We start from the raw sequence: 144179 nt of genomic DNA, 5'->3' as shown, positions 1-144179 counted from the left end.
TAAAACCATATGATCAGTTGCCATATGCAGCCCAGAAGTACATAAGAAAGAAATACACACATAGTTACTTGTAACTGCAAATGGTAGTCTGAACTGCTAAATAAATTTGTATGAGATTTTAAAGCGAATTTAATCCGCATTATTAAATCTGTGTTACTTATCAATAACACAAGAAAAATGATACACACTAATACTGAAGTTCATATGCTATGTTGCATATCCATGTGGCTGGCAGAACATCTTTTGGGTCTGCCTGTCAGTGGAGAATACCACTTATGCTGTTACTGAATGGATTTAGATTTTAAGTTTTAGGTTTTATTGTTACATGTACTCAAGTGCAGAAATTCAGTGAGAAGTGTGTAATGTCACCACACATGGTGCCATCTTAGGTACCAAGGTACATAGGTACAAAAAAGCTTAGGTACACAAAAAGCTTAGCTTAAGTACTCAGAGAAACGAGAGTTAACAAGTTAAGCATTACTTCATAGAATAGTAGAAAAATAAAGAAATAGGAAATAATTTACACGGAGATCTTTTGGAGTTTAAACTGGGAAAATAAGAGAATAAGTTAAACGTTCAACAGTCTTTGATGAGTCCTCCGTTTATCTTGCTCTGCTGTCTGTTCTCAACACCACCGCTGCAGGTACCATCGCTGCTCCTGAAACTGCCATCTCTCCGATTTTCCCCAGTTCCTTGGGAACATGCTTGGGCAGGATCCACTCGCACGCTGAGCCCAGACACCACCATCAGCTGCTGAGAGACCAGCCGATATACCGCCAAGACTTAAGGCTGAGAGCCACTGAGAGACCAGGCCTGGGACCTGCCATGAGTGCCGGGACACCAGGCCGGGATCCGCCACAAGGTGCTGAGAGGCCAGGCTGAAACCCTCCGAGAGAACAAAGGGGGAGAAAAGACAAAAGAGGGGAAGGAAACAGAAGGATCAGTGGAGCTCGTTTGGAACAATCTACTCCAAGTAATAATGTTAATGTTAAATAGTAGCAATGTCAATGACAAGTTCATCTGTTGCTCAAATTTTAGAGGTACCTCACCTTTCCAGAATAACATAAGGTAAACTGGACCGGAAATGATTTTCCATTCATGAGTTGCAATATATTGTAAGCAATAAACTGATCAGAGTCTTCATGAATAAATTGAAACAAACAGCATCTCGATTTAGCCCTTCAGAACAGACAAACCTATTATTTTTAACCAACCCATGCTTGCAAAATTCAGAAAATAGTCTCCAGCATTAGATGTGATTCTACAATCGGATAGCACTTACTAAACACATTTGCCAAGAATTGTGACAAAACAAATTTGAAATTATCCACCAGGCTTTCAGTGTGCTTGCTAGAAGCTATAATAATTAATACATAGGACCTGGTCCTCTGCAGACAAAAATAATTTAAGCAGGCAATGTGCATTTTCAAATCAACAAAAGCATGAACAATGCTGTGTACTGGTACATTTGCATGCCATGTTTGAACCAGAGTCAAAAGCTTTTCAAATTTAAACAGAAGTTTGGTGTAACTGTTCCCTAATACATTTTCCATGGCAACACCTCAATCAATCAGGTCGATTTTATGACTGAAGAGCTTAAGGGCTGAAGAGGTCACAGCAGTGTGACAGTGAGAAAGGGATCCACTGAGTTCATGTATGAGGGAGGCAGAGAACTTCAAAGTGGGCATCCTTTGAAGAGACTTCACAGTGGTATAAACTTGGTTAGAGACAAAAAAAGTTGCAGATGCTGGAATCCAAGGTAGACAAACAGGAGGCTGGAAGAACACAGCAAGCCAGGCAGCATCTGGAGGAAAGGAGATGTCAACATTTTGGGTATTAACCTTCTTCAGGACTCAGTCTTTCGGGACTTTAACATGATGCTCAAACTCTTTACCACCAAGCTACTACAAATCGGAAGTGCCAGATGCAACACACAATGCTCATGACAGGATTAATACACACAGGAACTTTAGGATATTTTGTAATGTTGCTGATGGCGTTAAAACACGGAATCTAAGAAAATGATGAAATATTGTTGATGGCAATTAAACTCAAATAATCAGAGGGAATCCTGCAATGTTACTGATTAAAACATTAGAAAGGGACAAAAGACAATGCTTAGTGTTTGAGATGACACAGGGACACAGCCACCAGAGGGAGCCCCACAATGTTACTTAATAAAAATCCAAAGAACTATGGATGCTGTAAATCAGGAACAAAAACAGAAGTTGCTGGAAAAGCTCAGCAGGCCTGGCAGCATCTGTGAAGAAAAAGATTAGAGTTAACATTTCGGGTCCAGTTCTGAGGAAGGGTCACCAGACCCGAAACGTTAACTCTGATCTTTTTCTTCACAGGTGCCGCTAGGCCTGCTGAGCTTTTCCAGCAACTTCTGTTTTTGCTCCACAATGTTACTTCTTGTACTAATGCACGATACAGGCAGAATTTGAGAATGTAGCAATGGCACCAACATAGTGCCCAGAATTAATCTAAACTGTTACTGACGGCACTAACAAGAACCAGAGACAATCAGAATCTGAAGTTCTGCGGATGGTACGAATACAGAATTGGAAAAGAATTCAAAGCATTAGTAATGGCAATAAAAGATGGGAACAAAAGTGAAATTGCAACTGATGACACTAATGTATGTTAACCAGAAGATATTAAAAGTGCCACCGAAAGGCACTAATTGCAATCTGAAATTCTAACAATAGTTACCTCAAAGATTCTGAAATATTATGGATTGCAAGAACACGCAATTGTCAAAAAGGAATATGCAATGCATGTCACAAATCACATTTAACTATAGGGATCAGAGCATGTTCTCCAATGTAACTGGAACAGTTATACAGTCATCAGGACATGTGGGAATCCACAACATTAGTCTTGATCTTTGTGGATCCAGAGTAAATCTAAAATTTTATTGACAGCAATAGCATACACTAACCAGAGAACATCCAGCAATTTTCCCGATAGCAATCAAATTTGAGGGATCTGAGATACTGTGATGTTACTGGGAGAGCCATCGCAAAGTAACAAGAGATCCTGTTAAATACGAGTACTGGTCTGAGCACACAGCCACCAGAGGGAGCCTGCAATGTTGCTGATAGAACAAACAGGCAGAGAATATTACTGCTGGCACACACAAACTTGGTAGAGAGCATACCTTGCCACGTTACTGATAACACTCAGACACAGAGACCAGAAAGTAGATCCACATTACTGAAATTATACTGATGGCACTAATGTATCCAGGGGGACCTTAACGTGTTGCTAAATAGAATTAAGTAGAATATACAGCACAGAAACAGGCCATTTGACCCAACTAGCCCATGCTAGTATTGTGCTCCACTCAAGCATTTTTCATCCTTCCTCATCTAACTCTATAAGCATAGCTCTCACTTCTGTCGTCCCCATATGCTTAGTTAGCCTCCCCTTAAATGTATCAATGCTTCTCACCCAATCTATTCCCTGTAGTTATATTCACCACCATTTCCTAGTGACAATCTTATGTTGATGACCTCTATCTTGCTCTTCACCACAAACAAAACCTTTCACAACTTTTAAACCCTTAGCTTTGCCTTTTTAAGAGGAAAAAAGCTCACCTTGCTCATCCTTTAGAAATATGTATGACCTCCTATCTCTCGCATCATTCTCATAAATATTTTTGCATTTTTCAGTGCCTGTTTCCTGACTATAATATAGTAATCAGAACTGTACACAGTATGCCCAGGCTGATTTATTGAGGTTTCAATGCAAGTTTAGCATAACTTTGCTACCTTTCAGTTCTATTCCTCTAGAAATAAATCCCACTGCAGGACTTCCCAAACTGTGAGATCACAACTCCCGTGAGACCATGAGATGAGATTTACAGTCCTGAGCTCAGAGTCTGCCATGGAGCTGAGAATGAATGCCAACAGCTACAGGAATCCTTTAAATTCTTGTTCTTTTTTCAATAGTAGGTGTGCCTTAATGTAAATAAAAATGAAAATAAGTGTCTGTGAAAAGATTAGAGCTTTTTTTAAAAGAAATTGCAGTTGAAAAAATTCCCATCAGGTTAAAGGCTATCCCCTGACAACCCCATTCAACACGTTTCACATCCCCACTCTTGGGTCATATGAATTCATAGAATCCTTACAGTGTGGAAACAGGCCCTTTGGCCCAACAATTCCACACCAACCCTCAGAGCATCCCACCCAGACCCATTCCCAAAACCCACCTGATCTACACATCCCTGGACACAATGGGTAATTTAGCAAGGCCAATCCACCTAGCCTGCACATCTTTGGACTGTGGGAGAAAACCAGAGCACCCAGATGAAACCCACGTAGACGTGGGGAGAATATGCAAACTCCACACAGGAGGGATGGAATTGAACCCAGGCCCCTGACGCTGTGAGGCAGCAGTGCTAACTACTGAGCCACCATGGTGCCCAAATTCTGGAGCATGAAAATGAGGTCACCTGAGGGATATTGTTGGGAAACTGTGTCCTCATGAATAATTTGCCTCTTATTTAATTGTTCTTTTAACTTGTATTACCATATTTAGTGATTTGTGTATTTGTAATCCCAGGACAATATGCTCATCAAAGATATTTAGCTTATTTCCTGAACAATATGCGACTTTTTTTCATCAAGATCATCATGTGATTTGAAATTCATTTGTTCATTCTTCAATTTTAATAGTATCTTCCTGTAATTTGTTATAATCCACCGCAGTTTTGTTTATTTCCCTCCAAACCTTGGTGTTATGATCCCACTGAACAAGACAAATCCCAGATGAAATCTTGCTTGATAGATCATGGGCACAACCTCATTCCTTTTTGGATAAGTCCAGGTTGTGCCAAGGTTTTGGACAGTTTCTCACCACCAGGCTGAGCAAGTTCTATCTGTGGCTTACCAAACCTGCCTTATTAATGACCAATCGCACCACAGTGGCATTTGTCATATCCTATTTCCAAACCATCTTACTGTTCCCAAAAAAACCGGCCAATAAGTGAATATCCATTGAATGGCTGCCATCCCTTTTATCTGCGCCATCTTTGGAAATCTGTTGTGCATCCAATCAAGCACCAGAGGTGCCCTGTAGAGTTCCTGACAATTTCCTGAGACATGGCAGGCAGTGGGAAATTGGTGCTCTGCTTTGCAGGTCCCAGAGCTCCCATTAGATGGCACGCTGCCAGTGCAGGACTTCCTCATTCTCCAAAACCAGTAGTGGAGTCCATTACAGTAGACCATGCCAGTCTGGTCAGAGGTTGCCATGCAGGTTAAAACCGTCTCCGCCACTTTGGAGGAATGGCCAGCATTGTAGGAAGAAGGTCAATGTCCATCTCCATACCACCAATAGAAATGCCACTATCTTCTCACTTTCACTCTATCAATGCTACAGGACTCATATCTATGCTACAGTTCATGCTGTACTATTCTCAATTAATGCCTGTACTATCTTTCCTACTCACTGGCAGCCTCACATCACTAACTCTGCATGCTCTCTGTGCCCCCTGCTCTCTGCTAAGGAAACCCCTCCTCTTGTTGCAACAGTAGTCATTGTGCCATCCACTTTCATTACCTGAACACTTGCCTCTGTCTCATTCCATGAGGAAAACTGCCCGCAATAGATCAGAAACACTCAACACATGTGATGCACTGCCCTCCATTTGGCTCTTTACCCCTTCTGAGCAGAGGGTCCAGACTCTGACTGCCTGAGAGGATGTTATTTCCCTTGACTTCGTGAAGCTTGGCCAAAGGCTATCCCCTTGGCTTGTCTAAGGACTGTTGATTACTATGATATGCTTCCTAGCTTTGAGTCTATGCTAAACAACAAGTCAGGACAGCAGTAATATGAGCCTGGTATCTCTGGCAGACGGATTTTTTCACAAAAAGACAAGGCAATGCAAGGTAGGGATGCTGTGAGCATTCTGGGAGGCTCACATTAAGGGAGCGTTATGAAAGCAAGTGAAGAGCTTGGAGATGCAGCCTGGTCCAGTCCATGAGCTGGGTATGTGTTCCTGAGCACTCAGTCTCCTTGCTGCAGCATTACAATGAGGGTTACCAGGGCAGCCCAAGGCGCAGAAGCATTCCATTAAGGTATCAGAGATTTGCCACGAGGGTTCTTAGAAGCTGGCTGATATCACCTGCCAATGTCCATAGACATGGGGCAGGGGGTGGCAGTGGGGGGCATGCAGTCAGAGCCCTCAGAGCATGCATGTCATAAAACCATAAGCTATAAGAGCAGAATTAGGCCATTCAGCCCATCAGGTTTGCTCCACCATTTGACCATGGCTGATATATCTTGCAACTCCATTCTCCTTCCTTCTCTCCATAACCTTTATGATCCTCATACTAATCAAGAACCTATCTATCTCTGTCTTAAATACACTTAATGACTTCGCCTCCACAGCCCTCTGCAACAATGAGTTCCACAAATTAACCAACCTGTGGTTGAAGAAATTCTTCCTCATCTCAGTTCTAAAGGGCTGCTCCTTCATTCTGAGACTATTTCCCCTGGGTCCTAGTCTCTCCTACTAACAGAAGCATCTTCTCCATGTCCACTCTATCCCGTCCTCTCAGGATTCCAGTTCCCTGAGATGTTGGTGCCGAGTATTCAGCATGGAGGTTGTTTGGAGCAAAGCAGTGAGCTGAAACTGCTGGGTGATTACTTTGCCTTTATTGTTGAGTTTTCCTGATGTCAAGCTTGTTTAGCAAATTTGATAAGAATGGAGGATGAATATTAATGAGGAAAGATGGGTTCTTAAAGAGGCACTTAACAAAGAAGAATCACTGTCAATTGATAATGCACAACTGCCTCATCAGAATCTCATCTCACTGCTTGTGAAAAGCATAAAAGAAGGCACACAGTTGTCACTGAATTTGCAACTTTGCCTAACGTAGGCAACATCACTCAGATCCCTTCAAGATTCTTTTTTTTTTCTGAAGAAGGGTCTAGGCCCGAAACGTCAGCCTTCCTGCTCCTCTGATGCTGCTTGGCCTGCTGTGTTCATCCAGCTCTACACCTCGTTTTCTAAGATTCCACCCATATTTTGTTAAATTGTGTATGATGGCCTTTCACTGAAACATAAACTGGAAGACTAGTGCTCCCAGCACTGTTTCTTAAACTTTCTACAGTTTATCATTCAGAATCTTTATTCTCTATCCCTACTCTCTGCTATCTGCCTTGGAGCCAGGTAGCTATTTCCTGACTCTATACACCTTGATTTCATACTTTATTGTTTGTGATATCTTAAATGAAGGCTTATTGGAAACAGATAAATTATATCTACTGCAGAACCCTTGTCAACTTTGGGAACTCTTCAAAGAATTCAACAAAGATTGGTCAAGGTAAATTTTCCTTTATGAAACCCATACTGAATATTTATAGAGTTACAGAGTCATACAGGATGGTAACAGACCCTTCAATCCAACCAGTCCATGTCGAACATAATTCCAAACTAAACTAGTCTCACCTGCATTTGGTCCAGATCCCTAAAAACATTTCTTATTCACGTACTTATCCAAATGTCTTTTAAATGTAGTAACTGTACCTGCATCCATCACTTCCTCTGGTAGTTCACTCCACACATGAACCACTCTCTGTGTAAAAATGTTGCCCTTCATGTCCTCTTTAAATCTTCCTCCTCTCACCTTGAAAAAAGTCCCCTAGTCTTGAAATCCCCAACCCTAGGTGAAAAAAACATCTGCCGTTCACCTTATTTATACCTTCATTATTTTATAAACCTTTATATCATCACCCCTCAACCTCTCATGCTCCAGTGTAAAAGTCCCAGCCTATCCAGCCTCTCCTTGTAACTCAAAAAATTTATTCCAACAACATCCTAGAAAATCTTTTCTGAAACCTCGCTAGCTTAATAATGTCCTTCCTATTATCCAGAACTGGACACAGAATTCCAGAAGAGGCTTCACCAATGTCTTTTACACCCTCAACATGACATCCCCCAACCCCTATAATCAAATGTTTGAGCATAGATTATTATGTTTTTGACTTCCACTATTTTATTGTTTGTGATATCTTAAATGAAGGCTTATTGGAAACAGATAAATTATATCTACTGCAGAACCCTTGTCAACTTTGGGAACTCTTCAAAGAATTCAACAAAGATTGGTCAAGGTAAATTTTCCTTTATGAAGCCCATACTGAATATTTATAGAGTTACAGAGTCATACAGGATGACTATTTTATTCTACAGCTAGTTAACTAAACCTAAGTGTAGCTATAATGTTAGCTCTCAGTCCTATTTGCCAGCATTAGGTCCATATTCCTCCAAAACTTTCCTATTCATATACCCATCCAGATCCCTCCACCACCTCCTCTGGCAGCTCATTCCATACACACACCACCCTCTGCATGAAAAGTTGCCCTTTAGGGCCCTTTTAAATCTTTCCTCTCTGATCGTAAACCTATCCTGTCTACTTTTGGACTTTCCCACCCCAGGGAAAAGACCTTGTCTGTTTACCCTATCCATATACCTCATGATTTTTGAGAAGGTCACCCCTCAGCCTGCGACACTCCAGGGAAAATAGCCCTAGCCTATTCAGCCTCTCCCTGTAGCTCAAACCCTCCAACCTCAGCAGCATCCTTGTAAATCTTTTCTGAACCCTTTCAAGTTTCACAACATCCTTCCTATAGGAGGGGAGTCAGAATTGCGTGCAATATTCCAAAAGTGGCCTGACCAATGTCCTATACAGCCGCAACATGACCTCCTAACTCCTATAGTTAATATACTGAATATTAAAGGCAAGCATACCAAACACCTTCTTCACTATCCTACCTACCCGCACTCCACTTTCAAGGAACTATGAACCTGCACTCCAAGGTTTCCAAGATTTATTTACCATGTATGAAAGTGCCTCTGCTCACTTCATAAATTCTTTTAAAACACATTGATGCAATCCACACAGATGAAGATTTTCTACACTTGAGTCGCTTTAGTTTATTGAAGATTTTTCTTTTTTTAATTTCAAATATGAATACTTAATTTCTAATACCATTTTCTGGTGTTATTTGCACCAGATCTGTCTCCCTGGTTAAAACTGAAGCAAGGGAATGATTTCGTATGTTCACCATATTATTATTATTGCTTATGAGTTTATCACCTTGACCGTATTCGATCTTAACTTTTCATTGAATTTATGTGTTTACACTATATCATTATACATACCTTGATAATTTAACTTGCTAGTCCCCCTTTGCCTTCCCAACAACTTTTTTGACTTTTTTCCTACTCCATAGTCATCTATGGTCATCTTCTCCCCTGCATTGCATGCACAATGGCATTCACGCAAAGGGACCAGAGGGAAATTAGTAATGCTACCAGTCACACTAAAAAAGAGAAAGAACTTAACTACAATCTGTTTTCCTCCCACAACTTGAATGTCTCTCTCCACAACTATGCTGATTGGCCCTGCAGATTTTGAAATAACACCTAATTGTCCATTTGTAGAAATAGAATCATATAAACGTATTAATCGATTAAAACTTGATTATATACTTTAGATCTTTATTGTAACGTAGCCCGTAACCCTGATGTAAGCAACACATCACCGAATGGACCTCATGAAATTTTCTTGCATTCTAATAAAATCTGCTCTTCGGTGAAGTTTTTTGTCTGCTACTCAGTAATTATTAATTTGCTTCATTTTTTTACTCATCCCAATTAAAACATAGAATTTCCTAGCTCTTAGTTTAAACTAACACCATGATTCAGAGAAAGAAAGCAAATCTCACTCACTAATTACTCTCCTGTTTTCCTGTGACTTCATACTTAAATTTTTTCACCCTGTACTTTTGAAGCTTTGGTTTAGAAACAGTCTGTCTGCTCTCAAGAAGCTCAGAATGGGCCTTGAGCTCCGGATTTTGTTAAACCACTTTGCTGCTGTCAATTCTTTCATACCTCCATCCATTCCTGTTGTTATTTCCAGTTAATAATGTTACTGATGACACTAATGCACACAAACAGAAGGATTATGCAATGTAAGTGATGGCAGCAACACATTGGAATCCTGTGACGTGCCTCAAGCACTGCTGTTTGGGAGAAATTTTCTCTTTGAAAGGGAATATGATAAGCACCTGAAAGTGAAAAATAAACTGCTGGGCCAAAGGAAGAGAGCCAAGGACTGAAACCAGCCATGCTGATCTTACAGTGAACCAGCATGGACACAGTAGGCTTCTGTTTTGTGACAAATCCATCAAGGTATGCCAACAACCAGCCTGAAATGCTACTCCTTTAAAAATAGAGTGAAAACTGGAAGTTAGAGTGAAGATTTAAGTAAGATTGGGAGCTGAGGGTCAGAGAATTAGAGAAGTTAGGAAAATGACATCATCATCTCTGTATGTAAGTAGCTAGATGTCCATCTCTGTTTCATATACTTAGCAGTTAGTGCCAAACTTAAGTAAGGATTTACTATTAATGAAAATTAATGTAAGTCAAAAGAAAATGAGCTCATTGAATAAATTTCTAACTGAATTTAAAGATTCTAAGAACTGATTCACAGTAACTAATTCCTAATCACCTCAACACTAAGCCCTCCCCACTGCAGATGGCCTAAAGGCCCTCCGCTTCTTCCCGTCCTGCAGGCCCAACCAGTCCCCCTCCACTGACAACCTTATCCGCTTAGCTGAACTTGTCCTCACCCTTAACAACTTCTCCTTCAATTCCTCCCACTTCCTACAGACAAAGGGAGTGGCCATGGGTACCCGCATGGGCCCAAGCTATGCCTGCCTCTTTGTAGGTTACGTGGAATAATCCCTCTTCCGTAGCTACACTGAACCTAAACCCCACCTCTTCCTCCGTTACATCGATGACTGTATCAGCACCACCTGGTGCTCCCACAAGGAGCTCAAACAGTTCATCCACTTCACCAACACCTTCCAACCCAACCTTAAGTTCACCTGGACCATTTCCGATACCTCTGTCTCCTTCCTGGACCTCTCTATTTCCATCGCTGGCAACCACCTGGAAACCGATATCCATTTCAAGCCTACCGACTCCTACAGCTTCCTAGACTACACCTCCTCTCACCCACCTTCCTGCAAAAAGGCCATCCCCTATTCCCAATTCCTTCGCCTCCGCCGCATCTGCTCCCGAGATGAGACATTCCACTCCCAGACATCCCAGATGTCCTCGTTTTTCAAGGACCGCAACTTCCCCTCCATAATGGTCGAAAACGCCCTCAACCGTGTCTCTCGCATTTCCCGCAACTCATCCCTCACACCCCCTCCCCGCAGTAACAACCAAAACAGAATCCCCCTCATCCTCACGTACCACCCCACCAACCTCCGGATCCAACGCATCATCCTCCGACACTTCCGTCATCTGCAATCCGACCCCACCACCAAAGACATTTTTCCCTCCCCACCCTTATCTGCTTTCTGGAGGGACCACTCTTTCCTTGACTCCCTTGTCCGCTCCACACTCCCCTCCAGTCCCACCACACCTGCACTTTTCCCTGCAACCGCAGGAAGTGTTACACTGTCCCTACACCTCCTCCCTCACCCCCATCCCAGGCCCAAAGAAGACCTTCCACATCAAACCGATGTTCACCTGCACATCTGCTAATGTGGTATACTGTATCCGCTGTTCCCATTGTGGCCTTCTCTACACTGGGGAAACCAAGCGGAGGCTTGGGGACCGCTTTGCGGAACACCTACGCTCGGTTTGCAACAAACAACTGCACCTCCCAGTCGTGAACCATTTCAACTGCCCCTCCCACTCCTTGGACGACATGTCCATCCTGGGCCTCCTCCAGTGCCACAACGATGCCACCCGAAGGTTGCAGGAACAGCACCTCATATTTCACTTGGGAACCCTGCAGCCCAATGGTATCAATGTGGACTTCACAAGCTTCAAAATCTCCCCTCCACCGACCACATCCCAAAACCAGCCCAGCTCGACTCTGCCTCTCTAACCTGTCCGTCCTTCCTCCCACTTATCCACTCCTCCCACTTCAAGCCCCACCACCATCTCCTACCTACTAGCCTCATCCCACCTCCTTGACCTGTCAGTCCTCCCTGGACCGACCTATCCCCTCCCTAACTCCCCACCCACACTCACCTTTGCTGGCTCCAACCCCGCCTCCTTGACCTGCCTGCCTCCTCTCCACCTATCTTCTCTTTTATCCATCTTCTATCCGCCTCCCCCTTTCTCCCTATTTATTTCAGAATCCCCTTCCCCTCCCCCATTTCTGAAGAAGGGTCGAGACCCGAAACGTCAGCCTTCCTGCTCCTCTGATGCTGCTTGGCCTGCTGTGTTCATCCAGCTGTAAACTTTGTTATCTCATCACTAAGCCATCTCTGCAGGACTTTCTCAGGGTGGTGTCTATAAAACCATAAGAAATAGGAACAGGAGTAGGCTATTTGGTCCCACAAGCCTGCTCCGCTATTCTAAAGGATCATGGCTCATTCACCATGCCTCATGTCAATTTTCTTGCCCTTTCCCCATAACTCTTGAATCCCCTACTAACCAAAAATCTATCTATTTCAGCTTTAAATATACACAATGACTCTGCCCCCACAAGTCTCTGTAGCAAGGACTTACAAAGGCTCACAACCCTCAGAGAGAAGAAATTCCTCCTCACATCAATGTTAAAGGGGAAGGTGATGGCTCATTGGTATTATCACTGGATTATTAATCCAGAAACCCTGATAATGTTCTGGGTTTGGGTTCAAATTATGCCATGGTAGGTGGTGGAATTTGAATTCAATAAATGTCTGGAATTAGGAGTCTAATGACAACCACAAAAACATTGTTGATTGTAGGGGAAAACCCAGCTGGTTCACTCATATCCTTACGGGAAGGAATATGTCAGCCCACATGCGAGTCCAGACTGACAGCAATGTGGTTGACACTTAACTGCCTTCTGCACAATTAGGAATAGATGATAAAATGCTGGCTTGGCAAGCAATGCCTGCATGTCATAAATGTATTTTAAAAAGTTGTGCCCCTTTTATCCTCTCACATGACATGAAGCATCCTCTCAGCATTTACCCTGCCAAGCCCCTTAAGAATCCTATATGTTTCAATGAGATGACATCTCGTTCTTCTAAATTCCAGTGAGTAGACTCCCACCTCATTTAACCTTTGCTCATAAGACAATCCCTCCATACCAGGGATCATCCTAGTGAACTTTTTGTGAACTGCCTCCAAAGAAAATCCTTTCTAAAATAAGGGGACCAAACCGGCTGACAGTACACCTTGTACATGTGCAGTAAGACTTCTCTCCTCTTTTGCTCCAACCCCTTGAAATAATTGCCAACACTCCTTTAGCTGCTGCACCTGTGTGCTAGCTTCCAGTGTTGCATTTACAAATATATGGCATTTGTCAATTTTTTGTCCACTTACCTAAGCTACCAATATCTCTTTGTGAACTGATTGCATCCCCTCTGCAACTTGTCTTTCCACCTACTTTTATTTCGCTTGCAAATTTGGCTACTGTACACTTACTTCCTTTCAGTAATATATATTGTAAACAGTTGCTGTCCTAGCACTGATCCCTGTGGAACCCCAGTGGTCACAGGTTGCCAACTAATAACTCACTGTTTCCTACCCATTAGCCAATTCTCTATTCACGCCAATATACTACCTCCAACACTGTGGGGTCTTATGTCATGACTTAACCTTTTGTGAGGTACCTTGTTGAATACCTTCTCGAAGTCCAAATAAAACACATCTACTGATTTCCTCTATCCACTGTGGTTGAGACTTCCTCAAAAAACTACAATAAATTAGTCAGACATGATTTCCTTTTCATGAAGACATGTTGACCCTGCTTGATTAGATTATGATTTTCCAAATGTGCTGTTATTTCTTCCTTGTTAACTGATTCCAAAATTTTTACAACAATAGACATTAGGCCAATTGGCCTTTAGTTACCCACTTTTTGCCTCCCTCCCTTTTTGAATAGGGTGTTACATCAGCAAATTTCCAAATTCTCTAGTACCTTTCCAGAATCAAGCTAATTTTTGGAAAATTGCAACCAATGCATCCATTATCTCTGCCACTGCTTCTTTTCAGATCCTTGGGAGCAAGCCATCGGGGCACGGATCTGATCTGCCTTTGGGCCCATTAGTTTGTCGAACACTACTTTTCTATTGATGGTGATGATGTTTAATTCCTCACCTGTACTCCTTAATTTTAATGGGATGTTTGAACTATTTTCCACCATAAAATATCTGTTTAATTCCAGTGCCATTTCCTTGTTCCCCATAACTATCTCCCCAGATTCATTTTCTAAGGGGCCTCTGTTCACTTTGACTTCTGTCTTCCTTTTTATATATTTCAAGAAGCTCTTATTGTTAGATTTTTATTTTCCTCACTAGTTTGCCATTGTAGTTTATTTTTTCTCACTTTATTATCAGTTTAGTCCTCCTTCGCTGGATTCAGAATTTATCCTAGTTTTCAAGACTTTCACTAACATGTGTCATTACTGTTTCCTAGGCACAACCACCTTCAGCTCCTTCATTAATGGCCTTCCCTTCATTATCAGAACAGAAGTGGGAATGTTCAACAATTGTACAATGTTCAGCATAATGTATAACTCCCCACATATTAATGTAGACCGGAACAACACACTTCGGCTGATAAACGGCAAATGCTATTTGGACCACACAAGGGCCAAGCAATGATTATCTCCAACAAGAGGCAAATCAGAGCAAGACTTTCAAGCTTAATAATAAGGTCTTAGGGAGCATTGCTGAACAAAAAACCTTGGAGTACAGGTTCATAGTTCTTTGAAGTGGAGATGAAGGCAGATACGATCGTGAAGAAGGCATTTGGTATGCTTTTCTTTATTGGTCAATGCATTGAGCATAAGAGTTGGGAGATCATGTTGCAGCTGCACAGGACATTGGTTAGTGCACTTTTGGAATATTGTGTGCAGTTCTGGTCTCCCTCCCATAGAATCGATGTTGTGAAACTTGAAACTGTTCAGAAAAGATACACAAGGAAGTTGCCAGGGTTGGAGGGTTTGAGCTATAGGGAGAGATTGAATAGGCTGGGGTTATTTTCACTGGAGCATCGGAGGGGAGAGGTGACCTTATAGAGATTTATAAAATCACGAGGGGCATGGATAGGGTAAGTAGGCAAAGTCTTTTCCCTGGGTTGGGGGAGTCCAAAGCTAGGGCAAAAGTTTAAGGTGAGTGGGGAAAGATATAAAAGGGACCTAAGGGGCAACTTGTTCATGCAGAGGGTGGTACATGTATGGAATGAGCTGTCAGAGGAAGTGGTGAAGGCTGGTAAAATTACAACAATTAAAATGCTTCTGGATGGCTATATGAATAGGAAGGGTTTAGAGGGATAAAGGCCAAATGCTGGCAAATGGGACTAGATCAGTTTAGGAGATCTGGTCAGCATGGATGAGTTGGACAGAAGGGTCTGTTTCTGACTCTAAGAGAATTTAACCGTTGCACTTTGATGTTCAATGGCATCAACGTCACTGGACTCCCCATTATCAACAATTTGCGACTTACCATAGACCAGAAACTGGAACCAGCCATATAAATACTGAGGCTACAGAAGAAGATCATAGGCTAGGAATCCTACAGCAATCAAATCACTTCCTGTGTCCCCATATTCTGTCTACAACTAAGACTCAAGTAAGGAATACACTCCACTTGCCTGGATGAGCACATTTCCAATAACACTCAAGAAGCCTTGCAACATCCAGAGCAACGCAGTCCATTTGATTGGCATCCCATCCATCACCTTCAACATTCACTCCTGTCAATGCATGGGAATGCCACTGCCTCCATGTTAGCCTCCAAGTACACACTGTCCTGACGTGGAAGCATATTCCATTCCTTTGTTGTCATTGAGTCAAAATCCATGAGCTCCCTTCCAATTAACCCCACACACTAAAGGCTGTAATGACCCAAGTAAACAGCTCACCACCACATTCTCCAGGGCGATTAGAGATGGCTGATACATACAAACTGAGCCCAAACCAATAAGCAAATAAAAATAATTACTGTTCATTTAAATGCAAGCTAAATCCATTTGCTTAATGAATCTAGATTTCAAGTGATTAATAGTTAAAGAAAAACACCATAGCTAAAGAAAAAGTTTATTAATTAAAATGGACACAGCAATGCTAGAGGCATGCCAAAACTGTAGTCTGTTGGAGTTTACAGACAATGCGACAATCTTAGATTGTTATGTTTACAAGAACTGTCTCCATTTCGAGAAGCAATAAGTGTCCTTTCACCTCCACCATTCTCGCCATCCAAGGTCCCAAATTATTCTTCCTTAGAGAAACAGTGGTTTACTTTTAGCTCTTTCAATTTAGTGTACCAGTGCTCATTGTTCACAATGTGGTCTCCCCTATATTGGGAGGCCAAATGACCACTTTGCAGAACACATCTATTTAATTTGCAAGTTTGACAATAAACGTATCATTTTAATTTTCCTTTCAAGGCAAGCCCACGAATGCTGTATTTTAAACACTAAACTTGCAATGGCCGGGAGTCGAACCTGGGTCAACTGCTTGGAAGGCAGCTTTGCTCATGACAATATCACCATCGTGGGGAAGGCAATGGCCTAGTGGTATTATTACTGGACTGTTAATCCAGAGACCAAGATAATGTTTTAGCTTTGAATCCTACCACAGAAATTGGTGGAATTTGAATTCAATTTTTAAAAAATCTGGTATCAAGAATCTAGTGATAACCACGAATCCATTGCCGATTATCAGAAAAGCCCACCTGGTTCATTAATGTCCTTTTAGGGAAGGAAACTGCCATTCTTCCCTGGTCTGGTCTAAATGTGACTCCAGACCCATAGTAATGTGGTTGGGTCTCAACTGCCTTCTGGGCAATTAGGGAAGGGCAATAAATGCTGCCTAAAAGTGATGTCCTCATCCTGTGAATGAATAAAGGGGAAAAAAAAATTCCACCTTCCTCCCAGGCTGACCTTAATGCCCATGGCCTACTACAGTGTTCCAAGGAAGTTGAATGCAAGTTTGAGGAACAATACATTTTCTTGGAATTGAAGGTATTGCCAGGGGACTGGAGTACTGCACTCTTATTCATTAAAAGGTATAAAAATAAGTCTGGCACCGACATGCAGTCAGTTAAAACTTGTGGACGCCTTTAGAAATAATAATTGAGCATAAGATTAATCATCACCAGGGCTAATGTGGGCTAATTACGGAGATTCAGCATGGTTTCATAAAGGACAAATTATAGTTCACTGACTTGCTTAGTATTTTGATGAGGTAACAGAGAGGGTTGATGAGAGTAACGCTGTTGATGTGGATTTCGATAGAATCCCTACAGTGCAGAAAGAGGCCATTTGGCCCATCAAATCTGCACCAACCCTTCAAGGAGCATCCCACCCAGCCCCAACTCCCCCCACAATATCCCCATAACCCCACAATAACAATGGTTAATCACCTAATCTGAACATCCCTGAACTCTACGGGCAATTTAGCATGACCAATCCAACTCATGTGCATATCTTTGGACTGTGGAGGAAACCCACTCAGATACAGGGAGAAGGTGCAAAAACCCCACACACCCAGTCACCCAAGGGTGGAATTAAACCCAGGTCCCTAGCGCTGTGAGGCAACAGTACTAACCACTGAGCCACACTGATGTCCAACAACTGAAGGAATTGCACAGCAGACTTGTGAGCCAATTTAGAGCTTACAGATTGAGAGAGAGACAGGCATACTAAATTTGTTGAGTGATAGTAAACAATGAATGGTGGTTAATTATTGATTTTTTTTGGACTGCAGGAAGATTCATAATGGAGTTCGCCAGAGACCTGTATTACGACCCTTGTTAATAATAGGAAAGGTTTATGGGGCCAAGTGCAGGGAAAAGGGCTTAGCGTGGATGGACATTTTGGTCGGCATGGGCCAAAGGGCCTGTCTCTGTGCTGTAGGACTCTGTGATTCTAATTATTAATAATGAAATGAAAGAACCAGTTCAAGAGGTCTGAACTGGAGAACGAAAAATCTAATAAAAAATGATGAAGAGGTCATGAAGGGATTGAAAAATCCAGGTGACAATTTTAATGCTGAGGCGTTCCAGAGAGGAAGCAAATGTAGGTCAGGGAGCACAGGTGAAAGGGGGCTTGGCACTGGTTAGGAAATTACCAGTAAGTTTCAGGATGAACCCAAGTTAATGAGGGACATTTGAGTCTAGAAGGAACCCAAACATTGATGATGGTTTCAGCAGCAGTTGAGCAATGGCAGGAGTAGAGACAGGTCATTTTACCAAGGTGGAAGTAGACTGACTTGGTCATAGGGTGACTATAAAACTGGGCTCAAAAGGATGCCAAATGGTTTGTTTGGCCTCAGATAATGGTCAGTGTATCTGACATGTCTCTTGTGGCAATAGCCGTGTAAGTGGAATAAGGAAACATACAAATACCAATGTTTTCAGACTTCTGCTTACCTGGAAGCTACCACTCAATTTCACATGGTTCAGGGAATTCATGACCTGAAGTCTTAGTTTCTGACCATCTGAAGCACAATGTGTTAACTGTCCCAGTGCCATCACCATAAGCAGGCCCAAGGTACAGCTAATAATTCAAAGGGACCAACCAGAAGTACCCCAGCAAGTTTGGGGTAGGAGTGAGCAAAAAAGAAACTCAGTCACTTGTGGTCACAGGGCACCCAATCAGGGACAATCACCCCACACTGAGTCTGAGGGGAGTATACTAGGTTTTAATAGGCAGACTGTCCAGTTAGCAAAGTGACCCTTACCACTGCTGTAATGACAGCTTCAATGATAAGAAGCTCTTAAATGGCTGTGACTGGCCTCAATGAAATTGAACCATGTTAGCATCTTCCTCACCATTGATAAAGCCCTGGATATGATGGGGCTCTTGTGGCAGAGTGGTAGCTTCCTTACCTCTAGACCAAAAGTCCCAAGTTCTAGTCCCACCTGCTCCAGAGATGCACAGTAACATTTCTGAAAATATCTACAGGTAAAACAGATTCCTATCATCCCACCAATTTTACCACGGCCCACTTACTTGGGGGAGGGGAAATTCAAGCCAACATTAGCAATAACAGGAACACACTGAAATAAAATAGATCATATTGTTTCACTGAAGGCACGACTTCACAGCATAACGGTATATCTGCATTGTTAATGCTAACACTACTGTACAGGAACCAAAGGGAAGTTGGCTTGTTACTGATTGCACTATCATACAGCCACTAGAGGGAGCCTGGCAATGATAATTATAATAATAACATTGGAATAGATAAACATGAAGATCTATTGATGACACTAACACCCAGTGACTGGATCTATTTTCAAGTCATTCATGTGATGTGAGCGCTGCTGACAAAGCTAGCAGCATTGTTTATCCCGAAATGCCCCTGGGAGCCAAATTGTGAAGTGCTGCAGTCTGTGGGGGATGTAGATGTAGGGAGTCCCAGGATTTAGATCTTGTAGCAATGAAAGGATGGCAGCATCTTTTCAATTTAGAATGTGTGTAACATGAAGGGAAAATCACAGGTGGTGCTGTTTCCAAATGCTTCTTGCCTTCATGTTTTCAGGTGGTAGATTCAGGTTTTTGAAATATGCAACTGAGGAAACCTTAGTGAGTTACTTCAGTGAATCTTGTAGAAAGTGCACATTGCTTTCAGTGTGGAGTACAAAAAGATTTAAGGAGGTGGATTAGGGGACAATTAGTTGCTTTGTCTTAGGTGCTGCTGACTTTCTCCGATTGCAGCTGTCCTCAGGTAGGCAAGTGGCATCATTTCCATTACAGCCCTGTCTTATGTCTTTAGGGTGATGGACAAGTTTCGAGGAATCAGACAATGTTACTCACTGCAAAATACTTAACCTCTGTACATGCATGTAGCAATAAAACGCATGTGGCTGATCCAGTTAGGTTTCTGATCAACAGTTATCTGCAGGCAGGCTATTGCTTGTGAGGGATTCAACAATGCTTGTACCCTTGAATGTCAAGAAAATGGCCAGATTGTAACTTGATGGAAATGGTTGCTGCCTGACACTTCTATGAAGCAAACACTACTTGGTCCTGAACCACTGAAGTCTGAATATTGTCCAGGTCTTGTGGCAAGTGAGCACAAACTGCTCCATCATTTCACAAGTCATGAATGGAGATGAACACTGCAATCAGTGAACATTCTCACTTCTGATCTTATGATGAAGGTAGGGTCTCTGATGAAGCAGTTGAAAATTGTTGGGCATTGGGAAATTCATGCAGTGGTACCCTCGGACTAAGATGAATGTCCTTCAACAACCGCAACCATTTTCTTTTGTGCTAGGTATTACCCCAGTCATTTGTATCCAATTCTACTTTGCAGTAATTTTGCTTGATCTCCCTAATGCCAAACTCTGCAAAATGCTGTGTTGCTTTAAAAGCAGTCACTATCACCTCCCATCTGGAATTCGGCTCTGTTACCCATGTTTGAATTAAGATTGTAACAAGAACAAAAACAAAGTTGCTGGAAAAGCTCAGCAGGTCTGGCAGCATCTGTGAAGGAGAAAACAGAGTTAACGTTTCGGGTCCGGTGGTTTCGGGTCAGTTCTGAGGAAGGGTCACCGGACCCGAAACGGTAACTCTGTTTTCTCCTCCACAGATGCTGCCAGACCTGCTGAGCTTTTCCAGCAACTTTGTTTTTGTTCTTGATTTACAGCATCCGCAGTTCTTTTGGTTTTTATTTAAGATTGTAACAAGTTCTGGCAATGCCAGAATGGAGCGCTGATGAATAGGTGCCACTTAATATCCATTTCAATGATATCTAGCATTAATTGCTAATGCTCAAAAGTAGTAAATGGCTGTATTGAATATATTCTGCTTTTTGTGATTTGAACACAAATAGGTAGTTTTCCACTTTCTCTGCTGGACGCCAGTTGTTGTTGCTATACTGGAACAGCTTGGTTAAAACATGGCAAGTTAGGGAGTTTAAGTTTTTAGCCCTGCAGCTGGGATATTTCCAGAATGATCAGAAAGAATGTAAATTTTTAAGAATATCACTAACATCCAGGGACCAGAGGTAATCTAAAATATTTAAACAAAAGCAGGGTTGTTTAATGATGTTTAAATAATGTTCAGTATCATTCAAGACCCCAAGGATATTTAATCTGCCTATCCCTATGTACGGCAAGGCCAGAATAACCTGTCTATTATTGCAGTTTAAACATTACAGAAACTCTCTGATCACTGCTTGTTAGTTCAATTTTGGACTTATGGATCAAATGGCCTTCTTCTGTACCACATCAGTACTCTGAAAAGTAGCAAATAATATTCAAACCGTACAAATGCCAGGGTATCACCATCTCGACCAGAAAAGAATCTATTCACCATGTTGTGACATTCAATAACACTGCTATCCCTCAATGTCCCACTATCGATATTTTGGGTGTAACCATTAACTCGCCACATAAATACTGTGACTAAAAGAGCAGGTCAGTGATGAGTAAACCACCTCCTGATTGCCCACCATCCAAAAAGCATATGTCAGAACTCTCCACTTGCCTGGATGAGGACATCTCCAGCAACAATAATAAATCTCAACACCACCAAAGACACAGCAGCCCACTTGTCTGACACTCCATCCACCACCTTCAGCACTCATTCCCTCCACCACTAACATATAATGGCAGCAGAGTATACCATCAACAAGATGTACTGTAGAAACTTACCAAGAGTCCTTCAACAATGCCCTCGAAACCTAACACCTCTACCACATGAAATGCATGGGAACACCACCATCTGTGAATTCCCCTCCATTCTGACTTGGTAAATATATTGACATTCCTTCACTTTCCCTGGGTGGAAATCCCTTTTTACAGCACTAAACCGTAGGAACTTCAGTGATCAAGAAGGCAGCTCACCAATACTTTCTTGGGTCTAATACAGATTGGCAACAAAAATTTGCCTAGCTGACAATGCTGAAACCCCATGAAGGGCAGTAATGAACAGGGACAAGAGTTACTCAGCAATGTTTAGATGTGCACTAACAGGCAGAGATCAGAGGGTCTCTGTAATGTTTAAACTGCAATAATGGACATGGATCAACAGGAGTCTACAACATTTCAACAGCTAGTAACAGATAGGAGTCAGTAAAATCTGTAATATGAATGTACAAATATGCATGCAAACATACAAATTAGGAGCAGGAATAGGCCACTCTGCCCATTGAGACTGCTGCTCTGAAGGTTGATCTAATTAACTCAAATTCCAGGTGAATATTCATGCCTTTGCTTATCAAGGATTTACCTCTGCCTTAAAAATATTCAAAAACTCTGCTTCCACTGCCCTCTCAGTCCAAAGACTGATGACCCCACTGTCAGAAAAGATTTCTCCTCGCCTCTGTTTTAAGTGGTGGACCCCTTATTTTTAAGCAGTGACACCTAATTCTAGCCCTCATTAGCAGAAACTTCCTTTCCACATCCACCCTGTCAAGATCTTACTTGTTTCAATCACTTCACGATTCACTCTTCTAACTCCCAATGGACACAAGCATAACCATCCAACCTTTCATCAGTGATAATACCCACATTCCTGGTATTAGTCCGGTAACCTATCTGTGAACTGCTTCCAACAAAGTTACATTCTTCCTTAAATAAGGTGACCTTATTTTACACAGTACTCAAGGTTTGGTCTCACCGGTGCCCCATATAATTGAAGTAAAATCTCCCTACTTTTGTATTCAATTCCACTCACAATAAACAATAATCAATTGCAAATAGAAATGAGTAAATACTACCTCATGGCCAATTTAGAAATAAGGCTGAAAGATGACATTGATTAGGATGTGAATTCTGAGGAGTGTTGGATATTTAGGAATGACAGGAAAATAGCAAAAGATGAAGGGGTGGCTCTGTTAGTTTATGATGCATTTGCACAATAAAGGAGGATGACCTAAATCCAGAAAATCAAGAAATGGAAACAGTTTGGGTTGAAATAAGAAATGATAAAGGCAAGAAATCACTTACGAGAGTGATATACAGGCACCCTAACAGTAACCACATAGAGTCAAAGAGTCATAAAGCTGTACAGTACAGAAACAGACTCTTCTGTCCAACTCATCCAGGCCAACCAGATATCCTAAATTAATCTAGTCCCTTTTGCCGTCATTTGGCCCATATCCCCCTAAAATCTTCCTATTCAATTACCCATCCAGATGCCTTTTAAATGTTGTAGGTGTACCAACCTCCAACACTTTCTCTGGAAGCTTATTCCATACATGCACCAACCGCTGCATGAAAATGTTGCCTTTCGGTGCCTTTTAAATCTTTTCCCCTCACCTCAAACTTGCCCCCTAGTTTTGGACTCCCCAACCCTGGGGAAAAGTTCTTGGCTATTCACCCTATCCATGCCCCTCATGATTTCATTAATTTCTATAAGGTCATTCCTCAGCCTCCAATGCTCCAGGGAATATAGCTCCAGCCTATACAGCCTCTCCCAATAACTCAAACCCTCCATCCCTGGAAACATTCTAGTAAATCTTTTCTGAGCCCTTTAAAGTTTCACAATATCCTTCCTACAGCAGGGAGATCAGAATTGTGTGCAGTATTCGAAACGTGGCCTAACCAATGTCCTGTACAGCTGTTACATGACCTCACAACTCATATATTCTATACACTGACCAATAAAGCAAGCATACCAAACACCTGCTTTATTATCTTATCTACCTATGACTCCACTTTCAAGGAGCTATGAACTTGCACTCCAAGGTCTCTTTGTTCAGCAACACTCCCCAGGACCTTACCATTAAGTGTATAAGTCCTGCCCTGATTTGCCTTTCCAAAATGCAGCACCTCACACTTATTTAAATTAAACTCCATCTGCCAATCCCCGGCCCAACTGATCAAGGTCCTGTTGCAATCTGAGGTAATCTTTTTCGCTGTCCACTATCCCACCAATTTTGGTGACATTGGCAAACTTACTAACTATACCTCCTATGTTCATATCCAAATCATTTATATAAATAACAAAAAGCCGTGGACCCAGCATCAATCCTTGGAGTACACTGCTGGTCACAGGCCTCCAGTGTGAAAGGCAGCCCTCCACCACCACCCTCTGTCATCTATATTGTAAAGGAATTAAAATGAGAGCTTTTCAGAAATAAAATCATGCATGATTTTAATCTCCATACTGATTGGAGAAGTCAGCTGGGCAAACAAAGCATAGATGAGGAATGCATAGAATGTTTTTGGGACAGTTTCTCATAACATGGTCTGGAGCCAACTGGTCAGTAGGCTTACTAGATCTGATATTCAGCAGGTAGACAGAATTAATTAATGATCTCATAATAAAGGCATACCCTAAAAGCAGCAGCCATAGTATGATGGAATTTTACATTCAGTTTGAGGGAGTGAGGAGTGGGACTTTACACAAAAACCAAGAAATCATTAACGTATGAAAATAAAGCCTGCTGAAATGAATTGGTAAATTTGTTTAAAGAATAATAAAACAAAAATGCAGCGGCAGACATTTAATGGGATATTTTGCAATACGTAGAATAGAGATATTTAAAACATAACTTAAGGGATGGAGTCAGTATCAGTGTTCCCTCTAATCTGTGTGACTGTGCATTCATGTACATGGAGGTTCCAGGTATACCAATTGACAGACTGAAGTATTGCCGTGCCTGGGCCTTGGAATCCACACAGTGGAAAAAAATATTACAGGGTACATAGTCTACTATCTGTAAATAACTAGAAATGTTTAAGATAGTGTCAAACTAAAAGAAAAAAACATATTTGTGCGAAGACAGGTAGCAGGGCAGAAGATTGGACAAAGAATGAACAAAAAAAAAGAGAAAAATAAAGTACAAGGGAAAACTAGCCAGAAATATAAAATGTTAATTCTTTCTATGAACACTAATAGAACTGGCAAAAGAGTTAGAGATAGTAAGAACTGTAGATGCTGGAGTCAGAGATAACAGTGTGGGCCTGGAGGAACACAGCAGGCCAGGCAGCATCAGAGGTACAGGAAAGTTGACGTTTCTGGTCAGAACCCTTCTTCAGAAATGAAGACCCTTCTGAACTTCTGACGAAGGGTCCTGATGCAAAACGTCAACTTTCCTGCTCCCCTGATGCTGCCTGGCCTGCTGTGTTCCTCCAGCTTCACACTGTGTTGGCAAAAGAGTTAGCTAAGTGAGCAGTGGTCCTACAGAAATTAAGACTCAAAACTTAATGATGGAAAATAAGGAAATGACAGATGAATTGAACAGGTATTTTACATCAATCTTCTCTACAGAGGTTACAAGAAAGACCTCAAAGGCAGTAATAAATCAGAAAATGGAAGGAAGGAAGATCAGGAAAATCACAGTTACTTAAACTGAAGAACTTCAGCTCTGAAGAAGAGTCATTGGACTCAAAACATTAACTCTGGTTATCTCTCCACAGGTGCTGCCAGGCCTGCTGAATTTCTCCAGCACTTTCTGTTTTTGTTGTAGTAGGCAAGTACGTTGTGAAGAGAATGTACCAAACTCCAATAATATAGAGGTAGATAAAGTGAGTGGGCAAAGATGTGGCAAATAGAGTATAATGTGGGAAAATGTAAAATTGTCCTTTTTGGCAGGAAGATTAAACTTGAATCATGTTCTCTCAAAGGGAGAGATTGCTGAGCACTGATATGCATAAGGATCTGGTGTCTTCTTGAATGAATCACAGAACATTAGTATCCTGCTCCAGTATGTAATTAGGAAAGCAGAATGTTATATAATTGACCATATGAGTTAGGAGACATATGTAATTAAGCACCTTGGACCTGCTCCACCAATTAATAAGATCATGGCTAATCCGACTGCAAACAGATGCATATTCCCACCAACAAGCAAAGGATGTACAGATCAGAAAGACTTAGAGGCATAGGGGTTACATTGCAGGTTACATTATTTGAGGATACAGAGTCCATTCAATAGTCTGATAATGGCCAGAAAGAAGCTGATTCTAAATCTGCTTGTGTGTGTGTTCAGGCTTCTGTATCCTTTGCCTGACAGAAGAGGTTGTAGGAGGTCATTACCAGGGCGTGATGGGTCTTTGATGATGTTGGCCACCTTTCTGCGGCAGCGAGCTGTGTAAATAAAGTCCAGGGATGGAAGGTTGGCTTCCATGATGGTCTGGGCTGTGCACACCACCTTCTGTAGTTTCGAATGTACCTGGGCAGAAAAGTTGCCATACCAGGCTGTTATGCACCCAGATGCTAATAGCACAAACTGGTACCATATGAAATATGAAATGTTATTCGTGGGACTAAATCATGTTGCTATTTCTTACGGTCTTACAAGAAAATACCATGATGGGTTAGGTTATATAGACAGTTTTTCCAACATGGTGAAATTCCAACTTTGCCTTATGGTCTAGAATGGAAAAGAAGCGCTTGTAATTTCCTCCTGATCATGGTCTGTCCCCATTCCCCAACCCTTTTTCCTTCACATGACAAGGAAATTTGCAACTTAAACCATGACAGAACTGCCCTAACACTGCATGGCATTGCCCCCTACCCCTTCCCCCCCCACCCCCCCCTCCCCCCCCCTCCAATGAATGAGTAGTTTGTGGATAAAAACAGATCTTACTGTAACATTCTCAGGAGCTTTGCAACTTGGCGACCACTTAACAAAATAAAAAGAACCTTTTAAGGTGGAAAGTTGGCTGCAGGGAGGGGACACGCTGGGTGAGAACAAATGGAGCGATTCATTGCAGCAGAAACTATTTATCAGGGAGCGTGAGGTCATTGATGGGTTCCTACTCACTGCACTCATTTCTGTTAATGATCTTTTTTGGAAGTTCTTTCAGTTGCAACCACTAGACATACACTAGCTGGGTGAAGAAATAATGTTCCAATTAACCAGAAGGTCCTTTCAGTTTCTACCAAGTATTAAGTTCTACTACAAGCGCACGCAAACACACACACACACACACTCACTCACTCATGGAGAAGAAACATAGTAATTGAGACATAGCAACAGAACATAGGCTTCTGGAAATAGTACTGACGAGATTAAAGCATCACTTTAAGGGACTTAACACTTGTGGCAATCTACTTCAAGGCAAAATTCTGTAAATCACTGCTGGTGTTTAACATGATTTACAGTTCTGACCAAGGGCTATAACTTGTATCTTAAAAAATGCTTCTGGGATGAGACAGCATTGTTAAAGTGCTATCTTTTGTCATTTTATAATTGTTTAATGTGGTATTTGGGTCATCTGTAGGCCAGATCAAATAGATGCCTCCATCCTTCCTGAATATCATTAATAACTGAGTTGGATTTTTCAACAATTTGGAATCTTTTGCAGTCAGTGCTAATCTACAAATTATCAGGTGTATTGAATGCACTTTTTTATTGTTTGTGTTGCTAAGCTAGGACCATAACCTCTAGTGTACCCTACCTTTCCAGCTGCAGACTGATCTTTAGCAGGTTCTGTTTTTGTTTTACATTGTGCTGGTGTACACATCTGCTGCCACTTTCACTCTCAAACACAAAAAGGATCAAACTTTTATTTGGCCCCTTTCCTTCATCAAACACTTTCTTCCAGGTGGTGACCCTTTCGGAGAATAACTTTTAATGGCCTCTTTATTACACAATCGAATAATCAGAGATTCACTCAGTAGGAAAACAGTGATTTTAACTGGTCTACAAAATCCAGTTGGATACAATTAGTTAAAAACCCTTCAGTAAACTCCACTGTACTAACAGCAAAAAGTTCTAGGATTTATTCATAGCTCCACTGGAATAAAAAATATCACCATGATATACCACCCTAAGGTTAATCTGAAGTCGTTTCACAAAATATCAGAATTATTTATAATTTTGGAATCAAGTCTTGATGTGGTTTTAGAATTAAACAATGGCAAATTATGTAAGAACTCTTCAGGAGCAGTCTTACACCACTCTAAAGTAGCTGCATATGGTTTATGATTTAAATCATGAATGAAATGGGGTTTTAAACTGTTCTGAGAGCTCCTGCGGAATCTTTTTGACACTATGACAAAATGCATATTCCTGGCTGTCCTTCCTTTAAGAAAACAACGGCTGATAGAAAGTATATTACATCCACACATCAGCCTCTCCTCACAGACAAAGTGTAATTTACATTCAACCACATAACAGCTTTTTCAGCAACAACTGAAGATGGGTAGTGCAGTATAATTGCAATCTGGATGTCCTGGGGGAGTGGTGAGAGAGGATTAAGAGTACAGTTTGAAATGCCTAGTACAAGTTTAATATTATAGAAGAAATCAACATTAGGATTATTCTTCTGATTGGTTAATGTGATGTTGAGACAGAGTATCTGGGAAGCAAAGTTAGATAAAGTACCTCAGGAAAAATGTACAATTATGGAGTCTTTCTCTGTGCTTTTTCTCTACCTGTCTTTGTATTTTATTCCCTCTGTTATTCTTTTAACATTATTTCTTCTATTTTGATCTCAACATATTTCTGTTCTCTAGTTCTTTGATTCCCATTCTCTTAGGGTATCTCAGTCTCTATTTTTGTTTTTCTCCAATTTCAAATTTCTCTTCCTGCCTATTTCTCTCTTTCTCTCTGGTTTATGACTCTTTGGCTTTCTGTTTGATGCCCAGTGTCCTTTTCTTATTTTCTCTCTACTTTGCCTTCAATTCATCCTGCCCTCTCTCTTTCTCCATTTATCCTTCTTTTTCAGTTCAATCACTTTAACATTTACGAAGTGGGTGAAAGGTTGTCCACTGGATCACAACGGACAAAGAGGGATTGATTCCTAGACTGATACTTCTGCTGGAATTGGCTTCAGGTCAGAAGTGAAAGTGATGTGTGCTCTCGCCCGGGAACCCTCTGTACGTATCCGGCTTTATTTCCTGTGTGTTGGCTAGTGGCTAAGGCTAAAGGCAAAAAAAAATGTCACGGATGGTCAACTTGATACGCTCAAGTTACATGGGCTAGTGTCTTGCAGCTGGAAATAGAAACAGGAAATAAGGCACCAGGAGCTGGCTAGAGGCTTCAGAAGCTGCAAGCTGATACCCTTAGACACGCGGATTGTAGGAAAGCAACATACCAGAGCAGGTAAACACAGAGACACTTCGAATTCAGACGGAAACTCAGTGTAACTCCCAACGTAATTAACTGGTGCTACTCCATCAAAAACATCACTCAGCACAATTCAATCCAAGTAAAAGGCATGTCATAATTTATCTCAATCTGTGTATAAGCCATAAGTAATCTGAATTAAAAACAGCCCCAATTTATAGACGAGGTCAATTAAAATATATCTTAAATTCAAGGACAATCTAAATCAAAATATATTCCAAATCCATGAACAATCTTGATCCAAATGATAACCCAACCCTCCAAACTTCCAAAAAAGTAAAATTTCAATGCAAATATACCTCAGACCTGATCAATATTCACATATCATTGATGCAGTTTTGTTCTTTTTGGCCTGAAACAATAAACCAGAGAACAGCAATCTTTTGGCAGAGAAAGTATAGGTTGCAGTTTGTAAATGTATCTTTGGATAGAATTTGAGAATTGCACGAGACTTTGCCAAACTATACCTTTGCTAAGAGATAGTGGGAACTGCCGATGCTGGACAATCAGAGATAACAAGGTGTAGAGATGATGAACACAGCAGGCCAAGCAGCATCAGAGGAGCAGGAAAGCTGATGTTTCAGGTTTGGACCCTTCTTCAGAAAAAATACCTTTGCTAATCCATCTTTTTCCAGATGCTGCTGGCTGGTTGTATTATTTCCACACCTTCCATGTGAAGTTCAGATTTACAGTTTTATTTTGACTTCTGCTTTTGGAAATCTTCAAAACATCTGTTGTAAAACATTCACCAATAAATCTGAACATTATGGTTAACCAATGGCCTGGGAAAGAAAATGAATTGAATATCCCAGGATTTCAGTAGTTTTTTTTGCGCTAAAGCATTAAAAACAGAAACAGATTTTGTTTGTAGTATTTTTAAAAGATAAAAGATTTAATAATTTTCAGTTTTGGATTACTTTGTGCTGACAGAAACTCCTGGATTATCTATTGCCTTGAACTCATCGCCTGGAAGGTGGCAGAGACACAAACCCACATGATTTTTAATAAGTATTTAGAGATTCCAAGGCTTAGAAAGATATGGACCAAGTGCCAGAAATGGGATTCGAGGAGTTGGGTGTTTATTTGCAACTGGCAGATTCAACAGGCCAAATGGCCTTTTTCTGTGCTGTAGTCCTCCATGACTCTATAACACATGCCACCTGAATCTTGCATATTTTGCAGCCTTGTCTGTCATTTTAGGGTTAGATTTAAAAGGGAACAACTCATAAGGAAGTAAAACAAAGAACTGCAAATGCCGGAGATCCGAAACAAAACCAGGATGTGCTGTAGAAACTCAACAGCAGGTCTGGCAGCCTTTGTGCAGAGAGAAATAAAAACTCATAAGAAAGGACTAGATAACACAGTAAGTGAGCTGGAGGAACACAGCAGGCCAGGCAGCATCAGAGGATCAGGAAGGTTGATGTTTCGGTTCAGAACCGTTGTTCCTCCAGCTCCACAATGTGTTCTCTGACTCCAGCATCTGCAGTTCTTGCTATCTCCTCATAAGGAATGACTGCTGCTCTCTGTCCACAAATTCAGCAATTGTTTTGTTTTACAGCACTGAGTCAACCTTCAAGCACAGCACAGTGGGGAGGCCCATTTACCATCCCCGCTAATTCCCCAGTCTCTGAATGGCACGTGCTCAGGCCAAGAACCCAAGGTGAAAACATGAAAGCCAACAGACTGGACGAAGTCCATGCCTCAGAAGTAATTTTGCTCCCGGGAGGGAGGCCACACATGCCTTCAGTACATTATCCTCTCTCCTCCACTCGCCATCTCTCCCCTTCCCACTCATGTCACTGTGTCTGCATTTCAGAACCATTCACATCCGCATGTGTTCCTGCAGCCATCAAACCTGACTATCCCCACCTCTCCACACCAAGCTCATGCTTTGGTCATTGGGTTTGAGTTTACCATGTTCCTTACCCCTCACTGGTGCTCCTTACCCGCTGCTGCACACTCTTTACCACCCCACAGACTCCTTATAGCCCCTCTGCCTGCTCCTAACCCCTTCCCACAGCCTTTTCTCCATTCTACATGCTCCTCAACCCTTCCTGCATACTCCTCACCCTCTCCTACACACTCCTCACCCCCTCCCATCACCCCATCTGCTCCTGAACCCGTCCCTGTGCTCCTTACTCTGCCTCAGGCCATCAAACACTGTCTCAGATGGAATCTCAGGAAATGAGACAGGGGACAATATCAGGGATCAACTGGAAGAAAGAGGCTTTGTATTTTATGAAGAAGGGTCCAGACCCAAAACGTCAGCTTTCCTGCTCCTCTGCTGCTGCTTGGCCTGCTGTGTTCATCCAGCTCTGCACTTTGTTATCTCAACTGGAAGAAACCCAGTTTTAATGCAACTAAAAACACTGCTTCTCCTATTTGCACGTCTCCTTTTCATTCTTAAGAAATATTTAGGTAATCACTTCAAACGCTTTAACATACAAGGATATAAGCGAAGTGATGGGAGTTGGGGCTAACATAGATAGGTGCTTGATAACGAGTGCAGATGAGACCATACAATGTAGGAACAGAAGCCTGTCTAGTTTGTTCCACCATTCAATGAGATCATGGCTGGTTCGATATTCTACAAATTCACTTTCCTGTGTTTTCCCCATAGCCTTAGGTTCCAATGATGATTAAAAATCGATCTCAGTCTTGAATATACTTCATGACCATCCACTACAGCTCTCTCTGGTAAAGAATTCCACAGTTTCACAACCCTCTGAGAGAAGAAATCCCTCTTCATTTCTGTGTTAAATGTGTGACCTGTTATTCTGAGATTATGGCCCCTAGTCCCAGACTCTCCCACAAGGGGAAACAACCTGTCAGTATTTACCTTGTCAAGTCTCACAAGAACCTTATGTAAGAGTAAATTACTTCCGATGCTGGAAACTGAGCTGAAAACAAAACATCCTGGAGATCACAGCGGGTCAGGTGGCATCCATAGAGAGAAAGCAAGTTAACATTTCAAGCCTCTATGAGTCTTCATCAAGAGTCATCTGGACTCAAAATGTTAACTTGCTTTCTCTCCATGGATGCTGCCTGGCCCACTGTGATCTCCAGCATCTTATGTTTTGACTTCTAAGAACCTGGTTTGTTTCAAAAGGTCACCTTCTTCTAAACTGCAATGAGTACTGAACCTACTGAACCTACTCAACCTCTCTTCATAAGATCCTCCATACTCGAGTTCAGGCCAGTGACCCTCCTCTGGACTGTCACCAATGCCAGTATATCTTTCCATAGATAAGGGGCCAAAGCTGTTCACAGTATTCCAGCTGAGGTCTGACTGGTGCCTTGTATAGTTTGTCAAGATGGGTTGAATATCTTCTTTTGCTGTAAGACAGCAAGACTGGAGGACTCGGTCATAAGAATCCTGTCTGAAAGGTGGTGTAATCAGAGTCCTTGAACACTTTTAAGGCACAGCTGGACAGATTCTTGCTAAGTAAGCAAGTGAAACTTTATCAGGGGGAGGTGGGAAAGTGGATTTAAGATTTCAATCTAATTAGACATGGGTTAAATGGCCTACTGATCCTCCTTGTCTGTGCGTTTGAATGTGTAAGTGGATACCAAATATTTTATAATTTATTTGAAATAACATTTGATAAATGTGGTCCAAAAAAGTGTAAAAGTATAAAATCATTTCCACCAAACGAAATGAGTTTGGCATCTATGATTGACCATCTGAATATTGGATAAATTAGAGTATACCACTGTTGGAGTACTGTTTACATTTCTAGTCACCCTGCTATAAGAAGGATGTTATTAAATTGGAGAGGATGCAGAAGAGATTTACCAGGAATGGAGAGTTTGAATTGCAAGGAGGGACTGGATAAGCTGAGACCTTTTTCACTGGAGCATAGGATGTTGAAGGGTGACCATTTAGAGGGGTTTATAAAATCACGAGGGGTAGAGATAAGGTGAATGGCAAAGGTCCTTTCCCTTGGGTAAGGGAAGCTCTTTAAGTTGAAAGGAGAAAGATTTAAAAAGGACCTGAGGGGCAACGTTTTCACACAGAGGGTGGTTCATATGTGAAATCAACTGCCAGAGGAAGTGGTAGATGTGGGCACAGTTACAATATTTAAAAGACATTTGGACAGGTACATGAATCAGAAAGTTTAAAGGCATATCAGCCAAATGCAGACAAATGGGACTAGTTTAGTTTGGGAATCTTGGTCAGCATGGACAAGTTGGACTGAAGGATCTGTTTCCATGAAGTATTTCCATGATGACTCTAGACAAGGTTTAGAATTAAAATACTTTTGTATCACCAAAGCCTGCATCTGTAATTCTGCCCAGTTCAGAATAATTGTTACTTTAGTACGCTACAGTACGGAAATAGGCCATTCAACCCACAGTCCACGCTGACTCTATGCTATGCCATTCCCTGCTCCTTTTTTCCCTAAACCCACAGGCATTTTTGCTTCAGGTGCTCTTTTGTAGTCACACTGAATCAGATTCCACCATCCGCACAGCAGTTCATTCTAGCTCCAAACAAGCAAACCACATCAGATGCCAGAGTGGATGTCCACAACAGCAGCATCACCATGGCTGCTGGTCATGTGGAGGAGTGAGAACATCAACATAGAAAAAAATGTGTGGAAAAAGGCAAAATATCTCAAGGTAGTCCCCCAGTATGTGCCCCCGTAGCCCTAAGCTCAATATGCTCATATGTAGCTCCAAACCCAACAATCTCCTGCATGGCCTCAAATCTGAGAAATTCTAAGCGTGGGTGCCCACAGGGTCCCAAGTCCCACAAACCCACCCCACCACACTCCCCCTCCACTCCCTCACAATTTGGCACTGAGTCAAATGAGTCCTAATGTGGCCCTGAGCTCAACATTCTCTCCCTCCTACACTGCATATTGCTAAGCCCAACAGACCCATCATGAAACCATGGGACCCTGAATCCATTGTGCAACACATGGTCCCAAGCCCAACTGAGCTAACTAAGAGGAAGGGGAGAAACAAGAAGCCCTTGATGAAACAGAGGTCTGCCCCATTCCTCACCTTTCCTGAAAAAGGCACCACTTTTGGAGGTGGAGGGAGCAACATCAAAATCTGTCCCTCTGACCCTCTGCCCCAGAGGTTGTGGCACTCCCTTACCTACCCTCAACCCCTCCCCTAGAGGCAGAGAGCATGAACTCATTATTGCCAGTGGAGAACAGGCTAAGCTGATGGACAACCTGATGTCCCTGGATGTTGCCTAGCGTGGCCTGGCAAAAGACTGTGGCAGTATGCAGTTTTGGAAATCATATTAAAGGAGGGGTGTGATTATAATGGAGAGGGTGCAGCCAAGATTTACCAGGATTTCACCTGGGTTGAAGAGTTTTCACAATGAAGAGAGATTGGACAGACTGGGGTTGTTTTCCTTGGAGCATAACAGGTTGAGTGAGGACATGATTAGACTGCATAAAATTATAAGCAACATGGATAAGGTAGACAGGAAAAGATGTTTCTCCTTATTGGAGGGATCAATGACAAAGGAGCATAGGTTTTAGATAAGAAGCAGGAGGTTTAGAGGAGGTGTGAGGAAAACTTTTTCATCCAGAAGGTGGTGGGAATCTGGAATTCAATGCCTGTAAGGGCGATAGAGACAGAAAGCCTCAGAACATTTAAGAAGTATTTAGATGTCCATTTATATGCCAAGGTAAAGAAGACTATTGACCAAGTGCTGGTAAACTGGATTAGAATAGTGAGGTGGTTAGTTTGACTGGACAGACATGATGGGCTGAAAGGCCTTTTACTATGCTGTTGATCTCTCAGACTCTGTCTCAAATCTGGAGGGCATCAGGGCTCAAGGAGAGGAGGTCGGTATTCCATTCCACTCCTCTCTTTCTGGATCTGTTCAATGAGAATGTTCACAAAAATCCGTGGGAGGACTTGCTACACGTCAACCCTGACACTGCCTAAATGAAGAGCTGACTGACATCCTCAAACAACTCTCCAAAGACAAGTCTTCAGGGCTGGACAATTTAACAATGGAATTCCTCTGGCCATTCTAGGACTTCTTGTGAAATATTTGTGCACAAACCCTGAAGAAATGTATTGTGATTGGAGAGATGCCCCTCTCTTGATGCAGAGCTGTAATTGTTAAAAACAGGTGTCCAGTCTACTTCCTCAGCATAGATTTCTGAAATCTTTGTTGGAGCATTGTCACCTTGCTTTGGAACTGTGCTGCCTAATGCCAGGCCATCGTATTCATGATGATATCACTCTTAGATCACAGAACAAAAAACTGTGCAGCACAGGAACAGGTCTTTTGGTCTACGATGTTGTGCCAAACATGACGCCAAATTAAACTAATCCCTTCTCTGGCCATGGTCCATATCCCTCTATTCCTTGCTTATTCCTGTACTAATCTAAAAGCCCCTTAGACATCCCTATCATTTCTGCATATACTGGTCCATCATTGCCAGAGGACTTGTCAGTCGAGTGCCTGTCTCTCCCCTGATCAGGAAGCATCATTTGTCAGGGTGGATCACAAATACATAGTCAGGACTTTGCAAGGTTTTGGGTTCAGGATACATTTCATCACCTAACTCCAACTTCTGTCCACTGCTGTGGAGTGTCTGTGAAATTCAAGATATTCCTGGTAGGGGACCTTTAGGATTCATCAGGCATGTTCCCTATCCGGCCATTTATATCCAATTTACTTGGAGCCACTCCTGTACCGCTTGCGTAAAAGACGGATGGGACTTTTGTGGGCCAAAAGTGGAGGTGGTCCTTTCAACTGACACTGATGACCATATGCCTCATGTTCAAGGGCCTAGCTGGCATGGACTCCCTTCTGGAGGAGTTTAGATGCCTTACATGGAGTAATACACACCTCCTGTATCTGATAGTCCACCTTTGCCCTGCGAAGAAAACCAGAGTGAACACTCTCTGAGGCACTGGACAGGACTGCTTTGAGTATTAGGGTTAAGTGTTGGTCTGAACCCATATTGCCACCATATTGCATCACCAATTGATCACTTTGGTCCTTCCCCTGGAATTTGTCACAAACATACAGAGAAAACTCATTTTTTTGTTTTCAGTTTTTCTGAGACGACAAGTAAAACTGGGTTAAAGAAAACAAAGAACAGCAGATGCTGAAGGTGTCAAACAAAAACAGAAATTGCCAGAGAAACTCAGCAGGCCTTGCACTATCTGTGGGCAGAAAACAGAGTTAATGTTGCAAGTCCAGTCACCCTTCTTCAGAAGCAGCATTGGGTCACTGCTTAGGTACTGAGTCTCCTACTTAGGTAGGGTGGTCAGGTACACTGCACCGAGATAGCAGCTTTTCACCTTCACACCCCACAGCAATACCTTTACATTGAACCTCCTCCAAGGTGCACATTTTTAACTATGACATGCAGTTCTGATTACGGAGAGGATGTTTCCACCAAACTTTTTCTGAGAATTATCTGTCTTTTATCTGGACCTGATTGAGGCTTGGGACATGGTCACTTTGATTTGGAAATCTCTCCCACTGTGGGAACTGCTATAAAGGAACTATGAATTAGAAACAGAGACAACAAGGTGCAGAGCTAGATGAACACAGCATTTCTGATGAAGGGTCTCGGCCCGAAACATCAGCCTTCCTGCTCCTGTGATGCTGCTTGGCCTGCTGTGTTCATCCAGCTCTGCACCTTGTTGTCTCAGATTCTCCATCATCTGCAGTTTCTACTATCTATGAATTAGAAACAAGTTTTCAATAGCTGGCAGAGAATAGGGCTCGGGATGTTGGATTGACCAGGCACAGGATATATTGTATGGCAGAGGAGTGGGTTGAATGGAGCTGGCACAATTAACAGTCTGGGTGTTGGAATGACTCTTCTTCATCTGGAACTTGACATCCCAGTTACTGAACACTTGTTCAATTGTTAACCAATGGGAAATTGAAAGCAGCATCTGACTCAAGTCAATGGATTTATGAGGGGTAGATTATGCCTCACAAACTTTACTGAATTCTTTGAAGAGGTGACCAAATACGTGGATGAAGGTAGAGCAGTGGATGTGGTATACATGGATTTGAGTAAGGCGTTTGATAAGGTTCCCCATGGTAGGCTCATCCAGAAGGTAAGGAAGCATGGGATAGGGGGAAATGTGGCAGATTGGATTCAGAATTGGCTGACCCTTAGAAGACAAAAGATGGTAGTGGACGGAAAATATTCAACATGGTGCTCAGTTACGAGTGGTGTACCACAAGGATCTGTTCTGGGTCCTCTTCTATTTGTGATTTTTGTAAATGATTTGGATGAAGGAGTGGAAGCGTGGATTAGCAAGTTTGTCGACGATACGAAGGTGGATCGCGTTGTCGACAATGCGGAGGGCTGTTCTAGATTACAAAGGGACATTGATAGGATGCAGAGCTGGGCTGAGAAGTGGCAGATGGAGTTTAACCCTGAAAAGTGTGAGGTGATTCATTTTGGAAGGACAAACTTGAAAGCAGAATACAGGGTTGACGGAAAGATTCTTGGCAGTGTGGAGGAGCAGAGGGATCTTGGGGTTCATGTTCACAGTTCCCTGAAAGCTGCCACCCAGGTGGATAGAGTTGTTAAGAAGGCGTATGGTGTGTTAGCTTTCACTAATAGAGGGATCGAGTTCAAGATGCGTGAAGTTATGCTCCAGTTATACAAAAGCCTGGTTCGGCCACATCTGGAGTATTGTGTCCAGTTCTGGTCCCCTCATTACAGGAAAGATGTGGAGGCGTTGGAAAAGGTGCAGAGGAGATTTACCAGGATGTTGCCTGGAATGGAGGGAAGGTCTTATGAGGAAAGGTTGAGAGAGCTAGGCCTTTTCTCTTTAGAACGACAAAGGATGAGAGGTGACTTGATAGAGGTGTACAAAATGATCAGAGGTATAGATAGAGTAGACAGCCAGAGACTTTTTCCTAGGGAGGAGGTAGCTATTACAAGGGGGCATAGTTTTAAAGTGAGTGGAGGTAGAAATAGGGGAGACGTCAGAGATAGATTCTTTACTCAGAGAGTGGTCGGGGCATGGAATGCATTCCCAAAGAGGGTAGAGGAGTCGGCCTCATTAGGGACATTTAAGTGGCTATTAGATAGGCATATGGATGATAGTATAAGGTAGGGCTGGAGGTTAGATAGACCTTAGGATTAGGGTAAAAGTTCGGCACAACATCGTGGGCCAAAGGGCCTGTACTGTGATGTACTGTTCTATGTTCTATGTTCTATGTTCAAGGCATCATAGCAAGCAGTGTCACTATCCAAAGACAAAGTCTTTGGGTGGCACGGTGGCTCCATGGTTAGCACTGCTGCCTCCCAGCACCAGGGTCCAGGTTCGATTCCACCCTCAGGTGACTGTCTGTGTGGAGTTTGCACATTCTCCCCGTGTCTGTGCGGGTTTCCTCTAGTGCTCCAGGGTAGTAGAGGTGGTAATAGGTAGATGTAGGTTGGGAGTTATAGTGAGTGGTCAGTGGGAAGGGTGGAGTAGGTAGATGGACAGGTTAGGTCAGGCCAGGGAGGTGAGGAGGCGAGGGAGGGCTGGACATGGGATAAGGCTGGGGGTAGATAGATTTTTGAAGCTGGTGAAGTCAATGTTAAGGCCATTAGGCTGTAAGCTTCCAAGGTGAAATATCAGGTGCTGTTCCTTCAGTTTACATTTGGCCTTACTGACTGAGGAGGAGGCCAACAATGGACATGTTGTCAGGGGAATGGGAGGGGGAATTAAAATGGATGTCAACCTAAAGGTCAAGTTGGTTGGTGCATACAGAGCACAGAAGCTCCGTGAACCAGTCCCCGAGTCTGCATTTAGTCTCCCCGATGTAGGGGAGACCACATCGGGAGCAACGGATACAATAGATCAGGTTGGATGAAGTGCAGGTGAATCTCTGCCGGATCTGGAAGGATTGTTTGGTACCTTGGGTGGAGGTGGGAGGGGGAGGTGTACGAGCAGGTGTAGCACCTCTTGCAGTTGCAGGGAAAGGTACCAGGTGCGGTGGAGGAGGTGGTGGGGAATGTAGAGCTGACAAGGGAATAGCGGAATGAATGGTCCCTCTGCTGCATCTGCTCCCAGGATGAAGCTTTCCATTCCAGGACATCCCAGATATCCTCCTATGTCAGGGACTAGAATTTCCCCTCCTCTGTAGTTAAGGATAACCTCAACTGCATCTCCTCCATTTCCTGTACTTCTGCCCTCAAACCCACTCCCCCCAACAACAATAAGGACAGAGTCCCCTTAGTCCTCACGTACCACACCCCGAACCTCCGGAGACAACTCATCATCCTCCAACATTTTCACCATCTACAATCAGACCCCACCACCAAAAGAAATTTCCTTCCTCACCCCTGTCCGCAAGGACCATTCACTCTGTGACTCCCTTGTCAGCTCTAACTACCCATTAATTCATCCACTACACCTAGTACCTTTCCCTGCAACCACAGGAGGCGCTACATCTGCCTTTACACCTCCCCCTCCCACCCCCGTCCAAGGTCCCAAACAATCCTTCCAGATCTGACAGAGATTCACAGCACTTCATCCAACCTGATCTATTGTATCCATTGCTCCCGATGTTTTCTCCTCTATACTGGGGAGACAAAACACAGACTCGGGGACCGGTTCGTGGAGCATATGCGCTCTGCACACACCAACCAACCTGACCTGCCCACTTTAACTCCCTCTCCCACTCCCCTGGTGAATGTCCATCCCCGGCCCCGTCCACTGTCAGAGTGAGGCCAAATGTAAACTGGAGGAACAATTTCTGATTTTTGCCTTGGGAGTTTGCAGCCCAATGGCCTCAATGTAGACTTCACCAGCTTCAAAATCCCTTCAACCCCAGCCTCATCCCATCTCCAGCCTTCCCCCTCTTCATTGCCTCCCTGACCTGACCTAACCTGTCCATGTTTCAATCACCTATCCACTCCACCCTTCCCAATGACCAACCACTATAACCCTCTACCTGCATCCAACCATCTCTATCCCACCTCCCTTCCCCTAGCCCGACGCCTCTCCCTCTAATTACATCTGTACTCCCCTCTCCCTCACAGTTTTGATGAAACTTTGACTTTCTTGCCCTTCAGATGTTGTCTGACCTGCTGTGCTTTTCCAGCTTCACATCTATTGACCCTGGTTTCCAGCATCTGCAATCCTTACTGTCTTCAATCCAGCAGGTGGAATGATGTCCAAAGAGGAATCACTCCAGTGCCAGATAAGGCAAGGCCAAGTTCAGGCCCAAAAATTATTGAACTCGATATTGAGTCCAGAGGGCCCTTAGGGCTTGAACTCTCCCATGTCCTAGCCCCCTACCTCACACACCAGGCTTGGTTATCACATAGCCTGCCATTACACACTAGCTATTGTTAGCCACTAGCACTCTCCATTAACAGCTATTCACCCTCCTAGACAAGTCATTATCAACTCGTTTGTCAACAAACTGTTCTTCTCTCTCTTTGAGTTTTATCCCCTCCTCTCATTTACTCCTTACCCACTCCCCCCATCCTATCTTCTGCATAGAAACCAACATTTTCCTAAGTACCATCAGTTCTGAAGAAGGGTCACCGGACCTGAAATGTTAACTCTGATTTCTCTCCACAGATGCTGCCAGATCTGCTGAACTTTCCCAGCATCTTCTGTTTTTGTTCCAACAAATTACTGCCCCATCAGGCCACTCTCGATCATCAGCAAATTGACGAAAATGATCATTGACAGTGCAGTAAAGCTGCAGTTTCACAGCAATAATCTGCTTGCTGATCTTCAATTTTGGCTCTGCCAGAACCTTTCATTTCTTGACCTCAGTATAGCGTTGGTCAAAACTTGGACAGGAGAGCTTAGGTGCACAGCTGACGTGAGAGTGACCGCCATTGACATCAAGGCAGTGTTTGACCGAGTACGGTGTCAAGGCTAGCAAAGCTGGTTACAACGTAGAATTGGAGAAAAAAAACACTCTGCCGATTACAGCCATTCCTGGCACAATGAAAGTTCATTGTGGTTTGTTGAAGGTCAGTCACCTCAGTCTCAGGACACTATTGCAGGAGCTCATCAGGGTATTGTCTTAGGTGCAATCATCTACAGCTAGTTCTTGAATGACCTTCCCTCCATTGTAAAATTGGAAGTGGGATTGTTTACTGATGATTGGATGGTGTTCAGCACCGTTGACAACTCCTCAGATCCTAAAGCATTCTGTGTACATATCCAACAAGACCACATCCAGACTTGGGCTGGTAAGTGATAAATAACATTCATGGCACACAAGTGCCAAACAATGACTATTTTGAACAAGAGAGATGCATCTCTCCTTGATACTGAATGGCATTACCATTGCTGAATCCCCCCACTGTCAAAGCCATTAGGACAGTATTAACCAGAAACTGAACCAAAACAGCCATGTACATATTGTGAGTACAAGAGCAAGTCAAAGAATATATCTTCTGTAGTGAGTATCTCACCTCCTGTCTAATTAATGCCTGTCCACCATCTGAAGTATACAAGCGAGGAATGTAACGGAATGCTCCCCACTTGCCTTGATGCTCCAACAACACCATGGAAATTCCATACCATCCCACTTGCTATGAACCATTTCCTTTCACTGCCCAATGCATAGTGTGTACCATCAACAAGATGCAATGCAGCAACCCTCCTAGGCTCCTTTGACTGCATATCCTAAGCTGACAAGTACTATTATCTTGAAGGAAAAGGGCAGAGCTGCATGGGAATACCCCTACATGTAAGTTTCTCTCCAACACACACACCATCCTTAATTGGAATTAACTTGTCTTTCCTTCACTGATATTGGGTCAAAAACCCAGACTCCCTTCCTAACAACACTGTGGCATTCGCAGTTCAAGAAGAGAGTTCATTACTGCCTCCTTCAGGCAATAAGAAATATGCAATGAATGCGGGCCATGTCAGCAACATCCACATCCCATGAATGAAGAATAAAGTTCTACTTCCATCCAGTATGGTGAATTCCAGCAGGAATCCTGTCTCCATCAGTATGGATTCACCTCATTTAGGTGATTAATTTAGCTGAATGTTGTGTGTAAAACACAATCCAATATCATATTTACAGATCACTCAATCTGACAAACTGTATACTGGGAAATTTTTCTCTTTCCAATTCCAATGTCTCCATTTCTAATTTTCATTGGGGTTGTTAGAAATTCAAGAAATGTGATTGTCCTGTTAACAAGCTAGATTTGTGAGGCTTTCCTTCTGACACAGTGACTCACATTCTCAACGCTGCAACATCCGGCTTTTCCTTGTCACAATATACTATTTTCACAGAAACAGAATCAAACCTAGGAGTTTTTCCTCTAGTTTCATAATTTAGATATACACACATAACAGGTTGACCTCTCCACCTAAATATTCTTCATACAGTATCTGAATATATCACTAAAAATCTTCGCTGATCGAATCTGCTCCACCATTACTGTTGATCTTCTGCCTCAGCTGTGACTTTCTCACCCAGTTCCCATTTCCATTAGCCCCTTAATTCTCTCAAAGATCAAAAATCTATTAAATCCACTTCTTTATCACCAAAGTTACAGTTCAAGCAAATATTTTTGTCAAAACAGAAGTGAGAGAAGTTGGTTCCATGTCTTACTTCCCTTTTGCTCCCAACACAGATTTGTATACTTGGAATTTTTTCTCTTTCCAATTCCAACGTCTCCATTTCTAATTTTCATTTCTCACATTCTCTTATGAATTTTTACTTTGATTTTTCTTCTCATGTCCACTTTATTTTTTGTTTTCTTTTGAATTGAAGTCTTGTTGACTTTCCTTGAATATTGCCAGAAACTTCCTTTTTTCCTTCAAGCTTCATGTACTCAGCCAATTGTCCAACAGTTCCTTCCTTCTTAGCTCTTGATTTGAAACTGGTCCCCATTTTCTTTGCAATGGCATTCGAATTATCTTCTGTCCACTGATTAAAGACATTCAGAGACAAACCCTCTTGCATCACCAAAGCCTAATCATCAAAGCTGCTCATGTTGATTCCCCAGTGAACACAATAAAAGCAAATGTGAAATCTTATTTGTTTGAACTCTGCAAAGGTTCAGTGAACACAGCTTGCAGCCAATTTCAGATTAATGCTGGATGAGCTCCCAATTTTGTTATGATCTCTCTGGAGACCAACAGATTGAAAGAATCACATTTACATAATGACGTCAATGAAAGACTAATGGACAATATTTTACTTTTACTTCAGTCAGTTTAAACTATTTATTGTACTTTAAGTAGCAATTAATAGATACAATAATGATAGATCTCACAGACTTACTGGGCAATCCATAAAGCATATATGATACTACTTGCAGTCAGAGTACAGATCACTACTTGGCCATTTCTGGGAAAACATCTGGCTCTTTACTATCTCTTTCCAAGTTTGAAACCTTTTTGGCCAAGTCAGAGTACCTCCAAGAATGCTTGCCTCCTTTTCTGCCAAAGCAAAGAAACAGACTTTGTCCCAACAGTGATTTACTTCTGCTTACTAGGGTTCTTATGCACCTCCTTCTGTCTCTCTCTGCTCTCTTTTCTGGTCTGCATATGTTTACTGATCACCTTCAACCTCCAGCTCCTCAGCCTGTAGCTCTCCTTTATATCTCACATCTAATTTATGCCTGCCAGTACATGGCTTATGTTTTTAACTCCATTACTGTGGGCACTGCTCCCACGTCAAGGGTCACCAGGTCTCAAGGATCAGTATTTCTTATTTTCCCGGAAAATTAGAATTAATACTTTTACAAATTTCATCAGCTCTAGTAAGCATCCTTTCTAAATATTTTTAATAATAGTTACATATTCCATGGAATTTGAGGAAATTACAAATTATCTTAACTGCTCTACTTTTCAGCCAAAGGTCTTCAAAAGATATGCGCTTAAATTTCATTCACTCAGCATCCAAATGTATACACATCTGGATATCATTCAGCTAGCACCCAAACATATACACTATCAAAATATCTCTCAGATCACACTGAAATGCATCTACCCCAAAATCACTCACTCAGCACCCCTACATATTATGCACATTCTTGAAAATCACTCAGTGAGCATTCAAATATATACACACCTGAATATGAACTGGCACAGCCCTCCAACAGATGCACACTCAATATAGAAACATAATTATACAATCACACAACACCCAAATGTGCATACACTTGATTATATGCGCATATAACCCCAAACATATATACAGCTGATTATACGCTCAAGCAGCATCCAGAAATGCACACGTGGATATTCATCAGCATTGTGCTCCTGAATTTGCACTCAAACATGAAAATAGACAAATAGACAGTTTGTACTCCCTATGGGATTCATAAACCAAAACAAACAAATTTCCTGAATGACCAGTAAATGAAGAAATTACTGGGCAAGATTCCATTTTTTTTCATAAGTTTAAGGTGAATTAGAATTAAAATTGAGTTAGACAAACTATTATCAGTGTGAACTTTTTTCTGAAGAAGGGTCCCAACTCGAAACGTCAACTTTTCTGCTCCTCTGATGCTGCCTGGCTTGCTGTGTTCCTCCAGCTCCACGCTGTGTTAACAGTGTGAACTATACACTGCATTTGGAATGGTGAATACAACAAAAACTCTTTCATGGAGGAAGTAGACAGTTCACGCAAACTGTAAGGTCAGTTTGAGTTACTCCATGCAAAATTATAATGCTTTTCCATCAGGACCTTAGCTACCAATTTTGCATAGGTCGCAGCATTCATGTAAACAGGGTTCTACCATGTAATCTTTCATATGGTGGCACACTTGCTTCCAGGGAAATCTTAGCTCCCAGCTCCTCTCTTCCCTTGGCCCCTCTGTTTTGTGTCTGTGTACCACATGTTCTCCATATTTTAACTCTATCCCCATTGATGCAGCTTCCAGGTTGAGGGTCATCAAGTCGTATGGATCAGTACTTCACATTGTACAAAAATCATAATCGATTCCTTTAAAAGTAAAATAAATTATTTAATGTTCTTTCGAAATGTTAATAGATGCAGATTCTCTAAATGTTTGGAAGTAATTCCAAATTTTCTGACCCCTACTGTGTCCATGTTAAGGCTATCGTACTAATACTTTGCTGGTGTTTCTCTCCCAATGGCAACCGGATCCAATGGATATGATTTCACGCTGAGATGTTTACCTTGAATTCTCCATTTTACTTTGAGTCAAAGGTACAAAAAGTTCAAAACTCAATCACCTTGGAAGTTCAGCATTCATGATAAAAGATAAGACTGATGTATCGGCAACAATCTTCAACCAGAATTGCTGAGTGGATGATCCATCTTGTCCTCCTCCAGAGATCCGTAGAATCACAGGTGCCTCTCTTCAGCCACTTCATGTGAGATCAAGAAATGGTCAAAGGCATTAGATACTACAAAATCTATGGGCCTTGACAATATTCTGAAGACATGTTTTCCAGAACTTAGCATGCCTCTAAACAAGCTGTTCCAGTATAGCTACAACACTGGCCTCTACCTGATAATTCCCAAGGATGTCCTGAACACAAAAAGCAAGACAAATCCAACCCAGCCAATTACAACTACATCAGTCTACTCTCGACCATCAGTAAAGCAATGAAAAATGTTACTAACAATACTATCAGGTAGCACCGGATTAGTAGTAATCTGCTCATGCTCAGTTTGAGTTCCACCAGGCCACTCAGCATCTGATGTCATTACAGCCCAAATGCAGCCCTAGACTTCACTTAATGAAGGAGAAGTGCTTCGAAAGCTTGTGATTTCAAAAAAACCTGTTGGACTATAACCTGGTGTCATGTAACTTCTGACTTTATTACAGCCCGAGTCCAAAAGTGGACAAGCTGGCATAGCAACCATGTCGAGTTTTGAATTCCAAAGGTTATGTGAAAGTGACTGCCCTTGACATCAAGGTCGCATTTTAACTGATGAGGCATCAAAGACCCACAGCAAAACAGGAGGTCATGGGAATCAGAGGAAAAACTCTCTGCTGGTTGGAGTCAGACCTGGCACACAGGAAGATGGTTGTGATTTTTTGAGGTCAGTCATCTCAGGTCCAGGATATCTCTGTAGGAGTTCCTCAGGTCAATGTCATTGCCCCACCATCTTCAGCTGCTTCATCAATGACCTTGTCTCTGTTATAGAATTAGAAGTAAGGATGTTCACTGATGATTGCATAATGTGTAGCACCATTTGCAACTCTTCAGATACTGAATTGTCCACACCCAAAGGGTCTAGGCCCGAAACATCAGCCTTTCTGCTCCTCTGATGCTGCTTGGCCGGCTGTGTTTATCCAGCTCTACACCTTGTTATCTAAGACCTACACAAAAACAGGTTTAGGCTGACAAGTGACAAGTAACACTCACAGCACACAAATGCCAGCACACCATGACTCTCTCCAATGACAGAGAATCCATCAACCCTTGACATTCAATTGTATCATCGCCATTAAATCCCCCACTTTCTACATCCCAGGGGTTACCGTTGACCAGAACTGAACTATCTGTATAAGTACTGTGGCTTGAAGAGCAGATCAGAAGCTAGAAATCCTGCAATGAGTAACTCACTTCCTTACTACTCAAAACCTATCAACCATTCGAAACACGCAAGTGAAGAGTGTGATGGATTATTCCCAATTGCTTGGATGACTGCAGCTTCAACAATACTCAAGGAAATTGATATCATCCAGGACAAAGCAGCCCACTTAATTGGTACCACATCCATAAACACTCTATCTCTCTAACACCAATGCTCAGTGGCAGTAGTGTGTACAATCTACAAGTTGCAATACAAATTTACCAAGACTACTTAGACAGCATCTTTCAAATGCACAAACACTATCATATGGAAGACAAGGGCAGCTGATACATGGGAACACTATAACCTGTGAGTTCCCCTCCAAGCCACTCACCAACCTGACTTGGAAATATATTGCCGTTCCTTCAGTGTCGCTGTATCAAAATCCTGGAATTCCCTCCCTGACAGTATTGTGGATTCATCTGTAGCAAATGCACTGCAATAGTTCAAAAGGCATCTCATCATCACCTTCTCAAGGGCAACTAGGGATGGGCAATAAATGCTGACCAGCCAGTGATACCAAAATCCCATGAATTAATAAAAAGTATCACTCATACAACACCCAAACATTTACATACCCATATATGAGAGAATTTAAGCAGATACATATTGAAATATGTATCACTCAGCACCCAGCCATATGTATCACCACAATGTAAAAAGGCATCTTCTAAGTGGCCTATGAGCTAGGAAGTCCTGTGTTTATGTGTACAGATCTGTTTTTCTTTTTCTAGTTTGCAAGTTATTTAATTTAAAAACAACTTGCAGCAAAGCTTTAATCTTAATAAATGTAAAAGTTAATTAATTGCAAAATGCTGCTGTAAAATAGTTGAGCAAAACATACAAATAGATAGTACATAACCTAATTAAATATACACAAGGATCAAATGCAAATAAGGATAAAAAAAAACCTTTAAATACAGAATTCAATTCAACCCTTTACGATATTGATACAGGCTCACAGCTTGCCTGTTGATGTCTGAACCGAAGAGATGAAGTGGAAGAGTTGTGTTCAGAAGATGTAAAGGCTGGTGTGGTTGAATAGTCTGAATTTGCCTTTATAGATGAGTTCAGTAGGTACAGAGGTTCAGGGGAGTAAGTGAAATACATTTTCCTTACTTCTTCAGCTAGCATGATACTTGAAGACTACTTCACTTCATTTTCAGCAGAAAAGGAATGAATTCTGGATATTTTCCACTGCAACTCCTGGTGACAGAAAGACAAACCTAACTCTCTCATTCTGTTAGAGATAGTAGGAACTGCAGATGCTGGAAAATCTGAGATAACAAGGTATAGAGCTGGATGAACACAGCAGGCCAAGCAGCATCATAGGAGCAGGAAGGCTGACGTTTCGGGCCTAGACCCTTCATCAGAAATGGGGCAGGGAACGGGGGCTCTGAAATAAATAGGGAGAGAGGGGGAGGCGGATAGAAGATGGATAGAGGAGAAGATAGGTGGAGAGGAAACAGACAGGTCAAAGAGGCGGGGATGGAGCCATAAAGGTGAGTGTAGGTGGGGAGGTAGGGAGGAGATAAGTCAGTCCAGGGAGGATGGACTGGTCAAGGGGGCGGGATGAGGTTAGTAGGTAGGAAATGGGGGTGCGGCTTGAGCTGGGAGGAGGGGATAGGTGGGAGGAAGAACAGGAAAGGGAGGCGGGGACGAGCTGGGCTGGTTTTGGGATGCGGTAGGGAGAAGGGAGATTTTGAAGCTTGTGAAATCCACGTTGATACCATTGGGCTGCAGGGTTCCCAAGCGGAATATGAGTTGCTGCTCCTGCAACCTTCAGGTGGCATCGTTGTGGCACTGCAGGAGGCCCAGGATGGACATGTCTTCTGAAGAATGGGAGGGGGAGTTGAAATAGTTCGCGACTGGGAGGTGCAGTTGTTTATTGCGAACCAAGCGTAGGTGTTCTGCAAAGCTTTATTGCGAACCGAGCGTAGGTGTTCTGCAAAGCTTTATTGCGAACCGAGCGTAGGTAGGCTTTGCAGAGCACCTACGCTCGGTTCGCAATAAACAACTACACCTCCCAGTCGCGAACCATTTCAACTCCCCCTCCCATTCCTCAGACAACATGTCCATCCTGGGCGTCCTGCAGTGCCACAACGATGCCACCCGAAGGTTGTAGGAACAGCAACCCATATTCCGCTTGGGAACCCTGCAGCCCAATGGTATCAATGTGGATTTCACAAGCTTCAAAATCTTCCCTCCCCCTACCGCATCCCAAAACAAGCCCAGCTCATCCCCGCCTCCCTAACCTGTTCTTCCTCCCACCAATCCCCTCCTCCCACCTCAAGCCCCACCCCCATTTCCTACCTACTAACCTCATCCCGCCCCCTTGACCTGTCCATCCTCCCTGGACTGACCTATCTCCTTCCTACCTCCCCACCTACACTCACCTTTACTGGCTCCATCCCCGCCTCTTTGACCTGTCTGTTTCCTCTCCACCTGTCTTCTCTATCCATCTTCTTTCCGCCTCCCCCTCTCTCCCTATTTATTTCAGAACTCCCTTCCCCTCCCCCATTTCTGATGAAGGGTCTAGGCCCAAAACGTCAGCCTTCCTGCTCCTATGATGCTGCTTGGCCTGCTGTGTTCATCCAGCTCTACACCTTGTTCTCTCATTCTGTTCTCAGTTAATATGTGAAGATCGTGGCTTAGAACTACAACTAACTTGGATCTTTACTGGTTTTCCTAAGGTTTGTGCACATAATGCTTATTCTTAGCTAGGCAATAATACCGTTCAAACTCAGCACGGCTGCTATCCCAACTTGGGTTGACCCAGGTCTGGAGCATAGTCCCATCCATTGTCTTTTAGCTAAAAACAATTGATTCTTTCAATGTCTCAGCCAGTAATTTGATGATGTACAAATGGGCTAGTCTCACCTCATGGAATACACTTTGACTTTGTCTAGTCTGGCCTATATATGACTCCAGACCTACAACAATGTGGTTGACTCTTAACTGCCCTCTGGGCAATTCAGGATGGGCAATAAATGTTTCCTAAACAGTCATGCCATCATCCTGTGAATGAACAAAAAAAAAATTGACTTACGCAATATATTTAAATGAAGAATATACATTTTCACAACATTAAGCTCATCCAAAATGGAATTTAAACAGGAATTCATTTACACAGAAACTTAATATGTACACATTAATATACTTACATATGGCATCCAAACATATACACTCCTGTATGTACACCTACGCTGCACCAGAATATTTCCACAAACACAGATCAACAAGAAAACACAATCCAGAGTATATACTTGAGTAGACTTAAAACTGAATATTCTACTCCCACAACACCAAGTGCATACAAACCAGAATACTGTATACCTGCACATAGAAGCCAAATGTGTGTGCAGTATGAAATTATTTTCAAGAATGTATGTGTTCCAAGGTGGTGTGAGAATGTTCATGAATGAGATTGTTTGGGTGTCATATGAGTATGTCTACCACGGTGTGAGCATATTTTTAGGGCTGTATGCATTTGGGTGCTCTTTTTCTTGAGGGGAGACGAGTGTGAGTGTATATTCAAGTAAGTGCTTGTGTTTTGGTGTTGTGTGAGTTTATTTTCAGGTGTGTATATACGTGTGTATTTGCTAAACTGCAAGTTATATTGTTCTTCAACAAGCAATTCCATAACAGAAAAATGATTGAAGAGGAAACTAGTTTTTAGAGTTAAATAACAGTTGAAACATTGGGTTAAAACTGCTCGATCCACAGGCAATGACAACGGAACCAAGCACTACAAAAGCTTCTAAAGAAACAAAACATTGAAATCTTGTAGCTTCTGACATTTTATCATTATTCTCTCAAGCTACTGATCAATATCAGTAACAAAATACTGGTAATGCTGGAAATCTGAAATGTAAACAAAACATTAGAAGTCGCTAATGTGTCGGAAAACATCCATGGGGAGAGTTATAAAGCAAGCAGCTGAATTTTCCCAGTCTCATGGAGTCAGGGCTGGAGGCAGGGATGCTGGGAAATAGCAGAGAACTGCATTGGGTTGACTTCTGGGAAAGAAAAACAGGACTTCCTAGGGTCTTTATAGCACGCTATAGTGTCACTGCCTCTGAGTGAGGAGACCCAGGTTCAAGTCCCATCCTGCTCCACAAGGTGTGGTAACATTTCTGAACAGGTTGATTAGAACGTATCTAAATAGTAATTCTTGGTAAGTGCATGAAACCAATCAGCATTATCCGTTAATTTAATATAATACAGCACAGGAACAACCTTTTGGCCCATGAACAAAAAACAAGAACTTAATTCCAACAGGCAGGTAACTTACATGTTGAGCCCAGGTGTAATGGGGTTTGAGAATCAAAGCACATTCTCAATTGAGTCACAGCATTGCAGTGAACCAGATACACCTATGCGCTTTCATAACAGCAGACCCCAACGTCTGCATATATATGCAGGTAGGAATATCAAATAGAAACAGGCTGCTAGACCCAACCAGTTCTTTTGCTGTTTACACTATGTGACAACAAAATAGCTTGAATCACATTTATTTACACTTTTCTCAGTGTCCTTCAAATTCATTTTCGTTCATTTATTTATATAACCTTAAATGTTAATAAAGGTTTTGTCTGAACCATTAACTCCAGAATTAAATTCCACTACCTTACAACTCTCTGAAGAGAATATTATTGTGCTCTCTGTCTAAACATTTTACGTTTAACCTTATATCAATGATCCTTTGGTCTAGAACAAACCACAACCTGTACCTAACAACCGAGTCCTTTCCTGCCATGACAGCATTTAAATGATTCTCTGTAAGATCTCTTTTTGTTTCATGAAAGTGTATGACAACTACATTTTCATATTCATTCCTGGGATGTGAGCATCATGGTCTAGACTAGCATTTGTTGCTCATTCCTAATTGTCACTGAAAAATCATTTATATAAATGATTTGGATGTGAATGTCTGAGGTATGGTTAGTCAGTTTGCAGATGAGACCTAAATTGGTGACGTAGTGGATCCAAGAATGTTACCTCAGAGTACAAAGGGACCTTGATCAGATGGGCCTATGGGCTGATGAGTGGCAGATGGAGTTTAATTTAGATAAATTTTAGAAAGAGAAATCAGGGCAGGAGTTATGCACATAATGGTAAGGTTCTGGGGAGTGTTGCTGAACAAAGAGACCTTGGAGTGCAGGTTGATAGTTCCTTGAAAGTGTAGTTGCAGGTAGATAGGATCTTGAAGAAGGCGTTTGGTGTGCTTGCCTTTATTGGTCAGTGTTTTGAGTAGATGAGTTGGGATGTCATACTGTGGCTGGACATGACATTGACTGGGCCACTTTTGGAATACTGCATGCATTTCTGGTCTCCCTGATATAGGAATGATGTTATGAAACTTGAAAAGATTCAGAAAAGACTTACAAAGATGTTGCCAACATTGGATGGTTTGAGCTATAGGGAGAAGCTGTATAGGCTGGGGCTATATTCCCTGGGCTGTCGGAGGCTGAGGGGTGACCTTATAGAAGTTTATAAAATTTTGAGGGGCATGGATAGGGTGAATAGCCAAGGTCTTTTCCCCAGGGTAGCAGAGTCCAAAACTAGAGGGCATACGTTTAAGGTGAAAGGAGAAAGATGTAAACAGCACCAAGGGGGCAACTTTTTCATGCAAAGAGTGGTGCATGTGTGGAATGAGCTGCCAGAGGAAGTGATGGAGGCTGGTACAATTACAACATTTAGAAGTCATCTGGATGGGTATATGAATAGGAAGGCTTTAGAGGGATATGGTCCAAATGCTGGCAAATGGGATTAGATTTATATAGGATATCTGGTTGGTATCGACGAGTTGGACTGAAGAGTCTGTTTTCATGCTGTACAGCTCTATGACTCTGTGAGAAAGTAGTGGTGAGCCACTTTCTTGAACTGCTGCAGTACGCTTGTTGCCAGTGCACCCACAGTGCTGTTAGGTAGGACGTTCTGTGTTTTGAACTCAGCAACACTGAAGGAACAGCAATATCATTCTAAGTCAGGATGGTGCATGGCTTAGAGAGGACCTTACATGTAATTGTAGTTCCCATGTATCTGCTGCCCTTCTCCTTTTAGATGGTGGATTCTGCAAATTTGGAAAGTGATGTCAAAACTACTTTGACTAGTTGATTTAATGCATCATGTAGATGGGAAGACTATTATCATTGTGCCTCAGTGGTGGAGGCAGTTAATGTTTAAAAGATTGTAGAGGGTGCCATTGAGCAGGGTGTTATGTCTTCGATAATATCAATCTTTCTGAGTATTTTTGAACCTGTACCTACTCGGTATTTCATCAAACTCCATAGCATGTTATTCATGTTGGACAGGCTTTGGGCAGTTAGAAAATAAGAGTTTAGCTACCAAATTTCCAGTTTCTGATCTGATCTTGTGGGTACAGTATTTTTATGGATGGTCCAGTTATGATTGCAGTTAATGGTAATCCCAAGGATGCTGATGGTGGGGATTCAATGATGGTAACACCATTGGGTGTTGAGGGAAAGTGATTAGATTTTCTCTTGTTTTTATTACTGTTAATGCTACCAACTTTATTACTATTGTTGTTACTGAAGGTTACTGCTAACACTTGTGCGGTGTGAACGTTACTTACAATTTACAAATCCAAATGTGAAAATTGTCCGACATTTGCTACAAATGAGCATGGCCCACTTCACTATCTGAGGAGCTGTGAATGATACTGAACACTGTGCAATCATCAGCGAAGAACCTTATGTTGGAGGAATTGCTAGTGATAAAGGAATTGAAGATAATTGCTCCTGGGACACTAATCTGAAGAATTCCTGCAGTGATGTCCTGGGATGGAGAAACTTAAGTTCTAATGAAAAAGACATTTATTTATATTCGGTGTTCATCAGGAGATAATAATGAGCTATATGTTTCTTAAACACATGTGATGCGTGTACTATATTTATCAAGTGTATATTACAAAGATTTCTGCACGTGAACATTACATACAAGTGCATACATTCCTTTGTAATAATACTATGGTTTTACTTACACCACATGATCTGCATGTGGTTCAAGAAGATGGCTCATCACTACCTTCTCTGAGCCATTTAACCAATGCAATGATTGCGAGCGATATTCACATCTGAAGGGTGGTTTTTATTTTTAGAAGGTACAGTCATCACAGGCAAATACACACTGATATGAGTTGAGATTTGCGAAAAAAAAATTGAGATGTCTCTCCAAATTAGAAGGTTACTCTTTTGACAGTGATTGCTTTCAGGTGTGAAGTTGTTGGGGGAGATTGGAGATTCATTGATACCCAGCACTGAGCAGCATCAATGCTCCTTTCGTGATCAATGTGAGGTGGTACTTGAAGTTAGAGCTTTCTGTTTCAGCAGCAAGAGAATGACCAGCGGGGTGAGTCCAGCTCCCATGGCTTTCAGCAATTTATTGGGAAATGTTAAAGAGACCACAGCCATAAGATGAACAGGTTTGAAGAGCACCTCATTTTCCATTTGGGAACTCTACAGCCTTTTGGACCCAATATTGAGTTCAACAGCTTTAGGGCTTGAGCTGTTTCATGCCCTTATCCCAATCCCCAGGCCTTGTTATCACATAGGCTGCTTTTACAGACAACCCATTGTTAGCCATTAACAGTCCCCATTAACAGCTACTCACCCTCCCAGCCGAACTGTTATCCACTCATTTGTCTGTCCAACTGTTCTTCTCTCTCTTTGGGCTCTATCTCCATCTATCCTTTACTCCTTGTCCCTCCCCCATCGTATCTTAAGTATATAAACCGACATTTTACTAGCTACCATCAGTTCTGAGGAGGGGTCATTCGACCAAAAACGTTAATTCTGATTTCTCTCCACAAATGCTGCCAGACCTGCTGAGTTTTTCCAGCAATTTCTGTTTATGTTTCTGATTTCCAACATCCGCAGTTCTTTCGTATTTTTTACGATAGAAGAGCAGAGAAGTTTTAACCCACAGGCTAGATTTGGACTCCAGTGACCCTTCTTCAGAAGGTTCACCCTGTTTCTCTCTGCACAGACGCTGCCAGACCTGCTGAGTTTCTCCAGCATTTTCTGTTTTTTGTTAGTTTCATATCTCCAGCGTCTGCTGTCCTTTGATTTATTGGAGTGTTTTTGATCCAGCTGTCCTGGGACTGTCATATCTATTGTAGTCTGTCTCTACTGGAAACAGTATTGCAAAGTTAAGATTACATCCAAAAAACGAAAGAACTGCGGATGCTGTAAATCAGGAAACAAAACATAAATTGCTAGAAAAGCTCAGTAGGTTTGACAGCATCTGTGAAGGAAAAAAGAGTTAACGTTTCGGGTCCGGTGACCCTTCCTCCGAACCCAGTTAACTCTGTTTTTTCCTGCGCAGATGCTGCCAGACCTGCTGAGCTTTTCCAGCGATTTCTGTTTTGTTTTAAGATTACATCTGGTCATTTGGACGTCAGTGAGTAATTTGAAAACGCTTCTTTCTAGCGCAGAGGTGTTTATGATTCGGACAGTAGCCGTGCTGTAGCACTAACTAATACCGGCCGCATTGTCTTTGCTGGTGGAGGTCTATTTGATGGTAGTCACTGCTTCGGCTGTGTATGCACCTGAGAGCTGCAGGTCTTCATTTAATCCTAATAAACATCTAAAGAACTGCGGATGCTGTAAATCAGAAACGAAAACAAATTGCTGGGAAAACTCAGCAGGTCTGGCAGCATCTGTGGAGGGAAATCAGAGTTAACGTTTCAGGCCCAATGAGCCTTCCTCAACACTAATGGTAGCTCGGGAAAGTTTTTTTTGTTGTATATGTTATTTGACCTTGTAGGTGGGGAGTTCTTGCTGTTGTTGGCACTATTGTTTTGTGAGCATCAATGTGTAAACCCGGAGTTCCAACATCAGCTCCAAACCAAATTTCTTTCCGTTGTGTTCGGATCTGGCATTTTAAAAAAGAAAGTGTATTCCAGAAATTAATGGAATGGCAAGCCAGACATATTTTGCTCTTTACATGGTTTTGTATAAATCGGCTACTTTCTTTGACTGGCACAGTGTTCAGACGTGTGTCTGGAAGTTTTGATTAAATCCAGTCAGCGGCCTCTATCTGCCGTTCTTCAACGGCAGGCAATAGCGAGAGAGAAATAAAAACCACGATGGGACCTAAAACGCTAGAAATGGTCCAGGATAATCGGAGAATGGTGAGAACGCTCAGGAAGTCAGACAGCATCCCTGGAGAGAGAGAGAAAAGAAATGAAAATAGAATTAATTTCTCAGGCCGCTGACCTTTAAACAGAAATGCTCCAATTCCAACAGGCGCATCTTCGCTACTAAAGGCGAGCAAGGAGGGAGATAGCACAGGTTAAGAGACGCCGAATGGATTTGCAACCATTACGTTTAACCCAATCGGTATCCTCTTAAAATATCGTTTTATATACATTTCAATTTGAAACGAACATATTTTAATTTAAACTTTCCAAAACTAATGCATACAAATTTCGTTTAGTTACAATATCGACCCTGTTTTGTGTTGTAGCAGTTTCCACTATTTCCTTTTACTTGGATTTTCGTTGCAAATAATTTAGAAAATGTTTCTAACAGCGGACCGGACCGATAGATTTGTTTGGTTGAGGATTTTGTTTCACAAAGTACTGTCTCCTGAATCATTCTATCTTCTGCCAGCACGTTGGCTTTATTATTCCTAGAATGCGCGGTTGCTGCTTCACATATTCAGTAACTTGTTTGTCTTTTGATTTGTATGTGGTCAGCTTTGTGAAAGATGGATACTTTGAGTCTTTAGAGGAGCGCGCTCTGACGGAGCTTTCACGCCAATAAGCAGTTTCGATCTACCGGGCCTGAACGGCTCTTTAAGTCATATTTACCTGGGGCACGCAGTACTTAGGTACGCACGTGTATATACACATGGACTGAAAATCATCTTAAGGGCGAGGCGAAGAATGATGACAAATGGATTTACCGACTGCGGAAAGGTAGAGCATGACGTTGTGATCCGTGTTAATACCACTATATGTGCTACTAAACACAATGTCATAGAGATGTACAGCAGGGAAACAGGCCCTTCGGTCCAACTCGCTCATGCTGACCAGATATCCTAAAATAATTTAGTCCCATTTGCCAGCATTTAGCCCATATCCTTCTCAACTCTTCCTATTCATATACCCATCCAGATGCCTTTTAAATGTTGTAATTGCACTCACCTCCACCATTTCCTCTGGTAGCTCATTCCATACATGCACCACCATGTGCGTGAAAGAAGTTGCCCCTTAGGTCACCTTAAACCTGTATCCCTACCCTACGAGAAAGACCGTGGTTATTCACCCTATCAATACCGCTCATGATTTTATAAAACTCTATAAGGTCACCCCTCAACCCCCCAACACTCCAGGGAAAATAGCTGGATGTAGGGGGTACAAGTCCTACGCCCGCAAATAATTCACATATTGGCAATGAAATGAGCAGTAAAGGACCCTTGTGGTGCAGTGATGCAGGAGGCCAAGGTGCAAGTCCCACCTGTCCTAGAGGTATGTAGTAACAGGCTGATTAGAAAAATGTCTGTAGTGAAATGTGTACATTGTTGATTTTTTTCAGGCAGAAGTAAGTAGATTCTTGACTAAGAGAAGAATCAAAGATTATCAGCGCTGGCGGGAATACTGCAATCAGATCAGCCACGATCTTAATGAAATAAGGAACAGGCAGAAGAGTCCAAGAGATCTCCATTCATAACTCGAGTGGATGTGAAATGGTGCATGTAGGGAAAAATAAATTAAGAGGCAGTATCATTGAAATGGTTTCATTTTGAGTGGAATATGGCGGTGCATGTTCATCAATCATTGGAGTTGACAATATAGTTACAAATATTATGGGGTGTTTGGCTTTGTGAATAGGGCACGAAATAATGAAATAAGGGAATCTTACTAAACATTTACCAGTCTCTGGTTAGACCGTGGCTGTAGTATGTGTTCAGCTGGGCACCACAAATTGGGAAGGATGTCACGGTCTCGAGGAAGGTAAAAAGCACGGTTTGTAGGATGTAACCCCGGAAGAAGGGCTTCAATTATATCCAGGAGTTGGAAAAAGTTTGAATCGTTCTCTTTAGAACAGAGGGGGTTTAAAGGAAGGCGCAGTTGTGTGCAAAATGTTGTAGGATTTTGGTAGTGCAAGCAGGAAGAAACGGTTATCTTTTGCAAGTGGGGTGTAGTTGAAAAGTGGTTAGGTATTTTAAATGATTAGAAACGTAACTGGAGAGGAAATGAAAGGACATTGTTTCACACAAGTGTTGCGGTGATCTGGAATGCTCTACCTGAAAGATTCAAATTCATAGATACTTTCAAAAAGACAACTGGGCCATGCATTTTAACATCATTAATTTGCAGCGTTATGGCGAGCAGTCGGGTATGGGATTAATGTGAACAGATTTCAAAGAACTAGCACACTCAGGCACATGTCGAATGGCCATCCTCTCTGCTTTAAAATTCTGTGATTTTATGATCCAACATTCCCTTCAAAATAGCTGTACCTTTTCTGAAATTCATCTTTCGCAAGTTCCAGGCTATATTTCTTGCTAACACATGTTACTTATTTTGTTTACACAAGACTCGAGTGTGCAGTAAGTTGTGTCTGAGAAGTCGTACACCAGATGCTTTCTCTCAAATGCAACTATTTTTTGAATCAACTGTTTACTGAGCTTCGATCGAGTTCACAGCTTGGTGAACAATAGATCCTGTGCAGTGAGGCTGTGAAAGCGGTGTAGTGAGAATCTCATGGCTGAATTGACTCGCTTCCCTTCACTCATAGTGGTCTGTTAGTGCGTTTCTGAGTTTGGTGTTTCCGATTGTTTGCATTTGATTTACTTCAGCAGTTGTCAGATTGTCACATCTGAAAACTTGTTGGACTGTTTTCATGAGCTCCAGAACTCGGCGCTGCTCCAGGTCACGGCCTTCATTCATTCGCTGTCAACTTTCCATTCATTTGCGTGAATATGTGTGTGTATTTGCGCTTGTATTCGTTTCCGTGGGTGTATATCTGTGTGCGTTTCTGTAAGTCTGTGTAAGCCTTTGAGTTTGCGTGTGTTTATATGTGTTTTTGTGTATTTGTGTTTGTCTGTATTTATGTGCCAGCATCTGTGTGTCGGTGTTTTTGTATCTGTATGTGGTTGTGTTTGTGTGAGACTGTATGTGTTTGTGTGTAACTTTATGCGTTTGTGTGTCCATGTTTGTGTGTCTGTATATGTTTGCGTGTGACTGTGTTTTTGTTTGTATGTGTTTGCGTGACACTGTTTTTGTGGTTATGTTTGTGTGTGTCTGTATGTGTTTGTGTGTATCTGTATGTGTTTGTGTGTAACTATATGTATTTTTGTCAGGGTTTGTGTGCGTCTGTATGTGTTTGCATGTGTATGTGTCTGCATATGTTTGTGTGGTTGTGTTTGTCTGTGTGTATGTTTGACTGTGTGTGCGTGTCGTTGTGCCGTGGCTGTAAACTACGCCACCAAAAGTCTAAAGGATTCAAATGCTTCAAACGTGTAGCTCACTGTTTATATGATGTGTTTTTTGTAAGTCGGGCGTGTATTTTTCCCTCTCAATATTACTTCATTTCCCTGCAATGTCACGAATTAGTTAACTCTGCGTTGCCTAGAAATGTAAATACCTTCATCAGTTCCGTTAGTATATAATTGAACGGTAGAGCTGAACGCAGACAGAGCGACCTGTCTGGCCCCTTTCACCCCGACTCGTTAGATGTTACTGTTCAGAGAAAACTGTTTCAATATGCTGGAGGCTGACTCGCAGTGGGGGAGGGGAGACTGACGGAATTAAAGGGTTTAGTTTTTGTTTTTAAAAAAAGGATAAATGTACCCTGAATAACATATTTTTTAAAAATGTGATATTTTCTCTTTTTGGTTTTGTCACTGAAGTTAGGGCTGACTCTGTTAAAGTTAAGTCCATTCCTTTTAAATTAAATTCGAGATTGTGTTGAAGTTACGGAGCTTGAGCTCCACTCAGCGTCGCCTCTTGGTTTAACTCCTTTTAAAAAAAACGACTAAAACTCTGAGTTTCCTACTTCTCGGGGTTTATGGTGAAAATGTAAGGGGGTGGGGACAGTAATTCATGGGGACGGGTTTCACAATCAGTTTGACACAGGAAGATTTTCATTTCACAGTAATTGATTAGAATTCATCTCAGAGATTGATCAACTAAACCAAGACTTTTCTTTTGTTAAAAAAAAAGCTCTGTTAATAATAATTCCCCGAGGCTTTGCTGAACTCGGTCTGTCTGGAGTTTTGGAGGCACACAGCCCCCACTGTACCACAGTATGGACTTTCTTGTCAAGACTTGTACACAGCCAGTATTAGGCTAACAATGACCCGTTAACCAGCCTGTCTCGCTGCTGCACTACTGCGCTGGACTAAAGAAACCTATAGTGCTTTTAACCGACGTAAAGGGTGAGTAGGTTTATTCTAGTTTCTTTTTTCTAAAAAAAAGCCTAAAGAGTGAAAAACGACTGATGAGGGATTGGGATTTTAAAAAACCAGCACGGAACAATGAGCAGCTGAAACAAACTTAAAACGAGTTAGAGAATGAGAAGGGACTGACTCTCTCGGGTTAGCGGACACATCCAAATCAATCCTGGAAGAACACAAAGGTGAAGAGAGGAAGAAAGTCGGAAGGAATGGGGGGGGGGGTGCAAATGAGAAGTTAAGGAGAGAACAGAGGGGCGTGGAGGAAATTAAAGGACAGAAAGAGTGGAAGGGAATATTAACCCTGCAATAGATATAGCGGGAAGGGAGGGAGTCTGAGGGACAGAGACAGTATCTAAAGGATGGGTGGGTGGATAGATAGACAGAGAGATAGGTAGATAGACAGGCAGATAGATAGATTGATAGATAGACAGACAAACTAACTGACTCACTAATGCGATGTATGTTTGAAGGAGCAGCGTTTAAACATTTCCTGAGCAACATCACTTGTAGGTGTGTCTGTGGCGGATTAGGATAAAGTAATGCCCTATCTGAGTGATTTGGAATGTATTTTACGTCCGCTGTGTGCGGTTCGACATGGCCAGGCAGTCGACAGGAAATGTAGAGGGGTCAAGGTGTGGTGGCCTGGGTGAAAGGGGCACTGGCAAAACTATTCTTCTCAAATGTGGGACTCCTTCCAGGACGTGGATCCAACCGGAGCGGGAAAGCGGGCAGCTTGAAGGAAGATGTTTCAGACTGTTCCGGACACCTCGTCTTACGTAAAGGTAAGAATGAGGCAGCAGTGTTCCTGCAACAGCCTGAACTTCAATCCATTTAACACGCTTTTTGTTAGTAGGAAGAATCGAAGAGAAAAACTAAGGAGCATCCTGGAGAATATTGTTGAAATTGTCCCTTCAGCTGTGTCTGAATTTCTAGCTGTTTAACTCCAATGATCCAGATATAACCCTGTGCAATTTCAGAATGATTTGTAATTTCAGAAGCTGACTGTATAAGGCCCTGTCTGTCATTAAGTTAAACATTGGGATGACATTCACTCCATATCACCCACAATATCTTTGCTTATTCATTCCTTACCGCTGTCATATTACCTGTTGTTCTCTCATCCCCAGTCATCATCCAGATATGCAAGTAGCGTGTAATGTCTAAAAGGCTGGAATTGATGTAAATCTTTCTTTAAAAAATAGAATTGGACGTTCTCACTATCGCCTGTCTCCCCATTTTTCAAGTCTAACATAAACGTAATAATCCAAAGTTCAAGTTCAGCGGCGGATGCGAATTTGAAACGAAAAATGAATTTCTCATAATTTTATTTCGTACAGATTAACACTGCGTGGCAGCCCCGCTTCAGGCCTAGTCAGAGCATGTGTGAAATCAAATTAAGTAGACAGACTACATGAACGAGTTTTGAATCGACCATTCTGCTCAGGAATGTGCGTAATGTGAATGTGGACTGACTTCAGATCTGCTTCAGAAGTGCTGTCGTAGCTGCTATGGTCGGGAGAAAGGGGACTGAGTAAGGCCCCCTCTCTGGTTTTTACAGTCACATGGCCGATGTCCCAACTGCTTGGCTGTATTCCGTGTCTGGCCAATTCCAAACTAAAGTCTTCTTCGCTTCGTTCTTTGCCCCTTTTTTGGGTTGGGGGTCGGCGGATTTCTTCATAGATTCAGACCTTTTATGAACGAGGAACTTCCCCCGTCCAGCACGACACCCCTCCCCCACCCAGAGTTGACCAGACGGGGGGAAAAATCCACCAGAGGTTAAAACAACAGTGAAATAAATCATCTCGATTGAAATTTAAAAAATCATTTGTAGCGTCCAATTAGTTAATCTGATTCGATCACCGTGCATGAATCTAATCCAGATACTTTGTGATTTTTCTAAAAAAAAATCACTCACACAAGGTAAATATCTGCCCATTTTGCAGTCATTGAAGAAGTTTGTGATCCTGTGTACTATTTTTTCAAGGTGAAAACACGCAGCTGCAGGTGTGCAAAGGCTATTTATCTCACTGTTAACTACTTATGATCAAAAGGGGAAGCTTTGACACAGAAGTTTAAGACGCGCCTCAGTCCTCGTAAAGACCTTTCGAAAACATTGATGTCTCTGATATTCTATGGCGCTATTAAAGAGTGCAGTATATAGACCTCGGGCTTGTACCTAACGCCCTTGAAATAGCATATTTTTTCACCCAGTCATAACGTTTGTGTTATTTCACAAAGCCTGGTTTTCAGACAGTCTCCAACCAAAAGGGGAGAGGTCTGTGAAAGTGGAACAATTCTCACTCTGTTCCTTGCTCTCTCTCTTCCAGAGTTCAACCAAAGCTCACCAAGTGAGCGAGACTCTCAGCGAGAAAAAGCGTCCTCCCTTTCTGCTTCCTTGGGGCTCACTTGGGTCACTATCGGCCCCTTTAGGACGATGCTCACAACGAGATATCGATCTAATTACAACCCCAACATCCATTACTTTGAAAAGAAAGCTATGTATCGATATTCAAACACTCAGACGAACCCCAAATCAGACAAACAAGAGGGACTTTGCAGTTATATTATGTTTCATTCAAGCGCATCCAGGTCCTGGTTGCAGGCTTGTTTTGCTAAGGTCAGCGGAGACTAGAAATTCTCCAATAAAAATAAATCTCAAATTAATTATGGCCTGGAGCAACGGCCCAGACAGATTGCTTGTGTGTTCAGAGTTGCAGATACACCTCCCCGTACCACCATCCCGAAGCACACCGCCCCCCCCACAACTTTTCGTACGGCCATTGTAATTTTGGGAATTTGCCCCGACCATTCCAAGGCTAAGTCAATAGGTTCGTTTTATTTGGATGTCTGAAGTTATCGTCATCTCCTCTCCCCTACCCCAAAGAAAAGTAAAATGAGATATTAAAGCTCACCACCAGAGCTGGCTCATAAATTATAGGCAGCCTTCTTGTTGCTTTACGTGATTTAAACACTTTCTCCCCATACAATTTTAGTTTCTTTAACTCTTAAAAAGTGAAATGCCAGGAGCAATCTGAGAATCTGTTCCCCATTACAAACAAATCTTCAGGTCTATTTGCTCGGTTTTCTGGTGTAACCAACACCCCCTCCCCTCCAACAACACCCCCCAGTGACTGCACAGTCCAGGACTCGGGGTTCTCAGGATTGAGCGATTCATACACAGCGATGATGGGCTATAGCTGCAACCGGGTGGGGAGAGGGCTGCGCCGGTTTGAGGGTTTGGGGGGCGGGCGAATGGCGCAGCCTCACGGGCGAGGAGGACGAGGGCAGGGCGAGCCTGTGTACCTCAACAAGAACCGAGCAGTTGACTTTCTGAAGAACATTCTGCCGCTGATCGGGGATGAGAATCTCTGTGATCTGCAAAGAAAGGTTCAATCATTCATGACCTGCAGCAACTCAACAAAACCAGTCCCTGGCATGGCCAAAGCACCAATGAGAAGTGCTTTTTTTTTGTCTTTTTAAAATATTCGATTATCATTATTGCAAACCGACAGCCTCTTCCCCTTTTCTCATTGACTCGCTCTGCATAATCCCGCACTTGTAAACCCAGACTGAAGACACATTTACAGTGAAGCAGCGTTTAGGATACGGATAGAGGTTTCCGCTAGCGAGAGAGAGAGAGAGAGTGAGAAAGTGAAACTGCATACACACAGGCATGAAACCTGCAACTAGCGCTGAAAGTAGCCCTCTCCCGATTGGTCAGTGCACCAACACGATCCGCTCAGGTTGGGATCTGCAGTTCCAGTCAAATGCTGCCTGGATTGATGAGAATCATTTCAGAGGCGGGGGTTTGCGGGGTGGGGGGTTGCTGGTGGGTGGGAGAGAGAGAGAGAGAGGGCTGCGGGCTTAACTCGCTAAGTTACTCAAGATTGAACAATCGAATAAGGCCACTGAAGACTTGTAACGCATCTTAATAGAAACCAGGAGCGCTACGTCTGGAATTTATGGGCAGATTCCAAATAAATGCATTTAAATAAAGTTTTTAAAAATCACCTGAGCAGGTAAACCCTCAATTCTGAATTATACTGAGTACAGTAAAATGAGTTCCTAAGTGTGTATTTTAAGTGCAAATGAACTGTAACAGTGAGCCGGTAGGTGAATTGCTTAAATTGGTGACTGTTTAGTTGCGGGTAACTTTTGAAAGGGCTTCGGAAAAGGCCGTTTGCTGCTTGAGATGATGCCGGGGGCCGGGATTGTTGTGTCTGACCTTCGTAAATAAATAAATGTCTTCCTTAAACAGGGCGTAAGGGGTTGGAGATAATCCGCCGACTGTTGTGATCGTGTGGGGTGGGGGAAAGGACTGCCAATTGACTCTGCGAGCAGTTGTAAACACAAGAGCTGGTGGCTTCATTCTATTCTGAAGTAAAGGGGCATGTGAATTTGTGCGTGCGTGTGGAGCAGGGCAGGAGTGTCTGAGAGAGGGTGAGGGGCGAACAGGAAAACGCTTTGGAACCACGCAAAAGAGAAACGGCTATTGTTTCTGTGTGTGTGTGTTTTTTTCTCTCTCCCTTATCTTGACGGCCAAAATATCCTGCTTTCAAAAAAAAATGTGTAATGAGCCCCCACCATTGGTTCAGCTTCCTCTCGAGCGGCTGACTTCACTTCCCAAAATTGCCAATCTTTCATCCGGTTACCTCGCCTGTCCGAGTAAGAATTGTGGTTGTAATTACCTCCTGACCGTGTCATGTTTGCGATATTGTTCCGATTTGTGGAAAAGGGAAGAAATCGGGGGAAATGGACGGCACTATTAAGGTAAAGGGAAGGGGGTTGGGGCTCTGGGCTGGGGGCTGGGTTTAAGAATCTCCTGTCTTCGGGATGTTTAGTTTTTCGTTTTTCCTTCGGGCTGACGCCACTTTTTTCTTCACCTCCCTCCTTCACTTCAACCACCACCAGCTCCCACCCCCCACCCCCAACCAAATCCAACAGCCCCCACCCCAAGTTTCCAGCCCAGCAACAGCAGGGCGATTCCCTCAAATTGTCTATCTCCTTTGGAAACGTCTTCTCCTTGGCTTGGGATATGACACAGACAGAGGCTTGTACAGGGGCTAACTGTGCCCCTGTCCTGCAGGACTTGGGACACTTCGCTCCTCCAATTCGAGTTGCACCGGGGACAGAGAGCTGGCTATCATTCACCCTGGATTAGACCAGGAGAGTGAGAGGCTGCTCTCATTTACAAAGAGGGGACCTGCCACCGACCTCGACCAACTGCGCAACGCCGGGTGGCACAGCGCCCAGCGGCACTCAGGACCGGTGCCACCCCCACCCCCCCCACCCACCCCCCCCAGACGCAAGTAGCGCGCGGCGACCGTGTGTTGCAGCGTTGCGTGTGACCAGCAATTCCCCCCCTTGGTATGTCCCTCTGAAGGATAGCCGCTGCTCTGTGTGTGCACGCTGCCCGCAGCTCATTGCTGTTCGCTCCGAGAGAGAATTTGCTGTCCCCGGGGCAGAGGGTGAGCCAATAAATAGGACCAAGGCAGGGGGAAATCCCTTTAAAATCCAGTGTTACGGAGTGGCGAACGTTCAACCGGAGAGGGAGAGAGGTGAGCGCTCTTCAGGGTCCTAGAACAAACAGTTTAAAGTGAAGGTTTGATTGATTCATAACTGAACTGTAGGTTTCTCATCAAACTCCCTCCCTTATCGACCCAGCATACATTTCCGTTCTTTACACCCCTGTTTCCTGACAGATTTCCTTTTTCCTTAATACAATAAAGATGGAGAACTATCCTCTCTCCTTCTGCTCTCCCTCTGATTTATGTTCGACTTTTGTCGGCGTTTATTTTGCGATTTTTTTTTCTCTCTTACTTATTCTGAGCAGACTAGGCGCCTCTCCCTACTCCTTCCCCTCGCTGACTCTATCCCTTTTGCCGAGCTTACAGAAGTTTGGTTTTGGCTTGGGTTTCTGAGCGTTGGCAAGTGCGGAGTCGCTGAGCAGACAAGCCTGTAAGAACACAGACAGTATGGGGATAATACTTGCCAATGTCCTAGCTCAGTCCGGGCCGCGGCGGGCAGGGACTGAGGGGGCTGCTTACTCCTACACCAAGCGCTCGCTAGCCTCCTACTAACCTCTCGATCTGCTTCAGACTTTGTCGCAGTTTTGTTACTCCCTTTCAATGCAAGCTTGACACTGGCCATTCGTACAGCATTTTCCCCACAACGTGTAGACACCCCGGTCACTTCCAGAGATTGATCGGGAGACACGAGATCAGGGTTTCCAGCTCACAGAGACAGCGTTCCTGAATATATTTGACATTTCTGTCCTTTCAATTTTAATTGAGATAATATGGTCACTAAAAGTGCTCAATTAATAATTATTCCGTTAAAATTTGCCGAAAGAAAAAAGACATTTGGCGGAACGTTTTTCGTCTGTTCCTGGTCAAGACAATTCTCAAGAATACCAATTGGTATTTCTTGCGAATTGTCCTGATGTGGGCAAGATGCAAAGCTTCGCCAAAAGGTGCCCTTTTTAGTAAACTGTAGGTTCCAAACGACTATGTGTGTTCCGTTCACGGCCAGAGTTCTTAATGATGGTCCTGTGACACCAATAAACACGCACACCCGTCTGTTCAACGGGATATATACATTTATTATGTATCATTTAAAAGCCTTTCATGACGTGGGGTGGATTTAAAACAGATGTGTGTGTGACATTGATGAACATTTTCTGAAGTGATTGCGTTCTCGTTGACGGTGAGGCTATTTGAAATCATTAACCTGTTGCTGTCACAATCACATAATGGAGAGGGGGGCGCTGTATCATCGCCCCGTGAATCTCTGATTTATGTTGGAGGATTTAGTATCTCGGATTGGGATTATTATCCGTACCTGTAACTCTCTCACTGTTTGAACTCTGCTCCTTCTGCTGTTTTCAGGAAGCCCTGTCGGTTGTGAGTGACGATCAGTCCCTGTTTGACACCTCGTACGTGGCTGCACATCTCCCCAAAGCGGATATGACGGCTTCAGCCGCCGCCGACTATGGACAAACGCACAAAATCAATCCCTTGCCTCAACAAGAATGGATCAACCAGCCCGTCAGAGTTCACATCAAGAGGGAATACGACCATATTAACGGGTCCAGGTAACACCGGATCAGGCAGTCTTTTCCCATCAAGGCAGATGCCACACGCAGAGCAGGGGCAGAAGTGCATTAAACAGTTCAATTCAGATCTGTTCAATTCAGCTCCACGCAACCTGTAATAATGCCCTACTGCCCCAATGCAATGCTTTGAATTCTCTAGCCCAGTCTCATCTCTGAAATACAGCTCACCCAAGTGTGTTTGTATCAACTAAGCGTGCACTTGCATTGAGTTTACTTCGATTCGTTACACGAAAGAGCGTTATGAATTCTCCCACTGTACTTCTAACAAGCGCACACATATTTTGCACTTAATATCTTTGCATCTGATTATATATTATTGTAGAGAATACTCTGTGCGCTCTACCACACTTCACGCTTCAGTCTGATCCCTACAGTCCCCAAGTGTGTGGTGTAGTTCTGTTGGGAGGGATGTGGGGTTGGATTGTGATCTGCTCACTCTGTTCCCAAAGGTCATCTCTCCGTCAGTAAACATAGAGGGTCTTATTAGCAAATACCCAGATGAAGATGCTTCCTAAACACAACCGGGTGGATTTTGTCTTCCTTTAAAGGTGTAAAATGCCGTCATTTATTGAGGGGATTCCGTTCGTCTCTAGCTCTCTTGAAACGTTTGGGTTGGGCCTTTTACACAACGGAGGGGATTTTTGGCCCAGCTTACAGATCGAGACACTCGTGCAGACCAAACCGGATGAGGACAACAGGACGTTAGTGAACCCGTTGGGTCTGGGAACATTTCGTCAGCTTTTATTGGTTCCAGATCCTTTAGAAATGAAATTCAAATCCTCAAATTGCAATGGGCAATTTGAACACACGTTCTCTGGATTCCTAGCCTAGTAATATAAACAGTCCCCACATTACCGAGTCCCGCCTCCGTATGGTTGCAGCCAAACATGTGAAAATCTCAGCCTCATCTTGTCTCTTTTTGTTCTTCATTCCTCACTCCACCTCGATCCTTTTGTCATCCGTCTCTGTTAAACAAAAAAAAATCATTGGGTTATGTGCATAGGGCAGTGAAGCTGATTTTATCTGAATAACAGCCAGTTTTGCACTTGGGTAATTGGAAAGTTGGTGGCGAGTGGCGTGGAGATTAAATGAAATCAACCCTTAGGAAATTTCATTCACATCTAACGCACCCTGGAAATCTTGCCCTTTTTCCTTCTGGAAATGCTTTGTATGTTGTATTCTAATCATTTGAACAATGGGATAATCTACCGTTGACCGCTGTGTACACACACACAGATGTAAAGTGAGTCACACGCTCTGGGAACTGATGCCCACATTTTCAGAGGAAGTTCGTTAAGGGCGGTCTGTTGTAGAGTAATCTGAGGAAATGAACAAAGGTGGGGTGGGGGGAATGCGGAGAGCGAACTGCGGCACCTGTGTCTCTCTGTACCTTCCTCGCTCTGACGCCTGTCTCCTTCTTCGCCCCCGACAGGGATTCACCTGTAGACTGCAGCGTGGCTAAGTGCAATAAGCTGGTGAGTGGCACCGACAACAACCCCATGAGTTACGGCAGTTACATGGACGAGAAGAACGGACCTCCCCCGCCCAATATGACCACCAACGAGAGGAGAGTGATCGTGCCGGCAGGTAACTTCAGGATAGGTAGCAAATGTAGTCTCTCAGGCCAGATGGAGGCCTTCCCACCAATGGAGGTCTCTCACAAGTTCCCCCCTCGCCCCCGCCCCCACCTCCCTCCCATTCCCCCGCGTGCCCCTTTCTCAGTTTTGCTTTAATTACACCAAGGTGAAATATCAGTGATAAGACTCGACCGCATCTCTAAAGCTCACTGATTTTGATCCAATTATGCACTCAATTTCCATTACCAGAAATTAGCCGACTGGCTCGCATACATCTGGATTGAGTCAAGCGGCTGGTGGGAGCTAAGCCTCAGTATTAACTGCGTACAGAATCGGCACTGTCCCTTTAACGAGAACAACGTGTGGATTGGAGAGTTTAGTGTTGTGCAGTCGGTGCGGTTTATGCAGGATTCTGGATGAGTTCTTTAAATGGCTGGTGTTTCGCAGATCCGACTCTTTGGAGCCAGGAACACGTCAGACAATGGTTGGAGTGGGCCATCAAGGAATACGGGCTGCTGGAGATCGACACGGCTCTCTTCCACAACACGGACGGCAAGGAGCTCTGTAAAATGAACAAGGAAGACTTTCTCCGCCTGACCTCCCTCTACAATGCTGAAGTCCTGCTCTCACATCTAAATTACCTCAGGGAAAGTAAGTATGATTCCAGCTCTCACCATCAGTCTAACTAGAAGTGTCAGTGAGTCGGGGCTGCTTGTATCGGTGCATTAGAGTTAAAATTTCACTCGAAGTGATGGTAACTTGTCCTGGATCCCATCAGTTGCAGAGAGAGTCTAGCCTAGCAAGTTCTTTGTTGCCAATACTCCACAAAGCAATTGTATTCAACTAATTAGAAAAAATGGAAGCATTTCACAAACACGTCTTGTGTGGTCTCGTTCTGAAATGGCTGTAGCTTTCAAATATGATGCTTTGCTAATGTCAGTACACATTGCAAAATGTAGTGAAGCTCGTGTCTGTGGATAAACCAATGGGTTTCGATCTTGTTCAGAAATTGAATCGTTAGACAGTGTGGCGGGGAGGCAGTACCGTACATTCATTTCACGGCCAAAACCTGGATGTGTTTGTGTTCAGGACCAGGTGTGGGTTTCCCGGCTACTTACAGTTTCATTGTTGTAACTGTTTGAACACGCTGCTTTTTATTTTCATCTGATGTATGAGGAACAAAGTGGAATTGATTACAGCAAATGCTGGACTGTTGGATTTCTGTTCTGATGTGATAAATTAAAACTGCGCCGTTTATTTCTAAGCTGTCGCTTCTGTTAGACTGTGCACTACATCCAGAGTAAAACAATGCATTTTCCTGTACTATAAAACTAACAATTTCTTTCAGTTAAATGCAATATAACAATTATAATTAAACGACTGAGCTACATTAACTGGATTAGGGAATAAGTTGATCTGTTATGCCTAGCATTGCACTCGCTTTATTTTTTCTGTAACAAACACACCTCCCGTAGCCAGTCTTTTCTTGCTTATAGTAAGATCGTTTGGCCCATCGATTCTCGTCGTCATTGAACTTGCTCACGGCTGACCCTTTATCTCGACACCCCACTTCCGCCCTCTCCCCATCCTCCCTGACCCTTTACTGTTTAAAAACTTCTCTATCTATTACTTGAGCATGTTCCGATGCTGCAAGCTCTGACAGTCCGGCTGTACCATTTGATTTGATTTATTATTGTCACATGGACCTAGGTACAGGGAAAGGTTTTTGCTTTCCGTGCAAATCATGCAATATATAGTGCATTAGGATAACCAAACAGAGTGAATATTTCTCCGTTCAACGCCTCAAGTTGGTTTCAGTGACCCGGAACTTTGTCAGACAACAATCTCGTTGCAAGTAGCGGCTGAATTGTAACTTTTTGAGCGAAGGTGAGATTTCCCGATGGCAGCTAGGATTTTGAAAATGAGGCTGATTTCAGTGCTGTTGCTGCTTTCTCAAGTCCCGAACTCGGACTAACTGGAGCCAAAAGGGGGCATTTTTCCCGGGTTGGTTTTAATGAAGTTGGAACTGGGGTCGAAGAAATGAAAAGGGGACTGTTTAGACTAGCCTCGATATTCTCGAGTTCCAGCACATGTATAAAATCCTGCTTGATTTTAGTTGGGCCTTATCGTTAGCTAGCCACTGCGGCTGTTCTCTCTCCTTCTCGTGTTGCTTTGGCCCATACAATGTAAGGTTGCTTGCCGAAATGTAATAAAATGTGGCTGTGTGTGTGAGCGCAATGGGGAGTCACTCCGATCCGTCGTTCTCTGCTCCCAATGGATCGCACTCTAGTTGTTCAGCTCGGGATGTTCTGGGGCTCAATCCGCCTGATCCTAAAATTCGAATGCTTTCGAGTTTCGAGTTTCGAAGCAAACACACCCAAGGTAGAAGCGATTCGTCTCCAGATGTGGAATATTAGTCTAAAGAGTGGGTCTCACATATGGCACCCAGAGAGGGGAGAGGACCCGGAATTGTTGGCTGTTTGAGGTTACGAGTCGCTGGTTTGTTAAAAGCTTTTGAGGCCAATTTTTCAAGTTAAAGACAATCTCCCGCGCCGGCATGTTCTCCATATCAAACCGTGGAAATTTAATAATGATGTGGGTTTGTAGGCTGGGGCTTTCTAATAGAATTGCAGCCCATGCCTCTGGAAATCGACATCGCAGATCTGAGGGCAGTCGGGTTGGAGATTGTTAGACTTTCCTTTCGTGTTATTAACTACTCTGAGCTGAATCGCTCTGCAGTGAGGCCTCTGCTCTGAGGTTTGTGTCTCAATCAATAACCCGGGCAAGAATGAGAGGATTCATTCCCAGGGTGTCTGTAAAATTTACAACAAAAAGAGATTGGAGCTTGTTGTGGGCTTTGAGAGGTTTAAGATGTGAAAGTATCTCTAACCGTCAGCCTTGCCACATAACTCCCGTTACACGATGTGACACATTATGGGGGAAGCAGTCAAGGGAACAGAGAGATTAACACCAGACTAATTATAGGCATTCCCAAATTAAACGTGGATTTGCTGAAGTGGGTTTGGATTTTGTTAGCTATTTATTCTGAGCAGAGGAGACAGTTCTCTGGTTAAAAAGGTTAGTAAAATTTCAGTTTGGCCTCAGTCCCTTTTGTTAGTGCCGACGCCTAAAGACAATTGCTACCGTCAAAATACGAGTTGACCTCCCCCCTTCCCTTCCCTATGCTCCTCCCAACACATACACACATGTATCACGCACACACACGCACCTATCAAACACACACAAACAGCGAGACACATTTACAATTGTACAAATTCACACATAAACGCGCACTCACATGGAGTTGATTAATGCCATTATAGCGGCATTTAACATCTAATCCAGAGAAATCTTTTAAACTATTGCAGAGGTTAAGAACAGAATGACATTTTAAATCCGTACAAAATACTGTAAAATGTTAAACCAACATGAAACAAAAAAAGATTGGAACTGTTTTACAAACGTTATTGAAATATCCAAACTAACATTTAATGTCAGAAATTTATTTCTAACGTCCCCATGTTACAAACTCTCACTTGGCTAATGCATGTATGTGATTATTTGCAAAGTTCACGGTTCTGGGTTCCCTGCACGAATTTTTCACCTTATTCTGACTGTTTAAGCAACACGTGGCCTCCTCCTCTGTCCTGCTCTTTGCCGTCGATTTCGTTGCAATTTCAAGTGTAAAATGGAGTTTATTAATCTGAGAAACTCTGAGAACCTCCCAGCTTTACCGCTGTATCTATCTTTCCACAAATCAACTGAGATTGTATACGGCAGGGAAGCAGAGAAGACAAGAGTAATGGATGGGAGGGGAAATCATAAAGTAAATAATAACAGGATTATTTCATTGAGACTTTCAGGGCCACGTCTGCAGGGTTGGCCTTCTAGCCGAACGAGATGTGGGGGAAATAGGCAGAACAACAGAGCTGCCTTCCCCATCTACCCACCCACACACACCCACCCACACCGGGGGTGCTGCCTGTATTGTAATGGAAACGACCTCACATATACCCTCTACATGTTTTTTTTTTCAATGCCCTGCCTGTGCCTCAAACAGCTACAGTTCCACACGAACACTCCTTAACTCCAGTATGTGGTTCTATTAATAAATAAGACGCTGCTGTTTCTGCCAAACTGTCTCAGGTGTCCCAGCGTATGAGCGACTTTAAGTGAGACCAGCTGCTCACCCTCTCCATTGTATTCACTGCAAAGGTGACTGTTTCGCCTTATTACTGGTGCCCCCACGTTGGTTAAAGGCATTGAAGGCCTGAGGCAGTGTATTTATAAAATATAATGAAATCTAGTGCTTTTCGAGATTAAATATTTGCTGAATTGATACTTGATCCGAAGGTGAGAATTTGGGCTGTAATCCATGCAATTTCCTAAATCATAAATAAAACAAAGAACTGCTTGCACTGGAGATCTGAATCCCTTTAAAACAGAAATAGCTGGAGACACTTAGCAGGTCTAGCAGTATCGGATGGAATGGAAAAAAAAGTTGACATTTGGAGTCCAGTGACTTCTTCAGAACTGTCAGCAGGTGGGACAGTGTGGTATTTACACTGATGACAGATGTGAGTAGGGGAAGGAGTGAGTAGAACACATGGGGTAGGTGCCCAGAGGAGAGGCAAACAAAGGGGTTGCTAATGATAAACTGGGAGGGAGCTAAATGCTGATTGGGTGTTAATCAGAATGTGAACAGTAAGAAATGGTTTGTTGTGCTGGGAGCACCCCACACAGAATGGGACCTAGAGTTGTGAAGGTAGGGCAATGAACAGAGCTGACTGTGTTCATGTTCTGAAATTGTTAAACTTGATATTGAGTCCTGAAAACTGTAAATTACCTGAGTGGAAGACAAGATGTTTCTCTTCCAGTTCATGTTGAGCTTCTCTGGAGTACTCCATTTATCTCTCTCTCGACTTATCATCAGCAATCAGTTCATTTGCCTCTCCTTCTTCTTTCTTTCTCCTTCTCCATGTATTCTATTTCCTCCTTCCCCTCACTCCACTCCCTGTCATCAGCATAAATACTGCCATTTACAGCTGCTATCAGTTCTGAAGAAGGGTCATTGGATTCCATTCATTAGCTCCATTTTTCTCTCTATCGATGTTGCCAGGCTTGTTGAGGTTCTCCAGCACTTACTGCTTTCATTCCTAAACTTTAAATACATTATAATTGGGCTACTCCTGTGAGAAGTAACGAGGATATGCTGTTAGGTTTCAGTTTATTTAGTATTATTGCAAATGGATGAACTTCACTGTTAAATCCCAGATTAATTCCCTGATAAACCATAAAAGTCTCCATGGGTGTTCTGGGACAATTCCTTTATTGAGCTGTGTTCCTAACCTGAGGTGTATTTAACCTTACATCACAAAAAGGCTCAGTGAATGTTGTACTGTCAGCAATACTCTCCATTGCAGTATGAAATATTTAAGCAAAAATGATTATAGTCATACACTTCTGAGAAGATCTAAGGTAAAAACTCTGGGCCAGCCAAGTCCTCAGGGCTCCAAATAGGAGCTCTACTCAATAGAATGAATGTATTCCCCTTAAAACCAAAAAACTCTCAAAAGAGAGAGGTTAATTCAACAGGCCAGGATCATAACGTTTCACATCTGGTGCTGTTAATAATATTATTCTGGTTGTTCTTACTGCAAGTATAATACAACAGAGGCTACTGTTTGGTTGGTTGATTTAATTTAAAGTCGGAAAGATTTTATAACATTATTTTAATCAAAAATTTAGATATGGTATCCTTCAATTCAAAATGCATCATAGAATTATGTGAAATATTGAACCACAGAAATATGACATTGAGGCAAAACAAGATCTGAGCCAATGGTTTTGCTGCACAGCTGCTTCTTCCACTTCACCTCACTCTGACATCATATCCTTACATTTCATTTACCTCTTATGCACTTCCCTAGTTCCTCCTTGTCATCACCAGGAAACGTTTTTATTTACCTGGACATGATGTTCTTGCAATAAATATAACGTAGTTATTGAGTGCTCCTTTCTCTCCCACATGAAGACCTGCTTCTCTCAGTAAATTCTTATCCACTAAACAGATGGCAGCTCCCGACCTCAAATCCATTTTGGAATGAGAATTATTACTGCCCCCACGCTAAAGCTCTTCCACAACTCCTCCTCACTTCAGCTGTGCCAACTTTCCCTGATAGTTGTTGACTCACTTACTGTTTTAGATGCATTTTCTAAATCTGACAGAAAACATCCCAAAATCCCACGGCTTTGACTCTCTCATGTACTTATCCTTCCAAGTCCACATATCATAACACACAGCATATTTCAATCATACTTCGACATTAAAAATATTTCAAAACATTAAATGAAATGTAGACATATATGATGCCCATACCCTTATACACTGATTTTTTTTTTAGTTCAAGTCATTATTGGCTGATAAATATTTATTAGAAGAGTACAAGATACCTGATAGATTGCACTCAATAATGAATCATAGAATCCATGCAGTGTGGAAACAGACCATTCGACCCACTGAGCCCACACTGACCCTCCGAAGAGCATCCCATCCAGACCCACCCCCTACCTTGTCCCTGTAACTCTGCATTTTTCCCATGGCCAATTCACCTAAAATGCACATCTTTGGAAGAAGATAAGTACATATTTGATAAGGGAATGTCATAGGGCTATGAGATTAGCATGAGAGTAGATCTCATTGTTTCAAAGAGTTGCCGAAGGCAAGATGGGCTGAATGGTCTTCTTATGTGCTCCCATGTACATTGTGATTGCCGTGTTGTTGGTCAGTGAGTATTTTGTTCCTTAAATGTTGAAACATCTTGTCTTTTTAGGCAGTTATTTTTCCACTTTGTTCATCAATCAAATTCTGTTTTACCTCCACTGCATTGTAAGCAAAAAAAGTGACCTTATTCTCTTAAAATGAATTCTCCAACAAATGATAACCAAAACATATCCACACTATTCCATTATATAGACTGCAAACTAATATGAAAAACATATTAAGCATGTTAAAAATTGATGGATCATGGAAATAAAATGCTATTTATCAATCCCACTTTTCAATTAACAATAACATATAACAAATAACAATAAATTCCCAACTTGAGACCGATACCGTCCAACCAAAAATCTTATTCTACAATTCCTAATAGCTAAGGTTTGGATCCATGATCACAGCCATTATAATCTCGGTCTCCATCATGTTAAGAGCCATGAAGTTCCACACTTTGTTCTATCTGATATCACTTTTGTGAGTTTTTCACTTGATCTCAAATCTACCCATCACTTTGTATTCGTTGAAGCTATTCTCCTCTCCGTATAAAATTTGCCTTAGCCAGCTCAATGGTTGAGGAGGAGGTTTACTCAACTGATTCCTAGAAAGAATGGGTTGTCTTATGAGGGTAGAGTGGACAGGCTTGGCTTATTTAGGCTTGTTTCTGAAGTTTAGAAGAATGAGGGGGTGAGTTGTTTGAAGTATATAAGATCCTGAATGGTCTTGAGAAGGTGAATGTGGAAAGGATGCTTTTTCTCCTGGGTTAATCAGAATAACGAGACACTATTTTAAAGTTAAGGGTTGCCCTTTTGGAGAAAGATCAAAAGCTTTTCTCTCAGACGGCTGTGTAAGTGTGGAACTCTCTGTCTCAGATGATGGTGGAAGTAGAGTCATTGGATATTTATGAGGAGCAGGTAGTTCGATTCTTGTTAGGCAAGAGAGTGGGGGTTATTGAAGGTGGATGGGAATGGAGAATTTGTAAAGAAAATAGATCAACCATATTGAATAATGGAGCAGGGTTGAAGGATTATATGATTGATTCCTGCTCTTATTTCATCTGTTCCTATGTACCCCTGGTCTGACTTCCCCTTCCTATCGTTCACTCTGTCATTGAACTTTGGACGATTCAATGTTCTTAACTCTGCTGTTCATGGCTACTGCACTGGATAATTGAAAAGAACACATAGGAGTGTGGATGAGACATTCAAGTTGCTTGAATAAAATGTTTGAGAGATTTAATTCCAAATTATGCTATTTAAAGAGTGGAAGAATCAGGATCAGAGCTTTTCTATAAAATAGAAAGGAAATTAAGGGTTATAAGCTAAATTCTAAATACAAATTGGTATGGAAACTGAACCACTGACTCAGAATACTTGAAACTATTTTAATGCTCTGATAAATATTTTACAATTATTTTTCCTATTACCGAAGGTCAAATTTAATTATTTGCTTCTGTAGTTTCATGTTTTGGCCTGGGTTAGGCTTTTATTAAACCCATATCTCCTCCATTACAGACACTTCCTACTTTACCTTCATATTTTGTCTGCCTTTGCCTTTCCCTGAACTCATCTGCCACTGAAATTCGCATTTATGCCTTTGCAATGTTAAGAGTTTACTATTCCAGTATTCTCGCTGGCACCATCACCGTGTATTCTCCGTAAACTATTCAAAATTCTACTCTTGTATCTTAACTAGTGTCAAGTTCAGGCTGCCTTTCACCATTTTCTTGCTGACCTGTATTGGCTGCCAGTCTGGCAACACATAAATTTTAACATCTACCACTCGTTCTCAAATCCCTCTGCAGTACTGCTAGGAGGTTTTACAGTTCTGTAGGTAGCACCATGCTTCCAAGTTAAAAACTATGTATTCACCTTCCATTCCAGGACTTGTTTGCACTGGATGGAATGCTCATGCTGTGGTTCAATAGGTTGATAATGAGTTTTCCAACACTTGCCCATTATTGCCCAAATTGGGAGAAAGTGTATGTGCAGATAATAAATCTGCCTCATCCTCTGAATCTCTGTAACCTCTTGCCTAATACCTCCGAACTCCTACAATTCACATCTCTTGTGCATCCTTTTACTTGGGTAAAAGTTCGGCACAACATCATGGGCCGAAGGGCCTGTTCTGTGCTGTACTGTTCTATGTTCTATGTTTTACGTTCTATCCCAATTTTTCATTGCTCCACTGCCGGTGGCTAGAGCTTCAGCTGTCTGGCTCTATGAATGCTTGTTGCTCTAAAATTACCTTCCTAAGCTTCTGCACCTCTCTTGCCTTGTTTAAGAAGCTTCTTAAACCTACCTCTTTGTTTAAGCCTCTTGGTCACAGCTCCTAACACGGCATTATATTGTTTTATAACACTCCTGAAGTACTTTGAGATGGTTTGCTACATTAAAAATACTAAATATAATGTAAATATAATGTAATAAATATACTAATAAATATAAAAATGAACATTATCACAGCACATAAAATACTCCAAATTGATTCAAATTCAAATTGAGAAATTGTGTGCTTTTATAAAGTTAGCTCATCTGTTTTCGTAGAAATGTTCTTATAATAGTTTTAAATGCATTAATGATGCCCCAAAAGACATTTCATGCAACGGCTTTAAATATCTTTTACCTCAAAAATACAGTGCTGCTAGTTTGGGGTTATTTTGATGGAAAAGTGAAAACGGGTGCTTAAAGGGTCCTGCGCTAATAAAATACACCTGGTTTGGAATTCTAGTTTTTGCACATGGTTTTTGTTCTAATTGCTGATTGCCATAATTTGAACTTGCCTGGAGGTGTTAATTCAAACCCTTGCAGGTTTAGCAAAAGATGCAGTTTTTGTGCAGCTATATATGCGAATTGGGCTGGTTGATATGCAGCAGCAGGTGTTGTGGCGCAGCGACAGTCTCCCATCTCTAGGTCAGAAGGTCTGACTTTAAGTCCCATCTGCTCCAGGGATCTGTCATAATATGTCTGAGCAGGTTGATTAAAAGCGGTAGGCTTTAGGATACTAAGGAAGTGAGTGAGAAGACACATTTATGCTCTCAGTTTTGATAATGGACGTCTCAGTGGATTAGAACTTGTGGATGGGAGATCTCCTGTACCAAAAATCCACTTTTGTGCACTGTCTCCTTTTCTACTGTCTTGCAGCATATTAGAACAGCACTAAATAATTTTCAGATGACATTCTCAGACATTCGCAAACTAAACGTTGATAAATAGTTGGTGAAGTCACAAATGAGACCCTTTATAACCATGGTAAAAGTCAGCTACTCCTCCTCATTCTTCTAGACCACTCTTTCCACATCCAAATGCACAAACCTGGTTCATTTTTAACTGTCTAATTGTAGTCAGAGAATCATCTGCAATGATTTCCCTTTCAGCTCCCTGAAATCTACATGTTGTGTCCCACAAGGAATTATTATTGTGTTCTTCCTATTCCTTACTTACATGCTGCCTTTTGGCAGCAACTTCCCAATACATAATATCAGTTTTCACATGATGTTGAACCAGCTGAATCTCACCATCGCTTGTCTCAACTTTTTCTGAAATTATCAGACTGCTTGGCCATCATCCATTACTGGATAAACAGAAATTTCCTTCAATTAAGCACTAAGAAAATCAAAGCCATTGTCTTTGCTCCATGCTACAAATTGCTCCATAACCACTAACTTTATTCCTCTCTCTGACATTTTTCTGAGCCTGAACCAGACTGTTGAGAGCCTTCAACTTTTAAATTAACTTCTAACCCATATCCACAGCACTGCTACCACTGCATATTTCCATCCTTGTAACATCCTCACAATCTGCCCTTCTCAGCCTGTCAAAAACCCTCCAGCCTGATTATAACTTCTAGACATGATTATTCCAGTGCAATCCTTCCACATTCTATCCTCCACAAAATTGATATCACTCCACATTCTGCTGCCTATATTCTTACTTCCATCAAAACTCATTCACTTATCACCTCTGTGGTCACAGGTTATCCAATGCCTCAATATTAAAACTCTCTCCCTTGTTTCCAAATCCATTCGTGCCTTCAACTCTTTCTATTGTGGTTATCTCCTCCAACCCCACAACTCTTCAAGATAGCTGTGTTCCTTTAATTCACACCGAAAACTCTTTATCCCATTTTTCTTCGTTAAGATACTTCTTCAAACCTATCGCTTTAACCAAGTTTTTAGACATTTGCCAGAAAATTTCCATCTGTGAATTAGTCTTATAATTTGCTATGACACACTTGGCATCTTTTATTACATTAAAGATACAATACAAAACAGGGTTTCTCAGAAAGTCTCCTGATGAGCTTCACAGGTCTTCTTCAAACATTCGGTAATAAGTGAACATTAAAATATGACAACCTTTTAAGCAGTGCTTAGAATTCTTTGCAATGACCTGTTTACTCTTGGTCAGCTAATTGCTATTACAAGATGTTATTAAATGATGTGTTATGGGAGCTGGTTCTTTAAGAAGTGCTATCGAGCATTTCAATTGTCAGTCAGTCTCGTAATGATTCTCTGTGATGGGTGCTGGCTTCAATTCTTTTACCAAGATGGCACAAGAAAGTCTTGCACTGAAAGCAGAATCAACCTTCACTGCAGCTCAAGGTTCCACCTTTTCCTTTGTTAGCCCCAAAAGTTAGTTGATTTTTCTTTTAGCTTTTCCCTTGGTGTGTGGGCTTTCCTCAGTTGAGCACCCTGCATTTCTTGACTTTTTTGATTTAAGCTTTATTGTCATGTATATTCAAGTGCAGAAGTACAGGAATACAGTGAAAAGTGTACAATGTTGTCACAAAGAACGCCATCTTAGGTACGAAGATAGCTAGGTACAAGTAGTAACATGGAGAAACCAAGTTATAAGTAAAGCATTACCGTTGTTGTTGATATAAATAGAAAAGTAAATAAATAAAGTTTCATTTCAACTATTTTTATAGATTTTGTGGGTGTTTTACTGCTGGATATTCTTCCGGTTACTATTTATCAGTGCCTAAAGTATTTTGTCAGAGATGCTCTCAGAGATAATGCAAACTTGACATTATTATTAGGTTAGACTGCCTGAAAAGTAATTTAATATATTCAGAAGGGCAGATAATTCATTGTCAGCATTACATCAGGATTGAGGCATATCTTATGAATGTATTTCTAAAATTTAGGTTGGTCTCTGCAATCTAAATGGTGCATTTCTCTAGATCACCTCGTGAGCTACAGGGCAGAGAATGGGCTGAAATTAACAAAAAGGGTCTCTGGACTCAAAACCTTAACTGTGTTTTCTCTCTATGGATGCTGTCAGACCTGCTGAGTTTCTCCAGTGTTTTCTGTTTTTGTTTGTTTCAGATGACCAGCATCCACAGTTTTGTTTTGTTTTATTACAGAAGGGGATGACTTATCAAAAGTTGCTGTGAACAACTTTTTCTCTTTTTGATAGTCTTCTGAAAGGCTAGTTAGGCCACTTTACTTATTGCATGACAACTTAGAAACAATTTTATAAAAGATGCATTCAAAAGACTGTGAGCCTAGCGCATTCTAATGAAAAAAAAACAAAGAAATAATCAATATACAGAAGGTCAGAATGATAAATAAATGAACCATGAATTTGAAAGACTTGTTCTTTTCACATATTTTGATTTCACATATTGATTTATGAATGTGTGAGTCACACTCCCCCTTCTGGACAAATTTAGGAGTTAGACTGGAAAATCAACAATAGGGAATTCAGACTTCATGTCTTGAAGCTATTTCACCATCCACTGGGAATCAAGCCTAGACAAACTGAATCTTCCATCTGCAGCAGACGAATGTTCGTGTTTGGAACTGAGGCAGTGGGTGAGGCACATTTAATCTCTGGATTGTTGCGTTCACAGATTTTAATGCTATGTAAGTATTCCAGATACAGCCCAGTATGACTCCCTATGTTTCCTCCTTACTGTAGATCATCTCCAGAGGGCCAATCCAAAATAGCATTGCCCACGGTCAGTGTCTGGCTTCTTACCAGTGGATGCTGGCGGATTTATGTTAAAAATTATGGCCTCGCAATGAACTATAAAAATTAAATAAGTGTTTAAAAGACAGTAGTAAGATAAGTGTGTGAACAACGAATCACACTTTCATTGATTGTATAGTCAGTTACATTCCCAAGATCCTGAAACAAAATATGAAACAAAACCCATTCCAGCCACAGAGTTATAGTTTAATTCTACTGTGTAAATAACTCTTCATTGTGATTGTAATACACTAAGAAAAGAGTTGAATCTAGAGACTATTGTAGTAGATTCCCAACTCTGTTGCAGCTGAATTAACTGTAAATGATACAACATGGAGGCATAATGATGCACAACGAACTGTGGGGATCTAAGGTTTAGATAGGAGTTTCTGACAGTTTTCAGATATGGATGGATTTGATATATTATGGCCATCCCCTGGGGTAATGTGATGATGAATAAAACAACATTTCTATTCAGGACAAGTTCAAGAGTGGACAGGGGAGTAAATATCCCTGTTGACCATGTGTGGTGATTAGCTTTGTCAGTTGGATTTTGTGTTAGGTGGTATCAAGCAGACCAGCTATGTCAGGTTGTAGCAGAAATGATGTTTGGTTCACTGTGCAGAACATGTTTTTTTGTTTGTTTTTGAAATGAAGCATTTTTCTTCCCATTCACCTGCATTTTTATCATAGGGAAGGGCACGTGTGCTAAAAAAAGTCTGTCATTTCCATGTGTCTAAGGTGAGATACTATTATGAAATAAAATAGAAATATAGAAAATATAGAAAATAGGAACAGGATTAGGTCATGTAGTCCTTTAGGCTTGCTTTGTCATTATTATTATCATGGATGAGCGTCCAACTCAGTCCCCTGTTCCCATTGATCCATTTAGCCCTAAATACGACAACTAACTCATTCTTGAAACCATTCAATATTTTGGCCCCAGTGTTCTGTGGCAGAGAATTCCACAGGCTCATTGAGCTCTGGGTGAAGAAATTTCTCCTCATCTCAGTACTAAATTACCTCCTCGTTATCCTTAAACTGTGAACCCTGGTTCTAATCTCCCTAGTCATTGGAAACATCTTTCCCATGTTTACCCTGTCTAATCCTGTTAGAATTTTATATGTTTCTATGAGATTACCACTCCTGCTTCTCAATTCCAACAAATGCAGTCCTAACTGATCCTGTTTCTCTTCACATGTCAGCCCTGCCATCCTAGGAATCAGTCTGATAAACATTTGTTACACTCTGTCCAAAGCCAAAATATCCTCCCTCAGATAAGGAGACCAAAACTGCACACAATACGCCAGGTATGGTCTCACCAAGGCCCTGTACAATTGCAGCAATATATCCCTGCTCCTCTACTGGAATGTTCTCGCTATGAAGACCAACATACCATTTGCCTTCTTCACCGCCTGTTGCACCTGCATGCTTACCTTCAGCGACTGGTGCACAAGGACACAGAGGTCTCCTCCTTTCCCAATCTATGACCATTCAAATAATAATCCACCTTCCTATTTTGCTACCAAATGAATAATCTCATATTTATCTACAGAGTGCAAATTAATTGACCCAGTGGTAACTCTCATATTGACAAAGTACACTGTGCTCTCTCATTTTAACTCCTGTAAGAAAAATTCCTCATTTTATTGTATCCATAATACCCAATGAACCTGATTTACAAAGAAACAACTTAGTTAGGAAAATAAATAGGACACATGATTGGGGTTTGGGAGATAGGGATTGTTTAAATTGGTATAAACAGGTTTCTTTCTTAGCATTGGGAACTTGTCAAATGTTTGTGCTGGACTGATACAACAAAGACATTCAGTTCCAGCCAACCTGGAACTGAAAGTGATTTGAATGAAGGCTGAACAACAGCACAGAGAAATTCAGTGGAATTCTCTACCTATTTCAAAAGCTATTTTCTAATCAACTTGCTCAGAGATGTGGTGACCCACCTCTGGAGGAGCTGGGACTTGAACTCAGGCATACCTGGCTCAGACTTAGGGACACTAACACTGCACCACACAAGCCTCATATTTAGCTTGGTTCATTTCTTTGGTAGTCCTTTCAATTCAGAGTTGGAAGATCAGCAGGTTCATGCAACATTCTAGAACACGGTCTATGCTGACAGATTTCCAGAAGCCCTTTGACAGGGGTGGGGACACACAAGAGACTGCTAAATATGATAAGAGCCCGTGGTGTTAGGGACAAGTAACCAACATGGATAGAAGATTGGCTGACTGGCAGAAGGCAGAGAGTGGGGATAAAAGGATCTTTTTCAGGATAGCAACTAGTAACTAATGGAGTTCTGCAGGGATTGGTGTTGGGACCACACTATTCATGTTACACATTAACAACCTGGATGAAGGAACTGAGGGCATTGTTGCTAAGTTTGCAGATGATGAAAAGATAGGTAGAGGGACAGGTAGTGATGAGGAAGCAGAGAGGCTGCAGAAAGACTTGGACAGGCTAAGAGCGAGGGCAAGAAAGTGGCAGATGGAATACAATGTGGGAAAGTGTGAGGATATGCATGTTTGCAGGAAGAATAGAGGTGTAAACTATTTTCTAAATGGGCAAAGGCTTCGAAGTCTGAAGAATAAAAGGACTTGGAAGTCCTGGTTCAAGATTCCCTTAAGGTTAACATTCAGGTTCAGTTGGCAGTTAGGAAGCCAAGTGCAATGTTAGCATTCATTTCAAGAGGGCTAGAATACAGAGAAGAGATGTACTGTTGAGGCTGTTTAAGGTTCTGGTCAGACTACATTCCGAATATTGTGAGCAGTTTTGGGTATGTAAGAAAAGATGTGCTGGCATTGGAGGGAGTCCAGAGGAAGTTTACAAGATCCTGGCGATGAAGGGCTTGTCAGATGAAGAGTGGTTGAGACCTCTGGATCTGGGCTCAATAGAGTTCAGGGGAATGGGGGATGGGAATGGTCTCACTGAAACTTACAGAATACTGAGAGGCCTGGATAGACTGGATGTGGAGAAGATGTTTCCACTTGTAGGAGAGACTAGGACCTGTGGGAAATTTCTTCATCCAGAGGGTAGTGAATTGGTGGAATTCATTGCTGCAGAAGGCTGTGGAGGCATTGAATGCATTTAAGATGCAGATCGATAGATTCTTGAGTAATAGGGAGAAGGCAGGAGAATGGGGTTGAGAAACTATGATCAAATGGTGAAGCAGACTTGATGGACTAAATGGCTTAATACTGCTTCTCTATCTTATGGTGTATGGTCTAATAGATTGAGAGATCAATACAAGAAAGTGCTACATTGTTGAAAATATTCTTTTTCAACTGAACTGCTAAATGCTGCCTCTTTGTCCATACCACTATGTGGAGCAAAGCAGATAGTTTTTCCAATGGCCTAATTTACAAGAATTCCTCACCCCATATCAGTAAAAGCAATAGGTAGGAAGGGGTTGAAATTAATTCTTGTCAGTAGCCGTTACTAGGTTGAATAACAGATCCTCAGTAGAGTTTATGTGGTCAGGGCTCTTGTGGTGCAGTGGCAATATACAAAACCTTTGAGTTTGGAAACCTGGGTTTAAGCCTCACTAGTTTCTGAAGTGTGTATAACAACGTCTCTGAAAAAACTCATTGGTTCAAAACAATATCTAAACAAATCCTCAGGCCATTCTATGACAGCCTTTTTTTTGTTGCATTGACTTGAACTTAACATTGTGTGAAATAGGTTATCAATTTGCAGTGGACTAATTCAATGAGAAGAGACTAACTTCAGCATTTTAATTGTTTGTTTGTATGATATTTCTCTTCTGCAAAATATTTATGGAAACGACTGTCAAGTATGTATTGGAAAAGTAATTCCTTGGCTTTGAAGCACTTTGTGACATTCAAAGTAAGTGTAGGATGCTCTCTTAATACAACTTGTTTATTTCCATCTTGTAATCATTATTTTTAAGATGACATCATTGGTTTGCATAAAGCATCGAATCATTGGTAGATTATAGTCAATTTCGTAGGTGATATATATCATGTTACATTGCTTGCCATTGCAATGCTGACTTGTCATTTGGAATACATGTTAATCAGGTAAAATTGTTTTTACTATTATTGTTGAAGCTTTAAAGACAGACAGATATACAGCTCTGTGGTTTTATTTTGTCATCTGTTGAAGTACTGAGATAATTTTGATCTGTCAGTGATTACCTGTGTTGAATCAGCTGAGGTACCCTTGATTTGAAAACACTGTGAAGTGGTTACTTGGTCATGAGCTGCATTTTGTCATTGTGGGCTGGCTAGGATGATACCGTAAACAATTTGCATTCTGTTGTATGTTTGTTGTAGATCTTTAATTGACTGGTTGCAATATCTTCCATAGGTAGCTCTCCATTAAGCTATTCCACATCATCTCACACTGACCAATCAGCACGTCTCCCAGCCAAAGAAGGTTAGTTCAATTTGTTTCATTTAAATACTTTTATTTGTGATTTGGAAATAACCAGAAACAGCCTTCTGGTTCTAAAGGAGAATGCATTATCACTGTGTTAGAGATGATGTGCAATGTTTCATCAATGTCCACATGTTGCTTTGTCAAAACACATTGCCAGTTAAAGAAAACTTCAGCAGAAGGTCGAAGGCACATGACCACTTCCAACATCTTCCTTTGTTCTCATTGTGATTAAGCCATAGGTTCACTGGGTTAGATCCTCAACTTAGCACCGAAGCAGTGATCACACATGACAATTAGCCTGCAAGAGTTACTTTGAAGCCTTTGCATAGCTGTACCCACTGGTGTGTGTGTTTATATATATGGAAGTATTTAGTCAGTTCTAGTTTTCTGTTTGAGTTGTTCAAGTTAGTTAATTTTGTCCTTACTATTGGCAACCACATGACTCAAGTAAGCCTGACAAAGAATTTCAGCCTGAATCGTTGACTTTCCTGCTCTTCGGATGCTGGCTGACCTGTGCTTTCCAGCTCCACATTTATTGCCTGTAGCTTCCAGCATCTGCAGACCTTACTGTTTCTAAGCCTGATATATCTTAGGAGGCATCTATCTATCTTACCAAGTGTAATGTTGTTAACCAGCCTAATGTTTCTGTAACTTGCTCTTAGTTAACATCTGATAAGGTACTTCTCATTATTTCAATATGTATATCTTCTGCCGAACACTTATTACTTGTAAATCATTCATTGCTTTATTCTAGTAAACCACATACACACCAATATTACAAGAGGGTTGGTGGAAGTAAAGGAGATACATAGCAGAACCTGGTGCTGTCTTAGAGCAGCCATCATTCCAATTTGGTGTTGCTGGAACAAGGCTGTGAGTCAAACAATGGACAGGCAACACTTTAAGGGGTTAGAACTCCTCCTGAGATGTGAGCAGCGGTCCTGCCTTAAAGCAGTTGGTACTGCTGCCAGCATTAAATTGTCGTGGGATTGTGGCCTGGTTCCTCCCTTGGGGGGAGGTGGAACCATAAAATCTTGTAAAATCCAGCCTATGGAGTCATTGTGACACTGAAAAATGTCATTTGGACCATTGCACTAATGTCTAGTCAGTACCGTTTCCCTGCAAGTATTCAAATTCCTTTTGAAATGATTAAACATCTCCACTTCCACCATCATTGCAGCAACAAGCTCTAGGTCAATTCCTCTCACTGCTTAAAACTGTTCTTCCTCATATTTCCCCAAAATCTCTTGCCCCAAATTCTAAATCTGTGTCGTCCCCATTCAGCACCCGCAGCCCCCCGATCTGATCCTTGCACCTTCAACTAATAGGCAAAGCTTTCCTTTGTCTACTTTCTCTAAACCTACCATAGCCTCTCATGCTTCTATTAAATCTCCTGTCAATCCCCTTCACTCCAATGAGAACAGCCACATCTTCTCCACCCTAATCGTGTAGCTGGAATCTCTTATGCCTGAAACCATTCTGGTAAATCTTCCCTGCACCCTTTCATGAAATCCCTCATCCTTTCAAAAGTGTGGTGACAAGGACTAGACATAACACCGTACTTTCAGCTCAACTGGAGCTTTTCTGCATCACCTCCCTGTCACCTTGTTCATTACCTGCACTGTGAGGCCAGTGATTCTTTATGCTTTGCTAATGACTCTCTCACAATGTCTTGCCATCTTCAAAGTTATACACATATGATCCCCCAGGTTCATTTGCCCCTGCACACTTGCTAGCACTATGTCATTAAGTATATATTGGTTCTACCTAACATCAATCTGCATTGCCCAACTCTTCGCAGTATTAAGCTCCACTTCTCACTTGTCTATCCATTCTGTGTCTTGTTTTATTTAAATCAACCTGTTCAAACATATTGTGAAACACGTCTGAGAACTTGAACTGGGGATCCTCGCTGAGAGTCATAGAGTCCTACAGCATGGAGACAGGCCTTTCAGCCCAAACTGGTCCATGCTGATCAAAATGTCCACCCACACTAAACCCATAAAAAATTCACGATGTTCCTTCTGTAATATTTCAGTTTCTTTTACTCCACTGCTTCTTCCCAGCAGAAACCCATACAAACACGAGGAGAATGTGCACACTCCACACAATTGCCCAAGGCTCACATCAAACCTGGGTCTTTGGCACTGTGAGGCAGCAGTGCTACCACTGAGCCACCGTGCCGCCCATGAAGAGGTAGGGGGATTACCACTTTGGTGTAAGACCCTTATGTGCCTTATTTCATTAGAAATGAAAATTGGGTGATTCCTTTTTACACAGGCTAATTCATGTAGTTTTATGCTTGTGTTGAGTTGAACATCTTCCCCAAAGTTAACATCTTCTGTAATAGTTTATCTTTTCCCTCAATATGTAACCCTCTAACATTCTGCCTTTACTCACACAATCTGCAACTATTAATCCAAGATGGATTTCATGTAAGCACTGCTTATGTTACCTTTTCTTATGGATCTTGACAAACTCTGTCCTGTAGGCCTTGAGGTTGATATATAATTGAACGGCTACCATGCCTTGACATTCAATGGCACTACCATCACTGAATCCCCCACTATCAACATCTTGTGGGTAATAATTGACCTCAAATTTGATCTGGACCAGCCATATAAATATTATGGATATTACAGTAGGTCAGAGGCTAGGAATTCTGTGGTGGGTAATTCACCTCCTAACTCCCCAAAGCCTGTCCACCATTTAGGAGATACAAGTCATGAATGTGTATGGAATAATCTCCATTTGGCTAGATGAGTTCAGCTCCAGTAACATTCAAGAAGCCTGACACCATCCTGGACATTGCAGTCTGCTAGATTAGAGCCCAATCCAATATCATAAACGTTCAGCCCTTCCGCCACTGATGCATATTAGTAGCACTGTGTAACAGCTACAAGCAACTCAGCAAGACTCCTTCAATAGCACCTTTCAGACTCACACACCTCACCACCTAGAAAGACGAGGGCAGCAGATGCACAGGAGCACCATCATCCTGACTTGGAACTATATAGCTATTCTTTCACTCTCATTGGGACCTCGTTCCCTAACAGCATTGTAGATATTCCTAGCCTCATGCATTACTGCAATTTAAGAAGGCAGCTCATCATCACTTTCTCCAGGGTGATTAAGATTGGGCAATAGATGTTGGTCCAACCAGATATGTGTCATGTACCATGAACAAGTGGGAAAAAAAGTCCATATCATGATCCTGGATGTATATTCTTCTCTATATTAACAACACTAAACATTTGATTAAGTTGATCAACATTGATTCCCAGGCAGGAGGGTGTTAGTTGAAGTGATAGCCACCAAATGATGAGCAGCTTTGTTAATGAGCATTATTCTGAGTATTCTGGTTGGCAATCAATAGTTCACTATCTCTCCAGGCAGTTGTTGCTATTGTTGGCTTCAAATCCTGATGGTTCAGCTAAATGTGGGCTAAGCTGGTGGTGCAGCTCAAGATCCCATTTTGGCCACCCGTGCACAGTTCATAATACCAGAGGTGGTCTCGGTGAAAATCATCCATACAAACTTCAAGGAACTAAAATTAAAATTAAATGAATACCAGATGACAGGAAGTTAGTAAGTTGAAAAATGTTTGATTGACATTGATGCTGGAAGCTTGTGCAGTGGTAGTGTGCTTTAAAATAATTGAAAATATAGCCAATTGCTGCTTCCATACAAATAGTCATAAGTCTCACAGCACAGAATTAGACCCATTGGCCTACCATGTACATGCCTACTTTCAAATGCTAAACTATACTAATCCCATTTAGCTGCACTTGCTCCATTGCCTACTATGCCTTAGCATTTTAGGTGTCCATCCAAATGCAAATAGTTTACATTAGACCATATGTCACCTTGGCAGAACATATAACAATGTGCATATTAGTTGGATTTGCCTTTCCACCTTTATTCCACAAGTGTTGGAAAGGATAACCCAATAATGGCACAATAAGCAAAATGGGTGTCTAAGACCTCAGTGAACCAGACAATAAACTATCCGTCCTCTTAATTAATCAAATTTAAGGAATGTAAAATTAAGAGCACAGAGTCTGAGAATGTGGTGTAAATTGTAGAGAGTCAATGTCAAAAAAGGTACATAAATGCAGCGAAAGAAAGATTAGATTTAAGGGGAGAGAAAAAAATGGACAAAAGGGAAAGAAAAACAAAATCAATGATATGTTTAACATCTCCAACAAAAAAAACTAGAAGGAATGAAACTCCATTCTTATAATAGCTGATTTTCCATGCTAGAAAGGTTGATTCTCAGTACTGTCTATCACATCTTAAGTGGTACTGTTAGTTTGTATCGACAGTTGTAAAAATTACAGCAGCTTCATGAATTCTTAGCAAGGTACTTTCTTCACTCCATCAGCAACTTTTGCATATCTGAAATAAAAATAGGAAGTGTCAGAGAAACTCAGCAGGTCTGGCAGCATCTGTGCTGACAGAAACAGAGTTAATATTTTGAGTTCAAAATGATTCTTCTGCTTTCACCAACACTTTTGGTTCTTATTTCAGATCTACAGCACTTCTCTTTTAGTTTTAAATGTCTGTGTGTCAACTTACATCAGCGCTTCACCAAAACGTGCTGTGCAATCTGCACTTAAACAATGGTGAGGGCTTCACTGCTTAACAGCATCATTGTTACCCTGACAGAAAATTTTGAACCATCATTGTTGAGAATGCACGACCTGAAAATAAGCACAGTAATAAACAGATGGAGCTCCCCTTAACGGTTAAATCAGGAAATGGAGCTTAACCACATGGAGCAAGTGGTCTCTAGGCCAATCTGCTGGTCTGTGATGAGTTTGCAGACTTGCAGCATAAGGCATATCAAAAATTTAAACATGCCTGAAGTTCATCTTAGCTAAACTGACCTAATTTATCCAGGTTTCCCATTTCTGTTCACTGAGCAATAATTCTTGCTATAAAGTAGTTTTAGAAATTGGAGTGTGATTCTCTCCATGTACAGTAACCTCACTTGCTGGATTCATACATGAAAAATTCTCACCGTACAAAGACAGCGATAAAGAATCTGGGCATTAGAACTATGATCTGGCTAGGAAAACTGGATGATAAGAAAAAATGGGACTTCTACTCTGATAGACAACAAATAAAGTCTTGAAGATTGCAGTCACTTCTACCTTTAAATACTTGCATTGTGAAATGCTGGAACAACTCAGGATTCCCCCTGAAAAGTACTGAAGGATTGTGTAATCTCAGTGGCGTAAAAGAGGGGCTACAGCCAACAACAAAGGTTAGGTAATGGGGCTTTCAGTTGCCTGCTTCACTGATACATTTAATCAGAATGTGGCACGCTTTGGTTCAAAGTATCTCATAAAAACAGCAAGAGTCACTAGGGATGTAAATTCAAATTTACTCAACACTAAACAGTAAACAGCTTTAAATAGAGTTCCCCTCCCAAGATAGATAAATACTGGAATGTGGTCCCAAAGGAGATCCCACCCAGCTGTTTAGTCAATGTTTCTGAGAAATTGTTAAGATTCAGATCATAAACATATTCAGTAGTTAGGATCCTCATATAGTGAGTAATTTGCTCATGTGATTGTTATTTATGCTCTGTTGTTACAGCAAGTTTGCTAAACCTTCACATTTGTCCTCGAGTCGTCAGGATTAATTCCTTCCAAACTGCTGAAGAAAGTGAAAGGGACATTAAAAATAAAGTATTTTCTTGCACTTTGGTGGGACAGTTTTGTCTATTAGTTACAGAAATGAGAATTAAATGCTGTTTGACTGGGTGGGACAATCATGACAGGCAGATTGTGTGATGAAATCTTTAGGAGTCTGTCCAACCAGTATTGGCACTGTTTATTTAGGGCAATATGAGGATCTGATATTCAGGATTTTTGATTGTAGCATTGAAGGCACCAGCTGAAACTTCTTCCTTGCTTATCATTCCACACATACTGTGTCAGTTGGAACTTTGTCCCATGATCAGCGTGACTGTGACAGGGCTGAGGTCAGTCTACAACTAGTTGCAATGTTCTAGTGCATGTGAATGAGCTACATTGTCACTGGTCCATGACCACCAAAAAGCAAAACAATATGATGCTCGTATTCAGCATCTGGAATGGACCACACCTCTCCCTTTGCAGGATGCACTGACTAATGTTTGGGTCTGGTTCCATGGGTGTGTGCAGTTCTTAGTATCTCATGTCAACTGGTCATTTTTCTCATGTGAATCATGGACTGATATAGCACGGAAGAAGATTTTGCAGCCTATCATGTTCTTATTGGTTCTGTGAAAGAACCATAGAGTTATATAGCACGGAAACAAACCCTCTGGTCTGACTAGTCCATGCCGACCATAATCCCAAACTAAATTAGTCCCACCTGTCTGCACTTGGCCCATATTCCCTCCAAGCATTTCTTTTCTTATTCAGGTAGCTATCGCACTCTTTCCTCTTAACATTGATAATGTTCCTACTTTTAAAATTTGTTGCTGAAGTTGTTCCTATCAACCAATTAATCAATCAGATGGGACATCCCAGATCTCAGGGGAGGCAATGGTCTAGTGGTATCATTGGTGGACTGTTAATCCAGAGACCCTGGTTCTGGGGACCTGGGTTCGAATCTTGCCACAGCAGATGATGGAATTTGAATTCAATAAATATCTGGAATTAAGAATCTAGTGATGACCATGAATCTATTGTCAATTGTCAAGGAAAAACCCATCTGGCTCATTAATGTCCTGTAGGGAAGAAAACAGCCATCCTTACCTGGTCTGGCCTACACATGACTCCAGACCCACAGCAATGTGGTTGACTCTTAACGGCCCTCTGGGCAATTAGGGATGGGCAATAAACGATGGCCTAGCCAGCAACACCCTTATCCTGTGAATGAATAAAGAATAAAAATCTCTTCATTGAATTTCAACAGATGATCGATGGTAATCTAGGCTACTCTTGTCCTCTTCTTAGGTCAGCTTTGAAAGAATCCACTAATTCCCTTGTTTGCAACCAACCACCTTAGTGATTTAATTTATTCTCTATAACAGAGTGGTGACACAAGGTGGCCCAATTACCCAGTGAGAAATCAGATTCCGCAGCACGATAAAACAGAGTATAGGAGCAATACCATACAACTGCACGGAGAAGTTGCCCACTGAGTCACATAGGCAGGACATTGAGTGGCAAAGGGGTAGCATGCTGACTAACAGATGAAACACTGAGTAACAGGAAAACACTTAACAAACGAATGTGACTCTATGCCTTGGATATATGGGTGCTGCGTCACAGTGATGTGAAATATAAGCCACTGAGACAGGACAGTGAGCCATTGGTTTATAGGCCAATAATTTTTGTTCATACATCCATAGCAAATGGACAGTGTGAGTAATACCAGCATTTTATGCATATCTATAAATAGTCTTGAGTTCAGAAGAATGAGAAGAAATTGCATTGAATGGTGTAAAAAGGGCTGGACAGAGATGGTGATTCCCCTGGCCAGGGAGTTGGGGTGAGGAACTGCATTGAACACGGGGATCACTGATTCAGGTTTCATTAGAAGGCCATTTCAGACTGAGATGAAGAGAAACATCCTCAATCAGAGATTATGCACCTATGGATTTCTCTACCACAGAAGGCTGTGCAGGCAAAGTAACTGAAAATATTGAAGAAAGAAGTAGATTTCCAGACAATAAAGGTGTCAAGGAGCATGGAAAGACAGCAGGAATATGGCAGTGAGATAGAGGATCAGTTATAATCATGTTGAAAAGTGGAGAGTTTTAAAATGGCTGAATGGCCTCCTGTTCTTATTTTCTATGCCCTCATGCTTCTATGTTTTGCAATAACCAGCGACAAAAATTACGTAAAATGGAGTCCATCCTGTATTAAGCTGAAGTACTATTAGTTATTACTAGTATTGAATGTACGAGCTCCCATCATCTTGGTGATTAGTAAAGCCCAGGAAACTATTCACCAAATACATAGACTGGATCTTCTCACTGTGCTGCTGTACCTTTAACGGGATGTGAGGAGGAACCTCACTTTCAACTTATGTTACTGTTCTAAAAGTGTGGGAGTGACTTCAAGGAAATTCAGACTAATAGGCTAATAATATTTCTGTAATAGTGTATGTTTTGATGGGGCACTGACACTGAATGAACTTTAGGTTCAATAGCCATAATAATGGTAAACTATGGCTCAATATATGTTTTAAATTTTAATTGCAGTTGCAGAACAATTCTCCATAATGTCAGGGACTGCACCAACATAAAATTGATTGGATGACAGATCTCACTAAAATTTGCAACCTTGAAAACCTTGTTTTCCATGTTGTTAATGTAAGAGTGTTGTCATGGCCCATAGTTAAAGTATTGTTGCCCTTGTGGTATTCAAATGATCTGTTGAATATGTCATCTATGGCTCAGTGGTAACACATTTGTTTCCATGCCACAGGTTGTAGGTACATCATGTAGGCTGATACTTCAGGACAGTGCTGAAGGGGTACTGCACTGTCACTGCCATCTTTCACATGATATGTTAAATTGATGCCATGTCTTCTCTCTCAGGTGGATATAAAAATTCCATAGCATTAGTTCATAAAAGACCAGAGGACTTCCCTTTGATGTCCTGGCCAAAAGAAAAAAAATCATTCAGGCAGATTTTCTGTCCTTTAGCAAATCTTTTATTGTGTGGGTTGTGGCAATATGTAAATCAGTCGCTACTTTCTAAGATTACAACATGCGTGACTGAAGTATGCAATAGAACATAAATTATTTTGGGGTGTTGTGAGATTATGAAACAATAATGTCTATCTCTATCTACCTGTTACCTATCTACCCACGTATCTATCCATCCAACTATCTATCCATTCAGATAAAAGGGCCATTGGGAAAATAAAAGAAAGGCAACCTCCTGTTGATTACTACTGCCTACATTTCTGAGGTTGATGAATCAGTGCTCCTTCATGTTGAACATAACTTGAAAGAAGCATGGACACAAAATATAGTCTGGGTCATGGCCTTCCATGTCCATCACTGAAAGCTACGAATTGCACCAGCTTGATTGAACTGGCCAAGTGGTGAAGGACACAGCTGCCAGACTAAATGTGCAACAGGTAGTAAGAGAACAAACTGGAGAGAACATCTACCTGACCTAACTATCCTTACTGTCCATGACAGTGTTGGTAGGACTGATCAATGTGCAGCGTTGGAAAAAGTACTGTCTGAATATTAAGGAAATCCTCCATTGTATTGTGAGGCACTACCATTGCGCTAAATGAATTACGGTAATAACAGATCTAGCAGCTTAAAACTAGTCATTCAGTGGGCACTGCGGGCCACCAAGAGTAGGAGAATTGTATTCAACTACAATCTATAACATCATGCACCTGACCTATCCCCATCTCTGCTGATACCATCAAATTAGAATTCAGAAGTATGGACAACATCTCCATGAAGTTATATCTAAAAAGGAGGCGCTAACCTGATAAAGCTACAACATGGAACTACACCCATGTTGAACAATGGAGCAGCATGCTGTAGTCAGAGCTCATTGAACTCATAACCAATGGATCAGAACAAAGATCTGAAGTTGAGCTACATTCGGTCATCGATGGTGAGTTGTTGCAGTTCAGCTTGTCTTCTAAATCCATAAGGTCTACCAACTAGAAGGACTAAGGTAGCAGACACATGAGAACAAAACTACTTTCAAATTCCACTCCAGTAACCTTTCATGAAACAATATTGCTATTTCTTCAATATTACTAGGTCAATATCCTGAAACTCCCAACAGCATTGTGGGTTTATTTACATCACATGGATAACAGGGTTTCAAGAGGCTAACACCGAGGGCAGTTGGAAACTGCCAAAAATATAGGCCTTACCATTGAAATTCATTCCTCAAGAGCATAACAAAATTTCAATATTTTGAACCATGTTTAGAGCCAGATTTTTGAATAAGTTAAGCTTTCATCCACTAATATTGCCAGTCATAATGTCTAGCTTGATAACTTAATTGAGGTGGTGATCTGTTCACCTACCATACAGTCTGATTTAATGCAGAGACAGAGAATTTCCTGCGATGAGATCACAGGTAAGACTCGCCAACAGTGAGTGTCTGCTATGTGAAATTTCACACCTTGTTCATGAGGTCATAGGAGCAGAGATCAACAACGTCATTGGAAAGGGAAATACAACACAAAATGTCTGTTCCCAGGCTGTCTCTCAGTAGCTGCTTTGAAATGTGCAACTGGACAGTAAGTAACATGACTCTGCCCGAAGAAGTAACAGTTTGACATTGAAGTGTAGAGTGAATCCTCACTGCCAAGGTTTCATGTTCCCAGACTGAGACCAGAATGAAAATTCCATGCCTTCATTTGGAAGATAGGTTTCCACATTTTGGAATTTTTTTTCCCAAGTAAGTAATTCAGTTTCCCAATTAACTTTTAAAATGATATAAGTATTCAGACAGTAGTATGCAGACTGCTGGATGTCCATTACTTTATACCTCAGAAAGTTTCTCAGCCCTAAAAGTGTTACCCTGAATGAAGGGTTCACTATGAATGCAAATGGTAACTTAATGCCATGTGGGAATGGACTGATGAATGGGTTGATATAACTCCACTATGCATTGGGTTAACACAAACTGAAACCAATTTAAATAAATGATGAAGGTTGAATGAAGAAAGCTTTAAGAAAACATATCTACTTAGTGGCTTTGTGGAGAAATTAAGATCACTTACTCTGTACCTGCACAGAACAGTGTGTGCTGTCGCATTTTTCTTTACCAGGCTTCCTATCACACATTCCTCAAATGCTCATGGTTAATCAAACTCCATTTACTCCAGTGTAGGCAAATTCTGCCTGTAACTGGCTAATTCTAACACAAGACTGTCTTTCAGACCTGTTCCTTGTAAGTGCTTCCCAGCCCTTTCTTGAGTTGCTCCTGTATTACTGTTTCCTCCTGTTGTGTCCCTCTTTTCTGACTTCCTCACTATTACTACAATTATACTGGATTATACCATGTAATTTTTTAAGGTTATTCTTACCTTGCTCCTAAGCTCTGATTTTCAACTTTATGCAAAAAACAAATCCAAATCGTATGTGCCTACAATCTGAAAATAAGATAATTTCCTTTTCTGTTCCTCAATCACTTGCCTGTCTTGCATTCTGGTTCCTTGCCATCAAAAGTCATGTTTTGACTGATACTCATATTTCTTTCTAGCTACTTTTTTAATAAACTGATCAAGTTTTCCACAGTTTTAACCAGTGTCACAATTCACTCACGTACCAGTTATGAATGTTGATACTTTTGTTAACGACAGGAATTAGCATTATATATGCAATAATACTGTATACTTCTTACTAATTCACACGCTGCAGAATGCTCCCCACTCTTCCTCCTATTCAATGTTTTCCTTCACCCCTACTTTAAGCAGTGTGTAAAATCTTTCTTTCGCTTTAACAACCTTATTGCATCTCTAGCCTCAAGGTAATAACTATTTCCTCATCTCTGCAATTTCTTTCCTTTCTATCTTTCAATCATAGGCAACAATTTCACTTACTACAGCACTGTTTCAAATATGATGGAAAGTCTCATTGATTACAGAAGAGTTTCATTATTACATACAATCTCATTATTACAAAACAGTCCTTTTTACAGAATAGTCCTACTTATTACGGAATAGAATCCTATTACAACTATCTTCCTATCGTGAGATAGTAGGAACTGCCGATGCTGGAGTCTGAGATAACAAGGTGTGGAGCTGAATGAATACAGCAGGCCAGGCAGCATCAGAGGAGCAGGAAAGCTGACGTTTCGGGTCTGGACCCTTTTCTGATGAAGGGGCCAGATCCGAAACATCAGCTTTCCTGCTCCTCTGATGCTGCCTGCACTGCTGTGTTCATCCAACTCACACCTTGTTATCTTCCTACCGTGCAGTCTAATTTATTACAGAACAGCCTAATTTACCGCAGAACATTCAAACTTATTGCAAAGCAGCCTAATTTACTACTCAACAGCATCACTTATATTACATTGCACTCTCGCTTACTGCAATACAATCCCACAAATGTTGCATTGTAAAAGGATGAGGGAGCAGGGAGGCATGGAGGTGCACATAAATTTTTAAAGACACCAGGATATGTTGGCAAATCTGTTGAAAAAAAGACAAAATGAGACCTTTGGTTTTAGAATCACATGTTCAACAGCAAGGAAGTATTGTATACAGATTGACTCCTTACCAAAGGAGTATGATATCTTAGGCAGTATGATATCAATGTTCACATGACTGATTCCTGGCCTGAGGGGAATGTTCAATTAAACAAGAGTAAATACACTAGGCTTATGTTCCTGAGAATGTAGAATTTTGAGAAATGATCTCGGTGAAGTATATACATTTGTATAAGGAGTTTGTTAGGGTAGATGCTAGGAAGAAGTTTCCCTGGTCTTAGGCATCAGTACTGAGAATAAGGATTGGCTATTTAGGGCTGATATGAGGATGAATTTCTTCCCTCAAAAGTTTGTGGAATTTTCTCCCACAGAAAGCTGTGGATGCTCACACATTGAGTGTAAGACAGAGATTGATAGATTTGTAGTTACAAAGGGAATTGAAGGATTTGGAGAGAATGCGAGAAGGTGTCATTGAGATTTCTTCCTGAAAGATGGACACACAGAATTGGGCCAAATAGCCTCCCTCTGCTTCTATTTTTTTATGTTTTCATGTTCCAAATCTGTCTAAACCACTGGCTCAGACCCGCCTGAAGCATTGTGTCTAACTCTAAATGAACCATAATTATAGTCCATAAACGGCCTGCTTTCACACTGTAGGGATTCTATGATTCTTCTACAAAAATGGGGGGCATGGTGACTCAGTGGTTAGCACTGCTGCCTCACAACACCCAGGTTTGATTCCAGGCTCAGGCAACTGTCTGCGTGGATCCTGCATATTCTCCCTGTGTCTGTGTGGGTTTCCTTTGGGTGCTCCGGTTTCCTTTCACAGTCCAAAGATATGCAGGCTCCATGGATTGGCCATGCTGAATTGCCCATAGTGTCCAGGGATGTACAGACTGGGTGGATTAGCCATGGGAAAGGCAGAGTTACAGGGATAGTATAGGGAGGTGGGTCTGGGTGGGATGCTTTTCAGAGGATCAATGTGGACTCGATAGGGTGAATGCTTGCTTCCACACTGTAGGGACTCTAAGTCTGGGCACTGCTCTTTTGGAAAGATATCAAAGCTTTCCAAAGAGTGTGAAATTGATTGACTGGACGCATACCTGGAAATCAAAATTGTAGCTTAACAGCAAGTCTGAAGATGCTTCCAGAAGGAGCAAAAACAGCAAAACTTGTGAATGATACATACTGACCCATTCCTCTTATACTTTGATTTGGAGCTGCAGTATTACCACCACCTTACAACACAAGTTGTACTTTCCTGTATTTTCCTTCTGGGCTGATATTCTTCTCCCTAAGGCAAAGACGGTTGAGGAAATGTTACAATTATGAAGAATTTCCACAGAACAGAAGCAAGGGTATATGAGAGAACGGGGAACACTCAGAACAAGAGACAGGGATGTAGGGAGAAAGAACTGGAGGGGGCAGGATCAGACATGATTTTTTTCTCTCTCAGAGAGTTGATGTGGAAAAACTGCTGGAAGAAGATTGGGTAACAACCTAATATAGAATGGGATTTGTAGTTGAAGTCGTTGGAAAACTGTAAAAAGTGAATGGGTGGATGGAACAGATGCTTCAAAGAGATATGAGCGTCTGAATGGCCTCTGTGAGCCTATGAATTTTTGCGAGAGGAGATTCTGTCTAATCCCAGATATAAGTATGGGACATTTCCGCGATGGGCTGGGATTGGGAATTATTTCTGGACGTGTCAGTGATTTATCAGAAACAAAAATAGAAACATTTTCAGGAGAGAAGTTGAGAAAAGATTAGGGAGTTGTACAGGAAGTGGGACTAGTGAGTGGAAATAGAATTCTCGAGCAGTTACCAGTTTCACCGGGGAGTGGGGATGCAGGAAAGGGGACAGTCTGCCAGCGTGGCTGTTTGAGAGATGAGTCTTTGAACTGATACAGCAATCTGTGCAGGCGGCTTGTGGAACGCAGTGAGTGGCGTTCTGAGTGGCGAATGCAGGTGCCGGGTACCGGGTCAGCGGTAGAGTGCACACTCCACCTCGCTTCCATTCAGCTGCCCCTCGCCTCTACCTGAATGCTAAACTAAAAGGTGCATTACTCAGACAAAAAGCTCACCAGAATCCAGCCCTTGATGCTTTAATAGGGTTTCCACAAGTCCACCCTCTTTTATTTATCCACGAGGAAGCTGAACAAATACCCCATCAGGAACAGAGCTGATGGGGGTCGGGGGAGGAGGTGGGGGGCGGTGCTGTGGCCTGACTCACTGCCAGGCAGGTGCACAAAACAGAAACAATCTGCCGCACTCATTATTGATAGAGAGAAAATAAAACAAAAAGAGAAAAGGAATCTCTCATTGTCGTCTTAATTAATCACAGCTTGTTGCTGCTGGTATAACAGCCAGCCTTACCCAGGCTGGTAATAACAATCAGGTTCAGATCTGCTACAAGTACCGTGCTCTCTCAAACGCAATAGCTCCTTCGCACCCGCTTTCGCTGTGGGTATGTTCTGAGAGTTTTAAATAGGCTAGATCAAGTGATCAGCTTCAACACTTTTGTGTTTGTTACCAGTTAAGTTTATACAGAATTGGGAGAAGCTGTTTCGCTTTCCCTGTTATTCCTGCGGGAATCGGGTTGCACCTTTCGTTTCTTTTTAACCTGTATTCCCAAAACGAAGTGATATTTCAGCGTGAGCTCCTCGATAAGCCCCGCTGAAGGTTGAGCTTCATTTAATCATCTTGACCCAGTGTTAGATTCAAGAGTGTACTCAGTGAGACAGGGACCAGTGTGGAAACCCAACAGAAAGACCCACATTCCCCACCCTCCACCCAACCAACACGCATATTTGGTCTGATCCTGTTCTGCTGTGATCTGAGTGGAATGGGTTCAGAAAACAGGATTGTAAATCCCAGCAGAGCTCTTGTGACATTGTTTTTAGGATCCAGATGCACTTGGACTAGGTGTCCCAGAGATTTTCCTGCCTTATCCCAGAGTTCAGACTGTCTTACCAGAATGACTTCCCCTTCCATTTCATAGAATCGGTACAGTGTGGAAAAATGCCATTCAGCCCACTGATTCCACATTCCCCCTCCCAAGAGCATCCCATCCCTGTAACTCTCCCATGGTTAATCCCCTCGCCTGTACACTAAGGGCAATTTAACATGGCCAATCCACCTAAACTGCAGAGTTTTGAACTGTGGAAGGAAACCCATACAAACACAGAGCCGGAATTGAACCTAGGTCCCTGGTGCTGTGAGGCAGCAGTGCTGACCACTGAGCCACCATGCCATCGTCAGGTCAGGTGCTTTGAAGTTGCCTTTTTAGACAATCCCCTGGGACCGAGAATGACTATCCTCCGCTCCAGAATTATGAGTCTTGGGTTAACTACAGTCAGATGCTAGATCCACCCTGCTGCAGGTGGGGTTTGAAGAGGTAGGTGGGTAGGAGGCTTGGGTTTTGGTAGTTCTTTCGATTGTTTGCATGTGGCTTTCCACCTGGGCCAGTCCCATATGTTTGAGGTTGTTAGTGTCATTGCAATGTTTCTTCTCCAGTCTGGGTGATCTTGGGCCAGAGATTCTCGTGAAGCACGGGAAGTATTGCATTTTTTTTTCAGGGAGGCTTTGAGGACCACTGTGTCCCCTTAGTAACTGCATGCCTTGAGTTCAGAGTGGAAAGTTTGTTTTGGAAATCTTGTGTCAGGCATGTGAAAAGATGTGACCCACCCAATGCAACTGATTGACGGTAATATCTGAAGTCCAATACTTTGAAGTAGAGTAATTGTTTAAATGTAGGAAACAGGACTGCAACCTTGCAAAGCAAAATTCCACATTGAGCAAGTGATAATGACTCAGTGTAATGCTGATTGACTAATAAATATTGGTCACAGCCTGAGACTTACGCCCTGTTGTTCTTTAAATAGAGTTTTTTTTTTAACTTCAACCTGAGGGTGTATATGAGGATGCATCTTCAAATCAATGATGCACCTCCAATCTATACCAGCACTCTCTCAGTACTGTGTTATAGAGCCAGGGCTGATATTGTGCTGTAACATACTCAGTTCTCTGTGCTCACTCATAGATTCATAGATTTATACAGCACTGAAAAAGCCCTTCGGCCCATCGAGTCTGCTCCAACATAACTACCACTAAAAGTGCACTAATCCCAATTTCTTGTACTTGTCCCATATCCTTGAATGTTATAATATTTGACCGACACTGGCGGCTGGTGAAGCAATGTTGACTTCAAAATTCTCATGTTTGTTTTGAAATACCTCTCTTCACCCTCCTATCTCCTTCAGCCCAAGAATCCTCTGAGACACTTGTTGAATTCTGACAATCCTTGAACATCCCCATTTTTAATCGCACTAACCCCACGGACCACCTCTTCAGCATTTTCAGGACTAAATTCTCTACCTAAATCTCTCCCTTCTCTGCCTCATATTCCTTATTTAAGATGCTCCCCGAAACCCTCGATGAAACAACTTCTGACCATCAACCCCAATATCCCATAATGTGGTTCAGCATCAAACCTTTCTTCACAATTCTACACTGAAGTACCCAGCAATGTTTTACTCTATTATCAATGCTACATAAATAAAATTCAATGTTATTAGTAAGATTTGTTACTATTGGCTGTTCCCTATGATCAGTTTTGTCAAGTCATGAAGATTTACACTGGGAATGCCACTAACCTTAAAAAGGTTTATAAAATCATAGGGGTGAATAGCCATTTCCCCCAGGGTCAGGGAGTCCAAAATTAGAGGGCATAAGTTTAAAGTGAGAGGAAAAAGATTTAAAAGAGCTTTAAGGGGCAACTTTTTCACTCAGAGAGTGGTATGTGTATGGAATGAGCTGCCAGAGGAACTGGTGGAGGCTGGTATAATTACAACATTTAAAAGGCGTCTGGATGGGTATAGGAATAGGAAGGGTTTAAAGGGATATGGGCCAAACGCTGGCATGTAGGACTAGATTCATTTTGGATATCTGGTTGGGACGAACGAGTTGGACCAAAAGGTCTGTTTCCGTATTGTACCTCTCTCTGACTCTGACTGTAACTACACAAGAGTCATTCAGCACTGATACTGGTATGGCAATTATTGAATTACCTCAATACGTGACACAACAGCTTCTTTACCAGTTCAGAATTAGTACCTTCTAGTTCTGGGTACAATGTGAGGCAAAATTACACTGTAAGTCTGATAGCTGATTGTCTTCAAAAGACATTAGAGCCACTTGCGTGTGTAATGGTTTCCTAGGAGGGGAATATCATATCACGGACTTGGTATTGTGCAGAGATTAGCTCCAGTTGGCTATATAGCCAAATCTGAGAAGAGTTTGGGTGGTCTGTTGATTTGCAAGGGCACTAACTTCAGAGTCTTTTTAATTTGATGAGATAGTGGGCACACCCTCCTGCACACTCATAATGTTTAGAAGAAGGAACAGTATCTGCGTGCTAACATACATTTACAGAACTGTAATCGGCTGGGCAGGGATATCAGGGCTAGTTTAAACTACATTTGGCAAGAGGTATATTAATTTGTGTTGATAGTATGGTACAACTGCAGTTTAAGCTGCACTATATATAGAACAATTATCAAGCTATTGTGGATTTTCCAAAATGTGTGCCTCTAAGGAAAGATTCTGCTGTAGCTCAATAACATGAGCCCTTTGAGTCTCTGATATGTTCTTTCTTTTCAGTTTAATGTATCCGCTGCTGTGAGCACAAGGGCTGACATTGATTGCTCATCTCTCGTTATCCTACGAATATGTCGTAGAGCCATAGAGTCATAGAGCACGGAAACAGACCTTTCGGTCCAAGTCCTCCATGCTGACCAAGTCTGGCTTTCATGAGGCAGTTCAGAATCAACCATTGGATTCACACCAGGAAACAGGGCGGGTTTTAGACGCATAAGGAAACACCGCTTTTTATAGATCCAGTTTTGTTTTAAACACAGAAAAATAACAAATTTATATCCTTATGATTTGAATTTTTGCTCTTTGGGATATCAGTCCAATAAACACAAGTCTAAGCTACAGTTCCCAAGATGTAAAGAGAATGATTTTCATTTTATCACAATTCAGTTTATTTCAGCAGCAAAATAACTCAGAAACCCAGGACATGTTTGTTTTTCTGTACGCCGGCGTTGTATTGTACGTGACAAGGTGAGGCAGTGAATGTTGTGAATTTTAGGGGGGGGATGTGGTGAAGGTTTTGTGGAGTTCGGTGGGGGGGCGGTGTGATGGGGAAGGAGTTTGCTGGCAGAAGACAAATCACAGTGGCAGCAACTCAGAACGGCTCTGCTCTCGATTTTGTGTTTTGTCTGGTTTGAACACTCGACTGCAAACTTGCGCCGTGTCAAAAAAAAAGTAATGTGAGAGGGGAAAACAAAGAGGGAGCTGTGCTCAAGCCCACATTTCGCAACGCTTCGGGGACCGCAAACAACCGCTGGAGCCCGTGAAACTGGCTAGTTCGTTAGGCGGGGTTGGGGGATAGATGTCTTTCCCGGGGCTCTTTCCACAATGATTACAGTACCAATGACAGACGATTCTGTTTTATATTAGAAGACGACACCGAGACTTTTTTTAAGAGGTTATATCGCTGCCTCATAAAACAAACTGAAATGTATTAAACAAAATAATTTATTATTCTCCATTCCGTTCAAGATTGACTCGATTACAGTAGACATTTGCATGAATGAAGTGCTTTAAATATCCGTTTTCATTGGTTTAATCTTACTGAGTCATTTTATATAATTTGTTGGAATGTTTATATTTATTCAGTCTATTTAATTACACAGAAGAGTTTGAAGTTGATTAATTTGTAAATATCTTACTTACACGAGAAATAGTCTCTTTCTGTTATAACGAACAGTCTTTCCGGAATTTAAAAGAAATGAAAAGAAAAACAATTCATCTTTGAGGCAAAAAATGGATTTCTTTTCTTTAACGAATAACGTACTGGTTGACTTTTTGGGCTGGCGCCCAATAATTATGCAATTGTACCTCTGCACTAACGGCGTGTTTACAGTGAAATGATTAAATCCTGGCCATTTCCTAAGTCGTGTTTGTGTATTGCTTCTTGTAGTCTGGCTACTAACTAATTATTTAAACCCGTGACCTCGCCTCTTCTTGGCCGGTGTACAAAACACTCACACAAACCCTCAGCCAGCACATTCGAACAACGCCCCCTTCCAGCTCCATTTAAGTTTTGCACATTTAAATAATTCTTTTGAAAAGCCAGTTTGCTTTGGAAAGCTGCGCCACATTCCGTGCCTTCATTTATACAGCTGACCTTAAACTTTCTTTTTGGGAATAAAACAAACTTAAACATTCACAAATAATCATGTGGAGATACTTTAAATACTGACCTAACAACAGCCCTCAGTGTACGAGGTTATTTACGTAGTGAAAGCACAGTAATTTACAGCATTCAATTAGGACTCCTGCTCTATTGCCAGGTTTCTAATTCTCATATCACGCAATGTTTAAAATAAGGCCGTTCAGTCCATTTTGCCAGTATGTCTCTTTTAGCATGTTATCCAATTAGTTCCACATCCCCACTGTTGCATTTTGTTTTCCTTTCAAGTATGTATCCAATCTGCTTTTGGAACTAACTATTGAAACTGTTTCAGCATTACATTTCCAAACATGGCAACTAACTACATTTTAAAAAAGTCTCATCTCCCTCTGGTTCCAATAAACTCCACCTGACCAGCACTTTTGATCCCTTCAGTGTCTCTACTCGTCAGACAGCTTGGACAACATCCAGTATTGGATGAGCAGAAATTTCCATCAATTAAATATTGGGAAGAATGAAGCCTTTAATTCCCACTACAGACTCTGCTCCCTAGTCTCCAGCTCTGGCCTTCTCCCTGGCAACTGTTTGAGACTCTACCAGACTGTTCACAATCATGGTGTCAGACATAAGCTGTATATGAGTTTCCAAACATAGGTACGCATCATTGCTAAAATTGCCTAAATCCTTTTGACCTGCTGTAATTCACCCTGCCTCAGCTCATCTGCTGCTAAGAAACTCCTCCATCTTTGGTTAGCTCCAGCTCATGACTAACCACATTCCAGCCTCTGTAAACTCAAGGTCATTCAGATACTTGATAGCCCTTTGCTGAACTTTACCAATTACTCTGCCTGTGTCAACCTCCATTGGCTCCCAGTTATGCCATGTCTTGATTTTAAAAGTCTCGTTTTTGTTTTCAAATTTCTCCAAAGGCTTGGGGCTCTCTGGCTTTGAAAGTTCCTTCAACCCACATCTTTGAAAATGCTTGTACTCCTCTAAATCTGGCTGTTTGAGCGCTCCAGATTTCATTCATTTCTCCATTGGTATGCCTTCATTTACCTAATACCAAAGCTCTGGAATTAGAAACATTGGTGCAGGAGTAGGCCATTCACCCTTCGAGCCTGCACCACCATTCAATATGATCATGATTTATCATACAATTTCAGCATCCCACTTCCTCTCTATATCCCTTGATCCCTTTAGTCACAAGAGCCATGTCCAGCTCCCCCTTGATGATATTTAACAAACTGATGCCAACAGCTTTATCTGGGCGAGAGTTCCACAGGTTCACAACTCTCTAAGTAAAGAAATTCTTCCTCACAGAACCCCAACAGTTTGGAAGCAGGCCCTTTGGCCCAATGAGTCTACACTAACCCCCTGAAGAGCATCCTACCCAGACCTATCCCCCTACCCTTTCCCTGTAACCCTGCATTTCCCATACTAACACACCTAATCTACACATACCTGAACACTGTGGGAAATTTAACATGGCCAATCCACCTGCACACTTTTGGACTGTGGGAAGAAACCAGAGCACCTGACAGAAACCCATGCCAACACAGGGAAAATATGCAAACTCCACACAGATAGTTGCCCAAGGGTGGAATTGAACCTGGGTCCCTGGCACAGTGAGGCAGCAGTGTTAACCAATGAGCCACTGTGCTTCACAATGCTTTGAGCTTTTGTCAAACACCGTGAGCCTGACGTGATTTGAACACACAACCTTCTGATTTGGAATCAGATGCAGTACCGTTGCTGCCATCTAAGTCCTGAATGACTTACCCGTTATGATTAGACAGTGACTCCTAGTTCTGGATATCTTCAAACGTTGTGAACATTTTCCCTGCATCTAGCCTGTCCAGTCCCATCAAGAATTTATATGTTTCTATGAGATCCTCCCCTCATTCTTCTAAATTTTGGTGAGTACAAGCCCAGTTGAACTAATCCTTTTACATATGTTAGTCCTGCCATCCCAGGAATCAGTCTGGTGAGCCTTCGCTAGAGTCCCCCCCCTCAATAGCAAGAATGTCCTCCCTCAGACAAGGAGACCAAAACTGCAAACAATTCCTTCCGTAAACTCGACTATTTGTCTTTTCTCCCTTTAGGATAATTCTTAGAACAAACCTCATCCTCCCTAATATTTGCCCCATGTTCATATCTTTCTGTTGTAAAAGTAATATATTTATTGTATTTCATATTAGAAAACAACAGGGAGCAGCATTTATTTTAATTATTTAGTGATTCCCATATAAGCTTATTACCAAAAAGACAGACGAAGGGTGACACTAACAAATGATATCTTGTTGCAAATTTCATGGTTAAGTATTGCATACGTGTTTTGCATTCAGTCAGAATCTTTATAACTTACCATGTGCAACTGAGCTGTGGCACTCTGGAAATCTTAGGAACTGATTTTGGAGGAGCAACAGGGAAACTAGGACCTTTATGAATGATTGGATCAGTGCTATATCTCTACAGTCAATGAGATTTAAGGTTTGAAAAAGTGAAAAAAAAAATAAAGGAGAAGAAAATAACATGAGTTAGCTTTCAAATTAGGAACAGAAAGTAAAATGAAGAGAGAAAAATAGTTGGGTAAAGTGAAAAAAGGGACAGAAAGGAAAATTAAATCAGGAAGTCACATTGATGAAAGCTCTAGACATTGTTTGCTCAATGTGGAAATTGGATTGAACATTTTAAATTGTTGTCTTTCTGTGTCACAGAAGTTTAAACCACATTATTATCACATGTTGAATGTGTATACTACTTAACTGACTGTGACAAAATTAATAGTTATTAATGTGTAATTTAAATTCTTAAAAATAATGTCAAATTGAGGGTGAGGTGCCACTTGAGTAAAAACAAACCCTACTTAGTAGCAAAAATAAAACACAAGGGCTGAAAATTTGAGGCATATCTCTTAATCCATTGAATTTGTTGGCTGACTTACACATTGCTAAACGTGGGTATTGTTTGCACACCATTGTTTGTCAATAAAGATCCAGCAAACTTAAGTGACAATGGCATCAAAAATGGAATTAATTCTTTGTGGAAAATGATGATTGGCATCGATGTTATTGGAACAGGTGTGTGGAGCTATGATAAGTAACATCTCCCTGTTTTCAGAAAAGTTTATGTTGCAAAGAAGAAAAACTCCCAACAAAATGGCACAATTCCCTTCTTGTTTGCGCTGAGCACATGTACTTACATTGTAGACGTGCCACCACAGGACAGTCTGGGCTAATGTGTTTAGGTGGGCAGCCACATACCAGCAACACACCATGCCTACTGATGGTTACACTCAGGTTGGTCATTGTCAAATCAGGCCAACTGCTCATTCTTAAACCAGCCTGTATCCAGGCAAGAATATTTCACTTACCTGTGGAAGAGTTATTAACCTCTTGTCGTACTGCCACCAATAAACTGCAGTGTGTTCCTTCTTATTGATTCTCTGCCTGAAGACAGGTCCAGATTTAGTGCTGGAATGCCCACCATAGGTAGGGCAAGGAGGCAGGTCCATATTCATACTGAACCCCATTCTATTTGCACCATTCTGATCCACATTCTGATCCATTCTGGCTACCTAGCCAACTAGGTCTCCAAGGATGTGAGCTATTCTGACAACATGCGCAATTACTTTAATTTTACAATCTGGAGTTATGGATAGTGATGGTGGAGTCTACAATTCGTCTTCATCACATAGGTGGAATCTCTCCCATTCTCTGCCATTGATGTGTACTGGAAGGATGTAAAGTTGACACTCAACCTGTTTGGCCATGTTACAAGCACACCTTCCTTGGCTATCAAATCCTTGAGTGGGAATTAAATCCAGAGGTTTGAATCAGAGTTAAGTATGCTACCCGCCACACCACAAGATCTCCTCTGCAGTGTGTTTGAAGAAGGGACACCCTGTTGTTACCAGGTTTCGGGTATTTCCCTGTTGTATGTTGCAGAAATTAAGAAAAAACACGGATTTTCGTCATTCTTGTCAATACTGCCCAGTGCATTACAAAACCAATTTTTGAAATTTAGTCATTGCTGTTATGTAGGAAGTTCAACAAAAAATTTGGGCACACCAAAGTTCCCACAATCATGAGTGAGGTAACTGTGGATAATCTGTTGTGGTGTTTTGAAGCTTCCCAATTCATATATGATTTGATGACCTACTGATTCCTGTTAATCCTGTTTAGTTATTGTGCAGCTCTGGATTAGATATGCTGTAGTATTGACAAGGCTAGAAATTTACATTCAACATTAGCCCCATTAATTCTGTTGGGAAATTGAAATATTGTGAACTGAGCTTGTTGGTACAGGATTAGAACATAAGAACATAAGAACATAAGAACTAGGAGCAGGAGTAGGCCGTCCGGCCCTTCGAGCCTGTTCAGCCATTCAATAAGATCATGGCTGATCTTTTCGTGGACTCAGATCCACTTACCCGTGTTCTCACCGTATCCCTTAATTCCTTTATTGTTCAAAAAAAATCTACCTTATCTTTAAAAACGTTTACTGAAATAGCGTCAGCTACTTAATAAATTGCTTTCTCACTATACCTTGTCTTTTGGTTCTTTTTAGATGCATCATATGATACTGGCAGGAGATCTGGATGGGGCAATAGTATGAACAATGTGACAAAAAGTAAGTGCCATTGAATATATTTAAAAATAAAATTAAGTGCCAGTATCAACAGAATAGAGCATCAGCAAGTTTGAACAAAGTTTAAAGGTGGTTTTTTGAATGCAAATCCGCAGTTGGGAATTATAAGTGTTGAGGAAATCCCAGAGGTGAATGTATAACATTCTGGAATTTCAGGCTTGCAAGGGGGCCTCTCTATAAGCAATTTTGAAAAATGATCTCAATGAATATTCATGAACAGAAACCAATCTTATGTTGTAGAAATTTATGAAAGGCTTCAGATAAGTAAAGAGCTTTGACCTGAAATCTTGAGAAAAATGTATTCGAGCTAGAGATGATGCAATGAATTTCGACTTCAATATAATGAGGATACAGGAGGAGAAAACAGGAGATTTTCTGGGTCTGAATCTGTAAGAACTGGGAATCACATTATATTGGAAATTTTCAGAGTTTTGAAAAATCCACAGAGCTCTATGATGCGCACAATGCCTGGGTGACCTAACGATGCAGATCCAGGAAACCCTCTCCTGATTGGTAGAGATGGTCAAGTATTTTACCATTTATGAGGAAAAACAGACAGAAGTTGAGAGATGTACTGACACTGGGTGGTGTTGTCATTTCTGATTCATGAGGCAAAATTTAATCTGGTCCAATATTCAGGAAGCCTGGCTGCCAGGCTTTGCACTAATTCACACAGGCTGTCAGTCAATCTTCCTGCTGTTGTAAAACCATTTGCAAGAACCATGAAAAGACAGGAATTCAGAGCAGGAGCAGGCCATTTGGCCCAATGCACCTGCTATGCCATTCAGTGTGATCATGACTGATCATCCAACACAATAACCTATTCCTGCTTTTATCCCATATCTTTCAACCCTTTAGCCCCATGTGCTATATCCAATTCCTTCTTGAAATCATGCGATATTTTGGCCTCACCTGCTTTCTGTGGCAGGGAATTCCACAGTCTCACCACTCTCTAGATGAAGAAATTTCTTCTCATCTCATTCCTAAATGGCCTACCCTGTATCCTTAGACTGTGACTTCTGTTCTGGACTCCCCCATCATCGGGAGCATCCTATTTTTTGTTCTGAGGAAGGGTCACTGGACCCGAAACGTTAACTCTGCTTTTTCCTTCACAGATGCTGCCAGACCTGCTGAGCTTTTCCAACAACTTTGTTTTTGTTCCTGATTTACAGCATCCACAGGTCTTTCGGTTTTTATCTTTTTTTCATTCATTTACGGAACGTCTGTATCGATGGCTGGGCCAGCATTTTTATTGCCCATCCCTAGTTGTCCTTGAGAAGGTGATGGTGAGTTGCCTTCCTGACCTGCAGTAGTCCATGTGCTGTGAGTTGATCCACAATGCTGTTAGGGAAGGAATTCCAGGATTTGCCCTATCTTGTACTGTTAGGATTTTATAGGTTTCTATGAGATTCCCCAACTTTCATCTTCTGTGCTCTGGTGAATATAATGCTAACCAAATCAATCTTTCTTCTTCCATCAATTACGCCATCTGAGAGATCAATCTAGTAAACCTTTTCTGCATCCTCACCACAGCAAGTACTTTCTTCCTCAGATAAGGAGAACAAACCACACACGATAGTCTAGGTGTGGTCTCACCAAAGCCCAGTGTAACTGCAAACAAAAACAGAAATTGCTGGAAAATCTCAGCAGTTCTGGAAGCATCTGTGGAAAGAAATGAGAGTTCATTTTTCCAGCTGGGTGACCCTTCCATAGAACTGTATAATTGCAGCAGGACATTCTTGATTCTACAGGAGGAGATAGAGGCCATACTACTGTGTACAACCTGCCCACTCATACAGTGGCCTGAGGGGCTGAAGGGCCTAGTCCTGTTCTTATTTTTCATGGTCTATTGATTGTCCCCACATGACAGCCTTCCCACTCCAATCTCCCGTGAGCCGCCATCTGACCAGCAGCTCCCGGGATTGACCTTTCATCCCCGGGTCCTGAGTTCTTGGGTAGATCTGACACTGGTCAGTGAAATGCTGGTCAGGCATTAAAATTTAGCAGAGGTAGTGAGAGCTTCTTGCTTGTTCCCCAACTGGTTGGCAATTTAAGCAATTTAATATCAGTGACATTAAATCTCAACCAGCAAATTTCAACTCATATAATTGCTGTTTATTTAGGAGCTTGTCCAATTTATAGTCATTTTCACCTTCGCTAAGTGCTTTAATTACATTAAAAATAAGAATAAATGAATAAAAGTCAATCAACCTTTAATACTTCCAAACTGAGTACTGGCATGTTATAGTGCTCTTCTATAAACTCTCTTTTAGATTATTTTTTCTCTTAGCTGTGTATTTCATGCAATAAGTTAGAATTGAGATAGCTGATAGTATATTGACATTTAAATAATTTTGTGCTTTGTTTTCTATCCTTCTCTCCTAAGAACAGTTTGCTCTGGGTACACTTTCACAGATTTCAGTAGCTTTGCCAAATTGCCATTCTTGAAGAGTTGAGCTTCAATCTCACATTTAGTTATGTGAAACATTAGAATCAAGTGTGGCCCAGTCCACACCTACATACCTATGTTATAGAGTCATAGAGTTGTACAGCACAGAAACAGACCCTATGGTCCAACTTATCCAAGCTGACCAAATATCCTAAGTTAATCCAGTCCCATCTGCCAGCATTTGGCTTATATCTTTTTAAACCCTTCCTATTGACATACCCATCCAGATGCCTTTTAAATGTTGTAATTGTACCAGCTGCCACCACTTCCTCTGGCAGCTCATTCCATACATGCACCACCCTCTGCATGAAAACATTGCCCCTTAGTTCCCTTTTAAATCTTTCCTCTCTCACCTTCAACCTATACCATCTAGTTTTGGACTCCCTGACCCTGAGGAAGAGACCTTGGCTATTCATCTATCCATGCTGCTCATGATTTTCTGATCCTCAATAAGGTCACCCCTCAGCCTCCGACACGCCAGGGAAAATAGCCCCAGCCTATTCAGCCTCTGCCTTTCGCTCAAACCCACCAGCCTCGACAACATCCTTGTAAATCTTTTCTGAACCCTTTCAAGTTTCACAAGATCTTTCCTAAGAGGCTTGAAGGCTAATTGGAGCATTTCTTGTGTTGTTAAATGAATCATCACAGACTAGCGATTAATGGCAGGTCCTTTTCCATTCATATGGCACTGGGATCCAGTGTCAGTTCATTTATTTCTGAGCCACAAAGAGTGTTGTCTGTTTCAAATCTTAGTGGTTGAGAAACCCATGGATGTCAAAGTTTAGAGAAAGTGGTTAGTTTCTACTGTGAACGCTGAAAACTGTGTTGGAACAAATGTTTTCCGAATGTTGGATGATAAAAGATTCTTCCAGTCCCTCTACTCTTCCAGAATGCCAACCTTACCTTTGTCCTATTTACAGAACTGTTTTTCAGAAGAATCCTGTTTTCTGATCATTTGCAATTTTACTCACAAATGTTGTTCATCCTCTGTTCAAAGATGTGGTTCTATAAATAGTTTTTTGAATTAGTTTATGAATCTATTTTTTCAGCTTCTCCTGGAGCAACACAAAGTGTGAATAAGAGCTCAGAACAGCCTCGGCCCCAACCAGGTAATAGTGAAGAGTAAAAGAAAGAGTGTGATGGCCTTGCAGAATGTTCTATCGACGTAGCAATGGAAAGAAATAGGGAGAAGATGTAAGCTGATGTAGGATATTAATTTAGTGTTATTCTTTTATGTTCACTCTCCTTCCATATCTCTAATCTTTTGACTTTCTCTGAGCGCAGGTACAAGCCTAAACATCAAACCTTTCAATCTTCATGGCACTAGCCCTAGGTGGGCTGATGTATAAAGCAACAACCTATTGCTTATCTCTAAAACTGAGAAGATGGCTGTGTGCATATGGAATCAGATTTGTTCCATGCAGGGTTATAGGCTGAATATATATTGGAATAGGAAACTAAATGTTTGTGTCTCTAATGTCCTGGTGCTCAAAATTTCCTGCAATCTGCTCCAAAACTGGATGAGTAAGCTGACTGGGCAATATCAGAGACTGTCTGGTGTAATCAACGTTTACCAGTCCAATACATTTTCTGAGGCAATGCCTGCACAAAGGACAGAGGCCAGAGTGAGCTAGAGGGTGGGTCTGAAACAGAGGAAATTTGATACTTTTCTGACACTTTCTATTTAGATGAATGCTTATTATAGAATTCCAGCATTTGATTTGAATGTTCTTTTAATTTAAATCCATTTTTATTTAGTTTTCCATTCTGGTGAATACTGAGGAGAGTGCTTCTGTATTTCAGATCCTTATCAAATTCTAGGACCCACCAGCAGCCGGTTAGCCAATCCAGGTAAGATGACGAATCAATAAAAGAGCGATTATCTGCAAAAGATATATAGAATGTTGCTGGAGTGTATCCACTGTTCACTCTTTGTACTGAATTAACAAAAGAAAACTGATTTGCAACATCACCAGAAACAATGACCAGTGGACATATGCTCGTTGACTTAAAGGCACAGGCTGATTAGCTGCTATTTCTTTCTGCTATCTCGGATCTGCTATTTATGTCAAAACAATCACCAGAAAGTTCCATATCTTGGCAAAGGAACAAATGGACAGTGCTCCTCAGTACTTCTCAGTTCTTTTTTACAAGCATATGTAGAAAACATTTTGAGAAAGTGATTTTACAGATGCTTAATAGCAGAGCAACATATCTTAAAAACTGAAAAAACATATTGGGCTCCAATGACTGTGTGGAATTGAAATCTGTTTTCTTCAGAACTGTGCAGGTAATGAATTATATTGTGGTGCAGCTTTTCAATGTGGCACAGAGTAATATATATGTTACAGCACAGTATGTTACACTGTGTGGTGGTGTGAAAGTAGTATATCCTAGTGTGGTGCAGTGCATTGGGTAGAATCATTGAATTCTTTAACACAGGAGATAACCTTTCTGCCTGTTCTGGATATTTGAAGGAGGTATTCAATTTGTCTCATTTCTCAACTCATCCCTTCTCCTGTAATGCAGTATTTGAGGGAGTCTTCTGGATGAGATCCAGAAAAAAAAACAAGGTCCTGTCTGCTTTCCAAAGTACCATAAAGGATCTCATGTGTTATTTTGAAGAACAGGGGAATATAATTCCCCAATGTTCAGTCCAATGTTTACATCTCAATCAAAATAATCCAGTCATGATCAAATTGTGGTATTTGGAAGCATGCTGCATGCATGTTGATTGCTACGTTTCTTACACCCATGACTACCTGGATGTAAGGCACTTTGGAATGTTTTGAGTTGTGAAGGGCACTATATAAATGCAGATCTTTCTTGTTAGCCCTGCAAATATTTCCATTTCAAATATACATATAATTGCTTTTGAAGATTACAACTAAATCTGCACCCATCACTTTTTCAGGTAGTGCATTCCAGATCAAAACAACTTCCTGTGAAAAAAGATTCTTAATCTCCATCTGGATTATTTGCCAATTATTTTAAATCTGTGCTTCCCTCCAAATGAGGCCTTACCTGGTTGGTACATAATTTTAATGTAGTGCAGTTTACAAATGTGGTTCGTTAATCACCGTGTAGTTATCATTAAGTTCCATCTCCGTAACATGAAACTCTGAACTTCCCTCAAAAGTTCTACCTCCCCTCCTTTAAAATGCTTCTTAAAATCTACCAGTTTGACTAAGCTGAAGTCTTGGGACTCACAAACAACAAGGCTTTGAAAATGTTTAGTCTTGTCCTATAAGTGTCAAGTATCATTCCACCAAAAAAATACCAAGCAATGATTAATTTCCTACAAGAGAGAATCTGACTAACTTTCCTCAATGTTCAAGTACATTATGGTTATTGAACCCTCAGTCTGAGATCCTGAATTGGACCAGCCATAGAAATACTCAGCGTCACTAGAGCAGGTCAGATGTTGGGAATTCTGGAACAAGTAATTCACCTCCTAGCTCTTTAAAGCTTATCCATATTCACAAGGACACAGTTCAGGAGTGTGACATAGTCCTCTCCATTTGCCTGCATGATTGAAGCTCCAACAGCACACAAGAAGCTCATTACAACTCAGGGCAAAGCACTGTGCTTGAAAGTATCCTAACCAACACCTGAGATATTCACTCACTCAACCACAGTGCACTGTCTTCTGTCTAGAAGGTGCATTGCAGAAACTTGCCATTAGTCTTTTGACAGCACCTTTCACCCTCTATCACCTAGAAACACAGATGCCTGGGGAAGGCTGTTAGTTGTAATTTCTTGTTCAAGCCATAGATTATCGACTTGAAACTATTGTCATTCCTCTACTGTCACTGGTTCAAAATTCTGGAATTCCTCCCTCACTGGCAGCTCAATGGTACATTCTGAAGGGATGTTAATTAATATCAGCCTGGCCAATAATGCCCATGTCCAATTAACTGAAAAAAAAGAATCACGTCAGATGTGCTAGTAACATGGATTTGCCAAAAGAAAATACTGATCTCTAAATGTATGGCATTGATTTTTGAGTGTAATGTAAGGAAGATTGTGACACAGTGGTAATGTCAGAAATCCAGAGCCCTAATAAACTGGGGATGTGAGTTTGGACTCTGCCATGGTAGATGAAATTTGAAGTCAATTTTTAAAAAAATCTGGACTTTAAAAATGAGACCAATGGTGACCATGTGACCATTGTTGTGAAAACCTATCTGATTCACAAATGTCCTTTTGGAGAGGGAATCTTCCGTCCTTGCCTGGTTTAGCCGACATGTGTCTCCAAACCGACAGCAAATAGCTGACTCTTAGCTACCTTCTGTGATGGCCTAGTAAGCAACTCTGTTCAAGGGCACTAAGGGAGAGGCAGTAAATGGTGTCCCAACCAATGATGCCGACATCTAACTAATGAATAAAAAATAACGGACTGATAGACTACTTTAACACTGCATATGCTGTCACTGCGACTACTTTATTGTGTCTCAGTTTATTACAAATAGCTACAATAGTTGATTGTGGGTAAGTTTATCACAGACTGATACAGAATCCATTCATTACAAACTGGTGTTGTTTTCTTCACTGTGGTTTATTTAAGGTTTTATTTATCCTTTCATGGAACCCTTTCTGGCAAGGTCAGCATTTGTTGCCCATCCCAGCCTGCCTTTGGACTGAATGGCCATTTCTCAGGGCAGCTATGAGTCACCCACATTGAAGTGGGTCTGGAGTCAAATATAGGCCAGACCATGTAGGGATGGCAGATTTCTCTCTTTGAAGGAAACTAAGGCATTAATGAGCTAGACAAATTATTACAACGATTATAATAGCTGCCGTCATCACCATTGCTGAGATTATCTTTATTTGTCAGAATTACTAATTGAATTTAAATATTACCAGCTTCTGTGGTAGGAGTTGAGCCTAAATTCCAGGATTATTATCATTGGCCTCTATATGATTAGTTTCATGGCGTTGCTACTCTGTCTCCCACCCCTCTCATCTCCATTAGTGTGTGGCACTGTGGTTCATTCTTCGGTTTATTACACTGTTATACAATATCTTACTGTAGGCCACTGTTCTATTCCATCCCTGGATTTATTACAGATTGGAACTTATTACATTCTGTGTGTGTCTTCATAGAATAGTACAATATTTTACTGAGGTTCAGTTTGTTATTGTGACTCGATTTATTACGAAGTAGTACAAAATTTTATTGTGGTTCAGTAAAATATGATGCCATATCTTATTGTGTGCTAGTTTATTAAAGTGTGCTAAAATGCTTTATTGTGCTGATTGTAACAGTACGAAGCAGTATTTTACTAAAACAGTGTGCTACACTTTTTTTTGTGCTGTAGTTTATTGCAGAGTGACACAATGCCCTATTGTGGTTCAGTTTGTTGCACTGTACTGCAATATTTTATTATGGTTCTGCTAATTCAGTGTTGTACAACAATCTGTTATGGTGCAGTTGCTTACAATGTGTTACAGTAACTTAGTTGAGGGTGGTTTATTTCAGTGCCTTTGCGTGGTTTAGTTTATTTAAGTTTGATATAATATTATATTCAGTTTATCAAAGTGTGGTACTGTATCCTGTCGAGGGTACAGGCTGTTATTTTTATAGTGTCAGACATTATTGTGATCCAGTTTTCATGAATATAGTACAGTACTTTATTAAACTGTTTTATATAGTTTGGAGTTCAGTATTCTGTTGTGATTTAGTTTGTTGTAGTTTGTATTATTTTGTGGTTCAATTTATTAGATAGTGTTGCAGTGTTTTATTATTCCATTAATCTTTGTGTGGTTCAGTATTTTGTGGTGCAGTTTTTAAAAATTATCATTCAGTTTATGACATAGTAATTGACTATCAACGCACAGCAGTGGAATTTTAAATAGTGGTTGAGTTTATTACATTGTGGTGCAATATTTTGTGATCTTTTGATTGTAGTGTGATACAGTATTTCATTGTGGTGTAGTTCATTACAGTATGTTATTGTGGTTCAATCTCTAACAGTGTGGTAGTGTTGTATAGTAGTTCAGTGTAGTGCAATATTGTTCAGTATTATTCAGTTTATTTCTATGTTGTGCAGTGTGCTATTGTAGTTTAGTTTATTATAGTGTAGTATGGTATTTTGTATTTAATTTTATTACAAGCTGATACAATATACTATTACTATTTTTTTGTCGTAATGTGGTACAGCAGCTTTTTGTGGGTCACCTTATCACAGTATGGTACAGTATTTTAATCTGGTTCAGTTTAATGCACTGTGCTCCATTTGTTTTGAAAACGCGGTAAATTATTTCATTCTGATTTGAGCTGTTACAGTTTGTTACAGAATTTTAACATGATTTATGTTTATTATGTTGAGGTTGAATAATTACTGTCATTTAATTTATTACTGGGTAGAACAATGTTTAGTTTATTTTATTGTTGTTCAATTTATTATGCTGTGGTAAAATATTTTATTGTGAATAGCTTATTACAGCTTGTTAGAGTATTTTGTAACCGTGGCTCCGTTCATTAAAATGTGGTACAGTACTTTATTGTGCTGTTTACTGCAGTGTGATACAGTCGTTCATTATTACAATGTGTTGCTGTATTTTTTATGGTTCAATTTTTACAGTGTGCTGCTGTCATGAAGTGCTTCATTGTATTGCAGTTATTTTATTGTTCAGTTCATCACAGTATGGTGCAGTGTTTTATGGTGTTAAATTTATTAATATTTATTGAAACAATCAATATTTATTAGCACAATAAATTGATTATATTGTGGTACAGTGATTTAATATGATTTATTTTTAATGCATTGCAGTTAACTATTTCAGAGTGGTTCAGTTAATTAAAGTGAGACACTATATTGTTTACTTTTTATGGTCTGATGCAACATTTCATTCTGGATACATTATAGTATGGTACTGTGTATTAATGTGGTTCATTTCATTACAGTGTGGTTGAGTGTAACTTTAGTATCATTCAGCTCATTACAGTTGAAACAATATTTTGTTTTGTAATTTCTTTTAGCGGGGTTGAATTTATTGAATTTATTGCTATCTGATACAATATTTTGTGAATTGGTTTATTACCGTGTGTTTGAATATTTTATTGTGACTCAGTTTACTACAATATTGTACAGTATTTTATTGCAGTTCTATGTCTTACAAAACACATGTTATTGTAGTTCAGCTTGGTACAATATTTAAATGCAGACCAGTTTATAACAGTATGGTACAGTTTTTCCTTAAGTTTATAACAGTGTGGGCTAATATATTTTCCACAGCTTTTTTTATTACCATATGATCCAAGAGTTTAGTGTGGATTTTTTTCGACCACATTGTGGTCCAGTAATTATTGTGCAGCACTTTAACATACTGCATGATGCTGAGATATTATGATTCAGTCTTATAAAGTGCTACTGTATTTTACAGTGGATCAATTTATCAGTGTCAGTTGTGGTATTTTCATCTAATGCAGAGACATACACACAATGACCGACAGGATAAAAATGGTCTGGGTTTCAGGTTTTAGCAAAGATTTGTATCTCGGGTTGTGGGTGAGGTTGTTGCTTTGCTTGCCAAGCTGGCTTGTTTTCGTTCAGACGTTTCAGTCACTACGCTAGGTAACATCATCAGTGAGGCTTCTGATGAAGTGATGTTGTTCTACTCCGCTTGGATTTTATACTGTCTGGTCTGTTATGGTGAGTATTGTCATTTCCAGTTTTGTTCTCTATGGGTTTGTATATGGGGTCCAATTCTATATGTTTGTTGATTGCATTATGAGTGGAGGACCATGCCTCTAGGAATTCCTGTGCATATCTATGTTTTGCTTGGGCTATTTTGGTATGTTGTCCTGTAACTTTCCTTAATATCGGTACATTCAGACAATGAAGGCCATCAGTTTAACTGGGACAATGTAACTAAAGTAGCCCAAGCAAAACATAAACATGCATGGGAATTCCTAGAGGCATGGTTCTCAACCCATAATGCAATCAACAAACATATAGAATTGGACCCCATATACAAGCCCATACAGAACAAAACACTACCCACCATAATGGACCAGACAGTATAAATTTCAGGCGGCGTAAAACAACATCACTTCACCGGAGGTCTCACTGAAGATGTTACCTAGCATGGTGACTGAAACGTCTGAATGAAAACGAACCAGCTCGGCGAGCCAGTCAACAATCTCACCCACTACCCGAGCTACAAATCTTTGCTAAAACCTTAAACACCTATGAGTGCAGCACGCTAAAAATTGCCCGACAATGGAAAACCTACACCAACCGATTGAGCTCTACCCACGAACAACTTTACTTTCTCCACGAATACCTCAGGAACCAGGTATTGCCCCGCAGTGTGAAGTACAAACCTCCTCTCAACAACCCACAGGCACACAAAATAGCTGAACAGAACGGGACGTAGAATTGTACGAGTAATGATTAATGATGCCCATAACCGACTCTACAAGTACGTACGAAAAATTTTGTGCCAGAAATCACAATACCTAAACACAATGGACTAGCAATGGACCTCTTTCAAATAACTCTTCTTTCAAGTGGACAGTTCCAATCCAGGTTCCACCTTGATAGAAAGATTCTTCAAACTGATAATCTGATCCATTTTGTGAACCCCCTTGACATTCTTTCCTAAGTTTGATTATCACACATCATGTGAGGACTCAAAATTAGACAGAACAGCTGAGATTTTGTTGAGCCAACAGGGGTCTCACCCAGTGACTGGAGAACCAGTGGAAAGTCATCATCAGTTCAATGGTTAAGATGTTTCTAAGGTTCTCGAGTAGATTTGTAGCTCGGGTTGTGGATGCTGTGGTTGGTTCGCTCACAGCGTTAAGATGTTTAATTGGCCACTGCCTGAGCTACCCTTTGATCGAGGACCCAAGTGTTAGATGTCCCACCCAATGAGAACTACTGGCCAATCAAGCTAGCTGTTCTTCATTGGAGCAGGCCAAGGGAAGCGTTGGCTGCTAGCACCACCACATCTCCCCAAGGCTCAGGATCACAGTAAGACCCCAAGCTAGGTGTGAGTAAAAATGGCTGGAATGGATGTCAGAATCAAGGAAAAAGGTGAGACCCAGATTACAGTTGATAGCCTCAAATATCAAAAATCTTCACTCTTATTCCAAACCACACCAAAAGCTATAGTCAAGGATATGTGGCAGAAACTCCCTTTTATTGTAGTCATGAAGACATTGTATAATGTCTTTCTCAGTCTAAACACTCAGATTTTGCCTCCTGACTGATTCCATTAAGTATCTTCCCTATTACTGACATCCAATTAATGGGCCTATATTTAAGTAAACATATTTTATCTCTTTTTAAAAAAAAAATGTCGACAACACTAATCATCTTCCAATCTAAGAGCCACATCCCATTGAGCTGTTAAAAATTGCACGGATACCATTTGGCCAGTTATCCCATCTATAGTGAAGTTCCTAATTTTATGACAGTGTGGTGCAATATTTTAGGGTGGTTCATTTTATTACTGCAGACACACTATTGTGATTAATTTTATCATAGTATAATACAATTTATTGTGCAGATCAGTTTAGCAGAGTGTGCTAAAAATTAGATTGTGATTTAATTCATTCCAGCATCTTAGTTTAAGTATTGCAGTTTATCACGGTAATTTCCAGGTTTCACTTTATGTAGTATAGTACTATAGTTTGCCTCAGTTTGTCATAGAATGGCATGGTGTTTTATTTGTTACACTTTCCTTCAATGTGTAAAGTATTTTTATATGACACTGTTTATTGTCGTTTGGTGCTGTGTTTTATTATAATGCCCAGTTTAATAGAAACTAAGGTGGAACTTTACTGTTCAGTTTTTCCAGTTTGCTACAATATATTAATCTGTTTCAGTTTCTTCAGTGTGGTACAGTATTTTTGAGTGGTATAGCATTTTAGCAAGTTGCAGTTTATTGCAATGTGAAATTATCTCTTAATGTGGTGCCCTTTATTATTCTGTGGTTCATATTTAGTTTTGATGCAGTTGATTATTGCGCATTAATCTAGAATATTTCAGTTTATCACAATGTGGTGCATCATTTTAGTATAACACAGCCTATTAGCAAATAATTCAGTATTTCCGTCTGGTTTAGACACTTAAAGTGTGACATTGTATTTCAGCACTGTTCAGTTTTTCACAGTTTGTCAGAGTAGTTTGGGATGCTTCGGTTTATTGCCGTGTAGAAACAGATTTTCCTTTTCATTTGCCATTACATGCCACAAATTGCAAAAATTACTGTGACATTGCTGACAGGGTACACAGTATGTTAATGAATTCAAGTTTTTTTTTCATTCATTAGCTAATTGTAAAATTGCACAGGGGACATGAAAACCTCTTTCTATGACCTCACTTACTAGCCAGATCAGTACCTCCATCATTCCAAACAATTTTCCTGATAATGCAAATCGCCTTGCCATTTTTAATTGTTACACGGTCGCATGGCTGTTGGTGTTTTGATTTTTTTGGAAGCTTACTCTCAGAATCTGCTAAAAAGAGAGATTTCCAGACGATGCCATTGTTAGTGCATGCCCTCCTAATTGTACTTTGTGTGCTCTTGGGGTGGAACTGTGGATGTTGCTGGTAATTGAACAGAGTATGTCCAGCTTTTCAATTTCCACAGAATTCATTCCAGCCATGTCAGCAGCTGAACAAGATTGACATCAGAACTAATGTTCTTCAGACACAGCTCTTGACTGATGCAACCATTGATGGATTTGACTCTGCTGAGAGCAGCCTTTCTAGGCTGGTGCAGACAAAAGACGCCAAATGACCTCCTGTGTTGTCACAACTTTGTGAATTCCAAACCCTTTGCAGACCTCAGTGTCATACCAATAACTACTTCTTCCAGTCAATGCATCAAATCATTGGCAGTTGAATCTAGATCTTTAATGTGTCGGCACCCAGAATGTTGTGATAAAGAAGTTATGTTTTGACACAGCAGAAAACTGGGAATAATGGATTGGGAAGTGGAAGAGAAGACCATAAGATATAGAAGGAGAAGTGGGCCATTCAGCCCATCAAGTCTTCTCCACTATTCAATGAGATCATAGCTGTCCCCCAAATCTTTGATTTCACTTTCCTTCCTTTTCCCCATAACCCTCAATCCCCTTACTGATTAGAAAACTGTCTGTCTCAGCCTTGAATATACTTGAATGATCCAGCATCAACAGCATTCTGCTGTAAAGAATTCCACAGATTTACTCCCCTCTGAGAGAAGAAATTCCTTTTCATCTTTGTTTTGAATGTGTAACCCCTTATTCTGAGATAAAGCCCTGTAATCATAGATTCTCCCACAAGGGAAACAACCTTTCTGCATTTACCCTGTCAAGACCTCCAAGAACCTTATAAGTTTCAATAAGATCACCTCTCACTTTTCTGTATTCCAATGAGTACAGGCCTGATTTACTCAACCCCTCCTCAGCTCAGTCCTTTGCATACAGGAGTTGGTAAGTCATGTAAAGGTTGTACAGGACATTAGTGAGGCCTATTCTGGAGTATAGTGTCCAGTTCTGGTCACCCAGTTATAGGAATGATATTATTAAGCTGGAGAGCGTTCAGAAAAGATTTACCAGGATATTGCCGGGTATAAAGGTTTGAGTTATAAAGAATGGCTGGTTAGGCTTGGACTTTTTTAACTGGAGGTAGGAGCTTGAGAGGTGGCCTTGTAGAGGTTTATAAAATTATAAGGGGTCTTGATAGGATTAATGGTAGGTGTCTTTTCCCTAGGATGGGGAATTTCAAAACAAGGGGGCACATTTTTAAGGTGAGAGAAGAGAGCTTCAAAAAAGATATGAGAGGCAAATTTTTTACCACAAAGAAGGTTCATATGTGGAATGAACATCCTGAGAAAGTGGTGGATGTGAACACAATTACAACATTTAAAATATATTTGGATAAGTACTTGAATAGTAAAGGTTTGGAGGGATATAGGCCAGGATCAAGCAGGTGGGACCAATTTAGTTTGAGATTCTGTTCGGCATGGACTAGTTGGACTGAAGGTTTTATTTCTGTGCTGTATGACTCTATGACTCTACAAGTCAATCCCTCCATGCCTGCTATCAGCTGAGTGGACCTTCTTTGGATTGTGGTAAGGATCCCAAATTGTCCTCTGCAGTTTTACCCTAACATACCTTCATTGTTAGCAACTGTAAGTAGCAAACTGTAAGACTCAATTCAACCAGGAGTCGTATAGTAACTTATAGAGTCATCAGGAAAGTTTTGATTTCTCCATGCACCACAGAATTCAATGTCCATATTTTGAATGTTGCAAAGTGTAAGTTAGCTATTTGCATATAATCGCTGAGCTGCAAATGCCTTATCCAAAACTCTTATTTTGTTTCAGGAAGTGGACAAATACAACTTTGGCAGTTCCTCCTAGAGTTGTTGTCTGACAGTTCCAATGCCAACTGCATCACATGGGAGGGAACCAATGGCGAGTTTAAAATGACAGACCCAGATGAAGTGGCACGGCGCTGGGGAGAGAGGAAAAGCAAGCCAAACATGAACTATGACAAGCTGAGCAGAGCTCTGCGCTATTATTACGACAAAAACATCATGACCAAGGTTCATGGCAAACGTTATGCATACAAATTTGACTTCCATGGCATTGCACAGGCTCTCCAACCACATCCAACAGAGTCTTCTATGTATAAGTATCCTTCAGACCTTTCCTACATGTCAGCTTACCATGCACATCCACAGAAGATGAACTTTGTATCCCCTCACCCCACCTCTATGCCAGTGACGTCTTCTAGCTTCTTTGGAGCAACCTCACCATATTGGAGTTCTCCTACAGCGGGCATTTACCCCAATCCAAATGTGCCCCGTCATCCTAACACACATGTTCCCTCTCACTTGGGCAGCTACTACTAGCATTAAGCTTTATTTCTCCTTGCTTTCAAACTTAGGTGAATCCATACCCAATATTGGAACTCTTGGGATCATGGAACTTCATGGAATATTACTGCGTGCCAGAACTGTTGCTAAACTGGATTTCTGTCCATTCCTGAATCATTAGCTAGCTATGGGCATTTTGCCACCTCTGAAGTCTCCAAACGATAATCTGTTGTCTCAAAGTGAACATTAATAACCAAATGAACACATTGTAATAGTTTTGTACGTCAACAGATTTGTAACCAATTTGACCAACTATCAATGATCTTCCATGAAGCAAGAGCAAATATTAGACATTTGCACCAATTAAGAGCTTGTAACCAGTTATTGACATTTGCCAGTCACAGATGTTGTTCCTTTGATCATCATTTAGCAACACTGGATTACTAACCAGTCCTACAATGTATCCACAGTGTAAAATACGCAGTGCGGATCTGCCAACATATTTCCAGTTGGAAGGCCAGTTGTGGGCATTTGACTAGTTTCAAGACTACTGGAAATGAACTTTCTCCCAGATTCTATTTCACTGATGATGCTTTTTCCAGAAAGGACATCTGTTAAACAGGGCCGTCTCCTCAATGAAATGAACTGAAAGAAAGGGCACATCTGTTGGAACATCTAACCTGACAAACAATGTTAACAAGTGAAGAACATTGCTACAAAGAGCTGTGTTTTGTCCTTAGGAATACTAAAGAAAATTTTGATTACACAGGATACGCGAACGCTGTGCGTTTGTAAGAATTCAATGTTGGATCAACCACGCATCCTCGTATAAAGCAAGTTACTGTATAAATTATGCAGAAAATGACAAATCCTTTAAGTTACAGTATTACACGAGTTGACCTCGGTCACAGATGCAGTTTTACTATCAAGTCCATTTTGACAAAATATAGTCATTTTGTAGCCTGTAGATCTTCTATATGTACATTTGGCTCTGCCTTTTTACTGAGTAAAGGGACACATAGGGTAGTAATTGTTGAGAAAACTTTATTCCTATAAAGTGTTACTAATGACAAAAGCACTGATACAGCTATTTTCTATAAGATGCAAATAGCTGGAAGCAAATTATTCCCTAGTTCTTAGAGCTTTTGGACTTTTTTAATATAGCATTATTAAATAATCACCGACACGATTTTCCCATTAAAATGGGGCATCGTCTACTATATATGCAAATAGTTCTTGATGATGATTATGTAACTTTACAATTAATCCCTTGCAGCATATTAAGTATTAAACCAAGACACTTATACAAGGGCTACTTCTGACTTAAAATTAACTGCCATGAACTATTTCCTCAGACAGATGTTTCTGTTATTACATGCATGCATTTTTACATGAAGGCGAACTGTGTACTATTGAAGAAACGGCATGTATAACAGTTTCTTACACTATGTAAAATGTTCAATAAACAGTGGCAATAGGGAGTGCCTTAACAAATCCCTCTCACGGACAGTAACTTGTTACTGATGTAACCCAAATTCTAATTCAAAAGTGTGAATAGTTTAGAGTACCTTATTTTCCTGTTCCTGTTGTTTTCATTCACTCTCATTTTTTTTCTAATTTTCCAACACTGCTCCCAGAACCTAAACCTGTACTGATTTGAATAGACAGAGGCACCAATATTAGTCAAAGGAGTAAGAGTGTAATTTGCAAGTTGTATATCTGTAAACACCTTGTACTGAAAAGGGGTAAGTTGAATGAATTATGCCAGAAAGGACAATTAACGCATATAAACCTGTTTCTGTGATATTGTAACAAACAGATTAATATCTGTTCAAATAACACGGATTGCAATTTATGTGAAAGTAATAGCTGCTGTTATAGAACCATTTTGATGTTGGAATCACAACAACATGCATTTAATACACTGAAATATCCCAATGCATTGAACAGGAGCCTAATGACTTTTTAGAAGTTGACACTGAGCCAAAGAAAGAACAATTAGGACAACTTGGTTACATAGGTTAGTATTACAGGGAAACATAAAGTGGAGTAGAATGATGGAGAAGCAGAGAGGTTCAGAAAGGGAAGCTCGGTGTTTATGGCCTGTTCAACTGAAGGTATGGTGGCCATTGACGGTGAAGCATAGATCAGATTTGGAGGGAGTCAGTAGTCTTGGAAGGTTGTAGGGCTAGAGAAGATGGCAGAGTTGGGGGAATGGAGTATATGGATGGATCGAACATATATTCTTAGTTCCATTTATCTTACCCTGTTTTCTGTTAGTGAATTCCTTTTCACAGTCTACTTGACTTGAGGACTTTCCAGCTATGGATACAGGGCTATCTAGACATTCAGAGCTGCAATGCCTACATTAGTAAAACAACAAGGTCTATTGTTAAAGAAGGGTTTCTTGCATCCTCGATCACCCTTCCTTGTTTTCAATCTCTTGGTTCATTCCCTCAATCTGCAACCCAGGGAATGATAAGAAATTCTCAGATAGGCCATCACAATGAAGCTATAGGAAAGCTTTAGAGAGCCTCCCCTGGTATGCTGTGTCTAATTCTGGGCACTACAGGACTTGACAGCATTAGAAAGGGTGTGGAAACAAACTATGCAAATAGTTCCAGAGATGAGATATTCCAGTGACATGAATAGATTGGAAAAGCTGGGGTTGGTTCTGCTCAAAATAGGGAAGATTGAGACAAGATGTGATGGATGTGTTGAACATCATGAGAAACTATTATGATATAATGATAGACAGATATGAACTGTTCACATTGGTAGAGGGGTTGAGAACCAGAGAAAAGTAACGTAAGGTGGCTGGCAAAAGACGGTGACATGGGAAAGCCATTTTACATAGGACTAGTTAGAATTTAGAATGCACTGTAGTGGAGGCAAATTCAACAGTGGTTTTTGAATAGAATTGGATAAGCATCAAAAGAGAAAACATTTGCAGTGGCACTGTTAAAGGAAAGCAGCATGGGATGAACTAAGTTACTCTTGCAGAGAGATAGGAAGGACTGCAAAGCGCCATTCAGTGCCTTAATTATGATTCTAGAAATCACTGCCATATTGGATACATTTATTCTTAGGAGGAGAAAGAGATAGAAATATTATGGTTTCAGACTTAATCTGCCCTCAATCTCCAACAAAAGGAACCGTGAGACAAGATGCTTGTAAACAAACCAGCTCAGATTTATATTGTGTTTTACAGACTTGTCCTTAGTGTCATTAGAGATAAGTGCAACTCATGAAGAAAGTCACTGAAGAAAGATCTCCCTGAGGCAGTCCCTATCTGCTATCTCTCACATTTGTAAGACAACAAATCTTGAACCACATCTGCTGAATTTGACTATCCAAGTCCTGCAAACAGGGATTTTATGAACTAGGGGCCTGTATTCTCTTTTCTTAAAAAAATGTTATGGTTTATCAACATGAGGAAGAAGAGGAGAACCATTTGGCTACTCCTCACCAGATTTTTTTTATATATATTCATTTGTGGGATGTGAGCGTCGCTGGCTGGGCCAGTATTTCTTACCCATCCCTAGTTACCCTTGAGAAGGTGACGGTGAACTGCCTTACTGAACTGTTGCTGTCCTCCTGCTCTGGGTTGACTCACAATGCCATTGAGGAGGGAATTCCAGGATTTTGACCCAGAAACAGTGAAGGAACAGAGGTATATTTCCAAGTCAAGGTGGTGAGTGGCTTGGAGGGGAACTTGAATGTGATGGTGTTTCCATGTATCTACTGCCGATGTCCTAGTTAGAAGTGGTCATGGGTTTTGAAAGGTGCTATCTGAGGATCTTTGGTGAATTTCTACAGTGCATCTTATACATAGTACACACTGCTGCTACTGAGTGCTGATGGTGGAGGGAATGGATGTTTGTGGATGTAGTGCCAATCAAATGAGCTGCTTTGTCCTGGATGGTGTCAAGCTTGTAATAAGATTGTTACAAAATATAAATTCATCCAAAATTCCTATTATTGATTATCACCAGGAAACTTCTGCTGGGAATACATATGGACATGAGTTCAGGTTAGGATCAGGTTTGACTGTGATAACTTCATCATCGATAAGTTTCTCACACTCGTTGCTTTAGTTTACACCAGAAGGATGCTGATTTGGGTAAGTAGCAAAAATGAGACACTGAATCCAGCTTGACTGTGCATAGAGCATGGCATGAGAAAGCCAAAACAAAACAGGAATTTGGATGAAAATAGATCCAAAATGGTAGAAGGATGGGCAACAGTTAAATGAAAATGGAGGAATCAGGTGACTTTAAAAATAAATCATGCACATGAGGTTCAACAGTAGGGTCGAAGTACCCAATCCTGGGGCCAGAATATCTAGAGGTGTCTCAATTCGCATTGACTTTCCATTCATGATGAACACTTAATTTTTCTTTTTAACGTTGATTTATTGGGAACTTCTTAGTTTTTATTTTAGTATCAAAATGCAGAAAATCAGGGTGAAAAAAGTTGAATAAAAAGTAAGAGTATAAAAGTATAAAAAATTCTCTTTTTATTTTGAAATGCAAGAAATCGAGCTGTTGGTAAACAAGGCATGGTCAAGGTAAGTGATAATCCACAATTCACAGATCCACGTGTATAATTTTAACTGAAAATGCCTGACAGGATCAAAGCAACCACTAGTTTTATACCTTTTCATTAATTGTGGCTCAATTCATCACTCACAGTGATCAAGGCAACAAGTCCATTCATCAACTTACAACAAAACTCTGTTCGGCAAAAATCAGTTCCATCTTTCTTAATACTTCATTATAAAACAGATCAGATATATTATATAAAATCATGTAGACTTTTCATAACCATACCTATCATTTGAATATTGACTCATTCCTTTCTTGATCCTGGAGATTAGATTTTTCCCTTCCCTTACTAAAGAAAGAAATTCACTTCTGAGTAAGGGTCACCAGACTTAAAACATTAACTCTGTTTTCTCTTCACAGATGCTGCCAGACCTGCTGAGTTTCTCTAGCAATTTCTATTTTTGTTTCAGATTTCCAGCATGCACAGTCCTTGTTTTATTCTAGGAGTAACTATTTAAAGCCTGTGATTTCTTGTGATTGAGTGCCATAGCAAATAGATTTTGTTTGTTATGTATTTGAAAAGCCGTTATTGCTCCTCCAAGGTGTTCTCAGTAATCTTCCATGCAATGTTCTTTTGGCATTGCTCCTATTTCAGCTTTCTTGAGCCTGTTTTTGAGATTGATCCCAGATGAATGGGTGACATGGTGGCTCAGTGGTTAATACTGTTGCCTTACAGCACCAGGGACCCAAGTTCAATTTCACCCTTGGGTGACTGTCTGTATGGAGTTTGCACATTCACCCCGTGTCTGTATGGATTTCCGCTGGGTGCTCCAGTTTCCTCCCACAGTCCAATGATATGCAGGTTAGGTGGATTGGCCATGTTAAATTGCCCATGGTGTCCAGAGATGTGTATGTTAGGTGGATTAGCCATGGGAAATTCACAGTTACAGGGATAGGAGGGGGAATCTGAGTGGAATGTTCTTTGGAGAATTGATGTGGACTTATTGGGCCAAATGACCTATTTCCACACTATAGGGCTTCTATGGAAGAGGAGCAGAAAAGAACTAGTCAGTTGACTTCTCAAACCTGTCTGACGTTTATTAAGAATATGGTTGATTAATCCCCTACCCACGTTTTGAAACCTGACTATTTATTCACATTATAACTCATTCCAATCTGTTAAGTCTTAAACTTGAAAGGGTTCAGAAAAGATTTGCAAAGGTGTTGCCAAAGTTGGAAGGTTTGAGCTATAGGGAGAGACTGAATAGGATGGGGTTATTTTCCCTGGAGTATTGGAGGTTGAGGAGTGACCCAATAGAAGTTTACAAGATCATGAGGAGTGTGGATGGAGTAAATAGACAAAAACCTTTCCCGGGCATGGGGGAGTCCAAAACTAGAAGGCACTGGTTTAAAGTGAGAGGAGGAAGATGTAAAAGGGACTAAGGGCCAACTTTATTCACGTAGAGGGTAGTGGGTGTATGGAACAACAGGAATTGGCGGATGCTGGTACAATAGCAACATTTAAAGGGCATCTGGATGGGCACATGGATAGGAAGAGTTTAGAGGGATATGGGCCAAATGCTGGCAAATGGGACTAAATTAATTTAGTGTATCTGGTCAGCATGCACGAGTTGGACCAAAGGGTCTGTTTCTGTGCTATACAATTCTATGACTCTATGACTCTAAATCAAAATGACCTCTGTTGTTCTTATGCCTATTTTCATTTGACAAAAAAAAATTTCAGTTGTTGCATTACCCAACACCTTTTCCACTATTTCTCGTTTACTCATGGTGTCATATGGCCCAATGGACTTCGAAGTGGTTTTTTAATGTCATCAGAAGATTATTGGTTTGAGGTCTGCTGCAATTACTTTGAGTATAAAAGTTGACAAGTTATGTTGGAGCTGTATAAAACTTTAGTCAGGCCACATTTAGAATATTGTGTGCAGTTCTGGTCACCACACTGTGGGAAGGATGAAGAGGCTTTGGAGAGGGTGCAAAGAGGTTTACCAAGAATTTACTTGAATTGGAGTGTATTAGCTATAAGGAGAGGTTGGACAGACGTCGATTGTTTTTGCTACAGTGTTCAAGACTGAGGGGTGACCTAATAGAAGTATATAAAATTATGAGGGGCATGGATAAGATGTATGGTCAGAGTCTTTTTTTGTAAGGTGGAAATGTCATATAAGAAGGCGTGTAGATTTAAGGTGAGTGTGAACAGTTAAAAAGAGATGCACAATGGAAGATTTTTTTACAGTGTGGTGTGTGCCTGGAAAGCGCTGCCAGGGGAGGTGGTGAGTAGATAAGATAGCAACACTTAAGAGGCATTTAAACAGACACATGAATAGGCAGGGAATAGAGGGATATGGACCATGTGAAAGCACATGGGATTACTTTAGAATGACATTGTGGTTGGCGCACACATAGTGGGTCGAAAGGTCTGTACCTGTGCTGTATGGCTCTATGTTCTATGTTCTGTTGTAGACCTCTCAAGCATGTTTGCATTCCAATTAACCCTGAACTCTTTGATACATTTAAGTTGCTTGACAGAAAATTATAACGGTCCGCCTACTCTCTTTCTACTGTGCTGGAAATTACATGATACAATGATAATATGGATGTTTACTGACCATAGCAGTCGATGAGTGTCGATTAGTCTGCATTAAGACTTCATATGATGTGAGGAAAAGTGCATTTTGCACTCCCTCCAGGTTTTTAATTTTAAATATATCTGTATTTCTGCATTCATCTTATCAGTAAAGTGACTATTACTATGTTGTAAATTTTAATTTCGGGGCAAGTCCAAAAAGTTGCAATCTCCAGATATATTTCGAGTGTCCAGAACACTAATGGAGTCAACAACTATGTTTTAATCTGTAAATTGGTCTTATAAACTTTCATTTGGGAACAGCTCACATGAAAGGTTCTTCTTCAGATCTGAAACAGAAATACTTTCAGGCAATTCCTCATTTCGTAGTTTTGTGGTGACATGGAGATACAGATAGTGAGTGGTCAATGATCCACAATTTACAAAGCTTTACTATTTTCTTTCACATCCTGTTATGAAGTGGTTTTGTATAATTGTACAAAATCTGCAGGAACAAGGAAGGGAAGACTATTGTTGCTTCCTTTACATGTCCGACTAAGGCACAGTGATATCTGTACATGTTATTAAGCCTTTGCAACATATAGAACAAAATAATTTTGTTTTAAAATAGGGCAGGTTTCATGAATTCCCATGCCCAATAGATCTACGTGTTGTTGTGCTTATTGAGAATTAAACACAAATCCAATGCCGGAGCAAATTATTTGTCCATTGATTTTACTGGTAGTATATTGAATGGACTCAGGGAGTTCTAATGTGGGCATAAACAGAAGCTTGGCTTTTAAGAATTGAGCAAACACACAGCTACAATTAGTGTAAAGCCAATGAGTAAGTGCTGCAGTCACATACACAGTACAATTGTGCAGAGTTCAGCTCTTTCTATGCACAATCTGCAACTTAGTGAATGACTGGACTGAAGTTTTGCAGGTCCATTATGGTTAACTTTTCAAATATGTACCTATCATAACAACAACATGCATTTACATTCGGCTTTCTAGTATAATTACATTCTACTGCACTTCACAAAGACATGTACAAAGAAAAATGAGCATCAAGTGAAATGAAGAATCAAACAGACTGGGCACATGTAGCTCAGTAAAGTCAGGGTAATGGTTGAGCAGGATGGATTGCAGTAAATGATACAGGCAACATTTGCGTGATGGCTTTTCTCTTGCCAATGTTGTGTTTGACGTAACTGTGGCTCATTCAAGACTGGTTCGGATAAGCAGTCTCTTGTTTTCTGTTCACTCACAGGCTGTGGATATCACTTATTTGTCATTTATTACTCATCTCTAGTTACCATTGGGAAGATGCTTGTGAATCATCTTCTTGAGCTGCTGTAGTTCATGAGGTAAAAGTACATTCACAGTGCTGTTCGGAAGGGGCAGGGGATGGAGATGGAATACCAGGATTCTAACTCAGCAAAGTTGAAGGAGTGCCCTATAGTTCCAGGTCAAGATGTTTTGTGACTTTGAGGACATTTGCAGGTGGTGATGTTTCCATGTCTGCTGTTTTTGTCTTTTTAGGCGGTGCCATGTCAATGAAAATGATTGAATAATCAGTCATTGTAGATTGATTACCTTCATGGATTAATGTATTTAAAACAGTAAACTACATTCCAATTAATAAAGCAAACATTGCAATGCATTAACTGATTTTTGTGTGAGTAGCTTGCAAATCCACAGCAGACTAAATGGGATGCAAAGTCACAACATTATGCACTTGGCATATAAACTCCTCAACCATGAAGTCTCTTAATGGCAGGGCGCACATGCTCCTCCTTTCCAAAAGAAAGTTTTAACTTTTTAACACTTCTTCTGTGTTAAATGGTATCAATTTCAAACAGCTCTAGCAACTCAAGATTGTGTATCCAAGTGGCGCTTTGAATTATCAGCAGTAGTAGAATTGCACTCCGATACAATCAATAAACTTGTGGCCTGGCATATCCATGACTCAATTCTTTGTTACTCTTGGTCAACAACTTCAGTGTTTTGTTACTGTCAATAAGCATCATCACACAAGCACCATCATTATTGGAATTTTCTTCCTCACTCCCTGTGTTAATGATTGGCGCATCATAAATTAGTCTGAGCCAGCTTCTATTCCCTTGCAGTTCAGCTCCATGATCGGTAATAATGTCACATGATCTGGGCTTGCTGGTTATCTCAGAAACCTGTGCAGGTATCCAGGTACTTGTGACTGGATTTCTGACTTGCCCTGTCTGTCTGGTTGGTAATTTGTTAGCTCTCTACCTGCTCGCTGTTTCTGTTATCTGTTACGACTATCCATTTCATTCCCCTCTGTCTTTGAAAGGGAAAGTCCTATGGCTCTTTTATTCTCAACACTGAGTGTGTGTGTGTGAACCACATAAATTATTATGATGCTGAGATTTGTTTATATTGGTCCTGGCGATTGCTGGACCAATGGTAGCAACAAGGTGGAAGACTTCAGAAATCTAAGTTGAACTTGCATGTTGGTGCTGCAGTGTGATTGCGTTACTGTACAGAATTGATGATCCATTAAAAGCTATGAGATAGTCTCTTGTAGGTTGGTTTTATGGTGTGTAGTGGTAACATGTTGGCAATAGCTCCAGTATTAATTTTGGTTTTCTGGATGTGTCGATCTGCTTTTTGGGCACATCCAAGGTTAATGGTTACTTAAGTTTCTGATCATCTTATACCATCAATATGGTGTGTGAAGTTGACAATAAAAAAGTGGCTTCAGCCACTAGAGGGAATTTAGACCTGGGGAATGTTACTTAAAGGAATGATAGTGGAAAGGTAATAGTACACATTTAAAGAGCACAGAGATAAACTGTAACACTTGTTCATTTCTATCTGACACAAAATAAATTGGGAAAGGTGGTCAACCATGGCTAAATTGGAAAATTAAGAAGAACATTATAACTAAGAATGTGACACATACATTCACAAAGCAGCACAACAAACCCAAAGGTTAGAAGCAGTTTGGAATCCAGCAAAGGAGGACGAAAGGATTGATTAACAGCAGGTAAATAGAGTACAAGAGTAAGCTTGTGGGGAACATGGAAACTGATTGTAGTAGTTTCTACAGAGATGGGAAGAGAAAAAGATAAATGAAGATAAAAGTAGATCCCTTACATTCAGAAACAGGGGAAGTTATTACAGAGAACAAAGAGATGGTAGACCAATTGAATTCAAAGTTTGGCTCTGTCTTCAAAAAGGAGGACACAAATGATATTCCTAAAATGTTGGGAAACACAGGGTCTAGTCAGACGGAGAAACTGAAGGAAATCAGAATCAGTAGAGAAGTTATGTCAGGGAAATTGATGGGATAAAATCCCCACGGCCTCTTAATCTCTATCCCAAAATGCTTAAGGAAGGGGCCCCAGAAATTGTAGACGCATTGGTGGTCATATTTCAAGATTCCATTGACTCTGGAACAGCTCCTAGGGATTGGGGTGTTTCTAATGTAACCTCACTGTTCACGAAAAGAAGTAGAGAAAAAACAGAATTATAGACCTGTTAGCCTGACATTGGTCATAAGAAATATGCTTGAATTCATTAGAAAAGCTTTAAAAGCACAGCACTTGGAAAACAGAAACAGCGTAGGACAGAATCAGCATGGAAAATCAGTGCTTGGTTGGGAATGGGAAATCATGCTTGATAAATCTGCTGGAATATCTTTAGGATATAGCTAGTAGAGTTAATAAGGAGGAGCCAATGGATGTGGTTTACTTGAATTTTCAGAAGGTTTTCTATAAAGTCCTTCATAAGGGGTTAGAGTGTAAAGTTAAGTTGCATGGGATTGAAGGCAGTGTACTGGCATGGATAGAGAACTGATTGGTAGACAGGAAACGAAGAGTGGGAATAAATAGGTTTGTTTCTGAGTGGTAGCCAGTGGTTAGTGAGGTACCATACAGATCAGAGTTTGAACCCAAATACTTCACAATGCATATTAATGATTTAGATGAGGGAACCAAGTGGAATATCTCCATGATTTTTTTCTTCACTCATGGGATGTGGGTGTTACTGGCTGGACCAGTATTTACTGAATATCCCTAGTTACCTTTGAGAAGACAGTGGGGAGTTGTCATCTTGAACTGCTGCAGTCCACAGGCTTTAGGTTGACCCTTAGGGAGGGAACTCCAGGATTTTGACCCAACAACAGTGAAGAAACGGTGATATGTTTCCAAGTCAGGATGTTGAGTGTGTTGGAAGGGAGCTTGCAGATGGTGATGTTCCCGTGTATTTGCTACCTTTCTCATTTAGAAGGAAGTGGTCATGGATTTAGAAGATGCTGTTTCGCGATCTTTGGTGAATTTCTGCAATGGATTTTGTAGATGGTACACACTGCTGCTACTGAGCATCAGTGGTGGAGGGAATGGATGCTTGTGGATGTGGTGTCAGTCAAATAGCTTGCTTTGTCCAATATGGCCTTGATGCCAAGGGCTGTCACTCTCACCTCACTTCTGGAATTCAGCTCATTTGTCCATGTTTGAACCGAGGCTGTAATGAGGACAGGAGCCGAGTGGCCCTGGCGGAACCCAAACTGAGCATCACTGAGCAGGTGATCAGGTACTGCTTGATAGCACTGTTGCTGACACCTTCCATCACTTTACTGATGATCGAGAGTAGACTGATGAGGTAATTAGTGGGTTAAATTTGTCTTGCTTTTTGTGTACAGGATGTGCCTGGGCAACTTCCCACATTGTTGAGTAAGTATCACTGTTGTATCTATACTGGAAGAGCTTGGGTAGGAGAGTGGCAGGTCCTGGAGCACACAAATTATCAGTACCATTGATGGAATGTGGTCAGAGCCCATAGCCTTTGCAGTATCCAATGCCTTCAACCATGTCTTGACATCAAGATTAATCGTCTAGTGATAATACCACAGGCCATCACATTCCCTTCAGATAGCATAAAGCTGGGTGGGTGGGTGAGCTGTGAGGAAGATGCAGAGATGATTCAGTGTGATTTAGACAAGTTGAGTGAGTGGGCAACTGCATTGTAGTTGAAGTATAATGTGGATAAGTGTGAAGTTTTCCAATTTGTTAGCAAAAACAGGAGGGCAAATTATTATCTGAATGGCAAAAGGTGGGAAACAGGGAGATGCACTGAGACCTGGGTGTCCTTGCATGCCAGTCAGTGGAAGTAAGCTTGCAGGTGTAGCAAGCAGTGAAGAAAACAAATTGTATGTTTTCCTTCATAGCAAGAGGATTCGAGTACAGAGTCGGGATTTGTTGCTACATTTGCCTTAGTGAGACCACACCTAGATTACTGTGTGCTGTTTAGATCTCCTTATCTGAGGAAGGCTCTTCTGGCAATGGAGGGAGTGCAACAGAAATTTACCATACAACTTCCTGGGATGATCATACTGACATATGAAGAGAGATTGGATTGGTTAGGACTACATTCATTGGAGTTTAGAAGAATGAGGGGGGCTCACATAGAAAACTGTGGAATTTTAACAAGACTAGACAGGAAAAACACAGGAAGGGTTTTCCTAATGACCGGAGAGTTAAGAACCAGAGGTCATGGTCTAAGAACACAGGGCTTAGAACTGAGATGAACAGAAATTTCTTCAGCCAGAGAGTGGGGAAGATATGGAATTCTCTGCCACAGAAAGCTGTTGAGGCCCAAACATTGAATGCTTTCAACAAAGCGTTAGATATAATTCTTAGGGCTAGGGGATTGAGAGTATGGGGAGAAAGCAGGAACAGGGTACGGAGTTAAATAATACATTTTTCTGGTCTTATATTTCAATATAAAGCTATAGCAGAATAATGCTTGCTTGGAGAAAGTTAGACTTGACTGGGAATATTTATTGCAGTTCTAAAGTCTTAACCTTGATTTGACAGAAATGATGGATTCTTTATAGATTGCGTTTGTTTTGGTTTTTAAACCAGGGGAGACTGGCGATTACTTGATGGTTCTGATCTAAGAGAGTAATAGCAGTGATATTTACCTAATGATATCTTTTCAATGGATGTGCTCATTGTCACCAAGGTCACAATTGTTGCCTTTTGCATATATTTGTTCCTGTTCATGAACTCTATCAGTGCCAATTATTTTGAACTAATTTGCTTAATTGGCTATTCCAGAGTCAAATTTATAGTATAAAATGGGAGTTCACTTTGAATATAGCTTGTGGGTCCCTTTCTCTGATGGATATTTGGGTTTTGGAATAAAATTGCATGATGTGAGGAACTCCATAGAATCCCTACAGCGTGGAAAGTGGCCATTTAGCCTGTCAAGTCCATACCAACCCTCCAAAGAGCAAACCACTCAGCCCCACACACTATTCCTGTAACTCCACCTATTACCATGGCTAATCCAGCCCCTGGACGCTGCAAACAATTTAGCAAGGCCAATCCAGCTAACCTGCAGGTCTTTGGACCATGGGAGGAAACCAAAGCACCTGAAGGAAACCCATACAGACACGGGGAGAATGTGCAATTTAGACAAAAAAGTACATTTCAAATAGAGATTGATAATTTTTAAAAAGAAATTGATTGCAACTTCCAGTTGAAAGCTGAGCAGATTACATGACAAGATTTCATGTTTTAAGACATATACTGTACAAATAGTATTAAAGCACAATTGTTTAAAGATTATTTGTCTATGCAACTTATATTTAATCTATACTGAGCACATAGCACAACCATAAATATTATAGAGCCATATAGCCATTGAGTCATATACATGGAAACAGACCCTTCGGTCCAACCAGTTCATGCTGACCGTAATCCCTCCAAACATTTCTTATTTGTGTACTTATCTAAATGTCTTTTAAACATTGTAACTGTACCTACATCCATCACTTCCTCTGGAAGTTCATTCCACACATAAGCCATTTTCTGTGTAAAAAAAATGCCCCCATGTCTTTCTTAAAACCTCTTCTTTTCACCTTTAAAATATGCCCCTTAGTCTTGAAATCCCCAATCCTAGGGAAAAGACACTTGCCATTTGCTTTATCTATATCACTCATTATTTTATAAACCTCTATTAGGTCACCTACGCTCCAGTGAAAAAAGGTCCCAGCCTATCCAGCCTCTGTTAAAACTCAAACCCTCCATTCCTGGCAACATCCTGGTAAATTTCTTATGAACCCTGTCCAGCTTAATAATTTCCTTCCTATAACATGGAGATAAGAACTGGACACAGTAATCCAGAAGAGGTCTTACCAACATTCTATACAACCTCAACATGATGTCCCAACTCCAATGCTGAAAAGTCTGAGCAATGACGACAAGCATGCTAAATGCCTTCTTAAACACCCCATCTATATGCGATGCAGACTTCAAAGAATTATGTACCTGAACCTCATAGTCTCTGCATCCTGTAATACTGCCCAAAGCCCCACTTTTAATTGTGTAAGTATGTATATTAGTTAAATATTTATAGACCTTTCTATAGACATATTCCTAGGGCCAGTTAAAAGTCATTCTTTGTTCCTATCGGTTTATTCCTGATCATTGTCTTTCCCACTTCAGAAACCTTTAACTCTAGACCTGTCTTTCATAGTGTGACGTTTTTTGGAGACGGCTAAGAAAATCTTACAGCCTCATTTGAACACCTCAAATATCAGGATTTTCCAATCAGAGTTTCCTGTGTGGTGAACTGTTGAAAATTTTTGATCTCTAGCTGCTCCCAGATCTCGGCAGATGGCTTGTGTCAGTGCCTTTTCAGGCCTATTTTAGCAAACCTTACTTCATCAAAATCTACCTCCAATGTGAACTGCATGGGCCTTTTATTCAAGTAGAGGTGCTAGTCAGCTGACTGTGAGATCCCAACACTCTTTCATCTTGGAAGTAAATAGACAGTGTTAAGCACAACTGTTAAAAACTTCACATTCTCAACATTTTTGGTGGACTTTGAAGACTCACTGTCAGTACATAAATTGTTGTTATTACCTACAAATATAACCACCTTTCACCTTTTCTCCAAATTAAAAATGAGTCTTCTTTGAACTGAATTATCAAAAAATTAGTCTTCATATTAGGTACACTTCAGAATATGACATACAAAGTGCCAAACACTTGCACTTTGATTAGCCCAGAGTCAGAACTCACAGGACACCAGGTTAGAGTCCAACAGATTTACTTGAAATCACAAGCTTTCAAAGCGCTGTTCCTTCATCACCTGATGAGGGAGCAATGCTCCCAAAAATTGTGATTTCAAATAAACCTGTTGGACCATAACCTGGTGTCATGTGACTTCTGATTTTGTTCACCGCAGTCCAACACCAAAACCTTCACATCAACTTTAGCCCAGAGTCTGGCCATAGCAGAGAGCCTCTCCATTGAGGCAAAAGTGGTGAAGATTCCTGAAAATTACAAAGTTGTGTTCATGAATCCAACATTGTTGACTTTCATGGGGGTTGGATTGGATTGGAAACAGGAGGTAATGGTCAAGTGTATCCAGATAAATCCCATTTTCATATCTCCACTGTCTGGAAATTAGAATGCAGAGACTAAACCAGGTTTATTTTAGCTAATTTACTTTTGATTAATCAGGGTACACCTTTGGAGAGCTGAAGCACCCATTTGGATTATGATCCCAAAACAACTTGGAATATCCATGGCTCATGCACCCTGAGGAGGATTCTTGTGCCTTTGGACTAGCTGGAATATTCTGGCATACTCTAGGATTGTTAAAAATAGACATGAATGAACCTTAAATGTGTTTAAAGTCGTTGGAACTGTCAAATAACTATCAAAGCTGTCAACAGTGAAAGTTATTAAAGAACTTACAATACAAATGCTTGTTTTCATATGAGATTAATTGTTCAATATGTGGAATGTTTGCTTTAAATAAATGCGATATTTGTTAATAGTGATATCATCTATAAACACTTAACTTTATGCAATGTCAGCATGTTTCTTAACATTTGCCATGGAGGACACTTGGTAAGTTGGCCTGGTGAGAGTAGGGGTGTGCGTGAAGAAAGGGTGGTTAGAGGGGGTATGCTGGCACTAGATTGTCATCAGGACTGTAAAGGGTGAGAAGGGTGAATGGGATTATATTTGGACTCGGATTATGTAGGAGCAGGAAGGTGGGTATAGAGTGGTATGGAGGATGTCGTAGAACATGAGGGTAGGTATGAGGTAGGTACGAGGCATTATGAGGCATGGATTAGCATGGTTAGGACATGGGGAGTGTATATGGGAGGGAGGAAAGGAGGAAGGGAGGGAGGGAGGGAGGGAAGCTATGAAGGCTGAAGCATGGATGGCTGGTTTTCATTTCATTCATTATTTATTAAGCCCCCAGTCAGTGCAGGGGAGGCAGACCATGGGGCCTGGCTGGATCTGCTCCTGTTCTGAGCTTCCCAGGGAGTCACGCCACCTGGATTTAAACTCCGACCTCCAGGGACAGCTTTGCCCGGGTCAGGTTTGCAGAGCTGGGAAATATCCCGTCTCTGTGCTCCAGACCAGGGAACAAATGTTAAAGCCACATCCCAAAATATCATAAATTCATAAACATCATAATTGTATCAATTGTCCACAATAAGCCTGAACTTTAAAGAGGGAAGTGGCTAGAAAAATGTAATCTTTACAACATGATGTCTTCTACTCTGTAAGTAGTCATCCTCATTTAAATGACAAGGAATTGCTGAGATTTTGTGTGCACTTACATATCCAGACATCATCCCCTGTGTGTTGAAGGATAAGCTTTGGTTCTGTGCTAGCTATTAGTGGAATCTCTGCTTGACACAATTTTGTCAGGGGTGTAATGAAATTTCTTTACTCACCTCGACAAGTGCAGCTCAAACAACACTCAAGGAGCAGGACATTAGCTAGGACACAGCAGCTAGTTGATTGGTGCCATACCCTATAGGCAAACTAACAGCTGGAGTGAAATAGAAGAGTAGATATGTTGGCAAATTTCAGGCGAGTGTAAAATTAAAAAGGTAGCGATAGGGGATTTCAGCTTCCCCAACATTAATTGGGTTAAGCATTGTATGAAATATTTGGAGAGAGTGGAATTCTTAAAATGCATCCTGGACATCTTTTTAAGCCAGCAGATTGAAAGCCCAATGAGAGAGGGGTCTTAATTTTAGGTAACATAGCGAGACAAATGCTTTAAGTGTGAGAGGGGGAGCATCTTGCAGACAGCGATCATAACTCTATTGGATTAGAGATTGTTGTGGAAAAGGCCAAGGATGGCCCTGAAATCAATGTTCTCATCTGGGAAAGGCTTGTTTTAATGAGATCAGATATGTTTTGGCCAGAGTAGACTAGGAGTAGATACTTTCAGGTAAATCTGTCTCAGAACAGTGGGATGCATTCAAGGAAGAAATATGAAGAGTACAGGATTAGCCTGTTCCAAAAAAGCAAAAGGGCAAGACCATCAAATCCTGTGAACCCTGGATATCAGAAGATATTCACAATTGGACTGAGAGAAAAGAAGAAGGCTTATGGCAGATACTGAGGACTCAAAACAGAAGAAGCCCAAAAGGAGTAAAGAATGTGCAAGAGGGAACTTAAGCAGAATATTAAGAGAGCTAAAATGGGGTATAACAGGATACTAGCAGGTAAAATAAAGCAAAATTCCTAAGATTTTTCACAGGTATGTTAAAGTTTAAAAGATAACAAGGAAATGAATAGGACCCATTAAGGACCGCAGTGATAATTTATTCCGGGAACTAAAGGATGCAGTTAGGATTTCAAATGAATTTTTTGTGTCAGTGTTCACTGGTGAGAGGAATGATATTGATATAAAAATCAGGGGGAGGACTGTGATATAAGCAAAGAAATTGCCATAGACAGAGAGGGGGCTCTGAGTGATCTGGCAGACTTAAAAGTAAATAAATCTCCAGGGCCAGGTGAAATAAATGATGAGTGAGGCAAGTCAGAAAATAGCAGCGATGCTTGTGAAAGTTATCAATTCCTCTCTGGCCACAGGAAAAGAAACTAGAAGACTGGAGGACAGCCAATGTGGTGTCGTTATTCAAGAAGGGAGCGAGGGATAAACCAGGAAACTACAGGCCAGTCAGTCTAACCTCAGTGGTGAGGAGACCATTGGAAGTAACTCTGAGGGACAGAATTCATCTGCACCTGGAGATGCAGGGATTATTCACAAAAAGTCACACAGTTTGGTTATGGAGAAATCATGTCTGACCAACTTGATTGAATTTTTCAAAGAGGTAACTAGGTAAGTAGATGAGGCCAATGCTTTTGATGTACTCTACTTGGACTTCAGCAAGGCTTTTGATGAAGTCCCCTCTGAGAAACTGATACCAAAGGTAAGAATCCATGGGATCCAAGGAAATTTGGCAAATTGGCTCTACAATTGACTGAGTGACAAGTAGCAGAGGTTGATTGTTAAGGGATATTTTTCCAACTGGAGGTCTTGTGTCCACTGGGGTCCCACAGTGTCAGTGTTGGTGTCCTTGCTGTTTTTGTCTTTTATAAGTAATTTAGACTTAGATGCAGGAGAGTTGATTAATAAGTTTGTAATTGACACAAAAATTGGGAGTAGTAAATAATGAGGAGGATAGTCTTAAATTGCAGGAGGATATAAATGAGATGAGCTGGTCAGTGGCAAATGGAATTCAATCCAGATAATTATGAGGTGATGCACTTGGGCAGGGCAAACAAGGCAAGGGAACATGATGAACAGTAGGACCTGGGAAATGTTGAGGATCAGAGAGACCTTGGGATGTACATGTAGATTGGTCCCTTATGGCATCAGACCAGGTAGATAAAGTAGTTAACAAGTCATATGGGATAATTGCCTTTATTATCTGAAGCTTAGAGTTTAAGAGCAGGGAGGTGATACTGGAACTGCGTAAAATGTTGGTTAGGCCACAGCGAGAGTATTGCATGCATTTCTAGAACCCACATTATAGGAGGGATGTGATAGCACTGGAGACGGTACAAAGGAAATTTACCAGGATGTTGCCTAGGGTGGAGA

The 144179-nt window shown here is 41.2% G+C and overlaps 1 protein-coding gene across 8 annotated transcripts; it reads left to right on the top strand.

Moving 5' to 3' along the window:
- Positions 1-59622: 59622 nt before the first annotated feature.
- Positions 59623-126624, top strand: fli1 (Fli-1 proto-oncogene, ETS transcription factor). Of its 8 annotated transcripts, XM_048615626.1 has the most exons (10): positions 59626-59925; positions 60642-60725; positions 66831-67036; positions 68490-68644; positions 69082-69285; positions 85726-85794; positions 109777-109839; positions 113356-113415; positions 114110-114157; positions 124637-126624. In XM_048615626.1, the coding sequence occupies exons 2-10, from the start codon at positions 60687-60689 to the stop codon at positions 125164-125166; spliced, it is 1374 nt and encodes a 457-aa protein (XP_048471583.1). In that variant the 5' UTR covers positions 59626-59925; positions 60642-60686; the 3' UTR covers positions 125167-126624. The 8 variants fall into 8 exon arrangements, with proteins under 8 accessions (XP_048471590.1, XP_048471586.1, XP_048471583.1 ...); XM_048615633.1 differs by lacking the exon at positions 124637-126624 and having other exon boundaries at positions 59623-59925; positions 114065-114158; XM_048615629.1 differs by lacking the exon at positions 85726-85794 and having other exon boundaries at positions 59625-59925.
- Positions 126625-144179: the final 17555 nt, after the last annotated feature.

This window comes from Rhincodon typus, chromosome 32, assembly GCF_021869965.1.
Source record: "Rhincodon typus isolate 14 chromosome 32, sRhiTyp1.1, whole genome shotgun sequence".
Taxonomy (NCBI): domain Eukaryota; kingdom Metazoa; phylum Chordata; class Chondrichthyes; order Orectolobiformes; family Rhincodontidae; genus Rhincodon; species Rhincodon typus.
Note: the sequence above shows the minus strand (reverse complement) of the source record. Positions and strands in the feature narration are given on the sequence as shown.

What these genes read in the sequence shown, in the direction of transcription:
- fli1 (XM_048615626.1), top strand. Translation starts at nt 60,687, where the DNA reads ATGTTTCAGACTGTTCCGGACACCTCGTCTTACGTAAAG. An exon ending in GAGAGTGATCGTGCCGGCAG is followed by an intron (nt 68,645 to 69,081) that starts GTAACTTCAGGA and finishes GGTGTTTCGCAG; the next exon opens with ATCCGACTCTTTGGAGCCAG. An exon ending in ACAGCCTCGGCCCCAACCAG is followed by an intron (nt 113,416 to 114,109) that starts GTAATAGTGAAG and finishes TCTGTATTTCAG; the next exon opens with ATCCTTATCAAATTCTAGGA.